This window comes from Carya illinoinensis, chromosome 6 (genome assembly GCF_018687715.1).
Source record: "Carya illinoinensis cultivar Pawnee chromosome 6, C.illinoinensisPawnee_v1, whole genome shotgun sequence".
In the NCBI taxonomy this organism is placed as follows: domain Eukaryota; kingdom Viridiplantae; phylum Streptophyta; class Magnoliopsida; order Fagales; family Juglandaceae; genus Carya; species Carya illinoinensis.
In genome coordinates this window covers 33,181,432-33,298,950 of record NC_056757.1, presented here as the reverse complement: position 1 = coordinate 33,298,950, position 117,519 = coordinate 33,181,432, and the positions used below count along the sequence as shown (strand labels likewise).

At 34.7% G+C, this 117,519-nt stretch overlaps 11 protein-coding genes, 1 non-coding gene and 1 pseudogene across 17 annotated transcripts; 7 read left to right on the top strand and 6 right to left on the bottom strand.

Annotated features, from left to right (window-relative positions):
- Positions 1 to 3,010: 3,010 nt before the first annotated feature.
- LOC122312787 (uncharacterized mitochondrial protein AtMg00810-like) lies at positions 3,011 to 4,276 on the top strand. The gene has a single exon (XM_043127439.1). It carries the CDS (start codon positions 3,011 to 3,013, stop codon positions 4,274 to 4,276), a length of 1,266 nt encoding a protein of 421 aa, XP_042983373.1.
- Positions 4,277 to 9,502: 5,226 nt separating this feature from the next.
- LOC122312786 (organ-specific protein S2-like) lies at positions 9,503 to 17,006 on the top strand. The gene is made up of 4 exons (XM_043127438.1): positions 9,503 to 9,607; positions 9,714 to 10,084; positions 16,299 to 16,326; positions 16,428 to 17,006. Exons 1-4 carry the CDS (start codon positions 9,560 to 9,562, stop codon positions 16,827 to 16,829), a joined length of 849 nt encoding a protein of 282 aa, XP_042983372.1. The 5' UTR covers positions 9,503 to 9,559; the 3' UTR covers positions 16,830 to 17,006.
- A 19,414-nt stretch (positions 17,007 to 36,420) lies between these two features.
- Positions 36,421 to 37,358, top strand: LOC122314493 (organ-specific protein S2-like). The gene is made up of 2 exons (XM_043130117.1): positions 36,421 to 36,540; positions 36,665 to 37,358. Exons 1-2 carry the CDS (start codon positions 36,490 to 36,492, stop codon positions 37,061 to 37,063), a joined length of 450 nt encoding a protein of 149 aa, XP_042986051.1. The 5' UTR covers positions 36,421 to 36,489; the 3' UTR covers positions 37,064 to 37,358.
- Positions 37,359 to 40,518: 3,160 nt separating this feature from the next.
- LOC122312874 (SWI/SNF complex subunit SWI3D) lies at positions 40,519 to 51,149 on the top strand. The gene is made up of 7 exons (XM_043127536.1): positions 40,519 to 41,073; positions 41,968 to 42,494; positions 47,660 to 48,319; positions 48,636 to 48,808; positions 48,906 to 49,702; positions 50,085 to 50,275; positions 50,364 to 51,149. The coding sequence occupies exons 1-7, from the start codon at positions 40,635 to 40,637 to the stop codon at positions 50,739 to 50,741; spliced, it is 3,165 nt and encodes a 1,054-aa protein (XP_042983470.1). The 5' UTR covers positions 40,519 to 40,634; the 3' UTR covers positions 50,742 to 51,149.
- A 1,208-nt stretch (positions 51,150 to 52,357) lies between these two features.
- Positions 52,358 to 56,335, top strand: LOC122312876 (proline-rich receptor-like protein kinase PERK7). The gene is made up of 9 exons (XM_043127538.1): positions 52,358 to 52,514; positions 52,686 to 53,345; positions 54,022 to 54,546; positions 54,640 to 54,726; positions 54,799 to 54,869; positions 55,003 to 55,079; positions 55,261 to 55,405; positions 55,542 to 55,703; positions 55,793 to 56,335. The coding sequence occupies exons 2-9, from the start codon at positions 52,769 to 52,771 to the stop codon at positions 56,081 to 56,083; spliced, it is 1,935 nt and encodes a 644-aa protein (XP_042983472.1). The 5' UTR covers positions 52,358 to 52,514; positions 52,686 to 52,768; the 3' UTR covers positions 56,084 to 56,335.
- Positions 56,336 to 56,974: 639 nt separating this feature from the next.
- Positions 56,975 to 63,469, top strand: LOC122312875 (coatomer subunit gamma-2-like). Its single transcript, XM_043127537.1, has 18 exons — positions 56,975 to 57,162; positions 57,666 to 57,763; positions 57,867 to 57,917; positions 58,107 to 58,220; positions 58,387 to 58,587; positions 58,670 to 58,771; positions 59,236 to 59,343; positions 59,433 to 59,666; positions 59,984 to 60,234; positions 60,369 to 60,540; positions 60,642 to 60,797; positions 60,893 to 60,943; positions 61,215 to 61,355; positions 61,429 to 61,626; positions 61,717 to 61,848; positions 61,934 to 62,107; positions 62,288 to 62,527; positions 63,014 to 63,469. Exons 1-18 carry the CDS (start codon positions 57,117 to 57,119, stop codon positions 63,206 to 63,208), a joined length of 2,664 nt encoding a protein of 887 aa, XP_042983471.1. The 5' UTR covers positions 56,975 to 57,116; the 3' UTR covers positions 63,209 to 63,469.
- A 771-nt stretch (positions 63,470 to 64,240) lies between these two features.
- Positions 64,241 to 68,808, bottom strand: LOC122312877 (guanine nucleotide-binding protein subunit beta-2-like). 2 transcript variants are annotated; one of them, XM_043127541.1, is made up of 6 exons: positions 68,025 to 68,808; positions 67,803 to 67,928; positions 66,868 to 67,292; positions 65,572 to 65,929; positions 65,245 to 65,358; positions 64,241 to 64,594 (listed from the first exon to the last, which is right to left on the bottom strand). In XM_043127541.1, the coding sequence occupies exons 1-6, from the start codon at positions 68,076 to 68,078 to the stop codon at positions 64,559 to 64,561; spliced, it is 1,113 nt and encodes a 370-aa protein (XP_042983475.1). In that variant the 5' UTR covers positions 68,079 to 68,808; the 3' UTR covers positions 64,241 to 64,558. The 2 variants fall into 2 exon arrangements, with proteins under 2 accessions (XP_042983475.1, XP_042983474.1); XM_043127540.1 differs by having other exon boundaries at positions 67,803 to 67,897; positions 68,025 to 68,774.
- Positions 68,809 to 69,218: 410 nt separating this feature from the next.
- On the bottom strand, positions 69,219 to 69,290 carry TRNAE-UUC. The gene has a single exon. It is a non-coding gene; the product is annotated as a tRNA-Glu (tRNA).
- A 7,266-nt stretch (positions 69,291 to 76,556) lies between these two features.
- LOC122312872 (glucan endo-1,3-beta-glucosidase 7) lies at positions 76,557 to 80,435 on the bottom strand. 2 transcript variants are annotated; one of them, XM_043127534.1, is made up of 5 exons: positions 80,184 to 80,427; positions 79,285 to 79,949; positions 77,828 to 78,151; positions 77,223 to 77,505; positions 76,557 to 76,890 (listed from the first exon to the last, which is right to left on the bottom strand). In XM_043127534.1, exons 1-5 carry the CDS (start codon positions 80,242 to 80,244, stop codon positions 76,853 to 76,855), a joined length of 1,371 nt encoding a protein of 456 aa, XP_042983468.1. In that variant the 5' UTR covers positions 80,245 to 80,427; the 3' UTR covers positions 76,557 to 76,852. The 2 variants fall into 2 exon arrangements, with proteins under 2 accessions (XP_042983468.1, XP_042983469.1); XM_043127535.1 differs by lacking the exon at positions 76,557 to 76,890 and having other exon boundaries at positions 77,467 to 77,666; positions 80,184 to 80,435.
- Positions 80,436 to 83,427: 2,992 nt separating this feature from the next.
- Positions 83,428 to 89,180, bottom strand: LOC122313475 (cyclase-associated protein 1). 2 transcript variants are annotated; one of them, XM_043128532.1, is made up of 10 exons: positions 88,687 to 89,180; positions 87,681 to 87,849; positions 87,534 to 87,598; positions 86,763 to 87,069; positions 86,532 to 86,676; positions 86,323 to 86,432; positions 86,173 to 86,228; positions 86,013 to 86,069; positions 85,679 to 85,822; positions 83,428 to 83,850 (listed from the first exon to the last, which is right to left on the bottom strand). In XM_043128532.1, the coding sequence occupies exons 1-10, from the start codon at positions 88,957 to 88,959 to the stop codon at positions 83,758 to 83,760; spliced, it is 1,419 nt and encodes a 472-aa protein (XP_042984466.1). In that variant the 5' UTR covers positions 88,960 to 89,180; the 3' UTR covers positions 83,428 to 83,757. The 2 variants fall into 2 exon arrangements, with proteins under 2 accessions (XP_042984466.1, XP_042984467.1); XM_043128533.1 differs by having other exon boundaries at positions 83,428 to 83,844; positions 88,687 to 89,173.
- A 1,257-nt stretch (positions 89,181 to 90,437) lies between these two features.
- On the bottom strand, positions 90,438 to 94,758 carry LOC122313474 (probable receptor-like serine/threonine-protein kinase At4g34500). The gene is made up of 8 exons (XM_043128531.1): positions 93,985 to 94,758; positions 92,440 to 92,544; positions 92,203 to 92,325; positions 91,774 to 91,944; positions 91,548 to 91,677; positions 91,247 to 91,456; positions 90,841 to 90,979; positions 90,438 to 90,751 (listed from the first exon to the last, which is right to left on the bottom strand). Exons 1-7 carry the CDS (start codon positions 94,560 to 94,562, stop codon positions 90,866 to 90,868), a joined length of 1,431 nt encoding a protein of 476 aa, XP_042984465.1. The 5' UTR covers positions 94,563 to 94,758; the 3' UTR covers positions 90,438 to 90,751; positions 90,841 to 90,865.
- Positions 94,759 to 98,887: 4,129 nt separating this feature from the next.
- Positions 98,888 to 101,730, top strand: LOC122313796 (BTB/POZ domain-containing protein At1g63850-like). Of its 3 annotated transcripts, XM_043129035.1 has the most exons (3): positions 98,888 to 100,112; positions 100,911 to 100,992; positions 101,346 to 101,487. In XM_043129035.1, the coding sequence occupies exons 1-2, from the start codon at positions 99,042 to 99,044 to the stop codon at positions 100,986 to 100,988; spliced, it is 1,149 nt and encodes a 382-aa protein (XP_042984969.1). In that variant the 5' UTR covers positions 98,888 to 99,041; the 3' UTR covers positions 100,989 to 100,992; positions 101,346 to 101,487. The 3 variants fall into 3 exon arrangements, with proteins under 3 accessions (XP_042984969.1, XP_042984970.1, XP_042984968.1); XM_043129036.1 differs by lacking the exon at positions 101,346 to 101,487 and having other exon boundaries at positions 98,889 to 100,112; positions 100,873 to 100,992; XM_043129034.1 differs by lacking the exon at positions 100,911 to 100,992 and having other exon boundaries at positions 98,891 to 100,112; positions 101,346 to 101,730.
- Positions 101,731 to 102,606: 876 nt separating this feature from the next.
- Positions 102,607 to 106,418, bottom strand: LOC122313355 (annotated as a pseudogene).
- Positions 106,419 to 117,519: the final 11,101 nt, after the last annotated feature.

Below are 117,519 nucleotides of genomic sequence, written 5' to 3'. Positions count from 1 at the left end.
GGATGCACCTGAGCTTGCAAGACTTCAAGAGTGTTAGTGAGTATAACTCTGCACTCTTTAAAATTAGCTCGCTATTGAAATTATGCGGTGAAAAAGTCACTAATGATGACTTGTTAGAGAAGACATATACTACTTTTCATGCCTCGAATGTGCTCCTGCAGTAGCAGTATCGAGAGCGAAAATTTCAAAAATATTCTGAACTTATATCTTGTCTTCTATTAGCTGAGCAAAATAATGAGCTTTTGTTAAGAAATTACCAGTCACGTCCTACTGGTTCTATATCATTCCCTGAAGTGAATGGTACTAGATTTACATCATTTCCAGAAGCGAATGGTGCATCTTTTCAAAGAAAATGAGAACGTGGACGTGGTAGAAAAACTATAAAAGTGGAGGTCCTAGAAGTGATCACACTAAAAGGGACAATAATAGATATACACCGTACCACCAGAAGTGGTTCAACTCAGAGAAGGGCAAAGGTCCTCAAAACAAATTTTTAAAGAAAGATGAAGATGAATGCCATAGATGTGGTATGACTGGACATTGGGCTCGTATCTGTTGTACAGATAAGCACTTGGTTGACTTATACCAATCTTCTATAAAAGAAAAAACAAAGAAATTTGAAACAAATTTTGCTGAACCATCATATGCTTTAGATTCTATAGATGGAGAAGATATTACAAGCCTTGATGTTTCTGATTTCTTTGAGGATTCTAGTGGTAGAGTTAATCATGAAAGTGTTCCTTTTTAATTAATGTATTTCCTTTATCTTATTATAAAATATTTTTATATTATGCAATGTTTTGTAGTAATGAAAGTTTTATTTATTCTTTTATACTTGTTATAAATTATTGATGATATGATTTATCTGAAAATGGAAATGGAGCATCCCTGAAGGATCGCCCTAAATCAATAATTTTATTGAGTATCTCATATGAGTGATACTTGTACCAAAAGCTCATTATGATTTATGCACCTGAAGTTGCATAATTGAAATTGTGGAAAGAATATATATTTGAATGAACGTCTCGAATGTGCTCCTGAAGTAGCAATATCGAATATGCTCCTGAAGTAGCAATATGAAATGCAAACGTTCACAATATATTCTAAATTTGTATCAGGTCTTTCAGTGACTAAGCAAAATAATGAGCTTTTGATAAGAATCATTATTCACGTCTTACTAGATCTATATCATTCCCTGAAGTGAATGATAATGAATTTATATCATTATATTCCCTGAAGTGAAAAGAATGATGCGTTTCATTCAAAGAAACTAAGAGATTGGACGTGATAATGAATATCTTTTCGGGCCAGAAGCTCGTATTGGAAAAACTGTAAACTTTCTCTTTGAGATGATATTATACAAATTATTGAATCAAATAAAAGGTTCTTCTTTTTCAATTGTCAAAGACAACATTATTCATTTTTCAAAAACTTCAAACCTAATCTTTTACTTTTGGCAGATGAAAAAAGGAGCACACTTTACTTTTCAAATATTTCAAACAAAAACATCTACCTTTTGCATAATTAAAAAAAAGTATCAATTACTTTTGAAAATATTCAAATAAAACATGTACATGTGAAAGATGACAATCAATCATCTTTAATATTTTCAAAATTCAAACCTTTAATCAAGGCATACACATGTAAAAGATGACAATAAATTATCTTTCAAAATTTTCAAATTTAATTTTCAAAATATTCATGCACATATGAAAAATGTATTTTAATGCTTTATGATAAAATATTAATTTTGAATCTTAATCCTAATTTCAAATTTTTAAGAGATTTACAACATTACTCTATGACTTTAATGTGAACTTGTTCCTTTCTTGCTCATACTTATTTTTTTGATGTGCTTGACTCCATTGTGTAGACAACTTGAGCTTGAGATTTCTTTCTTCTTTAAATTCATTTGTTATCATCAAAATCCATGTGTAGATATATAATTATATAAAACTTGAAACCTTAGGTTCAACAGGTTCATTCTAAAAGCCTTTTTTGAACTTATCAACACTCAATTTCAATCTAAAATTAAAAGTATTCGAACTGATAATGGTCTAGAATTCCTCATGACTGATTTCTATAATTCTAAAGGCTGCATACATCAGAAATCTTGCATTGAAACACCACAACAGAATGCAAGGGTTGAAAGAAAACATCAAACTTTTTTAAACACTACTAGATCCCTTAGATTTCAATCTAGTCTTCCTTTTTCCTTTTGGGGTGACTGTATATTGATTGCCACTTACCTCCTCAACCGAATCCCCTCTTCAGTTATAGGCAACATTTCACCTTATGTTGCCCTTTATCAAAAAAATCATTCTCTTAATCATTTAAGAGTTTTTGGGTGTTTAAGCTATGCTACAACACCTTTTAGCCATATACACAAGTTTTCTCCTCGAGCTAAACAATGTGTTTTCATTGGCTATCCATATGCTACAAAAGGTTATAAACTCTATGAATTTACAACTAAAACAGTCTTCATATCCAGGGATGTAGTGTTTCAGGAGTCAATTTTCCCCTTTCTTACTTTTGTTTTACCACCCCCCTTCAACTGATGCTTCCCCTCTTGTACTCCCAATGCCCTTTTCATATCCTTTCAATGACTTTCCACCCAATGTTTCTAATTCCAACACAGAACCTTAAGACCCAGATCCTCTTCTTCAACTCATAATGAAGAACCCTCTTCATCTCAAGAACCAGAACACACTTCTTCCCCTTCTAACTCTCCTTTAGCTCCTCCGATTTTACCTACTTGTGTTCTACTAGAATTAGAAGAGTTCCTGGCTACTTATCATATTTCCATCTCAAGCTCCTCCCCTCTCAGACTCCACTTCAGTCTTCCTCTTCTGATGGTCCTCCACAGGCAGGTAATCCTCATTCTTTAGCCTCTACAATTTCTTATCGTCATCTCTCACATTCTCATAAAACTTTTACTCTCAATTTATCCACAATTTCTGAGCCAAAATCCTTTAGTGAGGCTGTTTGTCATCCTCAATGGAGACAAGCTATGGCAGCTGAGATAGCAGCCCTTGAAGCTAATCAAACTTGGGAATTAACTACCCCACCTAATGGAAAATCTCCCATAGGGTGCAGATGGGTTTACAAAGTCAAACTCAGGTCAGATGGGACAATTGAGAGGTACAAAACCAGATTAGTGGCCAAGGGTTATACCCAACTAGAAGGATTTGACTATTATGATACTTTTTCCCTAGTTGCTAAAATGGTAACTGTTAGAACCATTTTGGCTCTTGCTTCCATTTTCAATTGGCATCTCACACAATTAGATATCAACAATGTTTTCTTGCATGGTGATCTTCATGAAGAAATCTATATGAGTTTACCACTAGGATTTGCTAAACAGGGGGAGAATAAACAAGTTTGTAAATTGCTTAAGTCTCTTTATGGTTTGAAGCAAGCCTCGAGACAATGGTTTAGCAAATTTTCAGGAACTTTGATTTCACATGGTTTTATCCAGTTTGCTACAGACCACTCCCTTTTTACTAAGATCTCGGGTTCATCCTTCATAGCCCTACTTGTGTATGTGGATGACATATTAATAGCATCCAATGACATGAATGCTATTGAAGAACTCAAGTTATTTCTAGATAGCAAGTTCAAATTAAAGGATCTAGGACCTTTAAAATATTTTTTGGGCATCGAGATAGCTAGATCGGCTAATGGAATTTCACTTAGCCAAAGAAAATATGCACTGGAGATTCTTGAAGATAGTGGGATGTTGGGGAGTAAAACGCAAAAGTTTGCAATGGAGCAAAACTTAAAACTAAGCAAAATGGAAGAGACTTTGCTTGATAATCCAACAGCATATAGAAGACTAGTTAGTAGATTAATATATTTAACCATCACAAGGCCTGATATCTCCTACTCAGTACAAGTTCTTTCTCAATTCATGGATAAGCCTAGACATACACATCTTGCAGCAGCAAATAGGGTGCTGCAGTACGTCAAGGGGACTCCTGGACAAGGCATTTTTTTGTCCTTTAAATCAAAGCTGCACCTAAAGGCCTTTGTAGATGCAGACTGGGCAGGTTGTGTTGACACCAGAAGAAGTGTCACTGGTTTCTGTATCTTTCTTAGAGATTCACTGATTTCATGGAGATCTAAGAAGCAAACGACTGTCTCTAGAAGCTCTGCAGAGGCAGAGTACAGATCTATGGCATCAACAGTATGTGAATTAACATGGTTGGTTCATTACTCAAGGATTTACATGTACCTCACTCTCATCCAGTTTTGTTATTTTGTGATAGCCAAGTAGCATTACACATAGCAGCCAACCCAGTCTTTCATGAGAAAACAAAACACATAGACATCGATTATCATGTAGTAAGGGGAAGTTTCAAGCTGGTTTAATCAAAACTTTACATGTCAAGAATAACATGCAGTTGGCAGATCTCTTCACCAAGGCATTAGGACAACAACTTGAGTCTTTAATTTGCAAGATGCAACCTTTGAACATATATAGTTCATCTTGAGGGGGAGTGTTAAAAGTTGTAATATAGTATATTCCTTTACATATTTGTACATTCTCTATACGTGTACATTCTGCCCTTATACATAGCAGTAGTGTACATTCTGTCCTTATAAACAGCAGTAGGTTGTTAGAATTTGTTTTCTGTTTTCTAGTGCTATGACATTGCAGAGTAGAGGCCACCTTCTGTATATATAATGGCCACTACAACCATCTTTTGTAATGGTGAATTCATCTCAATAAAGACTTCCTTTACAGACTACTTTCTATTTCTTGTCCTAAGCCGGAGAACGACAACCGATGACAGGGACCGTAACTGAGCAACAACTTGTTCGTAGCTTTGTCTGAAACACAATGTTCACCAACCTTTGACATTGAATTCTTCCATATGTCGCTACGTTTGTCCAAATATCATGCCTCCAAATGAACCGATAAATGCTTTTTTTTAGTACAATAATATTATATATAGTCATGAGTTGTATAAGTGTATATCCTTTTGAAAAAAGTGAGATTCATTATTAAAAAATTAATTTTTTCATATGAGTTATATATTTACTCACTTTTTTCAAAAACAGTGTATGACACTTATATATTTTATCATTGTAAATATCATTTCTCTTATTTTGTTAAAGCATTTGTGTATTTTTTTTAAACAGACAAATGCTAAGACAAAAAGAGAAAAACAAATTCACTTATATGTACACTTGGGGGCACAGGACTCGGACGACATAGCATTATTTTATTTGAGTAATGGTACAAGTTTTAAATAAACAAATTTCGTACGAGTCTTTTATAAAAAAGTAAATTCTATTAATAAAAAATAATTTTTTATTTTTTTATTCCTTTTAAAATAAGGTCTACTTCTTTTAGACTTGTACAAATAATTTCTCATTCTATTTTGTTATCTTTTCTATGCTCAAACAGAGAAGGAACAAAGAGTGACAGAGGAGGGTGTGCCTCCTGGATTCGAAAACAGCTTTTTTCCTTCTGGGGTAGTGTTATTATGCCTCTCAATTTGTCCACTTAGTATGCCCCTAGTACAAATTGTAATTTTTTTTTTTTATTTTAAGAATTTTTTAAATATGTTCTAACATTTTTTTAAAAAATATCAATACAATAATAGTCATTTCTTTAATTAATAAATAAAAAATAATTCAAAAAAAATTAAATATATAAACAGTCAAAATGAATAGCATACTAACATTATTCTTTTCCTTCCCTCAGTGGATATGAACAAAAGTCTAGCACAACTAGGGCTGTAAATGAACCAGTCTGTTCGATAGCTCGCTCGGTTAAACTCGAATCGAACTCGACTCGTGAAAAAAAAAAAGCTCGTTCGTTAAAGCAGATGCTCGCTCGATTTGTAAATGATATATATTCGACAAAACTCAACTCGACTCGACTAAGGCTTGTTTAGGCTCGCTCGTTTATGCTCGAGTCGACTCGTTAGCTCGACTCGATTAAAATTCATTCATATATTAATAAATATATACATACACCTATGCATGTATATATGTATTAGCTAATAATATAAGCATACCACTTTTATAATTAAATATATAATATGTATTCTAATTACTTATGTCTATATAGTAAATATACTTCATAGGTATATTTTATAATTTGTATAATAATTAGTTGATAAAATTTAATAATTTCATATACTAGTATGTGGAAACCATATATGAAATATTGAAATAGATATATTCTATCATATTAAGTATATGTATTAATAATATATGTAGGCATATAATATATTGTTATTTTGGACAAATATCAACTAGTTAGATATTAATTATTTATAAATTTTTTAAAATTTTATAATTTAATAGAGGTTCTACTTGTTAATTGTATAAATTTAATATTAATTCTTATTTATTTATTTATTTAATTTATTAATTATTAAATCTTATTAAAAATAATAATTCAAGTTCGAGCTCGAGCTCAAACTCGACTCGATTCGAACTCGTTTGTGGGACGAACTCGAGCTCGAACTCGAGTTAAGATTTCAACTTATCGAGTCGAGCTCGAACAAAAAATTAAAAACAAATTCGAGCTCGGGCTCGGGCTCGAGCTCGAGTATTTTGAGTCGAGCTCGAGTTCGACAAGCCAAAGCTCGGCTCGACTCAGCTCGATTACAGCCCTAAGCACGCCTAAAACCGAAAAGGTTGTTAAAAGCAGAAGTTTAAGATAAATTAAACTAAAAAAAAATTAAAATTAAAATATAATTAAAATTATATATAAATGATAAAATATTTATTCCTTTGGGTCTCGTGGATTAAATGGATCACGGACAAGGATAGACACCCCATGTGTTTTATGGGATCACTTTTTATTGCATTATATATGATCGAAAGTAGACCTTGATTTGTGGTCGGCCTCCTTAATTCTAGGGTTCTTGATTTATCTCCACTAAATCAAAAGAGTACTATTTTGTTAATTTAATGAGGACTTTTGGGCTTTGAATTAATATTCTCATGAAAGCAAGAAAAATGTGATCAAATTGTAAGATTATTTATAAAATAATATTTAAAATAATAAATATTTTAAGATATAATTAATTACCACAATTGAAAATGAGAATCTTGCTTTATATCTAACTTTTATTTTTATATACCATTTCCCGGCCCAGGGCCACAGGTCAATCATTTTGGTTGATCTATCTATCATAATGTGGTGGACTAAACACGATTGTGAGGTTACTGAATTGTGACACCTGTGCGCCTATACATACCTCCCCAAACAAAATATATATATATATATATATATATGAGCAATACTACATACAGTCACTTTTGCGTATTTTCTGTACACTCCACTGATATGATTGGCTGGATTAATTTTTTTTTAATATCCAACCAATCATATCACTAGAGTGCACAAAAGAGTGCATAAAAAGGACTGCACATAAAATTTTTGTATATATATATATATATTAAATAGACAAAATATATATATATATATATTAAATAGAAAATATATATATACTGCACCCCCTCCACTTCAAACTATTATTTCTTTTATAATATGATATTTATTTTGCTAAAGTATACCTTAGTCCATGATTTAAAACATGTTTGTACTATTTACTCAATTAATTGTTGAGATATTTTCATTGAAACCGAACAAGAAAACGCGATGATCTGCATATGGCACAAGGAATTTTAACAAGGCCCAATTTGGATAGTAGGTTGAATTGAGATGAAAGTTTAAAATATTATTTTTTAATATATTATTATTTTAGAATTTGAAAAGGTTGAATTGAAATTTAAAAAAGTTAAATTATTTATTATATTTTATATTGGAAGTTAAAAAAGTTGTAATAATTAAATAAAATGAATTGAGTTGAATTGGCTAACCAAACAACATCTTAATTTTTTATTTTCATTGAGGGTTGGTCGGAAAGATGGAGCAAATCCTATAGGGTTCCAAAAATTATGTTGGCCATCTGTCTTTTGAGTATATGTTAATCACCTGAAACTTGTGATTACCTGTCATTATTCTTTGGCAATTGCCTCTTTAATTTTGTCTATTATGACGACTTTCAAAATATTAATCACTTCTTTTACCTCTTTCTTGTGATTAACTTGTAATTCAACTGATATGTTATGGATAAAAAAGAAAGAGATCATAGATTCAATCATATGGATTCTTCATTCTAATCCTTGCGAATATGTCATCTCAAGTAGAGATCATAAAAGAAGTGTGGGTATTTTACTTTTGAATTTGTCATTGACATCTTCAATCTTATTCTACATGCAAGGTAATTAATTGCATATATACTACGATATATAATTTTTCATTTATTAATATAAAAAGAGGAATATTGTCTTCTTTTATTAATATAAAAAGAGGAATAACTAATTTATAGGCTTAATTAGAAGGAATGAATTCAGCAAAATTTTGTCAACCAATCTCAAATATTGATATGGATTTTGTCACATCGATCAGCACTTACTTCAAACTTCAAGTACTTTAATTTGTTAAATATATTATATGGTAATATTAAAATTATAAATATCTACCATTTCAGGATTTTAATAGATGTTAACTAGTTAGAAGTTTATTTGTTTTAAAATTATTATTTTTTTTTCAAAAATAGGAGCGGGAGCGACTAGCATAACAATCTTTTCTGGACTTGATCATAATATCGAGTCTTCCCCACTATAACATTCTACTTATTATCACGTATATCATTTTTATTACTCTTGCTTGTTCAGTTTGCTAATGCTTGTATTTTTTATTCATCAATAATTAAGAATATGCATGACATGATTATTATGTGTGTGTATATATATATATATGTATATATTAGTAGTGCTACTCTGTAGTTTTTTTTTTTTTTTCTTCCAAGTGCTACTCTGTAGTTAGTGTGGCACCGTTCCATTTAACTGTTAGTATATTTTAAGATTTTTAATTTTTAATTTTAATTTTGATTTTTATATTTTTTAATATATTTAAATATTTTTAAAAGATACAAAATATATTAATATATAATTACTTCTTTAATTATTAAATACAAAATAATTATAAGCGATCCAATGGCCGGCACGGTAGCTTTTTGTATATATATATATATATATATATATAATTATATATCGAAGGCCCGCTTTTCCTAAAAACAAAAGCACTGGTCAGTGGTCCCACTTCCCCATCATTTTTAGTCAATAGATTAATACCGGTTCTATATCATTGGGTAGATTAGGTTTGTTGCGGTGCTCCTCATCGTGAGTCCTGGGGATTTCATTCGTTTCATCGGTTTGGATGTTAAGTTAAGATAAAAGTTTAAAATATTATTTTTTAATATTATTATTATTTTAAAATTTAAAAGAGTTTTATTAAGATTTAAAAAAATTAAATTATTTATTATATTTTATATTAAAAGTTAAGAAAGTTATAATAATTAGATAAGATAAATTGAGTTGAATTAGGTTGGCTAACTCAGCCTAAATCTCTTTGAATGCTGTCTATAAATACCAAGAACTAATAGGTACTCTATGCAGACAACAAAACGTCATTAACAAGAGCTTTTGTACGAGCTGCGATACATTTATAGATCTAACAGTCGTGATGAATTCTCGTATTGCATGGCTCATGGCCTTCTTCTCAGTTCTCTTGGTAAGGAAATTAATTATTTCAGTCCTGTGTTTGAATATTAATTAGAAGGGCTTTATTCAAATAGTAATTTCTGAGTTTTCTTTTGTATCTTTTGCGAATTAAGCAGATTGCTGCAGATCATAGCATAGAAGCAAGAAAGGATCCTGGAGAATATTGGATTAGTGTTATGAAAAAACAGCCCATGCCGGAAGCACTTCAAATCGTTATTCCTCTGGATTCCTCGCCATCTCAACTCAACAAGAATGCCGATGACTGTCACACGTCTGAGCTGGGAGCAGAGATCAACAAATTAGACCCGCTTGTCGAGGATTTCAAGCATAAAGATCATGATCACAAGCAGCGTTTTGCTGATGTTGGTCATGAATCAGAGAAGAAGTTTGTTGCCTCAGCTTACACCGATGATCATGTCCACGGTTCTAAAGAAAAAGCATTTGCAGAAGAATTTGAGCAAGCACCAGATGTTACTATTTATCACGAGTGAGAATTAATTAATTAAGAAGGATGGTGCAATTTATAAGGGACTTCGTACGTGTAAGATAATATATCAGGATTCAGTACGGCAACTAAATAAGTAAAAATTAAGATGCCAAGAAAAAATAAAAAAAGAATTCGCCATGGAAGAAGGTTCCCTAATTGCACGTCAACCAGTACGTAGTTGCATGGGTTTTTATTTATGTAAAATATCTTAGTGTGTAAGTGTGATGATCAAATAAAAGGTATCATGCATGCTGTGATTTATGTTATCTATCTGCATAATCTTAATTAAGAGTACGTTGAAATTTTAATAAAATCTTCTACCCTATGATCTCCATTTTCAAACCCCAGTGGATCGGTCAGAACTTCTCCATCAGTATTAATCCCACTGGCCACAGCTTATGAAATCAAGCATGCATGCATGGATTCCTAGGATCGAGTTGGCAACAATTGGTACAGAACTTTCGACAGTGAGGTGATGATTTCACATTATTTATGAATAGTTATGAAAAAGTGTTAAAAAAATAATGATAAAATATTAATTAAATAATATTAGTAAAAGATAGTAAAAAATATATAAAAAATAATAATAAAATATTAAATAATAGTTAAGTGATCTCATATTACTATTCACTCTACTATCCAAACACAGCATAAATCTCACATAGAAGAATTGAAGAAGCTGCAGTACTGGAAGTTCTTTTAAGAGAAATATTATAATTTAAAGAGATTTTATAAAACTAAATTCCTAAATTGATATAATATAATACGTTAGAATATTTTATAATAAATGTAATTTTATAATATATATATTACATTAATTTATAAATTTATTTTTTTAAAAAAATTATAAATTAAATAATTTTCATTCTTTTAATAAGTTGGAAAATGAATCTATCTGTTTCTTCTTCACGGGAATGAATAGATGCATATATGGTCTTCAATTATCGAACGATTTTCATTTGTTTCATATTATTTATCTTGAAATATTGAAAGCGATTATTGACATCACATTCTGCTTATGTAATAGGTACAAAAAGGAAAAAAGACGAGTTGAAATCTATTTAGCTCGATGAAGTTTTTTCTTAGATCAAAGCATTTAAAAAATAAGTATAAAACCATTTTGCTTGGACTTTTTTTTTCCTAATTTATTATATTATTGCCCCATATAACTTCTTTCTCGAAATACATTTCATCCCAACCATTATTTTTAATTTAGTATTATACGGACTCAATATTAAATCTGAGTTTGCCAAATCAATATTTATTACTTTTAAACTAAATTATTATTATTATTATTATTATTATTATTATTATTGTTATTATTATTATCATCATCTTATTAAACATTTTAAAATTCATGTAATTAAAATTCCATAGTATTTTCAGACGTTGATTTTACATTGAATATGGAATGCTAGTTTTATAGCCTAAGCCGATAGAATAACTTAAACTGATTGTGGTTAAATTTAAAAGTAATAGTTGGGATAAAATGTATTTCGAGAAAGAAGTTATGACAATAATATAATAAAGCTGAGTTTGCCAAATCAATATCTTTAATTTTTAAACTAAATTATTATTGTTATTATCTTCCTATTAAACATTTTAAAATTCACGTAATTAAAATTCCTTAGTATTTTCAGTTGATTTTACATTGAATATGGAATGCTAGTTTTATAGCCTAAGCCGATGGAATAACTTAAATTGATTGTGGTTTCATGTAATGAAAACTCGCATCTACTCTTATTTATTCTCATTTATTATCTTGTTGATGGATTTATATTAGAAATGGCTTGAATCTCTTGCTCAAGATTTGTTGTTGACAAAAGGCACACTAGATGCTTGAAAGAATGCAAGGGTTCAATGTTAATTCCAATTTCTATCTCCATTTATGCATTTCAAAAAAATATGTTGAAAAACTTTGGAAATGAATTTCCAAAGTCAAATCCTCCTATTATAAATACCTTGGCTACATTAATAATTGAGAAAATTAAAAGGGATTGAGATTGCAAGAATCAATACCAACTAAAGCTAAACTTGAAGCTTAGGTGTTTGTTTCTTTGACCAAATCAAAATTTTATACTACAATTTTTATTTCCTTTCTTTTGCTACAAAAAGTTCAGTTTTCATTTTATATTTCACATTAGCAAATGCCATCTTAGAATGACACCTCTCATCTACAAATTACAAATCCCTATTTATCTTTGTATATAATCCATTTTACATTTTCTTTTCAAAAGTATTAAGAACTCAAAAACAATGTTCACAACAATTCTCATTTATTCATATATCATAACTTTGTCTCACCAACACTTGACATAGATTATTTGTCCTTGTGGAATATGATCTTGAACTCATTCTTGATACAACTTAACACTTCTACACTTAGAAGAATACATTTGGAGCAATGTCACCTACCTAAGAAGAAGAAGAACTTTGCTCAATTAAAGTCCGAGTAACCATGCATTAGTCATAAGTTCAAAAATTTTCTTTTCAAGGCTAGAAATTGTAATTGTTGTTTTTTTGAAACCAAAAGTATAATGATTTCCTTTCTCAAGCACGTTGTTTTTCTTTCTCTCTCTTTTTTTTTTTGGATAGGAAATTTATTTAATCAATCTGGTAAAAACCATGTTTTGTTCCCATGAATATCTTTGGTGTCAATCAAACACTATTTGCCACGATCTTCTGTCGTCAAAAAAGAACTCGTGGGAAAAACAACTATATGTTGTAGTGATATGTATGAATCTACTATTTGCATCAAATAACGTATAATCCAGCTCGGTCCATTCGAAGAACATCTAAAATGTCTTTCGGAAGACCATGCTTATTAGCAAAGAAAATGTCATTTCCATTATATCTTAGCTTGGCTAATCTATCAGCTACGTGATTCATTTCCTTGAAAATATGGGAGATCCTCATCACCAACGAACTAGCCTTCAACTGAGCCTCATGCCAACATGTGACTCCTCCAGGGGATTTGATCATTCTGATCCCACCACTCGACCACCATTTTAGAGTCAGTTTCAACTTCAATATGCGTAATACTCATATGTACACAGAAATTAAGAAACAAGTTATTTAAAAAAAAATTAAATGTGTGAGCGATCAAAATGAGGTGCATACTAGCATTATTCTTTTCCTTAAGTGGGTTGATATATATGAACAAAAGTTTAGCACGCCTAAAACCAAAAAGGTTTTTAGAAGCAAAATTTTAAGATAAATTAAACTAAAAATAAAAATAGAATATAAATATAATTATATATAGATGGTAAAATATTTATTCATTTGGGTCTCGTGGATTAAATGGATCACGACCATATATATTAATATGTAATGATTAGCATGCTGACAAGAACTCTCAACTCGATCGGCATCACAGATAAGGATAGACACCCCCATGTGTTTTATGTGCTACAGAACAAAGTAACGGTTGATGAATGGCTCTTGAACATGACATGTCCCCTATGAAACTAAATCCTTTTTCTAGCAAATTTGGTTTATAAGAAGGTCAAGAAGGGCCCCAAATTATCACTTTTTATTGCATTATATATGGTCGAAAGTAGTCGACCTTGATTTGTTGTCGGCCTCCTTAACTCTAGGGTGTTCTTGATTTGCCTCCACTAAGTCACTTTTTTATGTTTCTTAAATGAAAGTATTTAGATATGTTTAAGAGCCTTTTTACTTGATTTAACTATCTTAATTATTCACTAGAGATTGAGATTGATATTTCTACTAGCTAGAAGAGTGAAAACTTAAGTTAACTACGCTCCGGGCTAATATTTTTTGAAACTTGTATTAATTTTTTTAAAATTTAAAATATAAAAAAATAGATATATAAAATGAATTATGTTTATGCAAATTTTTAAGAGGTTTTGATACTTACAAGTGCCAAAAACAAAAGAGTACTGATTTTGTTAATTTAAATGAGGACTTTTGGGCTTTGAATATATATTCTCGTGAAAGAAAGAAAAATGTGATCAAATTGTAAGATTATTTATAAAAAAATATTTAAAATAATGAATGCTTTAAGATATAATTAATTACCGCAATTAATGGAAATGAGAATCTTGCTTTATATCTAACTTTTTATTTTTATATCCTATTTTTCGGCCCACAGGTCAATCATTTTGGTTGAATATCCTTTAATATATATCAATCATAATGTGGTGGACTAATCGATCATTTTGTGCACCTGTACGTACTTCTCCAAATAAATATATATTAATATACATATCTATATATATATATGTAAATATAGTAAATGGAAAAAACATACTCCATCCCCTCCACTTCAAACTATTATTTCTTTTATAATATGATATTTATTTTGCTGAAGTACTATACCTTAGTCCATGATTTAAAACATGTTTGTACAATTTACTAAATTGTCGAGATATATTCATTGAAACCGAAGAAGAAAAGGCACTACAATCTGGCCTTTTGCATACTTTTCGCTGCAAAATACTTTTCCGACCGAAATTCATTCCGGACAAGTTGGTTAAGAACAAAATGTTTGGATTGATCAATTACGGTGACATTCGAATTTTGTAGATATATAGATTATCTTTTGCCGCGAAGAAATTTCGTCGGAGATGATGCAGCTTTCCGCGTGAGGTAGAATCGTTTTGCCACAACGTTGGTTATCCCGAAATGATTAATTGCGGGGAATAGTATTGCTGTAAATAATTATCAACAGTTAAAAATATATGTAACGAATCTTATTTCGCTGCAAATAAAAATGATCTTCAAAAACAGAAATATATATATAAATATATATATATATATAAATATATATATATATATATATATATAAAAGCATAAAACCATATTAATAAAAATCCAAGCCAAAAAATCCAAGATAAAAAAAAAAAAAAGACCTATATTTCAAAGAAAATCAATAAAAATCAAAGCACAATAAATTTAACCAAAAGAATAAAAATAAATGTCCTCAAAAAGGTAAAACTATATAAAAGTTGAAGATGCACATAGATTTGACCTATTTCATTAACAAAACATCCTCATGATAGATATGTTTGCAATAGATTCATCAAGCCTTTTGGAGATTTCTTGATAAGTTTTGCTTCAATATTTCATTTATTAATTGATGGCTTAAAAGTATCTCCTCTGCATACTTTTTGTGTAAATAAATGCAAGGGATCAATAAAAGAAACAACATCAAAGCTATAATATCTGAGCACGTATGAGTTTCACATATAGCCATGACACCTTAAAATATGTAAGCATTTTTTAAGCCAAAAAATGCACTTGAAAATTGTATAGTAACTAAAAAGAAAACGCCAAATTAAGTTCTATATGTACTCACCTCCAGTTGATTTCTTTCTTATGTGGTAATAAATAATTGTCTTTTAAGATGTTGAATCTCTTGTTTATGATTTTTGGATGAACAAGTATGAGAGAATGTAATCAGTCCAACCAAAACAAACCTAAACTTTAGTCTCCTACAGAAAAATCGAATTATACAAGTATTTAAAAAAGGAAAAATATAGTTACAAGCACAATAAACATAACTGCGTATTAATATATACATTAATTTAATATGATTTATGAAAAAATAAATTTTATTAAAAATAATGTTAATTTAAATTTTGAATATGAAGAATTTAATATTTATATGACTTTACTTATACGTAACAAACTCTTTAAAAAACAACATGATAGCAATATATTATATATTATAGAGTCTAAATTTCAATGTATTCAATATTTAATTAAATCACTTTTAACCAGAGTCTGGTTCGTTTAAAATCTCAAGATGATCAAAATTATACTAGAATTGAAAGAGAAAAATCAATACTGAAATGATGAATAACTTTGTCATGCTTACAATATATAATATATATATTCATATATGTGATTGTGTACGTGTGTGGGAGAGAGATCTATAGAAGACCCGCTTTTCCAACAAACAAAAGCACTGGTCCCACTTTCCCATCATCCGTAACAGTTTAATCAATAGATTAATACCAGATCTAAATCATTGAGTAGATTAGGTTCGATGCGGTGCTCCTCCTCTTGAGTCCCGAGGACTTCAATTCTTTTCAAAGGCATTAATGAATCTCTTCGTATACTGTCTATAAATACCTAGAACTTATAGGTACTCCATGCTGATAACAAAACATCATTAACAAGAGCTTTGTACGAGCTGCGATAAATTTATAGATCTAACATACGTGATGAATCCTCGTATTGCATGCAGGCTCATGGCCTTCTTCTCAGTTCTCTTGGTAAGGAAATTAATTATTTTACTCCTGTGTTTGAATATTAATTAGATGGGCTTGATCAAATAATAATTTGTGAGTTTTCTTTTGTATCTTTTGCGGAGCAGATGGCTGCAGATCATAGCATAGAAGCAAGAAAGGATCCTGGAGAATATTGGATTAGTGTTATGAAAGAACAGCCCATGCCGGAAGCACTTCAAATCCTTGTTTCTCTGGATTCCTCGCCATCTCAACTCAACAAGAATGCCGATGACTATCACATGTCTGAGCTGGGAGCAGAGATCAACAAATTAGACCAGCTTGTCGAGGATTTCAACCATAAAGATCATGATCACAAGCAGCGTTTTGGTGATGTTGGTCACGATCAATCAGAGAAGAAGTTTGTCAAGGACTTCGAACCCAGACCTAACCTCTCAGCTTACACCGATGATCAAGTCCACGGTTCTAAAGAAAGAGCATTTGCAGAAGAATTTGAGCAAGCACCAGATGCTACCATTTATCACGAGTGATGATTAATTAATTAAGAAGGATGGTGCAATTTATAAGGGACTTCGTACGTGTAAGATAATATATCAGGATTCAGTACGGCAATTAAATAAGTAAAAATTAAGATGCCAAGAAAAAATAAAAAATGAATTCGTCATGGAAGAAGGTTCCCTAATTGCACGTAGAACCAGTACTAGTTGCATGGGTTTTTATTTATGTAAAATATCTTAGTGTGTAAGTGTGATGATCAAATAAAAGGTATCATGCATGCTGTGATTTATGTTATCTATCTGCATAATCTTAATTAAGAGTACGTTAAAATTTTAATAAAATCTTCTACCCTATGATCTCCATTTTCAAACCCAGTGGAGTGGTTAGAACTTCTCCATCAGTATTAACCCCACTGGCCACTTGTGAAATCAAGCATGCATGCATGGATTCCTAGGATCGAGTTGGCAACTATTGGTATAGAACTTTGGACAGTGAGGTGATGATCTCATATGATTTATAAATAGTAGTAAAAATGTGATAAAAAAAATAATAATAAAATATTAAATAATAGTTGAGTGACGTCAGATTACCATTCACTCTACCATTCAAACACGACATAAATCTCACATAGAAGAATTGAAGAACCTGTAGTGCTACTGGAAGTTCTTTTAAGAGAAATATTATAATTTAAAGAGATTTTATAAAACTAAATTCTTAAATTGATATAATATAATACGCTAGATTTTATAATGAATATCATTTTATAATATAATATATATATTATATTAATTTGTAAGTTTATTTTTATAAAAAAAAAATTTATAAATTAAATATTTTCCATTCTTTGAATAAGTTGGAAAATGAATCTATCTGTTTCTTTTTCTTTTTTTCTTCTTTAAAAAAAAAAATGGGCAGCAAGTGATGAAGGGGAAGTTGACGAACTCTCTTTACGGGAATGAATAGATGCATATATGGTCTTCAATTATCGAAAGATTTTCTTTTGTACGTTTCATATTATTTATCTTGAAATATTGAAAGTGATTATTGACATCATATTTTATAAGAAAAATGAGTTTTTATGATTAATTTATTGTAACAAAAAGACTCTATTTAACTAATTTAACCCGTTTTTCTTGTAGATATATCTGCTTATGTGATACGTACAAAAAGGAAAAAGGACGAGTTGAAATCTATTTAGCTCGATGAAGTTTTTTCTTAGATCAAAGCATTTAAAAAATAAATATAAAACCATTTTGCTTGGGCTTTTTTTTTCCCCTAATTTCTTATATTATTATCATAACTTCTTTAATTAACACTACAAGAGAAGTGAGCTTTTGTGACCAAGATTTAATGACCAAAATGACTATTTCTTACGGTTTTCGTAGAAAATAGTCATTTTGATCATTAAATCTTGGTCACAAAAACCCACTTCTCTTGTAATGTTTCTCGAAATACATTTTATCCCAACCATTACTTTTAAATTTAGTATTATACGCACTCAATATTAAAGCTGAGTTTACCAAATCAATATTTATTATTTTTAAACTAAATTATTAGCATTTTTATTTTTATTATTATTATCTTCCTAAAAATTTTAAAATTCATGTAATTGAAATTGAGCAAAATATTATTCTAAAAACTAGTGTCACAAAAAATATCTTAAAAAAATAAATTTATAAATTAACGTATCTAATACGTTATATCTATTTTACAATAATTTTATAATCTAATGTACTACATCAAATCACGTTTATATATATTAATTTGTAAATTTATTTTTATAAAACCACTTTAATTTGTTGTCAAAATGTTTATAATTGTTGTAGATTGAGGGATGTTTGGAATTATATTTCGATCAATTCATCTTATCTCATCTTATTTTCTTCCTAAATATTATTTAAATACAAACACTTTCAAATTAAATCATTACAACTTTTTTAAATTTTAATTTAAAAAATAAAAAAAATCAAATTTTTTAAATCTCAAAACATAAATTATATTAAAAAAATTATACTATAATAATATTTTAACATTATAATATTTTGTATTCAACTTTTTCTCTTACCTTTTTCAAAATATAAAAAAATACTTAACCCAAATTATCTCATTAGTATTTATAAGTTATTTTATTTCTATTTACAAAATTTTCATCTCATCTCATTACAATAACTTTACATTCTTGGAAAGCCAAGCCAAGCTAGCGGTACAATGAAGCCGCAAAAACTATCCTGGACCGCTGTCACAGAGAAACGTACACAAAATGCCATTACCAAAAGTTATTTTATTTGGATTCAGAAATAAGATGAGATAAGATGAAATGGTTTTAGATAAAAGATAAAAGTTAAATAAAATATTGTTATAATTAGTATTTTGAAATTTGAAAAAGTTGAATTTTTTATTATATTTTATGTGAGAATTTGAAAAAATTGTAATGATAAGATGAGATGAGATCATTTCCTAATCCAAACTAGGAATCCAAAACAGTAACTTCTTAGTTGCCCAATAAAATCATTCCACCTCACTTGGAGAAGCTCTAAAACTATTCGAGGCAATGACAATCCGCTGAAATGGTGTATATCATACACAGTTGCACTGAAACCATTCATACCCTCCTATCACAGCAGCAAGAGCAAGCCCCTTCATGGAAGATAAGCGCAGTGAAGCCAGAACCACACCGACGGCTGGAGTCGTAATAGCTAGACCAACAGTATACAAAAAATACCATGATAATTGAGTAGCCCAAATTTAATTGATGCAGTGCTCCCCAGCATGAATCAAAGGGGAGCAACTCTCCTTGTTCATCGTTGTCTATAAATATTATGAACTTATATTATATAGATCCTCAACGCAGATAAAAGTGAGAAGTAAGAATTTCATATTAACCATTGAAGACGAAGAGATGAAAGCTCATATCGTTTGACTCGGTACCCTGTCCTCTCTTCTCTTGGTGAGATGAATTTGGTGCATACTCTATTGATCATTTTGAATTATGATGATATGGTCTTGACAGGCTTGCTTTTTTATTTTTTATTTTTTATTTTATTTTTATATATAAAGAAGAGGACGGTACCCCAATTTTATTAATAACCCTCATTTTTGGTAGAGGAAAACAGTGGTTATAACTAGACACCTGAGGGTTAACATATAAAATCAAAACCCAGGCATCAAAATTTCATAAATAATCAAATAGAAGAATATAGGCCAAAACAAGGACACTATATAAAAAACAAAGCAAAAACCCTGCAAAAAGAAAAAAAAAAACACTGAAACATAAAGGTCAGCACAAATAACTCTAGAAACAAAAAATCATAGGTAGGGCTGCAAACGAACCGAATCGAGTCGAATTCGAACAGGGGGTTAAGAGCTCGTTTAGCATATATATCTGCTCGAATTTGATTCGAGCTCGAAAAATATTGAAAATTTCTGATCGAGCTCGACTCGTCTAACATAAATTATGATCAAACTCGACTCAAACTCGAGTACAAAAAATACTCGAGTTGATATGAGCTCAAGTAGCTTGACTCGAGCTCGAATTAAATCTGATCCATTATTTTATTTTTTATTTTTTTGGTTGGTTGAAGCACAAATGAGATTATTTTTTTTTTTTTTTATAAATGAATGGAATTATTTCTCTTAATCAATTTTAACTAGAATTATGATAATATATATTAAATTGAGCTCTTAATGCTTTTAGATAAATCAATGATTCATCACTTGCCACAGGCCCACAATATAATTACAATTTACAAATAGGTAAAATAATAATTCCAACATTTAAGATATCATATTATAATAAATTACAATTTCAAATGGTAGGTCGCTAATTACAATTACAATTTTTAGCAGACTTTAAAAAAATAAAAATAATAAATTATAATTTCAAATGGTAAATTACTAATTACAATTACAATTTACAGCAAACTTATAAAAAGAATAAACTGAGTAGCTTCAAAAGCTTAGAGCTCATTACAAATATAGCCCAATTCAAACTTACAAATATAGCTCATTACAAATATAACCCAATTCAATGACTTAGTGCTTAGTAGCTTCAGAGCTTTTCAATAATAATTAATCAAAAATTATCACGAAAGGTAGTGGTAGATTGATAGAACAACATCAAAGCCTCCATGGCACATGTAAACAGCACAAGTAAATAGTAAATACTATTTTTTTGAGCACCAAGTACAAAAAGAAACACTACAAAAAACTCCTTATAATTATCCATATTTCTTCATTAAGCATAATTATACTTTTACGAAAAAATTAGGGCTACAATTCAAGTAAGTCGGATATTCAAGTAATGAAATTACCTAGATCCAAGCTTTCAAAAAATTCCAAGTTCCCAACCTTGTCTGGCTGGATAGTTCCAAGCCTCCAACCTCCAATGAGTCAATAAGTTTGGTCTACAAAAATAATTACAACTTTTGTCTTAAACAACATATCCTATCATTGTTCCTTGTAGTATTTCTAATAGATCAATTCATAAAAAAAAAAAAAAAATTAAAAACCAACCAGATGCCAATCACCATCAACCTATAATGCAAAACACACATGATATAATTAGTAACATGATATAATAAAACAATAAAAATAAATAGCATTATATCAAAAGGCAAAAATATATAACTTGCCACTTGATTCCCATCAAGGCAGTAAAATCTCATCATAAGTTGGTTCTTCTCTCTAGAAAATGAAAGAGAAAAATTAGTTAAGACAAATTCTCAATAAGTTAAGACAAGTTCTAGATGGCAATGAAAAATCATTAAATAAAATTATACTTACATTCGATGATTTTTTCAAACCATGAAGTACTCGAACCCAGTCAGCTCCACATAATAACATTTCTATTGTTTCAACAGACATTGATGCACGATAAGGATCAATCCCTCTACCACCAGCACTAAATGTAGGTTCTGAAGCTACTATAGTAATTAGAATTGACAAAATATCACATGCCATCTTAAATAAAATTTGGTATTTTAGATCATTGACCTTCCATCACTCCAAGGCATCAAAATGTAAATTTGAATCATCACTACAAATATAGATACTCGTGATAAAGTATCATGTGAGAAGCTAGTTCTTTTACCTTTTTCATATCATACGAGAAATTCTTCACTACATTCACACATTCATGACCCTTCATGGCAATAGTCAAAACCTTTTACCTTTTAGAAGCAGCTATGTGTGGAAGACAACTGGTCAAGTGCCTATGAAAGTGAGTTGTAGAACCTGATCTAGAAATAGACAAGAGGTTTTGCAAAAGTGGCACCAGCTTTCTTGACACCATTCTTCTATACTATTTTAAAATCTTTCCAAACAGCAGATATTTTCTTCCCAGGCTTCCTTTGGTATGCATATTTTTGGAAATCCATAGGGGCACTAGGATTTTCTTCTCCACCAATAATACCATCAACTTCATTGTTCCCATCATCACTATCACACTTTATAGTGTTAAATTCTTCTCCACCAATAATACCATCAACTTCAATTTCCACCAATGGACTTGCAGATGAGCATTCAACAATTTGTACTTGTTCATAGGAATACTACGAAAGACCTAAATAGGGAATACCAATCCTGTAACAACCCGCTAGAAATTCAATTGTGAAATTTCTATTAACTTTAGGAACCTCGTGAAAACCCCATAAGTTTTCACGAATCCATTAATCGTATAGGTTTTTGTCTAACTACATAATTAGTGTTATTATTTACTATGGTATCAGAAGTATGTTTTTGATTATTGGAGATAGTTAGAAGTGTCAAAATGTATTATGGTTTGTGCCATTAGACTCGGAGGGTTATTTAAGGTCTTATGGCGCAATAACATTTTTTCATATTTTCGGACAAAACGTCTGTTCAAAACTGTAGATATTATTGGATAAAAATATCTTAAGCTAATTTTGTGGATATTATTAGATAAAAATATTTTAAACTAATTTCGTGAATATTATTGGATAAAAATATCTTGAATTGATTTTTGTAGATATTATTAGGTAAGAGAGTCCTACACTCCACTCTCACTCCGGGTAAGAGAGTCCTACACTTAACTCTCACTTCAGGTAAGAGAGTCCTACACTTAACTCTCACTCCAGCCTCATCTCTTCCATATCTCATCCATAAGTATCTCCAGCCACCTCTCCCCACGAAATTATTTTCATTTATACTTTCCATTAAAAGAATATCAAACACTCTCTCTCGGACAGCTTTTAGGAATTCTTTTACATGCCCATTTCAAAGTTTTTGTAAGTGTTTTATCATAAAGTCTCCTTCATATAAGTTGTTTTTTTTTAGTCTAGTTTACGTAGATATCTTATTTGTCCCATTTAAAGATTATTTGGTCAGTCAAATATTATGTAAATTATAGAAAGGTCATTCTGAAAGATAAACTGGAGAATATGTTATAGTTTGGAGTTTTTTACCAAGCTAATGGATAGATATTGGTCCGAAATTTTTATGGAGTATTGTTAACATGTATATATGACTATTGGTTGAGGAGTTTTGCATGATTAAAGGTTTTGATGAAATAGTTTCTTAGATTTAGAAACTTGGAAACTGGAAGAGGAAAAACAGTTTCTATTTTGAGAAAGTTTAACTCTTTGGTGGTCTAAACCTATTCCAATGACTTTGATAATTTTATTGGAGGATTCTAAGCATCTTATATACATGTTATATTATTATTTTGAAGATATTTGATATTAGTTTCAAAGATATGAAATTTTATGCAAAGAGATATTCAGATCAGCCAAAGTGTGGATGTTCTTGGCTAAATTTATGTTTTGGTTAATTTTTAACCATGTGATCTTGAATTAGAAGCTTATATATATTTTAGGATATCTTTTTAAACCATGTGATGGTTTGGTTTGAAGATCACATATTTATAAGTCATAGATCAAAAGGTTGATCAAAACAAGTTGGAAACAAAAATCAATAGAAATAGCATATAGAAATTTTGGCCCTATGGAGTTTTAATAGTTGTAATTAGTTTTAAATTTTTCTAAATTGATATTTGAATTGAGGATAAAATTTACATGATGCATGTAAATTTTGGTGACTTTTGGAGTTAGTATGCAAAATCCTTAAGTTATAGGTAAAACTGTCATTTTCTTACATGCAGAGAGTAAAATGAAAATTTTACTCTTTATGTTAGTATTTTATATATTTTAATTTATTAGTGATTTAGTGCTAACTTTTAGAATCACTAATTACAGTTCCTCGTGATCGCGCTTAAAGTTTTATAAGAAACGCGGAGATCGAGGTAAGTTAGCTTTTAACTTACTAGCAGTCTACTGTGTATGTGTGCTAAGTAAAGGAACTACAGTGTATGTATGTGTGTTATCATATATGTCATGCCATGCCAAGTTATCACGTAATTTTCTATTATACAAAATTTATTCTGTCATCAATTTTTATCTATTACATAATATATTCTGTCATGTATTACTGCAACAGTATGTCATATTAAATATGTTGTCTATTATATGTTATGCCATGTTACGAAATATTTCTATCTCAAGTTGGTCATGTATTTCAAGTTATGTTCAAGTCACGTTATGTTACATCAGGGCTTCAGTCATTTCGTATTCCAGTCACGTTTCATCTTGATTACTTATGTATGGGGTCACAGCAATTGTGACGCATACACTACGTGAGACACAGCAATTGTTACACGTAGAATACATGGGGCCACAACAACTGTGGAGTATGTATTTAAGCAGTTAAAAAATAAGTTTCCGTAGAATACATAGGGCCACAACAACTGTGGAGTATGTATTTACACGTAGAATACATGGGGCCACAACAACTGTGGAGTATGTATTTTTCATGTTAAGTCAAGTTTGTGTAGAATATATGGGGCCACAACAACTGTAGAGTATGTATTTACACGTAGAATACATGGGACCACAACAACTGTGGAGTATGTATTTTTCATGTTAAGTCAAGTTTCAGATCAAGTTCATGTCAAGTCAAGTTCAGTTCATGTTTCAATTTAAGTTATGTCAATTAAGCTATGTTGTACGCCAAGTTATGCTTTAATTACTTATGAATTTGATTATGCATTTATGCTTTTACTGTCATCCATGCATCATTAGCTTGTGTGGAAGTTTTTATTAACTTACTGAGATTTGTAATCAAATCTCACTTTGGTAGTCCCAACTACCATTCCCCCCCGAATGGTAGATCTTGTTACAGGACCTGAAGGAAAATCAAGAGCTGATCAACTAGACACAGTTGACTAAGCGACGGTGCGACGTCAATGTTAATATAGTAGTTAACGTAAATTACTACTTATACGATGGAGTTGCGTCTCTAGTACTTTTTGGATCATAACCATTTTGGACTAGTGTTGTGATCTTAGTTGTTCAATGGGTCTTTATGTATGAAGTATGTTTTAAGCATTTGGGATATTTTCAATTTGATGCATAGTATTGCTAAAAAAAAAAATTATCCGCTGCAAATATTGTATAATGTTAGATGCATGTTAGGAACATTGCATCTTATATGTCATGAACGGGGGCAGGTAACCTTGTGTTGCATGTCTCGATGCTTCAAATGTCTGTCCGATTCCAAACGGAATTTGGGGGCGTCACAAATCCTGTCCATACGAAGAAGGCCTTTGAGATGAGTGGGAAGATTAATACCTTTAATAGACCAATTCATATATATACCCCCAGCTCCCTGTTTGGCAAGAAAATCTGCCACAACATTACCCTCGTAGAAAACGTAAGTCAAATGATACTCTATACCGCCCAAGAGAACCTACAATTCCTACCAGAAATCCTCTAGATACCAAATAGTATAGTCTCCCTTAGTGATCTAGCTAAAAAGTAATTGAGAATCTATTTCAATCTTAACCTTATCAAAACCAAACTGTCAGCACCTTCGAACCCCTTCCAACAAACTCCTCATCTCAGTAAAATTATTAGACCCCTAACTCAAGAACACTAAGTAAGCTGTATGCAGCCTGCCACAATTATCACGAATCATCCTACCAACACCAGCCGGCCCAGGATTTCGTAGACTACTCCTACCAGTGTTAAGTTTCATCCAACTCTGATGAGGCCAAAGCCACCTCACCACACGAAGTTGCCTAGGTTTAGGATGTAAAACTGGAATGTCCAATCTACGCAAAAGAGCAATATCATGGGAGGAGAGTTTAGAAACTTTCGTAATTAATGAAATAACCCTACGTATCCACAACTTAACAACATGCCAAACCGACTGAGCTGAATCCACTTTGTCCTCAAATCGAGCTTTACAATGCCTAGCAATTAATCTCCTAATTCAATTGAGTTTCCCTGGAATTCATTCCCAACAGTTGTGTGTAATCAACATGGCAAGTAAATTAGAAAGCACGAATTACTAAAATACCATACATTCAATTAGCTTAATTAATGGGTTTCCTAGCTAGAAATCTTTTCTGGCGAGAAAGAGGACTCAAGAAGCTGTGAAAGTTCGTATATATAGTGAGACTTGAGAGAGAAGGATACCAAGCAGCTTCTTCTATTGGTAACAATAAGTTAGGAGAAGTTGAAGGATCTCTCTTGCTTTTCCTATACCCTCCCAATACCAATGAAAGAGAGCAAAAAATGAAAAAATATAATAAAATAAAGAACACAGGGAATGTATCAAGTAATGAAACCTCTGTGATTCTCAAAGAAATATATTGAGAGCTAGTTAGGCTTGATATTATTAATATAATTAATTATCTGGACCCAAGATCACAAGCCCACCTAACGAGGGTCAAGATCACAAATCCATTAATAACGAATTGATAAGGTAATGGAAAAGATTACTACGAACCATTCCTAGTGAGATAAAGGCTCAGATTGCTTGCCTAGGATATAAATTCGATTCGACACGGTAGCAAGTTCAAAGTGCTAACAACATGCAATCCAATCTAGATCGGAGGGGGTCAAGTATTTAAGTAAATCATATCAATTGAACGCTCACTCTAGATATATGAGGGAGAACTAGCTATCACATATTATGGAGGTAACTTTGTAACCATTTTTCCTGAGAGTTAAAATATCACACAAACTTATTTTGACTTAAGCTATGTTTGGGTAGTGAGGTGATGTCAGATAATCTGTGAATAATAGTAAAAAGTACTAAAAATGTAATAATAAAATATTAAATAGTGGTAAAAGGTATATAAAAAGTAATATTAATAGAATATTGAATAGTCACTCCACTACTTAAACACAGCCTAAGACCTCGGAGGTATCCCATACCAACCTAGCCTTTATTTGGTTTTCCTAGTGCAAGTCATTAGACATCCTTTATAGGAGTACGAAACATGTCCATCACATTATCTTTATTTAAAAATACCTTCCTCAACCCATGTACAAATTCACAGAGACCACCATTAATAATATTCCAGGAGGTATCTAAGAAAACCTATACTTGCTCTTGGGTCTTGACTCACCTTAGAATGGTAATCAATTTGCCAAATTGGGGTGTAAATTTCACCCAAGTCGGAGAATGACAACCATTAATGACAGGAACGTAACTGAGCAATAACTTGTACATAGCTTTTTTCGAAACACAATGTTAACCAGCCCTTTACATTCAATTCCTCGGGGTGCTGCTACGTTTGTTTGAATCTCGTGCCTTTGAATGAATCGATAAATGCATATATATATATATATATATATATATATATATATATATTTTAGTAATCATATATATAGTCATAAGTTGTATAAGTGTACAATCTTTTTTAAAAAAATGAAATTCATTATTAAAAAAAAGTAATTTTTTTTATATGGATATCTATTTACTCACTCTTTTTAAAATTTTTTCAAAATGAGTGTAAGACACTTGCTCACTCTATGACTATAAATATCATTTTTTTTATTTTATTAAAGCATTTGTGTATGTTTAGACAAATGCTTAAAACAAAGAGAGGAAAACAAATGCACTTTTATGTACACTTGGGGGCACGGGACTTGGACAACATAGCATCATTTTATTTGAATTATGGTACAAATCTCAAATAAACAAATCTCGTCCAAGTTTTTTGTAAAAAATGAATTCTACTAATAGAAAATAATTTTTTTACTCTTTTCAAAATAAGGTCTACTTTTTTTAGACTTGTACAAATAATTTCTCATTCTATTTTGATATCTTTTTTATGTCCAGACAAAGAAGGAATAAAGAGTGACAGAGGAGGGTCTGCCTCCTAGATTCGAAAACATACAAAACTTTTTTATTCTAGGTAGTGCTACTATGCCCCCTCAACTTGCCCACTTGGTGTGCTCCTAGTACAAATTGTATTTTTCTTTTTAAAAATTTCAAATATTTTTTAAACATGTTTAAATATTTTTAAAAACTTAAAAAATATATCAATATACTAATAGTCACTTTCTTTTTTTTTAGAAGAGTACTATATTCCAAATTTATTAATAGTCATCACTTATAGTCGAGGAATACCATGATTACAACCATAATACCTGGAGGTTATAAATAATCATAAAATCCAAATCCAGGTATAAAAAACATTAATATAATCTCTAATTATTACACAAAGAGTTGAACTATTGATATTAAAGATAAATTAAGAAAAATCGACAAACATAATTGCATAAAAACAATCAATCTGGTTAAATTAAAGACAAAAAATAAAAGAAAGCAAACATGTAAGAATCCACTATCTGCGTCGAATAACATGTAATCCAGTTTGGTCTATTTAAAGAGTACCCAAAATGTTTTTCGGAAGACCATGTTTATTAGCAAAGAAAATATCAATTCCATTAGATCTCAGCTTAGCTAATCTGTCAGCTATGTGATTCATTTCCCTGAAAACATGGGAGATCCTCATCATCAACGAACTTGCCTTCAACTTAACCTCATGCCAATACGTGTGACTCCTCCGGGGGACTTGGTCACAAGGTTTTAAATTCCATTCTGTTCCGGCCGGAATGACTAGAATTTGCCGTTCCGATGTAGTGTCTAGTATATTCTACCATTTCGTTCTGTTTCGCTTCAAATTTTAATCATTTCGGTCTCGTTTAAGCTATTTTGGTCAAATTTCGGCTCAATTCATTGAGCGTTTCGGTATACATTTCATTTCAGGCTATTTTTATAATTTTTTGATACTTATATGACATTTTTATAAATTTTAAATCCAAACCGTATTTAATTAATTCTAAAATATAAATATATGTATATAATTTTAATCTTTTTTATAATTTTAAATATGTCCCCTCATTCTCTATTTTTTTAAATATCATTATTTTTAATAATTTATCTACTCTTTTATTTTTTTTCTTTATTTTTGTGTCTTAACTCAAGTTTGTGATTTTTTTAAACATATATTCATTTTATAAATATTCAATTCTCCTATATATATACACATATACATGATACATACTTACACACACACACACATATATATATATATATACTAGGTGGGAGCAACGTGCAAAGCACGTTTGTCTAATTTTATAAAATGATTATTTGTAAAAAATAATATATATTTTATAAAAATTATTGATGTCACTTAATAATTTAATGCATATTGGAGAAGATAAAAAAAATTAGTTCAAAATATCATATAATCTAATACATATTTATAACATCCATAATTTTAATAAAGATGTATACGAAAAATTTAATAAAAGTCTAACACAAACGGTAGTTCAAAATATGTATCGTTTGATATTTGTATTATAATTCATCAATTTATGTAATCCTGTAGACGATCAAAAGAGACAACATTGAAATTCTTATTTTGCTGTTAGTTGAATCCATCAAGATCAACATAAAGTTAAAACATAATCTTTTTATAAAATTTGTGATATAATATTTTTTATATATAGCATATATATAAATCCTAAAATATATTTTGAAGTTGTTGGCCGAATTTACCCTTTCTTGATTAGCTCAAGGATCACGACTTTTGTCATGTGCCCATCATAGCAAGCTCACGTGTGGAATATGACTTAGTGGAAGTTACGTCCTACTACCATGGGAAAAAAAACACTTTAATTAAACACATTTGTATTATATTTTATATGAGATTTTTAAATTTAAAATACTCAATAATCTGATTTAATGAAACGTATAATACACATGTATTATACTTAGGAATTCACGTCTTATGCACCTAATACACGTGTATATGTTAAGGAGAAAGAGAAAAATATAATAACTAATCTTTAATTACTTATTATTATATAAACTATTAAGTATTGTAATTATTGTGATTAATAAATCATATAACAATCTTGAATGTTATCTCTCTCAGCATTTATGTCTTCATTCTATATGTCCATTATATTCACATGTATTTAAACAAACGGTGTTAACTTTAACGGAAAAACAAGAAAAACCGTTAAAACAAGATTTTCCGTTTTATACACACTTTTTATATATAGAAGATATATATTTATTTTATTAGTTGTTAGTTTATATATACATATAAATATTTATATATAATATATAATTAATCCTGAAATGGTGCACCGAAATATACCGGTACAGAAATATTTTATTCCAATGCCTTATCTGAAATCGTCACCGAAATGGTATTTAAAACTTTGCTTGGTCATTCTGATCCCACCACTCGACCACAAGTTTAGAGTCTGTTTCAACTTCGATATACATAATATTCATATGTTGACAAAAATTAAGAATTTAAAAAAAAAAAAAAATTAGATATATAAACAGTCAAAATGATAGACATACTAGCATTATTCTTTTGCTTCCGTGGGTTGATATATATGAACAAAAGTTTAAGATAAATTAAACTAAAAATAAAAATAGAATATAAATATAATTATATATAGATGGTAAAATATTTATTCATTTCGGTCTCGTGGATTAAATGGATCACGACCATATATATTAATATGTAATGATTAGCATGCTGACAAGAACTCAACTCGATCGGCATCACAGATAAGGATAGACACCCTCATGTGTTTTATGTGCTACAAAACAAAGTAACGGTTGATGAATGGCTCTTGAACATGACATGTCCCCTAAGAAACTAAATCCTTTTCTAGCAAATTTGGTTTATAAGAAGGTCAAGAAGGGCCCCAAATTATCACAAGTTGGGATCACTTTTTATTGCATTATATGGTCGAAAGTAGTCGACCTTGATTTGTTGTCGGCCTCCTTAACTCTAGGGTTCTTGATTTGCCTCTACTAAATCACTTTTTTATGTTTCTTAAATGAAAGTATTTAGATATGTTTAAGAGCCTTTTTACTTGATTTAACTATCTTAATTATTCACTAGAGATTGAGATAGATATTTCTACTAGCTAGAAGAGTGAAAACTTAAGTTAACTACGCTCCGGGCTAATATTTTTTGAAACTTGTATTAATTTTTTTAAAATTTAAAATATAAACAAATAGATATATAAAGTGAATTATGTTTCATGCAAATTTTTAAGAGGTTTTGATACTTACAAGTGCCAAAAACAAAAGATCGAGTACTGATTTTGTTAATTTAATGAGGAGTTTTGGGCTTTGAATATTCTCGTGAAAGAAAGAAAAATGTGATCAAATTGTAAGATTATTTATAAAATAATATTTAAAATAATGAATGCTTTAAGATATAATTAATTACCGCAAGTGGAAATGAGAATCTTGCTTTATATCTAACTTTCTATTTTTATATACTATTTCTCGGCCCACAGGTCTATCATTTTGGTTGAATATCCTTTAATATATATCGATCATAATGTGGTGGACTAATCATTTTGTGCACCTGTACGTACTTCTCCAAATAAATATATATTATACATATATATATATATATGTAAATATATTAAATGGAAAAAACATACTCCATCCCCTCCACTTCAAACTATCATTTCTTTTATAATATGATATTTATTTTGCTGAAGTACTATACCTTAGTCCATGATTTAAAACATGTTTGTACAATTTACTAAATTGCATGTCGAGATATTTTCATTGAAACCGAAGAAGAAAAGGCACTACAAAATATTTGGCCTTTTGCATCCTCTTCTCTTCAGAATACTTCTCCCGACCGAAATTCATTCGGGACAAATTGGTCAACAACAAAATGTTGAGTTCCTCTTTGGAACAACCCATCTGGTTTTATGGGTTTAACAGCCCCCATTTAGAATGAGACACGTAGGGAACTTTACAAAAGGCAAAGTAAGCTCTTTTTCATCTTATTACTCCCATAAAGAGCCCTTCACTCGGGCATGCCACACTGCGTCTAATGAAACTAGACACAACCAGAAGTCGCCGCACCTTGAGAGACCAGACTTGTCGCCACCAACAAGCTTCGTCGCCCCCCATTGAGGTATTTTCCTTCGTCGCCTCCCACTGAGGTCATCTCCTCCATCCCCCCCCCCCCCCTCCCCAATTCCTCATCACTCCATTGCCCCCCATTGAAAAGCTTTTCCTCTGTCGCCCCACCAAGTCATTGCCCCCCACTGATTTGTGTTGTGCTTTGTTCGCTTTACTTCTATGCCCTGAACGTGAGCTTCTTATTTTGCTTCCAGAAACTAAATTTGAAAATTGTAAGACAATGTTCGTGTTCTCCTTTTCCAATAATATCACAGACAAAAAACTCTTAACTTTATCTTAACTGCATGTTAAAAAAAAGGCCCAGATAAAGAAAGTGCATATGGAAAAAGAATCGATTGTTTCTTTCTGCAATTTGCGTGTAATTAATTGGGAAGAGAAAACTCCGTCGTCTTCTATTTGATCTCAATGATTCCTTTACATGACCGAATACTAAAGGAACCAAAATCCAAAACCCAAAAGAAAAAAAAAATGAAACAAATAGAGGAAAACAATCATCAAAATCCCTCTGTGGAGGCCAAAAAGAAACCAAGCTTACGCCACCACGCTCGGGTTAGAGTTCGTGCCGCACCGTGAGGTCAAGCTCCCTCGTGGCTCAAGGTCGAGCTCTGTCATGGCTTGGGGTCGAGTTCCTTCGCACCATGAGAAACAAGGTCAGTCGCATTGGTTCTGGTCTGGTTTGGGTTGGGGGCTTTGGCAGAAAAGGGAGAGGGCAAGGTGATGACCACATGTTGGGTATTCAATTTCTTATCAGCTGTAGTCAGGCGCATAAAGAGGTAAAATGGAGGAGTTACGTGGCAATAGTTTATTGGTGAGCTGTTATTTGGATATTAACAGATTGACTGGTGGGAAGATTTTCTCTAAAATGTTTGGGTTGATCAATTACGGTGACATTTGAATTTTGTAGATAGAATATAAGAAATTTCGGGACTTATACTTTTCACATGAGGCAGAATCATTTTGCCATAAGGTTGGTTATCCGGAAATGATTAATTGCAGGGAACAATATTGCTGTAAAAAATTATCAACAGTTAAAAATATATGCAGCAAATCTTAATTTGCTGCAAATAAAAATTATCCCAAATATATATATATATATATATATATATATATATATATATATATAAAAGCATAAAACCGTATTAATAAAAATCCAAGCCAAAAATTTCAAGATCATCAATGAAACTCGTATATTTTGAAGAAAATCAATAAAAATCCAAGCACAATAAATTTAACCAAAAGAATAAAAATAAATATTTTCAAAAAGGTAAAACTATATAAAAGTTGAAGATGCGCATGAATTTGACCTATTTCATTGACAAAACATCCTCATAGATATGTTTGCAATAGATTCAGCAAGCCTTTTGGAGATTTCTTGATAAGTTTTGCTTCGATATTTCATTTATTAGTTGATGGCTTAAAAGTATCTCCCCTGCATACTTTTTGTGTAAATAAATGCAAGGGATCAATAAAAAAAAAAACATCAAAACTATAATATATGAGCACGTATGGGTTTCACATATAGCCATGACACCTTAAAATATGTAAGCATTTTCAGAGCCATAAAATGCACTTGAAAATTGTATAGTAACTAAAAAGAAAACACCAAAGTTCTATATTTACTTACCTCCAATTTATTTCTTTCTTATGTGGAAATGAGTAATTGTCTTTTGAGATGTTGAATCTCTTGTTTATGATTTTTGGATGAACAAGTATGAGAGAATGTAACGAGTCCAACCAAAACAAACCTAAACTTTAGTCTCCTACAGAAAAATCGAATCATACAAATTTAAAAAGGAAAAAATATAGTTGCAAACATAACAAGCATAATTGCGTATTAATATGTATATTAATTTAATGTGATTGGTGAAAAAATAGATTTTATTGAAAACAGTGCTAATTTAAATTTTGAATATGAAGAATTTAATATTTATATGTAAATTAGCCTGCGACTTTACTTATACGTAACAAACTCTTTAAAAAACAACATGATAGCAATACATTACATATTATAGAGTCTAAATTTCAATGTATTCAATATTTAATTAAGTCACTTTTAACGAGAGTCTTGTTCGTTTAAAATCTCAAGATGATCAAAATTATACTAGAATTGAAAGAGAAAAATCAAAACTGAAATGATAAATAACTTTGTCATGATTACAATATAAAATATATATATATATATATATATATATATCTATCTATAATAATAAATGTCCATCACATTGCTATAATAATAAACAGTAAATTCTAATTCCGTTTTTTTTTTCCGTGTACATGAAGATTTACACTATTTTACATTTCATGTAAAAATTTACACTGGTTTACATTCCGTACAAAGCGATCGCAGCCGTCGACCACAAGAACACCGTCGTACAACCGCGCCTTGCACACCAGAGAGAGAGATCTGAGGCAATGGATTTGGCCATCAATCGTGCGAGGCTGAGGATGAAGGAGGCACTGATGGCTCTGTTACTGAGGCTCGACTCGGTGCCCAGTGTTGATCTATCATTGAGGAGCGCGAGGAGGAAGGTGAGCCGTCGAATCGTGGGGTTGCAGGAGATACTAGACACGATTTCAGAAGTTTTGTCGTTGGAACCCACGAATACATGACACCGAAGGTTGCATCCAGTGGATCGCATCGGAACGCTGTTGATTGGTGGACAAAGATCCGATTCAACGCCTAGGATCGAAGCACGGAGTCGCTGTCGCCGTCGTTGTGTCGCGCGAGGGAATGAAGAAGAAGAAGAAAGAGAAGGGACTTATAACAGGAATGAAGAAGAAAGCAACGGTAATGAAGAAGAGAAGGGAAACGGCGCAGGAGAGAAGAAGAAAAAGGAGCCATAATGTCCTCTAAACGACGCCATTTTAGAAGGATTCACTGGGCCGGGTTTAAGTGCTACAGGTTGGCCTAGTTTGAAGGGAATTCGGCCCAAATCACAATAAAAACCCATTGAAATAAAGCTCACTCAGAAAATAAGGTTCTAAGAAAGTAAAAATATACAATAAAAATAATTAAAAGTCAAATAAAAACAGTACAACTCTATATTAATAAAGTAAAATATTTAAAGCCCAACAATAAAATATTTAAAGCATAGAGTAATTTAAATATGAAATAATAACTAATGACAAGAAAGCACATTAAAATAATTTACACTACTTAAAATCATAAATGAACCTAACGAATAATACATTAAATTTAAAATAAAAGAGTCATAAACCATAATAAATAAAATAATTTTTCCATACAAATTCACGTAAAAAGAAAAATACATAATAAAAAAAATATATAAGAGCTAAATAAAAACACTACAACTAAATATTAATAAAATAAAATAATTAAAGTCTAACATTAAACTAATTTAAAATAAAGATCAATTTAAATGCAAAACAATAATTAATACCAAGAAAACACATCAAAATAAATTTCACAACTTAAAATTCATAAAATAAATTTTTTCATTCCTATAATTTCTATACTATACATAAAATATTTCAACTTTAAATTATAATAAAATACTAATTATTTTTTTATTTTTCTTTTTTTTTGTAAATTAATTATTTACACATTTATTTATTCTCTAATCCCATTAGATATTTAACATATAAGAGCATCTGCCGTTTATAGAGACTGTTGCAGTACAAATTTAAAAAAAATGGATGATTTAACTTGTTGCAAATTTAGAAATATTCAATCAGCCATAACATAAAAATTTGAATATTCTCTCTATTGGCCCTGTGCAATATGGTTGAGAACTATAACGATCATGAAAAAAAAAATTCTTTTTGTATTTCTGTTTTTTTTTTTTAAATTTACTCTGAATAAATTTTTATATAAAATAATCAAAAAACACAACTAAATATAACACGTTTGGCCTCCATTAATATATATATACATATATATTTATATATGAGAAATGATATTTGTAGTCGTGATTGTGCAAGCGGCGTGTAGTCATTTTGAAAAAAATAAATTAATATGAGACCCACATGAAAAAAAAATTAACTTTTTAATCGTGGACCTCACTCTTTTTTAAAGCGATTATACAACGTTTACAATTTCATAACTGTATGTAACATTTCTTTTTATGTGTGTGCGGGGGAGAGACCTATCGAAGACCCGCTTTCCCAACAAACAAAAGCACTGGTCCCACTTTCCCATCATCCGTAACAGTTTAATCAATAGATTAATACCAGATCTAAATCATTGAGTAGATTAGGTTCGATGCGGTGCTCCTCATCGTGAGTCCTGAGGACTTCAATTCTTTTCAAAGGCATTAATGAATCTCTTCGAATACTGTATAAATACCAAGAACTTATAGGTACTCCATGCAGATAACAAAACATCATTAACAAGAGCTTTGTACGAGCTGCGATAAATTTATAGATCTAATATACGTGATGAATCCTCGTATGGCATGCAGGCTCATGGCCTTCTTCTCAGTTCTTTTGGTAAGGAAATTAATTATTTCAGTCCTGTGTTTGAATATTAATTAGATGGGCTTGATCAAAAAATAATTTCTGAGTTTTTTAATAATTTCTGAGTTTTTCTTTTGTATCTAATTTTGCGGAGCAGATTGCTGCAGATCATAGCATAGAAGCAAGAAAGGATCCTGGAGAATATTGGATTAGTGTTATGAAAGAACAGCCCATGCCGGAAGCACTTCAAGTCCTTGTTCCTCTGGATTCCTCGCCATCTCAACTCAACAAGAATGCCGATGACTGTCACACGTCTGAGCTGGGAGCAGAGATTAACAAATTAGACCAGCTTGTCGAGGATTTCAAGCATAAAGATCATGATCACAAGCAGCGTTTTGGTGATATTGGTCATGAATCTGAGAAGAAGTTTGTCAAGGACTTCAAACCCAGACCTAATCTCTCAGCTTACACCGATGATCATGTCCACGGTTCTAAAGAAAGAGCATTTGCAGAAGAATTTGAGCAAGCGCCAGATACTACCATTTATCACGAGTGATAATTAATTAATTAAGAAGGATGGTGCAATTTATAAGGGACTTCGTAGGTGTAACAAGATAATATATCAGGATTCAGTACGGCAACTAAATAAGTAAAAATTAAGATGCCAAGAAAAAATAAAAAATGAATTCGCCATGGAAGAAGGTTCCCTAATTGCACGTACAACCAGTAGTTGCTTGAGTTTTTATTTATGTAAAATATCTTAGTGTGCTGGTGTGATGATGATCAAATAAAATGTATCATGCATGCTCATGAGATTTATGTTATCTGAATGATCTTAAATATTAAGAGTACGTTAAAATTTTAATAAAATCTTCTACCCTATGATCTCCATTTTCAAACCCCAGTAGAGTGGTCAAGACTCAGAACTTCTCCATCAGTATTAATCCCACTGGCCACTTGTGAAGTCAAGCATTTGTGCCGCGTGCATGGATTCCTAGTATCGAGTTGGCGACTTGGTGCACAACTTTCGACAGAGTTAATTTGAATGGTAGTGAAAAAGTGGTAAAAAAAAATAATGATTATAAAATATTGAATATTAGTAAAAATTAGTAAAATATATATGAAAAATAATGATAAAATATTAAATAATAATTGAGTGATCTCAATTTACCATTCACTCCATTACCAAGACCTAACATAAATCTCACAGAACAATTGAAGAAGCTGTAGTACTGAAAGTTCTTTGAAGCTGAGAAATATTATAATTTAAAGAGATTTTATAAAATTAAATTCATAAACCAATATAATATAATACGTTATATTTTATAATAAATATAATTTTATAATATAATATACTATGTTGATTTGTAAACTTAATTTTATAAAAATATTAGTTTTCACCCTTTGAGAAATGATATACTCATATTAATTTGCACAACAGTTTACGTAACAGGCTTACGTGACATTAGTTTTCCATTCCTCTTTTTCCTTCAAAGAATAGGCTGTCAAAAAAGGGGCTTGGTGGACTAAAGTAAAAGATCTTAGCGTTTTTCTCTTCAAACCCATTCCACACCTCCTCTCGCCTAGCCGAATTTCAAACTCAAAATCCAGCCACTACTATTACATGGTTGTTTAAGGTAAGTCTATAAATATGGCCACCATCTTCCGCACTGGTGCCTTAGGTAAGTCTCTTTACTGATTTTGTTCTCTATCTCTTTAACAAAATACTTATTTCGACCACCATCATCTATATCGACATCATATCTCTCTGAATAAGACCTTCAATTAGCTCCAATTTCACTACTCCTTCTCTGTCCCATGCCACCAAGTCTCCAATCAAACTTCACAACATATCTATCCTCTATGTAAAAGGAAAAAGAAAAAAAAAAATTACTTTACACCACAAAAGGATCCAAAAATATTTCTTACCACATCTTAGGAAATAATCATATTTAGGCTGCTATAATCATACCCAACAAAATCAGGGATTTACCCTATCAAACTATATTCAAGCAGTACTTGTCTCTAACACATACCCTCTTTAGTGTTTTTTTTCATTGATTTTTGAGGATTTATTTAGTATAATTTTTATAAGGATAATGGAGATGTTTAGAACATGGATATCTTATATTTGCTTCAAAGCAACCTTTTTTCAACTTAATTTCTAATATTTAGCATAAAAAGCAATTAGGAAGTAGGACCTCGATTGATGATTGATTCTTTAGGAAAAAATGACAAGAACACACCTAACAAAACTAGCTATTATTGGTATATAGAAAGCAAAATAATTAATCTCTTGCATTGAAAGTAGTAAAAAGTGATCTTTCTGGTCAGATTATAATAAATTAATGAGTTGATTAATTTTTTGTGAAAAAAATGGGGGTAGCTTCTTTGTTTGAAGTTCTAAAAGAGGCAATATTTTTTTCTTTTTCATCTATATGAAATTTTGAAATTGTCTACTAGACTGTAGAAGATGGAATGAGGATTTTGTGAAAGAGAGAGAAAATAATAAGAGCAGAGAAACTTATCTAAAACTCCAATGTGGACAATAATGGTGACCGAATTTGAGTTTAAAATTTTTGGAGGGAGACGACCAGGTGAGCTATTGTGTGTGGGGGTTTGAAATTCTGAATCTCAACCTTTTTACAACTTCAATCCCTTTTAGCAGAACTAAAAAAAAATTAAAAAAGAAAAACTAATGCCATGTAAGCCTCTCTTGTAAATTGTTATACAAATTAATATGGGTATATCATTTTCCTATTTTTTTAATGAGTTGGGAACTGAATGCTTTTTTTTATCTTTGGCAGCAAGTGATGAACGGGAAGTTGAAGAACCTCTCCTTACGGGAAATAGATGCATATATCGTCTTCAATTATCGAACGATTTTCATTTGTACGTTTCATATTATTTATCTTGAAATGTTGAAAGCGATTATTGACATCATATTCTGTTCATGTCATACGTACAAAAAGGAAAAAAGACGAGTTGAAATCTATTTAGCTCGATGAATTTTTTCTTAGATCAAAGCATTTAAAAAATAAATATAAAACCATTTTGCTTGGACTTTTTTTTTTCCTAATTTATTATATTATTGTCATAACTTCTTTCTCGGATTGAAATACATTTTATCCCAACCATTACTTTTGAATTTAGTATTATACGTACACAATATTAAATTTGAGTTTGCCAAATCAATATTTATTATTTTTAAACTAAATTATTAGCATTATTATTATTATTATTATTATTATTATTATTATTATTATCTTTTTAAACATTTTAAAATTCATGTAATTGGAATTGAGCAAAATATTTCTCTAAAAAACTAGTGTCACAAAAGAAATCTTATAAAAATAAATTTATAAATTAACGCATCTATACGATATATCTATTTTATAATAATTCTACAATCTATCATACTAAATCAAATTAAATTAAATTATAAATTTATTTTTATAAAATCACTTTATTATCAAAGTATTTATAATTGTTCTTCAACTGCGGAGGGATGTTTAGAAACATATTTCAATCAATTCATTTTATCTAATTTTATTTCTTTCATAAATATCATTTAAATACAAATAATTTCAAACTAATCATGATAAATTTTTCAAATTTTTAAATAAAAATAATTTAATATTTTTAAATTTTAAAATAAAAATTATATTATAATAATATTTTAATATTATAATATTTTATATTTAACTTTTTCTCTATTTTTTTTAAAATTTAATAAATAATTAATTCAAACTATCTCATTAATATTTATAAATTATTTTATTAATATTTATAAAGTTTTAATTTCTTCTAAGTAACTTTACATTCGTGCACACAGGGAAAAAAAAAAAAACTTTACATTCGTGCAAAGCCAAAGCCAGCGGTACAATGAAGCCGCAAAAACTATCCTGGACCGACGTCACATAGAAACACAAAATGCTATTACCAAAAGCATATTTACTTTGTCCAGAACAGTAACTCCGAAGTTACCCAATAAAATCATTTCACCTCACTTGGAAGCTCTAAAACTATTCTGGGCAATGACAATCCGCTGAAATGTTGTATATCGTAGACAGTCGCCCTGAAACCCTTCATACCCTCCAATCACAGCAGCGAGAGCAAGCCCCTTCATGGAAGATAAGCGCAGCGAAGCAGGAATCGCACCGGCGGCTGGAGTCGAATCTCCGGCATCTGAGCCGGCATCGTCGCGGAGGCGAGCCGGAGCCCAGAAAAGGAAAGCCAGCAACCTCGGCTCATCGAACTCTTCGTCTGGACCGTCGAAACGCGTGACTCGCGAGAAGGCCTTGCTCTCCCATGCTCCGATCCATAACGGTCCCTTGACGAGGGCACGCCAGGGCCCCAACAACTTCGCTGGCGCGGCCGTTTTGGCCTCGGCGGGTGGAGCGGCCGCCTCTGCCAAGAAGTCGAATGATCAGGCGGCTCCGGCGGTCCTGGTGGAGGAGCTGAGTAAGGAGAGTGAGTTGGAGGCTTTGGAGGCTGTAATGGAAGCTGAATTTGAAGCTATCAGATCTCGAGGCGCTAATGTTCATGTGGTTCCCAGTCATTGCGGTAAGTTTTGTTTCAAAACCCTAACTTGTTGACATTTTTTAAAGTCGATTCCATCAAAATCCCCTTCCTCGTTTGAAATTTCATGAACAGTTCCCGTTGGTTTGGCTGCTGAGAAAAGTGAGAAAATAAATGAAAATGTAATTTTGAGTTTCATCGTTGGTTTGTTTTTCCGAATACGAAGCAGTTTCACTTAGTTGTAAAAATTGCTGTCTGTCACACGTCGTTCGTTTGGGATTTTAATTTTAGGTTTCCAATTTAGGTCAAGTAATTTCTTTTTTTCCCTATAGATTTTAGAAATTTGACTGCAGTCTTGTTGCCTTCGTTTTTCTTTTAGATTTTATGTTTTTGCAATTATTTTTAATTCAGGAGAAGTGAAGAATTTCACTTTAACCGATTCACATTGTTCTGCCTTAGGTTAATATAATTTCAGGGTTTCTCATTTGGTTACTAAGAGAGCCTTAATGTTGGCAGTTTGTTAATAAATGCTTAATAACAGCTCATGAACTGTTTTAATAAACAGTTGCTTATAATCTAGTTGGCTGTCTAGAAATTGAGCTACGTTCTTCATATTTTTTTAGAAGTGCTTACCTACCCAAGAAGAAGAAGAACTTTTCTCAATTAAAGTCTGAGTAACCTGTTTTCTACTTATCAAAAAAATTTAAAGTCTGAGTAACCATGCATTATTCATAAGTTGAAAAATTTTATTTTCAAGGCTGGAAATTGTAATTGTTGCTTTTTTGAAACCAAAAGTATACTGATTTCCTTTCTCAAGCACGCTGTTTTTCTCTCTCTCTCTCTTTTTTTTTGGTTAGGAAATTTATTTAAGTTTTGATAATGTGAGGCAAAAAAAGTATTGGTTTTAATTAACGCATATTTCCTCATTTTGGCTTTCAGGTTGGTTTTCATGGACAAAAGTTCACTCTATTGAGGAGCTTACATTGCCTTCTTTCTTCAATGGAAAGTCTGAGACTCGGACTCCTGATATGTATATTGAAATACGTAATTGGATTATGAAGAAATTCCATTTTAACCCGAACACACCAATTGAATTGAAAGACTTGTCAGAGCTTGAAGTTGGAGACTTGGATGCAAGGCAGGAGGTAATGGAGTTTTTGGACCACTGGGGTTTGATTAATTTCCACCCTTTCCCACCAACAGATTCTGCTTTGCCCAGTGCGGACAATGATGGGGAAACTGACAAGGATTCCTTGGTTGAGAAATTGTATCGCTTTGAAACGCTCGAAATGTGTCCTCCTGTTTTTCCAAAGACTAATCTTACAACTCCAGCTGTGCCATCTGGACTTTTTCCAGAGTCTGCAATTGCTGAAGAGTTGGCCAGGGATGAGGGGCCATCAGTTGAGTACCACTGCAACTCTTGCTCAGCTGATTGCTCTCGCAAACGCTACCATTGCCAGAAGCAGGTTCGTTCCATAAAACTTCACCATTTAAACAGTGAATAATATTGCATGTTAATTATGGAGGGGACAATTTACTGAATTCAATCTTCATTTTTGTTTGAGTTCCCGTTCTGTGCAATTCAGCTTTACATGATATATAGTTGAGTTGAAGATGTTTTTTTTCATCAAAAAAAACTTCAGAAACTCTTTATATACATATCATTAAGCTGGGTGTATCTTTACTCTTTAGAGGGTTAACAACCAAACCAGATATTGTTTTCATGTTTGGGTTGGATTGATCGTTTAACATCTTCCTACAATTTTTTACTTATAAAAATAAATCTTCCCACCATTTTCTTTAGGTGTTGTGAATGACTCAATATAAATATCCATCGTAAGTGGCCCTAATTCAATGTCAAGTTTTCTACTCTTTTTGTTTTTGGCAAACCCAGGAGATCCAAACAATTTTGACTATAATTCAAATTCAGCCTGGATAAAGAAGGTTGTGCACCTTCTTTGAATTTACTTTTTTTTTTTTTTTTTTTTATAAGTAAAGCGGTAGCATTAATAATAAAAGGCATAGCCCAAGTACACAAGATGGTGTACAAGAGATAAGACCTATCTAAGTCGCTATAGAAGTTGCAAGGAACTCATGTACATTTAAACCATTAAAGTCTATAGCTAGAGTCCACAGGAATAAAGTACTGAAAAAAATAGAACTAAGCTCCTCTTTTGTCCGCTCCTTATCTTTGAATGTTCTCTCATTGCGCTCTTGCCAAATACACCACATAATACAAATAGGGACCATCTTCCACACCGCTTTGATTTATGAATCTCCACCCGGCATCACCCAACTGGCCAATAATTCTACCACTGACTCCGGCATTACCCAACTTAACCCTACTCGACTGAAAACTTCACACCACAAAGCTCTAGCTGTCTCACAATGAAGCAGGAGATGGTTCACTGTCTCTCCAGTTTTCTTACACATACAACGCCAATCAGTGATGATGATCCGACGCTTACGCAAATTATCGGTAGTCAAGATCTTTCCCAACGCTGCTGTCTAGGTGAAGAAAAGTGACTTGGAAGGCGCCTTATTCCTCCACAAGCTTTTCCATGGGAAAGGAGGATTTGGTATAGTTGTAAGGGCCTTATAATAAGAGCGGACCGAGAAAGTACCCTTACCCACCGGTTTCCACCACAGCTTATCTTCATGTCTTCCATTCATCTTCACAGAGTACACTAGGCTGAAAAACTCTGTGAAGCTATTTACTTCCCAATCATGTGCTGTTCTATAGAAAGAGACGTTCCAATGAACTTGGTCCCCTGAACGAACTAGAATATCTGCCACCGAAGCTTCTGGATCACAAGCCACTCGAAAAACCAACGGGAAGGAATCCTTCAAAGCCTCCTCCCCACACCAGATATCTCTCCAAAATTTTATACGTGTGCCCTCCTCCACCAAAAGTTTCGTATGGTTGACAAACCACCCCACCCTCTTCTTATATGCTTCCAAATCCCCACCCCATAAGGCCCAGACCCCTCTCTAGTGCACCATCCCCCCCATAAGCTGCCATGTTTACTCAACTACTAATTTCCATAATGCTTTCGATTCTCTATTGTATCTCCATAACCATTTCCCGAGTAGTGCCCGATTGAATTTTCTTAAGTTCTTTATCCCTAACCCACCTGAAGAAATTGGTCTGCATGCCTTATCCCAACTGATTAAGTGAAACTTGAATTCATCTCCCATTCCATTCCAAAGGAAATCACGGTACAATCTTTCTATCCGTGCCGCCACGGAAACTGGAATAGGGAAAAGAGATAGAAAATAAGTAGGTAAGTTAGAAAGAGTACTCTTAATCAAGGTCACACGGCCTCCTTTTGACAAATACAATCTCTTCCATCCAGCCAATCTTCGCTCTATCTTCTCAATCACTGGATCCCAGATAGAAACAGCTCGTGAAGGAGCCCCCAACGGTAGTCCCAGATAGGTCATAGGGAGAGCAACGACCTTACATCCCAACGTACTAGCCAACTGACTAGTGCTACTGACATTCCCAACAAGAACTAACTCTGATTTATCAAAGTTTACTCTCAAACCTGACGCTGCTTCGAAGCATAACAGAAGTGCTTTCAGTGTCCTTAGTTGTTCTTTCAGCCTCACAAAAGATTAAGTGTCATCTGCAAAAAGTAAGTGGGAAATTGAGATTTGGCCCCTGTTCAGATCACCCACTGAAAATCCAGCCAGTAGACCATTGGCAACTAACGCCATTAGCATCCTACTCAGAGCCTCCATGATGATGACAAAAAGAAATGGGGATAAAGGATCTCCCTGTCTTAACCCCCTTGAACTGTTAAAGAAACCTTCTGGACTGCCATTGATCAACACTGAAAATCTTGCCGTTGAGATACACCATCTAATCCACCTACACCATTGTTCCCCAAAGCCACAACTCTTTATTAGATAAATGAGGAAGTCCCAATTTACGTGGTCATATGTTTTTTCCATGTCTAGCTTACAAATGATCCCTGCAATACCAGACTTTAATCTACTATCTAGGCATTCATTGGCTATTAGGACCGAATCTAGAATTTGACGACCCCTAACAAAGGCATTTTGTGGCTTTGAAATTATCTTGCCGATGGCTACACCCAATCTGTTAGCTAGCACCTTTGAGATAATTTTATAAATCCCATTGATGAGACTAACAGGCCTAAAGTCCTTCACTTCCGAAGCCTCAGTCTTCTTCGGTATTAAGGCGATAAAAGTCGCATTCAGGCTTTTCTCAAATTTCCCAAACAAGAATATTTCCTGAAAGACATTCAAAATATCCTCTTTTACCACCTCCCAACAAGTTTGGAAGAAACCCATTGAAAATCCGTCTGGTTCTGGTGCTTTATCTTTCCCCATTCGTCTGATCACTTCATACACCTCCTCTTCCTCAAAAGCTCTTTCCAACCATGATGCGATCTGTGGTTCAATCAAATCAAATTCAAGTCCATCCAGTTTTGGCCTCCATCCCTCTCTTTCTGTAAATAGCTGTTCAAAAAAATTCAGCACGTGTTCCCGGATCACAGGAACCTCCGTACATTCACTACCATTGATTCTCAGCATCTCAATGGTATTATTCCTCCTATGAGAATTTGCCACTCTATGGAAGAATTTTGTATTTCGGTTCCCTTCTTTCAGCCACAATTCTCTTGACTTCTGTCTCCAATAGATCTCTTCAAGTGATAATACCCTTTCCAGTTCGGCGGTTAACATTGCATTTCTAGACACTTTCTCTGCGGTAAGCAATCTATCTTCATTGAGCCTTTCTAGAACCTGTAACTCCTCCATCTTATTTTTCTTTTGTTCCCCTACATCTCCAAAACTTTGTGTGTTCCAAAGTTTTAAGTCCTACTTAAGCGCTTTAAGTTTGCCTGCAAGAATATGAGAGGGAGTACCATTAAATTGATAAGAAGACCACCAATTCCTTACCCTGTCCACAAAGCCCTCACTTTTCAGCCACATGTTTTCAAACTTGAAATAACTACGCCCACTACGAATGCCTCCTCCATCCAACAAAATTGGGAAATGATCTGAGCATAGTCGCGGTAATCTCCTTTGACATACCTCCGGATAATGGCATTCCCAATCCGGCGATATTAAAAATCTATCCAGCCGGGACCATGTTTGACTATTAGACCAAGTAAAAAGACCCCCCATGAGTGGAAGATCCACCATATTCAAGTCAAAAATGCAGTCGGAGAACTCTGTCATGGCTGATCGTAGGCGACTATCACCAGATCTTTCACTAGGGAACCTTATAATGTTAAAATCCCCTCCTATGCACATAGGAAGTTTCCACCAGCTGTGTACACCAGCAAGTTCTTCCCATAAAAGATGTCTGTTGTTGTCTACATTCGGTCCATAAATTCCTGCAAAAGCCCACAAAAAGTTATCTTCTACCATCTTAAAAGAACATGCCACCGTGCAATCCCCTACGAACTCCTCCATCTTTACCACTACCCTTTTGTCCCACATCACAAGAATACCACCCGAAGCCCCATTCGAAGCCAGATAAACCCAATCTACATAAGGACAATGCCAAACACTTCTCACAATCTTTCTAGTCACCAATTTCAATTTGGTTTCTTGTAAACAAACAATATCAGCCCGCCAATCTCGAAGCAAGTTTTTTATTCTTGCTCGCTTATTACTCTCGTTCAGCCCCCGAACATTCCAAGACACAATTTTTTGGCTTCATAAAGAAATACACGTACCCTTCCCTTTGGCCCTTTCACGACTTGAACTTCCCTCATTCAATAACCAATCCAATCTCTTGAGCTCCCTACGTTTCTTATCACCCTTATTCTTAGATTGCGAGTGACCCACCTCAATGGCTGTGAGGAGAGCCATAAACTGTTCTTCATACCCCACACACTTCATACCCAAAATATGTTGAATATCCTTTACCTTATTAAACACCCAATCCGACATCTCACCTTCATTGGGTAGCAAACAGTCTAAAGGAAACGGATTCCTTTCACCATACCCCTCAAACTGATTTGTCCCTTCCCATTCCGGTACTGTCTCCATTATCTCCATCCCATCCTAGAGGTGATTTTCTTCTTGAGAGTCAGGAACCATCACCAGATCACTGCTACCAGATCCCAAAACCTCTATCTGTCTGGTCGATGGGTTCTGTATGTTCACAACAGGTAAGGATGCTCCCGAGCGTTGGTTTTCTTCATTAAACTTCACGGGCTCCTGCAATTTTTCCGTCCCAAACTCTAAAAAAGTATCCAAATGTTCATAAACTACACCAGGGACCTCAACTTGGGAAGATAAAATCACCCCATTTATTTTCGATTGGTTCTGTGCGACAAATTCCGGAAAAAAAGCCATCGGAGACTGAACCCTCCTCCATCCGCGATGGCAAAATCTGCTCCTCTACCGTCGCCGGCGTAGTCTGTGCCACCGGAGAAGGCTCTTTGAATTTACTTATTCATGATACAATGCCTTGCATCTGCTACTTGGCCATAAGCAGTTGACAATGGAATTTTCATAAATAATGATTTGTTGTTCTTTTTTTTTTGTAAGTAATGATTTGTTGATTTATTTCTTATTTATTAATTTCTCTAATCCTAGGTCTCATATGGTGTATACTTTAATTGTTGATCACATTCATCTTTGACAGGCAGATTTTGATCTATGTACTGATTGCTTTAACAATGGAAAATTTGGTTATGGTATGTCATCGTTGGATTTTATACTCATGGAGCCTGCTGAGGTTCCTGGGGTAAGCTGTGGGAAATGGACCGATCAGGAGACACTCCTTCTCCTTGAAGCACTAGAACTTTACAAAGAAAACTGGAATGAGATCGCGGAACATGTTGCTACAAAGACAAAAGCTCAATGTATATTGCATTTTCTTCAAATGCCAATTGAGGAAACATTCCTTGATGGTGATGTCGATATTGATGCCAGTTCCAAAGAAATTGTTGACCCAGATTCTACTAATAATGATTCATCTGTCGCTAAAGATGCCCCTGAAACAGAGGATGTTAGGACTGGTGCTGGTGAGGGTCAGCCCTTGACTTCTGCTATGGAAACTTCGAATACAGATACAAGTGAAGTGAAGATTGCTGAGGAGTCAAGGCAAGAAGATGGAAGTGAGTTGAAAGTTAGTCAGGAAGTTTCAAGGGCAGACGAGATCAGTGAAGTTCAAGTTGATCAGGAGGTGGGTGAAAACTGGGCACTGAAGGCTCTAAGGGAAGCATTTGAAGCCGTTGGTTACCCTCCAGAACCTGATAACCCACTTTCGTTTGCCGAAGTGGGGAATCCTGTCATGGCATTGGTAAGTTGAATGGTTATCTGCAGAAAGTCAAGGTCATCTTTAGAAGGGTATATTGGGGGGCATTGCATATGATGTTTAAGTAATTTATCTCATCAACAACTCATGGAAATGATTTCATTGCACTGCAAATGTTTCAACACTAACACCTTTCAAGTGCTTAGAGCACATTTAAGTAACACATTACAGCTGTATATGTAAACATGTATACTTCCATTATATGAGGCTTTACAGCTCACATTTCGAGGAGTAAAGCATATCACTCACACTTTTGCCTTCCACTATTCTGGTTACCCTTAGAGGCTGCTCTCATTTACAGGCAGTATTCCTGGCACGACTGGTAGGACCTGATGCTGCGATTGCTTCAGCCCACAGTTCCCTAAAATCTATATCTGGCTGTTCTCCTGGCCTTCAGCTGGCTGCCAGGCACTGTTTTCTTTTGGAAGATCCATCAGATGGCAAGAAAGAACCAGTTCCAGTTGGTTCTGAGAGGTATCTTACTTCATGTGGAGCTTATATGTCTTTGGAAGTTTCTGAGTATATTCTGACGTCAATGAGATGCTTTCTGTCTTGCTGATATTGTTGATAGGGATGCTCAGGAAGATGGAAATCTGGAAGGCAGAAATGAGAAAGAGGGGAACTCTCCCTCAGTCTTGGATGAGAAAGAATTATCTAATAACCACAATAACAATAACATTGAAGAATGTGCTACTGAAGAAACCCCGAATGGTAAATCTGCAGGGAAAGCACATGCTGCAAAGGAACAAGGCGTTATAGCTTCTAGTGAGGTAGTTAGACCACAAAATCTGGATGAAACAAGCAATTCAGGGTTACCAAAGGACCATCCACAGAGTACCATGATGGAATCAGATGATTTGACATCCAAGGTGGAACTTCCGCCAAGTTCTGTGGAGGAATCAAAAGAGAGAACTTCAGTTGGAGAGCCTTTGCTACCTGTAGAGGCGCCAAAAGTTGAACATACAGTTTCTGATTCTCTGCATGCTGAAAAGAATGAGCAGGAACCAGTCACATCAGATTCAGTAAGAGAGCCACCACAACGTACAGAGGCACCAAAGGATGGTATTTTGTCTGATTCTCTGCCCCCAAAAGAGTATGACCGGGATCAATCAGTTGCTACCAAATCAAGCGGAAAGCCTCTCCAATCTTCTGAGGTATCAATGGATGTAGATGTGGTGTCTGATTCTCTGCCTAACAAAAAGAATGAGCCCCAACAGCCAGTTCCATCAAATTCTGTTGAAGAGCCCTCTCAACCTACAGAGGCACCAACGGATGTAGTTATGGTGTCGGATTCTGTAGCCTCAGAAAATAATCAACCTTCACAACCAGTAACATCAAATTCAGTGGATGAAAATGGAGCAAATAAAGGTCTCTCTCTCTCTCTCTCTCTCTCTCTTCCATATTATAATAAAAGGTATACTTATGGACAATATTGGCCAAGAGATCTAGAGAGTATGCAACAAAACTATATGTGCATAATAAGATTTTTTGGAAGTTTGCAAGAAAAGTTTTTAGGGATTTTACAAATAAATTCAATGCCTGCCTGTTAAAATTGAATTCTTGGTTAATATGCTATTAAATTGAGTTGGAAGATTAAAGGCCTGGTTTAGGAAACATTGGAGCATTGTGCCACTGTGGCAAGCTTTGGCTGAACAAATATGAATGTGTATTTCTGGCAGTTGCAAACTTGCACGATATAATGTGATTGTATTTATGATTATGCGTATATTTCTTCATTTTGTTTTTGCAGGTGAGGACCTAATTGAAGAAGGTAAAACAGTCAAACATGAGACCATCGAAAGGAAAAACCTGAACAAATTTGATAAAGTAAAGCGTGCTGCAGTTACAGCACTCTCTGCAGCAGCAGTAAAGGCAAAACTTCTGGCAAACCAGGAAGAAGACCAAATCCGACAACTTGCTACCTTTTTGATAGAAAAGCAGGTAATCTTATTGCCGAACAGGTTATATTTTTTGCAGTTCATTGTTGATTTTGGGAGTTTGACTTTATGGTGGTTTACATTTGTTACAGTTGCATAAGTTGGAAACCAAATTAGCTTTCTTTAGTGAGATGGAAAATGTGGTAATGAGAGTAAGGGAGCAATTGGACAGGTCAAGGCAGAGGCTTTACCATGAGAGGGCACAGATAATTGCAGCTCGACTTGGTTTACCGGCTTCCGCATCCAGAGCAATGCCATCATCGTTACCTACCAACAGAATTGCCACAAACTTTGCAAACTCGGTTGCAAGGCCTCCAATGAGCATGACTTACCAAAGGCCGTCATCAATGTTAAGACACATGGGGACAGTGGCTCCCTCCCCCTCAAACCCGTTGACATCCAATACAGTAGCTGGAAGCTCAATTCGGCCATCTGGCCAGGACAAGCTTTCTTCAGTTGGGACAAAGTAGATTTAAGGCCATGCTATAAAGTTCCATTCATTGTTATCCCCAAACTAATCTACTACCAGTCTACCAGTTTTATCAAGTGAGTCCTCATTTTTTGTTATGATTTTTGCTCTTATAGCTGTCAAAGCTGGATGAAAATATGGTCAGCTGAGTACTACTTCGTTCGAACTGTCGAAGATTGAAAGTGTTTTGACACGAGTGGAGGGCTTGGTTCCAGAGTTTTTAATTGGCCAATTTTCTGTGTTAATGATAGATTTGAAAGGAAAGAAAGGCTGGAACCCCCTTAGTTCATTTTCCTGGTTCCTGGATCTGTTGTCGTTGGCACCATCCATGCAAATTGCAAAAAGCTTTGTAGTAAATATTCTTACTTTTCTACTGAGATCGTATTGATATTATACTCTTTTAACACAAGGGAATGGAGGGATCTCATGAACTGAGTTGATTGCTTGTTTCGAGCTGAGTCCATGAGGTGTCCTCCTGTCAATACCAACCATTTCAGCAGCCCCAAACATCAATTTCATTATTTTAGCTGTCACGTGCATTTGCGCACTTATTTATCCATTTTTCTCATTTATTCATCTGTGAAAAAGAAAAAGTTGTTGATAAGTGAGGATGCATTTACCTGTCTATCAAACAACCCCTTACAAGATAATGATACATTTACAATTTGTTTACAACTATTTTACAACTTATGTTCAATTAATCAACACAATCATGCCACACCATTAAAAATATAAATTTCAATATTATAAAACTACCCTTCATTTTATATAGAATTGTAAAGTAGTTACAAAATAGTTATAAGTTTATCATTTTCCCTATTTTCTAAATACAACGAACCATAAACTGAGAGTGAAATTCTAATAACTGAGTAAAAAACACTATTTAGAAAAGGAAGATATTGTTTTCTCAAGATGAATTGGATCATTAGAGTTACTACCTGAATTCTAAGATCTAGAATGGAAAAGAGATAGACACACAAATTACAAATTAGGTCTCATAATATATATTGAGCATTTAACACCACTGTAAGCCTAAAGCTCGGGCAGAAAATGTAGGGGATCTAAATCCCTCTCGAGAGTTCCTTCTAGTTTGATAGTTGTGTTTCATTGGCAGGTAGTCTCAATTGCTGTGTTAGTGTTACGACTGCATCTTTTGTACTACTTTTGAGTTATTCATCCAACAAAAAAGGGGAAAAAAAAAAAATCTAATAGTTGAGTAACTAACACACAGAATTACTAATTGATTTCTTCAAAAAAGAAAAAAAAAAAAAAAGAAGAAAAAAAAAAGAAAAAGAAAAAGTAATTGATATAAAAATGAGGGCATCGCACAGAACCAATTGTTGAAGTTGTGACTTGAAATTTTAAGGTGGTATAGGACAATCATAAATGGCCAGGCAAAGATCATAATTGAAAGGAATGCTATCTGCAGACCGCAAAGTTACAATGCAGTCAATACCTTAACCCAAAAAAAATGTAGCTAACAATTAATCTTAATTTCTTCCTCTTCACCAAATTAGATAATAATATTTATTTTTAAATAATAAAAAATAAAAGCAATAGAGTACCATAGCTACTAGCAAATCATGAATGTAGGTTAGAGACAATTGGGCAGCCAAAAATAGAAAAATTAAGAATCCTTTTGCTTAAAAATAGAAACCAGCACAGAAGTTTGCCTAGGTTTTAGGAGGTGATCGTTTATCTGATCAATTGAACTATTACCAAGCATCGATTCTCTCCTCCCTTTGAGAATGCTTCTCCTGCCCTTCTCCATCTGGTATGCTGATCTCAGTCTTACCCTCTCTATCTCCCTGGAATTTAAAAAATCTAATTAAATTGATGCAACTAAATTATGATCATATCTAATCAAATATAATATGTTTCTTTCAAGGCTAGGCCGATGATCATGCTATCCATCTCTTTTCTAATTTATTGGATTTTCATTTAGAGGCCATCCATCGTTTGGAGGAGCGGTGGGATTTGCTCTACACCGTTTGAGGACAACTTAGGTGGGGGGCTCCAACTCCTCAAATGGCTACGGATTCCAGCTCGCCACCACCTTCGGACTCTCAACCTGTCCCAGCTACTCCTTCACCACCATCACCACCAGCCTCATCACCACCTTTGGAGGAATCTCCACCCTCACCTCCGCCTCCAACAGCGGCAACAACTCCACCACCAGAGGACTCAGTACCTTCGCCACCATCCCCACAAAACTCAAATGCTTCTCCTCCTCCGCCTTCCTCATCCAAAACACCTTCACCTCCTCCCCCATCTAATCAAGGAGGTGGTAACAATGATTCACCAACTCCGCCACCGCCACCGCCACCACCACCACCTCCTTCAACACCAAGAACACACAACCCGTCCAATCATTCTCCTCCTCCTCCACATCACCTCTCACCATCAAGCCGCACGCCTTCTTATAATTCTAATACGTCAGCATCCAAAAATGGCTTATCCTTGCAATCGACAAGAGTATCTATAATAATAGGAGTTACAGTTGGGGCAGGGTTGTTGCTTGTCGTCATGATCTTGCTTTACTTTTCATGCACTAGAAAGAAGAAGAAACAAGATCAGCAATACTATCCCTCCCAAGCACCCAAAGGTATTTAACGTAACATTGGCTATTAACCTTTACTTCATCTCTTATTTTTAAAATAGCAATCAATTGTTGATAGACATGCAATCTCATACATATTCGCATACAGAGATGAGAGTGGAACAAGAATATGGTATGAAACATATTTCTTCGTGCATGTATTTCAGTTCTTAATTTATTTCATTTCCATTACATGCTAGAATGTGAAGTGTAATATCTAGGCGTAAAAGGTAGAAGACAAAATAAGAAAAAGGTTATTTGTAATATTCTCTTTGATAAGCTACATGTAGTGGAAGGATCGAATATATTTACAATAAATGAAGATCAAGAGCGTGCGATACACAGAAAAATGTGGCACAAATATATATAGAACGGCTGTATATGTAATACAAGATATATAGGCGGGATAATTTGCATCAATTTTAACACCCTGCCAACCATTATAAAATGGCAACTAGCTAAAGATATGATTGGTTGAGCCTGATCAACATTTAATGCAATAAGATCCAGATATTATATATGTTCATCGATCTCTTTCTAAAATTATAGAAAATATCAATCCCTTTTTATTGTAGATCAAACTATAACCTTAACAACGACGGGGCTGAGTTCAAAGTTTTGATCAGCTTAGTACTATCCAAGTGTCCAAACCCTCGAGAATAGAACTTGTGGTCATGTGCAGGTGGTGGATATTATAAAGACTCAAGATGGAACAATGGGCCCGAACCTAACGAACACATGATTGTCAATATACCTCCAGCTGGGAGCAATGGAGCTTGGCCAACGCTGCCTCCGCCTTCGACACCACTGCCTCATGTGATCGTTAGCAGTGACCATAGCTCCAATTTCTCTGGTCCCGCCTTGCCGCCCCCACACCCTTCTCTAGCTCTCGGGTTCAGCAAGAGCACCTTCACCTATGATGAGCTAGCGGTTGCAACCGGGGGCTTCTCTCAGGCAAACTTATTGGGTCAGGGAGGGTTCGGCTACGTACATAAAGGCGTGTTGCCCAACGGCAAAGAAATTGCAGTGAAGAGTCTAAAATCGGGTAGCGGGCAGGGAGAGCGCGAGTTCCAGGCCGAGGTTGAGATCATTAGCCGCGTCCATCATCGTCACCTTGTGTCACTTGTTGGGTATTGTATTGCAGGAAGCACGAGGATGTTAGTTTATGAATATCTCCCCAATAAAACCTTTGAATTCCACCTTCATGGTACGTATATTTTATAATGATGCATTGCCCAAAACAAAAACAAAAAAAACGTGCACCATCTCATTTCAAATTGCTTGTGGAAATAATTTACAGGGAAGGATAGCCCAACCTTGGACTGGCCGACCAGGCTCAAAATCGCAATGGGATCAGCCAAGGGGCTTGCTTACCTGCATGAAGATTGTTAGTGACTTTTTCTCTCTCTCTCTCTCTGTCTCTCTCTGCCTCTCTCTCTAATCGATTTGATATATGCAGGTCACCCTCGGATCATTCACCGGGACATCAAAGGTGCAAATATTCTACTTGACTTCAGTTTTGAAGCCAAGGTATGTGCAATATTATTGTTAGTTGCAATTGCATGTAGAACATTAGCCAAAACAGAAAAACGATGCCTTATTATAATGATATTACCCGTCAATGATTATATCGATCTGCAATTTTGGCTTGCATTATATTCAGGTGGCTGATTTCGGGTTGGCAAAACTAAGTCAGGACAACCACACTCATGTGTCTACTCGCATCATGGGTACCTTCGGGTAATAAAAACTTTTACTTACTCCACGTCAATAATATAATTAAGCATGCAAATTTTTATCAAAGATCTATTCATTTTGAAAAAGTTATCTGGGATCTAATTTTCACCAGCCAAAATATTCAACCTCAATACAAAATCGTATGATAAGTTATTGATTTGGGATATTTATCCAACAAATGCAGGTACTTGGCTCCTGAGTATGCATCAAGTGGCAAGCTAACTGAGAAATCTGATGTTTTCTCCTTTGGTGTTATGCTTTTGGAATTGATAACTGGAAGGCGGCCTGTGGATCCCTCGGGTGACTTGGAGGACAGCTTAGTAGACTGGGTTGGGTCATCCTCCCTTTAACATTAAAGTCTTAATAATTAGCAACCTTTGCTTGCTTGCTTGCTTTTATTTGACATTAGATATGTTGTCACGAAAAGGGCAATCTTAACCGATCGACTGGTCTATGAATTAACAGGCTATACCTCTTTGTGCACGCGCAATGGAGGAGGGAAACTATGATGAGCTGGTGGATCCACGTCTGGAGAACAATTATGCCCCCCACGAGATGGCACGCATGGTGGCATGTGCTGCTACAAGCATTAGGCATTCTGCTAAAAGGCGACCAAAAATGAGTCAGGTGGGAATTGACGTATGTTATATAATTTTGAGTCTACTTAATTATTATACAGAAAGGGGTAAGATGGATGGAGTATTCTTTGGCAACAGATTGTTCGTGCCTTGGAAGGTGATGTCTCGTTGGACGACTTGAACGAGGGAATAAAACCTGCCCAAAGTTCCAACTTCAGCTCTAGCGGTTCTGAGTATGGCGCAAGCTCATACAGCACTGACATGAAGAAGTTTAAAAAGATGGCATCGGCCAGCAATGAATACGGAAGCAGTGAATATGGAGCCACAAGCGACTATGGGCTCAATCCTTCCTCCTCAAGCAGCAGTTATCACTCGGAGGAAATGGTCAGGATAGCGAGCCGGAGGCAAGGTCACTTAGCAAACTCTTGACAACCCAACTTTGTAAACTAATGAAGAAACCCGATCCTTTTGGAGCCGTGTCTTAAATTGGGGTTACAAGTACATGCCACTTTGTTAAAATGATCCTGAAACTTCCGGATCTATCTTACCATCTTAAACGACATCGATGCGGTATAGATCCTGGTAACTCAAATGTCGTTTAGGTAGTCAGTCAATTTGTATTGCACTTTAATGTTTCTTAATTAACAAGACAAGATCATTGGACAGATTATTTTTGAGCAATGCTATATATAGTCTTTTGAAGACTGTAATACAGATATAGATAATTTTATTTTTAAATAAAATTAAAAATAAAATTTTTTAAGTGATTGTACGATATTTATACAACTGTAAGTATAATTTTTCGTTTTTAATTGATGAGAGAGTTTGAAACAACACGAGCACTATTTTTAAACTCACCTAATTCTTATATAAATGGTTAGCAGACGGCAATATATCAAATTTTGTGTGAAGAATATATTATCTATATCATTGACGTGGCACGATTTAATTTATAAGATTTAAATTTATAATTTTTTTTTTCTGAAAGTTATAAATAGAGTTTTTCTAATAATAAATACTAATTTTCACTATTTATAACCCAATAAAATCACAAGAAACATTTTCAGACTTGATGAATGAAGGCGTCTATGATAAATTTCTTACGGGCAACACAGTCATTTCAACTTAGGAAATTTCACAAGCGGTTGGATCTCCAATGCCATTCGTCCAAAAATCAGGGGTACTTACGAAATTCAACTGTTAATGATGACGGGGAATACTTCCATTAGTCAAAGTACATTTACCTTGCAAGTAGCATGTACGTTTGCCCGCAGGATATACTTACCTAACAATAGCGTTTATGCTTGTCTTGAATGTCTTCAGCCTCGCTCGTTAGAGTTTGGACAGCCTCATCTTCTTCGTTAACTCTCGAGCGCTTCTCAAAATCTTACAGCAGTGTTCTCTCTCTCTCTCTGTGGTTGTTTTGTTCCTTCTAGATCTCGGAAATTGATCGGATTCAGTGATGGCCCAGCAGCTAGTAAAGAAGGACGATGATCGTGACGACGAAGGTATTTCTTGCACCGCTTCAAATCCGTGTTGTCCCCCAATTGAGAATCACTTTTTTCTCTATTTCGAGAATGCTTTCGACTGGAATGATCATTTTTTTTCCCAACTGTTAGATCAGTCATTTAGCTTCCAGATCTGTTCATATGCTAAATATCAGAACTCGAAAGGATTAGTGAACTATTATGTATTTTTCGGCGATCTGGCTCGGCCTCAGTTGATCTTATTACTTTAATTTTGTGTTAGATTTCGGATTTAGGTTGCATTTCTCGCGGCGCTCACGTCACGATGCGTGCCGGGAGAACTTATTAAATCTTCTGTTTTTTATTTTTTAATTTTTATTTTATCTTCGTTCTCTATGATACTACTGGATTAATAATTTAGATCTTTTAGCATCACCTTCCACTTGGTGCCATTTAATCTTAACTGGTTACGACGTTACGTTGCTGTAAGTTACAAGTTGAAATAGGAAGCATTGATATTAATTATGCATTACATTTGTTTACAGTGGATTACTCTCCGTTTCTCGGGATCGAGAAGGGTGCTGTTCTACAGGAAGCTAGGGTTTTCAATGACCCGCAGCTAGATCCTAGGAGATGCTCCCAGGTTTTTCCTTTGCACAGCCTGATTCTATGTCTGCATATTTGTTTATTACTTCTTTGTTGCTCGAGGAAATATTCTTAATGGTTTTGGGTTGTATCGTTTTCAGGTTATTACAAAGCTTCTGTACCTACTTAATCAAGGGGAGGCGTTCACAAAGGTTACGTTTCTTTCTTTTTAATTATTTCTTGATTTTAATTCCCTTGAAGATCCGTTCTTCTTAACATGTTCATATCTGATCTATTCTCATATTTTTTTAATGTGTTGAATATAGAGATTGAACCTATAAAATTATGTAATTGGATGGTCGAAACTTTTCTGATTATGTGTTTCTGCACCTAATTTACAGATTGAAGCCACAGAAGTTTTCTTTGCAGTGACGAAACTTTTCCAGTCAAGAGATATAGGGTTAAGGAGAATGGTGTATTTGATTATAAAGGAGCTTTCTCCTTGTGCGGATGAGGTTACTTTCCCTGTTTGATATATTTTAGTTTGCTTCTTTGTTTGTTACCAGTAAAAAAAAAGTGTGTTTCTTTGTTTGTTTGATTAGTCATAAAAAAATGTCTCTTTTATATATAAACCCTTGCGTCTAAGAATAGCTACTAAATGGTTTATCATTCTTAAAAAAGGTTATTATTGTGACAAGCTCCCTCATGAAGGACATGACTAGCACGACTGACATGTATCGGGCAAATGCCATTCGAGTGCTTTGCCGGATAACAGAAGGAACCCTTCTCACCCAAATTGAACGTTACCTGAAACAAGCAATAGTTGACAAGAATCCAGTTGTTGCAAGTGCAGCCTTAGTTAGTGGGATTCATTTGTTCCAGGTATCATCACGTTGTTCTTGGGCATATTTCTTAGAGGGATATTCTTTTGTCCCACAATGTCCTCTAAATTCTATTTGTACAGACAACGCCAGAGATTGTGAAGAGGTGGAGCAACGAGGTTCAGGAAGCGGTTCACTCGAGGGCTGCCCTTGTACAATTTCATGCTCTGGCTTTGCTTCATCAGGTATGCTGCATTATTTCTTTGTTTCAAACCAATGCTAATGATTTGTCCATTTGATTATCAAAGGAAATACTTACATCATTAGATAATTGGCTGGCTGTAAAAAGTGTGCATCTATGCTGCTTGCTTACTAGAATAATTATTTTTTTTTTATAAAATTTGTTCATTAAAATTTAAATTCGCCGATTTATATTTTTACTAATAAAAGTAAGAATTTAAAATTCACTGATAAATGTTTGTATTTATGGATTCTTTAAGTCTTGTTTTGTTTGTGCATGTCTAGAGTGGATGTGTGCCAACGTAAAATTCCTTTTTTTCATTGTTGGTTTTGGACTCTATTGAAATGGTTGGTTAACGATCATCATGTCTCCCCCTTAGGGACCACAATTGTCATTTAAGCTATATGTTTTGGATTTCATTTAGAGTCAAAAGGTGTAATTATAGTTATAACCACTTCAAACTTGCAGATAAGACAAAATGATCGGCTAGCTGTAAGCAAGTTGGTTAACAGCTTGACAAAGTCCACTGTCCGTTCTCCTCTGGCCCAATGCCTTTTGGTTCGCTATACTAGTCAGGTATCCATTTGCTCTATCATATTGTTCACTGTTGGGGGGGATTTCTTTTGTGTCTTATCTGTGTGAAGTGTGAAATGTTCTGTGGCTAGGTTATCCGCGAGTCGGCCATAAACACACAAACAGGAGACCGTCCTTTTTATGATTTTCTTGAGGGTTGTTTACGCCTCAAGGCAGAAATGGTGATTTTTGAGGCTGCCAGAGCAATCACGGAACTCAGTGGTGTCACTACTAGAGAACTTACTCCAGCAATTACTGTTCTTCAGCTCTTTTTAAGCTCTTCCAAGCCAGTGTTGAGATTTGCTGCTATCCGTACTTTGAACAAGGTTAACTGCTTTGGCCTACCACTACAAATTGCTCTTCTGCACTCGTAAAGTGCAGTTTCTCTAATTTATTTTTGTTGGTGAATTGAATGTGGAAACATTGACTTTCTGCATTGGTAATGGGTGGTGTTTCTCTGTCTGGTTTGGTAAATACATAATCTATGTAAAAGATACTTGAAGTTCTATGTATTAAGACAAAAAGGTAAAAGATACATGCAGTTCCCTAATGATGACTGAAACATACCAGGCTTGCTTATCTCATATGTTATACCGATGTATTCCTATTCTTTAATACAAGAGTGAGCTTGGAATTTTTGCAGGTTGCTATGACACATCCAATGGCCGTCACTAACTGCAACATTGATATGGAGAGTTTAATTTCTGACCAGAACAGAAGCATTTCCACACTTGCGATCACCACACTTTTGAAGACAGGAAATGAATCAAGTGTGGATCGCCTTATGAAGCAGATAACAAATTTCATGTCAGATATTGCTGATGAGTTCAAAATTGTTGTGGTGGAAGCCATAAGATCTTTGTGTTTGAAGTTTCCATTGAAGTACAGATCTCTGTGAGTGATACGTTAGCTTTCATTTTCTTACATATAAATTTGGGTTTTATGTAATGTATATTTACTTTAGAAATTCGCTCTGAGTGATTTTCTCCAGTAACCCAGACTTTTTCTTTTGGAATTTGTTTTTTAAGGATGAATTTCCTAAGCAATATTCTCAGAGAAGAAGGTGGATTCGAGTACAAAAAAGCAATCATAGATTCAATTGTGATCCTCATAAGGGATATCCCTGAAGCAAAAGAGAGTGGGTTACTTCATCTCTGTGAATTCATTGAAGATTGTGAATTTACCTATCTTTCCACGCAGGTGGTTTTTTTCTCTCAATTTTTCATCCGCTGCACAATGAGCTCTAGACTTCTTTTTCACCCTTTCACTTAAGAAATTGTGTTCAATCTTAAATTTATTAGATTCTCCACTTCCTGGGAAATGAAGGGCCAAAAACCTCAGATCCTAACAAATATATACGGTACATTTACAACCGCGTACATCTTGAAAATGCAACTGTTCGGGCCAGTGCTGTGAGCACCTTGGCAAAGTTTGGTGCTCTGGTTGATTCATTGAAGGTATTATTCACCTTGTCTTTTGCTCATAAAGAACACGTGTTGGTTGGAATGTTGCTGATGGACGTTTTAAATATTCATTTTGGTCCCTGCTTCAGCCCCGCATTTTTGTTCTGTTGAGACGATGCCTCTTTGACAGTGATGATGAGGTGAGTTCTTTGATATTTTTCATTTCGCCAGGTTTTTCTATGTGGTCGTGACCAACATGTATGAATGAACGTTCATAGGCAGTGTATGATTCTATCCGTCAAGCTTTCTTCATCCATTTTGTGTTTAGATAATATTTGTGTTAGTCTCTTTTAGTTTCTTCCTATTCATTTACCTTACCAGAAAATATAAGTTTCTGTTCTTTCTCATTTTGCATCATGCCAATCCCTTAAAACTTTAATCAAGTGCCTATGTATCCTGAATTTTCTCCAGGTCCGTGATAGGGCAACACTCTACCTGAATACACTCAGTGGTGATTGTTCAATTGTTGAAACTGATAAAGATGTGAAGGACTTCCTCTTTGGATCACTGGACCTCCCACTTGTTAATTTGGAGACAAGTTTGAAAAATTATGTAGGTCTTTTCCAGTTGTTTGTTGCCTTTTGTGCTTATAAGATCACCACCTAATGTGTTGATATGGATACAGGAGCCTTCAGAAGAACCTTTTGACATTAATTCTGTGCCCAGGGAGATTAAGACCCAGCCATTTGCTGAGAAGAAAGGCCCAAGCAAAAAGCCAACTGGGCTGGCTGCTCCACCGACTGCCCCTGCATCCACCATTGATGCTTATGAAAAGCTGCTTTCCTCTATTCCAGAGTTTGCGGACTTTGGGAAGCTTTTCAAGGTACTGTGACCGGATTTCTTAATCCATTCTTTATGATGTGTTTTCCAGAGTTTCTGATTGGGAATGCTGCATTTTTTATGTTCTTACCAGTCTTCAGCACCTGTGGAGCTTACAGAAGCTGAAACAGAATACTCGGTCAATGTTGTTAAGCATATTTTTGATGGGCATGTGGTGTTTCAGTACAACTGCACCAACACAATTCCTGAGCAATTACTAGAACATGTAATGGCCATCTTATTAAAAGCAGAAGTTCACGTTACCCATCGTACTTGGGAATCCCTTCATAATTCTTTCTGCTTCCTGCCAGGTCACTGTTGTCGTGGATGCTTCAGAAGCGGAGGAATTCTCTCAAGTTGTTTCCAAGCCTCTCAAATCTCTCCCTTATGATACACCTGGACAGATCTTTGTGGCATTTGAGAAGCCAGGAGGAGTCCCTGCTGTGGGAAAATTTTCAAACATGTTACATTTCACTGTTAAAGAGGTAGAAGTTCTCCTGTTATCTGAGGTTGTTTTTCATACATATGTTCTTAAAATAGCAGCTTTAGAAGGGTGAAAGCACAAAGTTGGTGGCATGTCTGAAAGAAAAGGGATACCTAGAGTTTATTTTGATCCTTAAAATATCCTACTTGTTTTCATCTTACATTTCTTATGATTCTACCAGGTTGATACAACCACCTGTGAGGCAGAGGATGATGGCGTTGAAGATGAATACCAGCTAGAGGACCTGGAGGTTGTGGCAGCTGATTACATGTTGAAAGTGGGGGTCTCGAATTTCAGAAATGCATGGGAAAACATGGGCGAAGATTGTGAGAGGGTAGATGAATATGGCCTTGGCCCAAGGGAGAGCTTGGCTGAAGCTGTAAGTGCTGTGATCAACCTTCTTGGCCTGCAGCCTTGCGAGGTATGTGTTCAGATTTTGTACTCGCATAATCTGTCATAGGTGGGAATTTATAAGAGTATGTCAATGCACCTGCATGTCCTGCCTTCAAAGATCCTCCTCCCCATCCGCTTTTCACTGAGAAACATGAAATCCTACCCAAATCAACTTTTCTTTTATTGCGTTCGCTGTGAATTGAGGGAGGGGTGTGCTTTTTCTTCAAGAATGAGTTTCTTTTCTTACCTTTTATTTTACCCAAAAGGGCATTCGTGAACTTTTCACGTCTTCACTTTGTGAAGTGTGCTGTCATTTTGAATTTTTGCAATATAAGTGTGCTGTCATGTTGGAAACTTATCGGCAAGTTCATGATTAAGTCGTTACTTTATTTCAACATGTATTACCGACGCTTGATTACTTGCGATTTGCTTCTTTATGAACATGCTTGTCGTTGACTTAGATCTGTGTAGAAACTGATTTGATATCCTCCGTTTATTTCTTGGTGTTGATCAGGGCACAGAGGTTGTCCCAAGCAATTCAAGATCACACACGTGTCTGTTATCCGGAGTATATATAGGCAATGTAAGGGTTCTTGTGCGCATATCTTTTGGAATTGATGGTCCAAAGGAAGTAGCAATGAAACTGGCTGTCAGATCCGAGGATGAGACTATCAGTGATGCTATTCACGAGATTGTGGCAAGCGGCTAGAATAATAGTATTTGAAAATAATACATCACTTGACACTTCCAGAGTTTCTTTCTTAAGAAATGAGAACCGAGGTGGATTACTTCAAACAGATATACTTGTAGAGGAGCTGCGAAAACATTTTGGTTTTGGCTTTAAGCTTACAGGGGTATTCCCTTGCAGGTTCTTCATCTGTATCATGTCAGACACGTCGGATTATCCTCTCATGTGCATTAGATGAATTTTGACATAGAATTTTTGTTAAATATAATATACTTCATCCAAGTCTGCCGTGTTATCAATTAGAAGTGATTGAATGCTCTTCTGGTTCTATATTCTATATATACGAATGTGGGTGTTGCAGGAGATCTATACAGGTGAGGTGAGATCGACCCATAATTGCTTGAATGAGGGGCTGGTTGAATGCTCGTTGTGGATCCCACACATTGATGTGACACACTCCCTTTTCCTAAATTTTTTTTCCTCTTCCTTTCTCTCACCTCCCAATTTTCCTAATTTTTTTTCCTCTTGCTTTCTCTCATCCCCCATTCCCCCCCCCCTCCCCCTCGCGCCCAATCTCCCACGCGAGCCATGAAAGCCACTATTGCTAGCCGTGCACCATGGTGCTCAGGGGCAATGCTCCAGGAACAAAAAATGCTGACAACCCACATGATGGTCATCGGCACCCCTGTTGCACCTCAATGCGATTGGGCCGAGGAGTTCATGGCCACTGTTGCGCCCATGTATCATCCCATAGCGAAGCGGTCGAGGACCATCTCTAGCATGGCCAGGCGGTCGAGGATCGTCTCTGGGGAAATAGACGACGCCACTGAACCACAAGGTGGCCGCCGACACCCCTCCCTTGTCACGTGGTCCATCTCATGTGCAAGGAGAGGTACACACGGGAGAGCTCCATTCACAGTGTTCACAAACCCCATGGGAGGGGGCCGTCATGACTACGGTCATAAACCAACTGCCTGTGGGTCACTGGTGATCAATGTGGTGACCAGCAGAGGGAAGGGGAGGAAGGGAGAGCACAGAGAGGGGGAGAAAAAATAATAATAAATAATAATAATAATAATAATAATAAAAGAGGAGATGTGGTACATTGCTAGTGTGCCACATCAGTATGTGGAATCCCTTTATCGGACCTCTTTGTATCTCTAGCAACTCTCTTCATACATTAATCCTACGCAGCATGCAGATAAAACCAGTCCCTCCAGCTCAATAGAAATATTTTTTCTTTATCTAATATTCAGATTCTCAGTTTTCCAAATTAGAACAAACTAGGGAATTTAAGAGCATTTTAGTTTTTACCAAAGGATGCTGTGTTATGCGAAGGCGAGAAGCATGGTCCTTCTCTCTTCCAATGGTTCAGATTACCGTCCTATGCCCTCCAAACGCCCATATCTGTAAGTGAAGAAGGAAATAAACCTCAAATTTATTGCCACTTTAAATAAAATTCAAGATAAACGAATAAAAGTAAATAGAACTGCTCTTTTAAGTTTACTAAAATGTAAGTACTCCGTCTCACAAAACAGCCACCCAAAACTGGAATGACCGATCTATGGTACATGGAAGTACTATACAGATATGTTAGTATGCATTATTTTATTTTTACAGTAACTAAAACATCAAGTAGCATAGAGCTACACACACATTTCTCGAAAATGACGTATTGAACAATGTGTTAACACTAGATATTTCAAATACTCGTTAAACTCATCAGATATGGTATTTGAATTAACAAAAATTCTATTTGCAATCATTTTTGCATATTCTTTTGTACACTCTGATGTAATTAGTTGTATATTAAAAAAAATTGATGTAGCTAATCACATCAGTGGAGCACACAGATAGTATACAAAAGTGACTGTACGTAACAATTTACAGGTCCAACATGTAAAACAAGGGTTGACACTATGCTTAATCCCTGTGCTGAGCCAACGAGATCAACAATAAATAGGAAACAAGTGTACGAAAAAAGTGAGAATTTCTGGGACATGATTTCGCGTAAATAAAATAACATGGTCCAGGTCTAGACATAGACCTAGACTAACCTTTAGGTTTGCATCCCAGCTTCCTGTACATAACGCACTTCCATCAGCTGATAAACCCAAACAGCTTATCCGGGCCTCGTGTGAGTTCTGGAGTGATCCCAAGTTCAAAACCACCTACCACAAAATGACTGATTAGATCCATTTCAAATATTAACATGTCATGCCAGATCCACTTGATTTCACATTCTCATAGACCCACACGTAAGCACCAATGAAGCATGTTATTTTATTTTATTACCTTTATCCTAAGGTAAAAACATGAGCTCTCTAATTTGAAACTGAACTACAAAGTAACAGTTCAGCCAAAAAAAAAAAATAGTAAAATACCGTTGCCAATAACGTGTCCCAAACATAACAATCGCCATTTGAATATCCGGCAAAGAGAAGTCTTCCTGATATAGAGAATGCAATGGAGGTCACATGAGGGACATCATTATCATTGTTCTGCTGATGGTATACTTGGAGTTGGTGCCCTGTTCTTATATCAAATAATCTGCAAGTTCCATCACCCGAGCCTGTTCCAAATCTATTGCCATCTGGAAAGAATTTTACAGTATTAACATCTCCCCCGTGCCCATGAAATGTTCGCACCGCTCGGCTCGCAACACGAGTATCCCACAAACAGGCAGTTGCATCACAGGAACCAGATACAAACATTCTTGAGTTTGATCCATTAATCGAGACACTGAGAATGCTTAAAAGTATATAAGTTAAAATAAAATAAAAAATTGAACAGTGGCATATTTTGGTCAGCAAACACAACTTAACACTCACGCTCATAATGGAAGTAACCCAACTCAGCACCTTCTCCTCCTTTGGTATAACGGGGGAGGAGATAAACACTTGGTCCAAAGACCATTGGCAAGACTTGAACAATAACATAAAAAATACGGAGCAGTCTTGCAATTCTATCAATAAAAAGAAAAGGGGAAAAAATTCCAGCAGCATCAGCTAACATGGAGGTCATAGGACCCACCATATAACTACACATACAAGTATTCACCAATGACTCATTTAGAGGGAAGCATTTGGGTTTTATATTTATAAGTTCAAATGACATGAATGATGCATGAAAAGTACTACTGTTTTTGGTATTCATGAGATTCGTTGACAAAGCATTACCAAAATGTGAATTTGAAATGATTAGATGTAAATGTTGTTTGAAGTCCTAAAACAAGTGATTTATAAAACTAACCCCACTTTTTGCATCTAAACCTCCATGTATTGTTGGAATTCATATCAAAGAAAGCTATCCTCCCTTGGTTTTAAATCCTTACATTCAAATGCACCCCAAGTAGATATCAAAATCTTCTGGGAACAATACATAGAGTAAATGAGCCCAGCCCTCCAATGAGGATTCTGTAACTTTGGGTTATTTATCTTCAGAAGAACTGAATTGTAGTCCCAAAAAATTGTGAAATACAAAATTCAACATCAAAAAATTCACATAGTAAATTCCCTTGACGTGAAACAAAATCAGCTTGAGTTCAATTTATGAAGAAATCAACTTATAAAGACGTCTCGACTTTCAAATGAGATATCTAATCCTATAGAATGCTATCTTGTTCAAGAAGAGGAAGGGAACACAAATTAGTTCGCCTGCAGTTTCAAAATCACCTATACCTTAGTACATCTGCAGTGTGTCCAGACTGAAATTCACCTCCGAAAACAGAAATTCTAAGGCCTGTAGTAATATCCCACAAAACGCACGTGTGATCACCCGAGCTAGTGATTAGGCGAGTTTCCTCATCTGGAACATATTGACAGGATGAAACATATCCCTTATGCCCACTAAGCATTTTTGACATTGGTAAATTCCCATCCTTGTCCATGGGGGAATTAAGGTTAAAGATAGAGCATACACTATCAAGACCACCACAGGCAACAGATTGACCAGTTGGTGAGAAAGCACAAGTCATGACCCATGCACAAGGCAGCTTTATTGCATGAGTCTTCTGGCTTGTTAAAGCATTCCACACTATCAACCGACCATCTTTAGATGCACTGACAATTCGATTCTTCTCAGGAGTCCAATCCAATGAATACACCTGCAAATTTTTTATGATAATAAATTTTTTGAACGCATATTCTTGAAGTGGCATTGCAATGATAGCAATCTGAGAGAGAGAGAGAGAGAGAGAGAGAGAGAGAGAGAGAGAGAGAGAGAGAATTCATTGGTTTATATTTTTTGTAGTTCTCTTAAACAGGCAATATTGATTGTGTAATACACATAGATTCTGAAACGTTTTATGTGTTACGATCTTGAAAATTTGCAAATTAACACGTATATTGTTACATCCTTGAGTCTAGATTCTGCCGGGCAGCCCATATCCATGTAGAAATATCTCAATTTGTGCTTGTCAATATTTAAAGCAGCTTACCATTTTGACCACTTATTTTCATTCTCATAAAAAACACTTCCGAAATTTTATAATGAAGAAGTTCAATTCCTAAATAAAATCAAAATTCAAACTACTTCCGGTATAAATGTAATCGCCATTTTTCAGCAAAAGAGGCATACAAAAACAATATGCATATGCATATGTATATGAATATACCTTGCCTGTATGACCCTGAAGTGTTCTACAGCAAACCAGATCGGTGGGTCCGAAGCTGACCGAGGTCCGACTCTTCGATATCGCGTAACCCGCAACTGCGACATTCGCCACCAAAACCAGGCAGATCTGAGAAACACCGAAAACCAAAAATCCGAACCCCAAAACAGAAAATAATAACAAAAATAGTAATAAATATTTAAGAAAATCCGAGATCCGAAATACCATCGGTGTCGAGCAGAGAGAGCCGTTTCTGCTTAAGGCGCTCCCTGAGAGCATTCGCCGTCTCTGTGGCAGCCACGTGGCGGTCTTTGAGCTCGGCAACGGACATTATTTGATAATAATAATAAAAAAGGCTATTCGTTACAGGTAGCTCTGAACAGAAAACGGGGCATTAGACGATTTGAGTGATTGAAGCCCTAGCGTAGCGTTCGTTTGGATGATGAGAAAATTGAATCCAGGAGAGGTTCTGACTTCTGAGCCAGTTAGGGCTTCGATTGGTAGGAGGAGCCGGATTTAAGGTTTTGATTCGAGCACAGAGAAAGTGCTAACAAAGATTAAGAACTAAGAATTAAACTTAAAAGCGTCGTTACTTCTCGGACGATAATTATTTCTACAGACTACAGAGAAAGGGAGGGAGGGAGCTGAGAAAAAGAAACAGATAAGGTCCGATCGAGGATCATTTCTCAGATGGCAGTCAGCAGAGAAAGTGGAGGACTGAAGTCTGCCGGGTTCCACGTGTCTCGCTACTTTGATGTGTTGAGCACTTGGTTAGTGGACACGTTGTCCCATTTGTAAGATTTTCCTACCACCTTTGTGCTGAAGGTAAAGCTGTTGTTGTCTTCTCTGCTGTTGCTGTCTGTTGCCGGTGAAAATGTTTTGTGTAGCCTATTGTTTAGTATAGGATCATTTATTTTTATAATACGTTATATTATAGAAGAAGGATATTGCTTTTCAAATCATTCAAACAATTTTATCAAACAAATGGCATGAAATGAAATGAGATTGATATGGGATTTATGCAGAGGTTGTGTAGTGGGTGGTTGGTGAAGTCAAGAAAAACTACCATTATTTATTATAAATGTAGGAGTGGGAAGAGCATCATTTTCTGAAAAATCTGAGTCCATCTTCATTTCCCCCCTCCATTAAAGTGAGAAGCAGCCAACAGCCTTAGAATACGATTCTCTCAGGAAAAAGAAGTTTAAATTCATGGAAAAGCAGACCAAAGGGGGGATTGTTACATTGTTTGGCAATGTTGAGTTGGCTTTAGGACCCATCCAGAGATTATATCATATTTTGATTCCAAAATCTACTCACTCCCCAAATACGTTTTAAAAAAAGATTGGAGGTTCGGGTTTTTGCTACAATGTTGTTCTTAAGCAGCTAGCCAGCCAAAGAAAACAGATGAAAATGGCAAAATTCCGTTGCCGGGAATCGAACCCGGGTCTCCTGGGTGAAAGCCAGATATCCTAACCGCTGGACGACAACGGATTTATGCTTGTTTCTCCATTTTTTTCGGTATCTAGCTTTCAAAGTGAATACACCCAATCAGATATTAAAAATGTCACTTGCCTATCACATCAAAAAAAATTTTTTTGGTCATGATGTCTTAAAAATTTACAAAATAATAAAATGTCGTGTATGTTATTAAACTATCGAAAGGAGAGAGAGAGAGAGAGATAGAACTCAGAGAAGTTATGAAACTTATGAATTTCTTAAAGAATTCAACGATATATATAGGCGTACAAAGGGAACTATGCAAGTTACTATGCAGTACTATGCTGGTACTGTGCATATTTACTATGCAGTACTATGCTGGTACTATGCACTGTGCGATGTCGGCCATTTACTATGCCAGTTACTATGCAGTACTATGCTGGCACTATGCGCACTGTGCGATGTCGGCCATTTACTATGCCAGTTACTATGCAGTACTATGCTGGCACTATGCACACTGTGCGATGTCGGCCATTTACTATGCCAGTTACTATGCAGTACTATGCTGGCACTATGCACTGTGCATTTGACGGCTAGCTCAAGGTGGTCATACAATTTTACAATGTTATTTTACAACACTCCCCCTTTGGATGACCACTTATAATGAATATGCCTCGTTAAAACCTTGCCAAGGAAAAACCCTGTGGGAAAAAACCAATGGCGAAGGAAAAAGAGTACAATATTCATGTGTACCGTAAAATGCTTTAAGATTGCCTCATTAAAACCTTGCGAAGGAAAACCCAGTGGGATAAAACCTTAGCGAAGGAAAAAGAGTACAATCAGCATAAGTCTTCAAGACGTTACTCCCCCTGAAAAGTGCATGATAAAAGGTCTTCAAGTCTCCGCATTCCAATGTTCTGCACAATCTTCTTAAATGTTGCAGTTGGTAATGCTTTTGTGAATAAATCTGCCAGATTATCACTTGATCGTATCTGCTTGACTTTAATTTCACCTTTTTCTTGAAGTTCATGAGTATAAAAGAATTTAGGTGAAATATGTTTGGTTCTATCACCTTTGATATATCCTCCTCTAATTTGAGCAATACAAGCAGCATTATCTTCGTATAAAGTTGTTGGACTATCATTAATCACTGGAAGACCACACTTTTCTTGAATATGTTGGATCATTGATCTTAGCCAAATGCATGCTCGACTTGTTTCATGAATTGCAATAATCTCTGAGTGATTTGAAGATGTAGCAGATAGTGTTTGTTTGACAGATCTCCATGATATAGCAGAATTTCCATAAGTAAATACATATCCAGTCTGAGATCTACCTCTGTGTGGATCTGAAAGATAACCTGCATCTGCATATCCAACTAATTGTGGACTTGAACCATATTGATAAAATAATCCCATATCAACCGTACCTCGAAGGTATCGAAGGATATGTTTAATGCCATTCCAATGTCTTCGAGTTGGTGCGGAACTATATCTTGCAAGTAAATTAACTGAAAATGCAATATCAGGCCGAGTGCAATTTGCAAGATACATCAGGGCTCCAATTGCACTGAGATAAGGTATTTCAGAACCAAGAATTTCTTCATTGTCTTCACAAGGACGAAATGGATCCTTCTGCACATCAAGTGATCGAACAACCATTGGAGTACTCAGGGGATGAGCTTTGTCCATGTAAAAGTGTTTCAAGACTTTCTCTGTATAATTTGATTGATGAATGAGAATTCCATTTGGCAAATGCTCGAGCTGCAGGCCGAGACAAAATTTCGTTTTGCCAAGATCTTTCATTTCAAATTCATTCTTTAAATATGTAGCAGTTCTTCTGATCTCTTCAGGAGTTCCAACAAGATTTAGATCATCAACATAAACCGCAATAATAACAAATCCGGAGTCTGATTTCTTAATAAAAACACATGGGCATATTGGATTATTCTCAAATCCTTCTTTCAATAGATATTCGCTAAGGCGTTTATACCACATGCGTCCGGATTGTTTTAACCCATATAAAGATCTTTGAAGCTTAATAGAATACATACTTCTGGATGTACTCAGATTAGAAGCTTCAGGCATTTTATATCCTTCAGGGATTTTCATATATATGTCATGATCTAATGATCCATATAAATATGCGGTGACCACATCCATCAACTGCATATCCAATCTTTTTATAACTGCCAAACTAATCAAATATCTGAATGTGATTGCATCCATAACAGGAGAGTATGTTTCCTCATAATCAATCCCCGGTTTCTGCAGGAAACCTTGTGCAACAAGTCGTGCTTTATATCGCACAATTTCATTACTTTCATTACGTTTACGTATAAATACCCATTTATATCCAACGGGTATTACACCCTTTGGTGTTTGTATAATTGGTCCAAAGACCTCTCGCTTTGCTAGCGAGTTTAATTCAGCTTCAATAGCTGATTTCCATTTTGGCCAGTCATCTCTATGTCGACATTCTTCGACAGTTCTTGGCTCAATTTCTTCATTACTTCTGGTAATGTCAAGAGCCATTTTATATGAGAATATGTTGTCGACAACAGTTTTATTTCTATTCAAAATTTCTCCTGTATTCATGAAATGTATCGAGATCTCGTTATTTTCAGGTACCTGTCCCTCTTCAAGGGAAGACATTTCATGAAATACCTCTTCAGGAGGTTCTTTCTCAGGAGATTTACTCTCTTCATGAGCATCAATTACTCTTATGGCCTGTGTTGGTATGGATTCTTCAGGAGTACCAAATTCATTTTGTATTTTCTTCTTTCGAGGAATTTTGTCCTTAGCACCAATAGGCCGTCCACGCTTCAGGCGTATCTTAGACTCGCCTATTGCTATTTTGGCAACTTGTCCTTCAGGGACTGCAATCCTTGCTGGAACATTAACAGCAGGAATATATGATTTTACCACACCTTTAGTGTCAGTAAATGCATCCGGTAATTGGTTTGCAACACTTTGCAAATGAATAATCTTTTGAACCTCTAGATTACATTCTTTTGTACGAGGATCAAATTGGGAAAGAGCTTTATTTTCCCAAGTAATTTCTTGTCGTGCTTCAGGCACCGACTTCTCTTTACACAATGTTTGTCGTGCTTCAGGCACCGACTTCTCATTACCCATTGTTGGAAAAATGGATTTGTCAAAATGACAATCCTCAAAACGTGCCTTAAACATATCCCCTGTAAGAGGCTCAAGGTATCTGATAATAGATGGAGAATCAAACCCAACATATATCCCAAGTCTACGTTGAGGGCCCATCTTTGTACGTTGTGGAGGTGCAATTGGAACATATACAGTACATCCAAAAGTACGAAGATGAGAGATATTTGGTTGCTGACCAAATGCAAGCTGTAATGGTGAATATTTGTGATATGCTGATGGTCTAACTCGAATTAATGATGCTGCATGAATTATAGCATGTCCCCAAGCAGAAATAGGAAGATTTGATTTCATGAGTAAAGGTCTAGCGATTAGCTGAAGCCTTTTAATCAATGATTCAGCTAAACCATTTTGAGTATGTGTGTGGGCAACTGGATGTTCAACATCTATTCCTATTGACATGCAATAATTATCAAAAGCTTGAGATGTAAATTCTCCTGCATTATCCAATCGAATAGTTTTAATTGGATAATCAGGGAATTGTGCTCGTAGCTTAATTATTTGTGCAAGAAGTTTAGCAAATGCAGCATTTCTAGTGGAAAGTAAAGAAACATGTGACCATCGACTTGATGCATCAATTAAAACCATAAAATATCTGAACGGTCCACTTGATGGTTGAATAGGCCCACATATATCTCCATGAATCCTTTGTAAAAACGATGGAGATTCAAAACCAACCTTTGAGATAGATGGTTTGATAATCAATTTACCTTGAGAACATGCAGAGCATGGATATTCATTGGGTAAGATAATCTTCTGATTCTTTAGGGGATGCCCATACGAATTATCAATTATTCGTCTCATCATTATTGATCCCGGATGTCCAAGGCGATCATGCCAAGTCATAAATATTTTAGGATCAATGCACTTCTGGTGCATTACAACATGTGATTCAATTGTTCTCATTTTTGTATAATACAATCCAGATGAGAGGGCAGGCAGTTTTTCTAATACGAGCTTCTGGCTCGAAATTATTTTAGTAATGAGAAGATGCTCTTTATCGTCTTCGTTAATGGTTTCAATATGACAACCATTACGACGTATATCTTTAAAACTTAATAAATTTCTTCTGGATTGTGAAGAAAATAGAGCATCATCAATGCAAAATTTGGTGCCATTAGGCAACACAATATAAGCTCTTCCGGAGCCTTCAATTAGATTCGATGAATCGGAGATGGTATGAACATAGGCTTTACTCAATGTTAGATTTTGAAAATATTTTTTATCCTTAAGAATTGTATGAGTTGTAGCACTGTCAGCCAGACATACATCTTTATTATTCATCTCGGAGATAGAAAGTTCATCAATAAGACTCATGATTCTACAAAATATATAAAACTTTCATTACTAAAAAAAACATTACAGAATAAAAATATTTTACAATAATATAAAGGAAATACATTAATTAAAAAGGAACACTTCCATGATCAACTCTACCACTAGAATCCTCAAAGAAATCAGAAACATCAAGACTTGTAATATCTTCTCCATCTATAGAATTTAAAGCATATGATGGTTCAGCAAAATTTGTTTCAAATTTCTTTGTTTTTTCTTTTATGGAAGATTGGTATAAGTCAACCAAGTGTTTAGCTGTACGACAGGTACGAGACCAATGTCCAGTCATACCACATCTATGACATTCATCTTCATATTTCTTTACAAATTTATTTTGAGGACCTTTGCCCTTGTCTGAGTTGAACCACTTCTGGTGGTACGGTGTATATCTATTATTTTCCCTTTTAGTGTGGTCACTTCTAGGACCTCCACTTCTATAGTTTTTCTTACCACGTCCACGCCCTCTTTTTCTTTGAAAAGATGCACCATTCGCTTCTGGGAATGATGTAAATCTAGTACCATTCACTTCAGGGAATGATATAGAACCAGTAGGACGTGACTGGTGATTTCTTAATAAAAGCTCATTATTCTGCTCAGCTAATAGAAGACAAGATATAAGTTCAGAATATTTCTTGAACTTTCGCTCTCGATACTGCTGCTGCAGGAGCACATTCGAGGCATGAAAAGTAGTATATGTCTTCTCTAACAAGTCATCATCAGTGACTTTTTCACCACATAATTTCAATAGCGAGCTAATTTTAAAGAGTGCAGAGTTATACTCACTAACACTCTTGAAGTCTTGCAACCTCAGGTGCATCCAATCATGACGAGCTTTTGGGAGGATTACAGTTTTCTGGTGTTCATATCTCTCCCTTAAATCATTCCACAAAATAAGTGGATTTTTCACCGTTAGATACTCAGTTTTTAATTCTTCATGAAGATGGTGCCGAAGGAAAATCATTGCCTTAGCACGGTCCTGCAGGGACCCTTGATTTCCTTCTTTAATTGTATCTCCCAGGTTCATTGCATCCAGATGGATCTCAGCATCAAGGATCCAAGATAAATAATTTTTCCCAGAAATGTCAAGAACAACGAATTCCAATTTTGTAAGATTTGACATTTTCTACATATATAAATCAAGAACATAAGTATGTTTAATATTTCATATTCATTTTGAAAACTATAAAAAAATATATTGAAAGACTTACTTGAAGTAGAGGACTATTAGCTTCAAGATCGTCAGAACTCTCGTGCTGATAACGTGTTATTAAACTATCGAAAGGAGAGAGAGAGAGAGAGATAGAACTCAGAGAAGTTATGAAACTTATGAATTTCTTAAAGAATTCAACGATATATATAGGCGTACAAAGGGAACTATGCAAGTTACTATGCAGTACTATGCTGGTACTGTGCATATTTACTATGCAGTACTATGCTGGTACTATGCACTGTGCGATGTCGGCCATTTACTATGCCAGTTACTATGCAGTACTATGCTGGCACTATGCGCACTGTGCGATGTCGGCCATTTACTATGCCAGTTACTATGCAGTACTATGCTGGCACTATGCACACTGTGCGATGTCGGCCATTTACTATGCCAGTTACTATGCAGTACTATGCTGGCACTATGCACTGTGCATTTGACGGCTAGCTCAAGGTGGTCATACAATTTTACAATGTTATTTTACAACAGTGTATATATTTATCTATTTATCTCTCTCCGTCCTCAAATTTATATTAAAGTATAGGTAATGTCAAATAAAGTTATAGGGTGTGTAATTCTCATGTGCTTTTTTTTTTTTAAATAAGTCTATTTTTTTATATAAATTTTATATTTATCTTTTTTTTTTCTTTTTTATCAAAAAAGAGTTCGTCATATTATTTCTAAAAAAAATATATAACCCTTAGACATTCAATGTGTCCCAAACACTTAAAAGGGCAAGTTTGAGATATGGGATGAAATATAAAATTTTAGAGAAATATTCTAGTCACAAAAAGATTATATAAAAATAATCTTACAAATAGACGTGACTTAATGTGATTCGTCAGATTATATAGTTATTTTATTATAAAACAAATCTAACAGATTAGATGAAGTTATATTAATTTATAAAATTATTTTTGTGTAATTTCTCTATAGATGTAGCAATATTCAAAATTTTAATCTCATCTCATCACTATAATTTTTTTAAATTTCTATATAAAACATAATAAACAATTTAATTTTTTTAAATTTTAATTTAACTTTTTCAAATTTTAAAATAATAATAATATTAAAAAATAATATTTTAAACTTTTATCCAAAATAAAAAATTTCCATCTGACTCCACAAACCTTGACATTGAACTAGCAACGGTAAGAAACTGATTGGCTGACTAGGGAGACATCGATGAAACAAGACGCATTTACCTAATCTTTTCTATTTTCATAAATGGCAGTTAATTGAAGCCTGAAGGGATTATTAAACCGTACTGAACCATTTTTAAACGTTTTTGCACCCTATCGAAATTGTTTTGTGACGTTGAGAGAGAGAGAGAGAGAGAGAGAGAGAGATTCCTGATCTCGCAAATGAACATCGTCTGAACAGACCATGTGGGTTTTACAGTCAAGTCACAGTCAGATGAATCGACCATGAAAAGAAAAAGATAAGAACAGATGCAAGTCTCCTCTTCATCTTTTCTTTGCTCTAGCCTAAAGAATACCGAAAAAATAAAAAAACAGTAAATGCGGGTTGCATCTTGTCGTATGTCCCTCGAATATGGCCGTTTGAAATTATTGAAGTATTTGAAAGTTGAAACACGGCGAATATGGACATGCAAAATTATTGAAGGTTTAGGAACATTCACAGTGCTGATGGCAGGAATTATTGCCCCCACTGACTTTATGAGGTTCACTACTCCATCAGATCAAAAAAGATCAAACCTTGCGTCCCACAGACACAGAGAACTACAGTCTCGAATACATCAAAGTAGGAGGAGTTCGAAGTTACAAGTACCCTTTGCAAATTACAAGATAGAAGTAGGAAAAGTCACACCCGAATATTATTGGACCAACAAAAATAATTTCTGTTCTTATAAATATCTAATGAGATTAGGCTTCCTTTCAGGTACTCCCACCAGGATAAATGCAAGCATTGTAACCTACAGTCAGAGAATTAAGAAGAACAGATTTTAATTACCTAATAAATAATAAACGAAGAAGAAAAGACAATTCAGAAAGAGTATCAAATATTCAAATGACAAAACAAAGCACTAATCTCCAACTTCTAATCATATAAACAGAAAAATCTAAAATAACTACACTCTTTGTTGTAAAAGTCTATATATCAAGATGATAGAAAATTGGCTAATTTGTGTTTCCTGTGATTATTATTCATTTACGTCCATCCCCACAATATATTATGCAGTTTTTACAATGTGTTTCATTCGGGGGGTAAAAGGGGATAAAGGCAACTGAAAAGAAGCAATCTTACTAGGATTTTTGGATGTGACAGTTGCCGTTTGTGAAAAGTCGCAGTTAATTGGATTCTTTCCAACAGTTTGGTAATAGAGATTCATGGCATATGCAGCATGTGCTGATACAGTGTTTGGTTCAAAGCAGGCGCCTCCCGGTTGGATGGAGCTACAATCAATACCATGGCCACAGGCATAGTCAAGATTTGCCTGCAGTTGTGCATCAGAAACACCAGCCTTAGGAAGGCACCAGCCCGATTTTGTCGGCTTAGGCGATGGATTCGCTGGGTTTGCTGATGGAGTCTGATAATCAGGACAGACAAAAATCAAAGCAATGTTATGAGAAATATAATGCTGATTAACATATTTGCCGGCAGTTGTGCATCAGAAACCCCAGCCTTAGAAAGGCACCAGCCCGGTACTGTCGGCTTAGGCAATGGAATCGCTGGGGTTGCTGATGGAGTCTGATAATCAGGACAGACAAAAAAATCAAAGCAAATGTTATGAGAAATACAATGCTGACTAACATGCCACTCAATTGCAAAATACAAGTTTCTTCTTCGTATAAATTTAACATAAACAAACTCACCACGCCTTCAGAAACTGATATGATTAATGGTCTCACCTGGCTACTCTTTGAAAGACCAACATCATAGGTCATGGTAAGATCAGGCTTGAAAAGTCCAAATGCACGTTCAGAGCCTGGTCCTGGTTTTAAATTCTCATCATAGAGTGCAAAGATATATGTATCCACAGATTTTCCAGGCATTAAAGGAGTCCCAGTCATCGATCTAAGGTGTGCAATCAAGTTCCCATTGTAGGCCCTTGCATTATCAACACTGGGTCCGACTTCATTGCTGTCCCCACTGTATGGCCAACCCGTCTCAGCAATCAAAATCTCAATGTCCTTGAATCCCATTGCATTCAAAGCAGACCGCACAGCATCTACCTGCACAATGTCAAAATTATTGACATATAAATCAATATGCTTTCAAGGAGTAATTAGGGACTTTGATGCACAACCAGGCAAAAATAGAGATTCTAGACAGTAACATGATTCACCAATAATAGATGTATCTGAAGTCGGTAAATTAGAGGTTCTACAATTATTCACACTTCACATTCATATGGAAAGTTTAGACAGTAGTGTGAGAATGAGAAAAGAAATAACCAGAATTCCAACAGAAACATCTAGAGTTTACAAGCCATATGAGTGGTCTCAAGAGCCCCTCAAATGTCATGTTATCATCAGAGTGACACAGCAACTGCACAAAGAGTTGGGAGTTGGGACGCTGCCATTATTGCGCTGGACTACTCTGAGGACGACACTATTTAATGACTACTCTGAGAGCCATCGGGTTTTATGATCTCAATCATCCATTCTTCAGCAACTAATTATTATTGGAATATGGGAAAGACTTTAATTTCCCATTATCGTAACGTCAAAGCCTGTTAGCATTTACATCAGGGTGCCCACTCAACCTCTCAGCTCTCTATTTTTTTAATTTTTTTAATTTTTATTTTTTATAAAGGGTGGGTTTTTTGGGGGGGGGATTTGGAATTAAATTTTTCGTTTAGAGAATTTAGAGAATTGAAGCATATGTTATCATATTTTCTTACAATTTTAGTATTTTAAAAATTTCTACTATTTATAATTTACAGACAATATTGTCAACTTTGAAATCCACACAAATCATTTTTTTTAAACTTATATAAAAAAAAATATATATTTGAATCAAAATGATGAGATCAAATATGTCGTTAACATCTAACGTTAACTAGTCTCTTTAACTAGCAGAGATGGACATACTACTAAACAAAAATAAATAAGAGAATAGAGTAACGTTAATCAAGTAAAAAATAATATATATACATATATAAATCTTAAATGTACAAATTTCGACAGCAGTTTATAAGAAAGTGAAGCATATTATGAAAAATTGTAAAAACTCACTTTTAAAAAAAAAATACAAAACAAAATTTCATTTGCGGTAACTTTTTTTAATATTTTAAAAAAATGCAGTCAGATACATAGAGCTAACTGCCAAAAAAAAGGCTGGGACCAGAACAGTGAAAACTCACCTGGGCATCGAACATGTTCATGTACTTTATCCCATTTCCTGAGTCGACTCGCCCCGCGTTGGGCTGGAACAGGCAAAATGCGAGCGTTTCAGGCCTGGAATCGCTCTGGTAGGCGAAGAAGGGGTAAGGATTGATGGCAAAGGGGGAGCCATTATCCCTCTGGAACTCCAACAGGCCCTTGAGCGCGTCCTGGAAACCGGGACTGAATGATCCGGACGAGGGCGGGTCCGATTGAGATAACACGGCCATGGAATGAACTGACGAGACCTTCACCTTCCCACCCAGCGAGACCGAGTTGAGAGCGTTTTGGATATTCTTCATGGCGGGAAGGAGCTGAGAAATCAAGCCCTGGTCCATGGAGGTTATGACCTCGTTGCCGACGGTGATGAGGATGATGTTGCTCGCCGGGTAGTAGGGCAGGACGTTCGAGTTCACCCACTGGATCGCCGAGTTGGGATCGGACGCCAGCGCCGGGATGTCGCCGTTGGCGGTGCCGATGACGATGCCGATTCCGGTGTTGGCGAGGGCCTTGATGATGGAGGGGTCCGCGCCATAGAGCCTGACTTTTCCGATGGAAGTGGACTTGAGCAGACTCGCGGTGGCCTCCGGTGGTGGAAGGTTGTCGGCAACTTGGCCGTAGTTGATGCCGATGAATGATTGGGAATCTGTAACTCAGAAAGATACGTGAATCAAAAGACGTTTTCAGTTTCCAGTTTCCAGTAATCATTCTGATACAGATACCCCTAAAGTTATTCTTACTGAAATTAAAATTCTCGAGTTCCCATAGATATTTGAAAATACCAGAGTACGGAATTCAAGAAACCCAAAAAGAAAATGCAGCAAACTTAACTGTGTGCGCGAGTGTGAGAAAGAACAACAAGAACAAGAAGATAACGAACCTGCCAGGATGAAAGCGGAGAGAAAGAGGGAGAGAGAGAAAGAGAGGAAAAGGGCTGTCATGGCGGCGGCAAACAGGCACTCAGTTTTGTAGCAGTGTCTGAAAAGATATTATAATCACAGATACAGAGATAGAGAAGTGAAGAGAAAGCGTAAACTGATAAGCAAGGAAAGGAAACATGTAATGGGGAATTATATATAACGGCAGAGAGAGAGAGAGAGAGGGGGTGCGTGTGCAAAAGAAAGGGGCCTGGGGATCGAAAAAACTTTCAAATTCTTCACGTACCTTAGCTGGAGGGGACTACTCGTGGCGTGGGCACGGGGTGTTTTCACTTTCTTTTCCGGTTGTAAATTCTTCAGGGACAGAACTGGAAAACAAGGATCTGTCTCTGCCAATCTCTCCGTGTCCGTGCACAATAAAGGGCAATGGTTGGTAAAGTTCTATCAATTTTTGGAGAGTAAGGCCTCGTTTGTTTTGGAGATAGTTGAAATTAAATTTCAAACTTTAAATATATTGTTATAATATTATTTTTATATTAGAATTTAAAAAAATTAAATTATTTATTTTATTTTATATAATAATTTAAAATAATTATAATAATTAAATAAGATGAGATGAGATGAAGTGAGATATTTTGTGAAAATATACAGGCTTAAAAATAATGACATATAAATAAAAAAATCTAGTTGTAAGCATAATTATATACTAATATATTATCAATCTAATGTGATTGATAAAAAATAGATTTTATTAAAAATAATGTTAATTTAAATTTTAAATATAAAAAAATCAGTATTTATATATAAATTAATATACGACTTTATTTATTTATATGCAATAAAATTTTAAATTATAAGAGTTTAATTGTGAAGAGAAACCAAAGAGAAGGGAGCTCTTGAGAGTGTTAGGTTGCATCTGTTATCAAAGATGTGCTCACAACCTCACCTCTCTTTGCCAAAAGCATCAGCATCATGGGTCGTCACCAAAATCTGACACAAAACTGTAAATTCTTTTGTAAATTTCTTAGAAGGGAACCTAATCTGTTTATCCTGTAAATGTTACTTGTTCCGAAAGAAAAAGAGGAAAAGTTACTTGCGTTAGGAAGGAGTGGAAGAAACGCCATAATCGACAAGGGATGAAGACTTTAGACTCTGATTCTGGAAACTCTCAATAAATAAATGGCACATGAGTACTGTTAACTAGGCACCACATGGAACAAAAAGTCCTGGCCTACAGACTATATATAAAAAATAATTATATATAAAATTTTTATTAGTCTAGACCTTTGGAAGACGATGACTTGGAACAGAAAAGTCAAGTCGTCTGGTTGGAGAAGTTTCGTAGTAATAAACATGGGCCGACAGCAATTCTATAATTTAGCAAATATCTATTCAAAAAATATATTGATCTTTAAAGTTTAGGTGCCGTTGGGTTGCAAAATTTAATTAACGTGAATTCAGTTTAATTTAATTTTAAATTAAATTAAATTTAATATTTAAATATTTAATTTTTAAATTATTAAAATCATTTCAACTTAAAACATCTGTATATTTAAAATTTATAATTTTTTTCAATTCAATAAATTTATATATATATAACTTATAATTTTTTTTTAATTTTTCATAAATTTAAATTCAACTCACCAACTAAACGCAGCCTTTAATCTCTCTCTTCAGCTTTTTCAGAAAAGGAGGAATAAAAACAAAAACTACACGTGGGAACGAGACTTCTAAATTCTAAGCCGCGGGCCCGCGACCCTTCGGCTACGTTGCTACGCCTGCCAAAAGATAGAAAGACTGATTAATTAGGTACCATTAGGATTAAAAAAACATTTTATTTTATTTTATTATTAAAAAAATTTTAAATTATTATATAAAATATAATAAATAATTTATTTTTTTAAAATCTTAATTAACCTTTTTTTAAATCTTAAAATAATAATAATATTGTTATTAAAACATAATATTATAATAATATTTTATTTTATTTAAATTTAAAATTATCCCCTCGTATTCAAACCAACCTTAATTTTAAAAAGAGAGAGTTTATTATTATTCCCAAGTCTTAATCTCATATCAATGATTTATTATTTTTATTTTTTATTTAAATATTTATATTTATATATTAATATGTATATTTGAATAAAAATAATAATAATAGATTACATATTTGTAATGCGTAGGAAATGATAAGCAAATTTCTTTTATAAAAAATAAAATTGGCCATTGACTTTAAAGTAAACGTTTACACGGTGGAAAGTAGAAATGGAAGAGAAAAAAAGAAGGGATAAGGATTTTGCAATAAGAAAAAATCTGAATAACCTCTTACTATTTATACAATTTGTACACAAAATATTTTTTTTTAATTTTATTAAATATTTAATATATAAATAATGAATAGAATAATTCAATTAGTTTAAGAAGAATAAATTAAAAAAAAAATTAATAATTTTAAAAATGTGGTATACGGAGATTTCACATTACTCTTTGCAATAAATATGCTCACCTAGAAACGACGAAAAAACAAATATATATATATATATATATATATAACTTAAATAGGTGAATCTACAAATTTTTGGTTTTTGTTTTTCATATCCAAATTTTCTATTTTTAGCTGTATTGAAAGAGACTTATCCCACATGGCCACCTATCAAATATTTGGTATAACAACGACATAACTATATAATTTTTTCTAAAAATACTTTAATTACAAAATTTTTTTATAAAAATAAATTAATATAATTTAATACGATATATCAAATTATAATATTACTTTTATTATAAATTATATCTAATATATTATATAAAATCATATTAATTTATTGTAAAGATTTTCAGCTGTTTGCACTTTTCAGATTTCTTTGTGATTTTTATAATTATTTTAATTCTTATCACAGTGGGTTTTCTCTCAGAAACTAAAGTAGATAAGAGGTCACTTCTATGTGTCTTGTTTTTCTTTTTCTTTTTTTCAATTTTGCATCTACCATGCTTTACATAATTCATGAACATAAAAACCAAGGATAGAGATCCTAGAGAAAGGTTGCCACTTCCAATCAAAGGCAATCCTTGCGACACCAGGACACAACCTAAAGATGGAAAATGCGACCATAGAGAGTTCGGACTAGTGCTTAGACATCTGATTACACTAATGTAAAGCTACTAATTTTCTGTATCCATTTAACACAACCAACATCTTTGCATCCCCAAGGTTTTAACTGTTCTTTAAATTACAGGACAATATAGTTAGAGTAATCGAATATAAATAATTAAGAAATGCTGACAAAGTAAAACGTTACAGTAAGTTCTCCTTACAGGAAAAAGGCAGGGTTCAGAAACCTCAGCAGAAGACATTCATTTATAAATAAACCTTGCAAAAGATTATTGCAGACATTTCTAACGGTATGATAAGCCAGCCGAATGAACGAACAACAGCGTAGCAAACATAACGCCAATGTATAACAACTGTATACCAACTGCAATTGAATCAACGAAACAAGAAATAGAAGCCACAAATCCACCCAAGGAATAACATAAGATATAGGATCCCGACTTGGCAATTAAAAATAGTTCCAATCAACCTCCTGAGTGAGAGACTGGAGTAGTTTCAAAGCGGCCGTCTTTAAACACGTGAACAAACTGCTGCGGCAACGCATGCTCCCCCTGCAACAGAACACAGGGTAAGATATTCAAAGTAAACTCGAGGAAAACAAAATTTTACGAAAAAAGCTACTCAGCCTCCGGTTTGCCTAATGCATGCCACACTCCTTCCACGTCACGGTTTATTATCAAAATAAACCGGGTTGCCCTTTACTCTGCTCCCTACGCGCTCTCTCTTCTCCATCACCCCTCAATCCGACGCCCTCACCTCAGACTCTTCTCCCTCTTCTTCATCTCCCCTAAATGCAGCTACCCTCTACCATTACTGTGAGACTCTTCTCTCTCACCCATCGCCCTTCAGGTCTCTCTCCCTTGAATGAAGACCCATTTCTCTCACCCCCTCCAATTCCGAACCCTAGAAGAAATCATCCTCGATGGATTCCAAGACCCACCCATCTGACTCACTTCCTTCAGCCTCTTCTCGCCATCCCCGAAGGCACTTTATTTTTCTTTTTCTTTTTAATCTCTACCTTCCAAAATGTCTCTTTCCTTCCTTAGTTTTGTGTTTGTTAGATCTATGTTTTCTCTTTTAATGGTTGCTGAGTTTGGATATATTCTCATCCGAGAATGGCATAAATTTAGTAGTGATGCCGGGGCGGGGACTGAAATCGTGCCGAAACCGTGAGGCTGGAGGACTAAAACCGTGCCGAAACCGTGAGGCTGGAGAACCCGTACAGAAATGGTGCACCCAGAGGGGAACTTTTGTTCCACCGTGACGGAGTGATGAACCCACCCAGTTCCCTAGTGATGCCGGGGCGGGGAGAGGGTCAGGCCGGCAAAGGACACGAGCTGGGGGCGTGGAGGAGAGAACGCGGGGAAGAGTTCTGAAGAAAGTGAAGACGAACCGGGGGAGGGGGGGAGAAATTGAAATGTTCTGATCAAAACTCGCGTTTTAATTATAAAAAAAAAAAAAAAAAAAGCCACGTAGGCTGGAGTGCGGAGGTTGAGTGAACAGTGGGTGGTTGTGTAGTGTAACTCAAATTTTACTTCCCTATTGATACAGTTAAATTAGCATAGATGCACTCTCCTTTTGATGCAGATAGTTCATTGGAAAAGATATTAATGGCCGGCAGACATATTAAATGGTAACATACGTCAGATACAGTTATTGTTATCGATGATGTTTTTGCAGGCTATAGTAATTAGGCAAATAAAGCAAGCATAAATTGTACAGGTTATTAAACTATGCAGAACAGTAATCCAGAATTTATCAAACTGTGGAAGCATTCTCCGACAAGTTTGAAGGAGGGGTAGAGACTACTAATTTTAATGCAAGAGCAACTGTTTAGACTTGTACCAAGAGCAATGCTTCTCCAATGCCACCCTTACAAAGATGACTATGCTGACTCTCTACACCATATACCTAATCAACACTCTAGTCACCCCTTACCCGGTTCAAAAGGGAAGAACTAAAATACTAATAATGGCTTTCACAGAGTCAAGTCACCAGTGTTACTCAAACCTCCTCTGGCTAGGACCAGTTTCACCATGCATGGAGCAATGCATGCCTAATGTTCAATTTCATCAGTCAACTGTAATTAAACTATGGAAATACTGACCAATGCCAATCCTCAGCTATCCAACAAACCAACAAGCATTCCACTTTACAAACCAAATATCACATATACCCTAACAACCAGCTCTACCAAACTTCCAGTCAGAAAAGGAAACGATAAGTGAATAAGATTATGTTTTCAGTCAGGTATTCAACTGATAGATCAGAAAAGCACCTCCCTCTAAAAAAGTACACAGAAAGAATTAAAAAGGAGGAGAATAAGCATAAATTTCAGTCACAACATCCACACTCACAATAGAGAAAGGAAACAAGGAAACATACCCAATCTCCATCAGGCTCAGCGCCAGGTACCAATACATTGATCTCACTTGACTTAGCTGTTGTTATAGATGCCCCAAGGGATTCTTTACTTAGATATAATTGGCAGCCTGCCGTATTATCCACTGAAATTGTCGGAGCCGAACCCTATGATAACCACAAAGTAGGTAAAAAAAACTCAGATTATGTTACAAGTTCATATGCAAGGTATTGATAACATTCTCAATCAAATTCTATTTTCCATGCCTTATTGGCATGAAGTCTGGGACAATAACATCATCGTCTGTTCAATTTGACGTCATATCACTCTTAAATGCTTATGGGGAAATAAAAATACCTGGCATTGCACCTCAACTCCATTGCAATTTACAATCTCACAAGCAGCCACAACATCCTGCATTTTCAAACAAATGTAATAAACTAATCAATATAACTTGATATACGCTGCCTCCATTATACAAAAAAGTTGTTCTTTCTTTCCCATATATCTTACTAACCGTAAATACAACTCCCATCTTAGTGCACTTATCAACTGTTATATTGTTGACTTTGCCTGCATATTGCCCAAGTAAAAATAATTTCCCTCGTGGCTTTCTTAAACATGTAAATAAAGCAAAATTCACAAGCCTGTAACAGTCATAAACTACCTTGAATTTGCAAGACAGAATCTTTGCATCCATAAACATATACCGATTGTTTTGCATCACAGTCATCAATAACCATTTGTTTTTTTCCAATTTGATTCTCAACAACCCACCTACCAGGAGATACAAAATTGGTGAAAATAGAGAAATCAAGTACTGGCATCAATTCCTTATGTAAAGCAAATTAACATACTGAAGATCAGCACACTCACTTACGACCCATTTGAAGCTCCAACTTTGGTGGTCCAGATTTAGAAAAAGTAGACGTATCTGTACGGCCTTTTTCACTTGTACCAACAACGCCAGTTCTATCTTCACGGTTTTTGGTCTTCATATCATCTGTGACCTTTCTTAGACCTGTCACGTTGGGAATCCAAATCACAATTTCTGAAATACCCATAGAAAACAAAAAAAGTAACAAAAGAGGGGGTAAAAAGACAAACCTGCAGTCACAGGCTTCCCTGAACTAATTTCTTGGAAAACAGCAGCCATTCCTTCTTTTGGACGTGATGATGAAGCCTGAGAAGATTCTGAACTGAAGAGCGAAGCTGGTGGAGGAGGTGGAGGGGCTGGGGCTCCTGGTGTGCGAGTTGTTGGTGGAGCAGCAGCAGGTTTTCCAGTAGGACTCCAAACTGGGCCTAAAGGATAGTTACTCTTAACATAATCTCTCAATCCCGGTAAATATAGTTCCTTAATGGCTTTGGCCCACTCAGAATGATTTGGGTCTTTGCTTTTGTACTCTACGAGAATCTGACTTTCACAACGAGAAGTGTCAGTACCTAGCCATTCGTAACTTTAGCTCATAAATCCATTACATAACTTGTGATCAATACTGCAAGGAAGAATGTGTGCAGTTAGGTCATGTAATTATGGACCACAATACATTACCCATGGTTCAATGGAAGCATCAGACATAAGCCAAATGAAACACAATAATTCTACATGTTAAGCTTTCCATTCTTAATTCTTTTCCCCTTTTTTTTTCTGATACGTAAGATAATTCTTTTCCTTTTTAATGAAGTAGACACTACATGCAGAAAATATCTATGAAAATAAAGGAGGATGGGCTAAAGGTTCGTCTCTAACCCTTATTCTGCTTACACAGCAGGTTATTATCCTTCCCCATTGGTTTCTGTGTGACAAATAACACCATTAAGTAGTTCATGACTGCATTTAAATGCAAACTACTGGCTCCCTGAAAACATTTAGTTTACCTTGTTGTTGTAAAATTCAGCCATCTGCCAACTTTCTTCCACATGTGCAATAGGCATGCTCATACCTTGGAAAAAAATGATGAGTCAATGAACACAAAACAAACCATCTGCCTCAGGCTTACAAAACCAATCAAATTTCTCCAATACCACACTCTTTGCCAGTATATGCAATCCATTTCAAAGCTGATAGACTGTCGGCGGCAGACTTCAAGTGGTTGAAGAAATCAGATCGCCTTCCTTCTGTCAACTTATTTGCTTTCATGATCACTCCATTCAATGGCTTTAGAAATTCAGCTAATCCCGCAACATCAGGTTTCTGAAAAATAAGGTGAAAACCTTGAAATCGTGGCCCTTAACTCACAAGCAGTAACACTGCCAAAGATATTATTATGACTATATAGCACCCAAACCTATCATTTCCTTCCATTCTTGGAAGGAGCTATCAGCCAAAAATCAAGATGGTATTCAATCACTCACACTACCATGATATTTCCAGCTGCTTAATTATTTAAAAAAAAAAAAAAAAAAAAAACTAGAGATTTCCAATTACTTGAACTACAATAAGGAAATGACCCCACAGAAATCAAGTTTCCAAGCAAAGTAGTAATTTTCCACCGCCACAATTCTTAGAAACATTAACGTCAAGAAATTAATTGAAAAAACAAAAATATGTGTACCTTAGCTTACGCTTATATGATAATTCTCAATGAAATTTCTGGCCAACTCACTGGGATTCTAGAAACGACCACGCCAATCAACTTTACTTCTCAACAGTTTGCACAAGAGAAATGAACACTCACCGGATCAGATCCATATAATTCTTCGTTTTTTACTTTCCCGTTTTGTTAGAATATAAGAATTATAGCAATTATGCTATCATAGCAAAAGTAGCAAAATCAAGTTCGCTCAACTTGACCATTTTCAGTATCAAGGCACCTTGATTCAGCCAGTGATACCATAAATGCGACAAGCTAACAATGATATAATTTGGGCAATACCGGCATTTCTTATTACCAAATTGCGCACATCCAATCCAATCATTTTAAGCATCAAACGCAGCTGATACAGATTGAAATTTAGCCGCTAAGTTTCATATATCATATGAGTTTAGAATGCATCAATAAATGTATTGTTTATAAGCAAAATAAAGGACCTGAGTTTGCTTGGTCTTGATGAGAAGTTCCTTCTGAACATTAAAGGCTTCTTGCAGTATCTTAGTGGCCTCCAATACCTGTCCCCCAATCTTCTCAGCAGCGCTCAAAACCCTACCCAAATACTGCCCAATCAGATCGTCAAACGCCACAATCGACGGATCCGACACCGTTTCTACGTCTATCCCAGGTACAACTCCCGAACGGAACCCGGTCGAAAGCGCCTCCAGCCGAGTCACCGCCGACTCCAGCCGAGCTATCAGCTTCTCCTCCATCACTCACTCTGTCTCTCTCTCTGTGTCTCAAACACCACACTGTCCAAGCGAGACGGAGCAAATCTGGTTTACGTTGTGACTTTTTCTTAGTTCTTTCACTGCCTTCTTCTCTTCTTTTTTCTTTTTTCAAATAATAACTTATTACTCAGTTATGAGTATGAGGGGCCAAACCGGCCCTAAAAGGCCAAAAAGAACACGTAGGTTTGGAGGTACTGATCCGAGACATTGGGGCGGGGGATGGTTTTGGTTGAAAGAGAGATGACACTTGTCAGTATGAGAGGGAATCTGGGAGGTTCGTGCGCTGTGGAACACCTGCAAGTACCGGGGAGTTGTTAAGGAAAGAATGACCGCGGATTAATTACAGAAAAAACTGGTTAAGTGGATAATAAGCACTCTCATTGGAGTATTTAGACGTAAACATATTCTACTTTTTAGTTATTAAGAGAATAAAATTATTCATATTGGATTAGGTAAAAGGTAGTTATAGTAACTTTTAGTTACGGTAATTTTAAAATCAAAATCAAATTTAATAGTTATCGAATACGTATCAAATTTTTTTTTTTTTAACACTCTCTTTTTTCTCAATCCATATCTAAAAACTTTTATCAATTTTTTTAAATTAAATGATAAAACATAATAAAATAAAATGAATTAATAATCAATAATTAATTATTCATTATTATATAATAACTAAATAGATAATCTAATATGAAGATATGATGTAAATAGTCAAAATCAAATTCATCTTATATGATTTTATTGTTATATAATAAAAAAATAATTATTTCAATATGAAGACTTATGTAAATAGAATACTTAAAATTTAAATTCATCTTATATTTATTAAAAGTGTCTTTTACATATGCATAATCCAATAACAATGCTCTTAGGATCCACATGATTTTGATTGGAATTTCGGAAACTAAGCTACAACCGTTAATTTTTGTCTTCCATCAATATCAAATGTCTGATAAATAACATAAATATTGCTTTATAATGGATATGTTTGGGTAATGAAATGAAAATTTCAAAATTTTTATTTTAAATCTAGAACTCAAACTCAAGTTTCGAGAAAGGAAAATGCTAAGCATACCGTTGCCAAAAAAAATTCATGATTAATGAAGTATTTTTAAATGATATTGTAATTTTTTTAAAATATTTAATAGTATTAAAAAAATACTTTTAACAAAAAAAAACCATTTTTATACCATCAATGGCTTCCAGCTACCATTGGGAGTGGTGGCCACAGTGCATTCCCGTAAAACTACCACTCGGCAAAAGCTATAGATCGTCTTTCCTCCCTTGTCCAAAGTTTCAAAACGGTTTATCTTTGTAAAACTTGTAAATCAAAATCTTGGGAGTCTTTGCATGTTGGCACCTTGATGGGGTTGCGGTAAGGGACCTTATGGTCACACGGTCAGAGAAGAAAGCTACACTAGCGGCCCACGTGAAAATGAAATTGCAATCACATCCAGTTATGAGCATTAACTATTTTCTTTGAATCTTCTATTGAAACTTACATATATCACGTAATATTTACAGCGCCTGTTTCGAAGTTGAAATCCGACCATACATCATTTAAATGTATCTGATTCGCTACTAATTACTGGAAAATTTATGGTACAAGATAATCTGACCCTCCCGTGTCTTATAAAAACAACTATAATGTCGTTCTTGATATCATATCCCCCCCCCCCAAAACACCATTCTCGGATGGTTGCGCAGTTTTAGCGGACATAAATGCACGGGAGAGGAAGGGGGGTTGGTCTTTCTCCCTTGCTGATCAGAGTTCCTGCAAAATTCGAAACAAATAACCGATTATAGGAGCATTTGAACTGATGTATAATTTACAGCACAAAACAATCTCAGATCGGGGACTACCATGTTTGATGTGGAGAACGATCGATCATCTGTGTCTCAATCTGTCACCACCCCCGCCATTCTTGGATTTGTGTGCAACTTTAGTGGACATATCTGCAACGGAAGGGAAGGGGTCTTTCTCCCGAGTTGATCGGAGCTCCTGCGGAATGTGGAACAAACGACTAATTAGAGACTTTGATGAGAATGAAAAAAAGGACATCTAATACTTGATTGGAGCTCATCGGAGTTCCTGCCCATCGGAGCTTGTCATATGTGACTACGGATAACTAATGCCTGACTCAAAATCCAAACTCGGTGCCGACAATTGTGTGTGCATTTCAGCTTGCTTGTGGAAGTAATTACAGAGGGTTCGTGACATTACATGTGATAATCAACTGAAGAACTTGTAAAATTAGTTAAGGCTTACTGAACGAAAAGGGAAGTCATCTGCTTCAAGCATGTGAACAATTTGACCCATCTTTGGACGCTTATTGATATCCAAGTCTATGCAGCGGAGACAAACCAGCAATGCCCGCTTTAAAGCTCTAGCAGGAGGGTGAACCTCAATCAAGGGGTCCAGAATCTCTTCTCCGCGACGACTTGCTACCATCCCTTTAAACCAATCAACCAAGTTCATCTGAAACGCACCAGTCATAGTTATGAACTTATGAGTTTTGATAGTGATGACATATTAGACAAGGTTTTACTGGAGAGATAAACTTGATCACCTCTCCAGCCGGTCTTGAATAATCAACGGGGCTTCTTCCTGTAATTATCTCCATGAGTAAAACCCCAAAACTATACACATCGCTGCCCTCATTAAGCATACCCGTGCTTGCATACTCAGGAGAGACGTATCTGCAGTAAAATGAATATAACTAAGCTAATACAACATGCTAATACCATTGATAATTCATGTCGAAATTGATCTAGGAAGTATCGTGGAGAACATACCCAAAGGTCCCCATTACACGAGTAGTCACATAGCTTGCCTCTGAACCCAAGAGCTTGGCCAGTCCAAAGTCCGACACTTTGGAGTTCCATTTTCTATCTAGAAGAATGTTACTAGATTTTACATCACGATGCACAACTTTGGGTTCTAATCCTTCGTGCAAGTAGGCTAGCCTGAACAGAAATAAGCACCGTAAATGAGTTGATCTCACATTAAAAGAGACGAAATACGGGAATAACATTGGCTAATGTGGATCACAGAAGCAGAAAATTTGTGCAGTAGATGACAGGAAACGCCATCTTTTGTAAAATAACTTTTTTCGGTGGTACACTATTGTGAGCATTGATATGAGTCAACTGAAATGCAATGACAATTTTTGTTCGCTTTTGATCAATCATAATTAAATTCAGCAGGAAAGCGGAACATCACACCCTTTTGCTGTCCCAATGGCAATCCTCATTCGAATATCCCAGGTAAGAGGGCTAACTGGGCCAACATCACCGTGCAACCATTGCTCCAAATTCCCATTATCAATGTACTCGTACACAAGCATCCTGAATGGCCATTGGAAGTTTCCCGCAGGCAAATTAGAGGGAAAATAAGGGAATTTCCATCACTTTTTCATTTCCAAATAAGATGATAGAGTCAAGTGGGCACGTGAAAAGTACCTCTGAGCACCTTCGGCACAATAGCCGATTAGACCCACCAAGTTCTTGTGCCTTACTTTCCCTATGGCTTCAACTTCCACCTTGAACTCCTTCCCTGCCTGACCCCTAGAAACACGATAGTGATGGCATGTGAACAATTATCCATGGTATTCATTGACAACAGAATGACAACGCATAAATAATTTTATACAATAATTCAAATTATAAGAATTTTTCAGTGCTCTATTGAAAATTCAACAATGATATAATTGGAAAGAAAACCACGTTCACAAACGAACATACTTGCACCTGGTTTATACAAAACCTTAACGCATGCTCTTTGTCAGCTGAAAACAATCATAGAATTCAACAAAAACTTGACCATCAACGCACGGTTTCACATTCTCAACTTTCTTTCTGAAAGTGATTGGTTCAAAGTAAGTCATAGTCGTCCTCAGCATACCGAATTTAGAAGTCTAGTTCTTACAAAATCTGAAATTTATAAAACTTGGCGAAGCTCATTATTCGTCAGAAATATAGGCCGACTCCTCAGGAGTTTGATGAGATTAGCAGCATATTGACTAATATTAAAAGACTTTCGCTCATCATCCATGCTGGTCACATACTACACATAATTTTATAATTTTTTTTATTTTTTTTTTTATCAAATATAAAATATTTGATAGAAGAATTTAATTAGTTTAATGTATGGATGATGATAGAAGAATTTAATTAGGTTAAGAATAATAAAATCAAAATTTTTTAAAAAATTAAAAAGATTAGAGATGATGAGTAATAAATCCTTAATATTTATACGTGTCAAATAGAAACGAAAACTTATTCCTCTCGAGAGCACGGATAATAATTGTGAAAATAGGAAAAGTTCAATAAAGTGACAATAATGGATGATATAATATGGATCAAAAGGAACAAAAGCGAATAAAGACATAAAGAACACGGCGGTCATTTACTTTTACTCGTCATCTGCAACAAAGACAGCCTAACCGACACAGAACAATACGGTCCAGATCGAAGGTGCACCAATCGTAATTTACCTCCACTTGTTCTTCGTACATCTAAAGAAATTTAACTTCCACCAAAAATCATATTTATTTTAGAATAAAGCTTGTATGACGTTCCACTCACCGTTTAAAGTGACTGTTAGTCAATTTTTTTATATTTTATTTAATAATTAAAGGTATTTTTTATTTTTTTAAAATATTTATATCTATTAAAAATGTGTTGAAAAAAAAAAAGTGACTGCTAGTCACTTTTTGAGCGGTCGCTCTTTATTTTATATCAATAAAAAACTCCATGAGAAGAAAACAAAGTGTACGGCCATAACTGTACATTACGAACTTGGATCTAATAAATAAAATGCAGGTGAAGGTGAAAACCACATTTCAAATAAACATAATCGAAAACATGAACTCCGCTGGATCTCACAAACATAATAAAGCAGAAAGACGTGAAAGTTTTCATGGAGAATTTCTCTAGAGAAAAATATGAACTTAAAATATTTTCCTCTGGAACCAGCAGGGTCTAAAAATCTCAGATTTTACGTACTTGTTATTGTGAAGGTTCTTCACGGCCACCACCGATCCGTCCTGCAAGACTCCTCTGTAAACAATACCATAACCTCCCTCTCCGATCACGTTCTCCACCGCAAATCCCCTTGTCGCTATCTCCAGCTCGTTCAAGCTGTACCAGCGGCCCCATCCGATGTTCTCAGGCTCCACCGACACGTCACTCCGGCTTCCACCGGAGACGTCACTCTCTCCGCTCCTTTTCTCTCCTTCAATCGGAACCTCAACCTTCAGCTCTTTCAAATCTGCATTTACAATTTTGACCTCCCCTTTCCCAGCAATGGCGTCACGATCCAAGGCCTTGATCTCCACGATCTCCTTGGAGACAAGCGGTATTAGCCGCGAGCTCTGCTTCACACGCATTTTGCGCTTCCGAGATTTTTTGTTCAAACAGATGAAGAGAAAGATAGTAAGGAAAACTACAACCGAACATAGCAGGAGAATCCCGAGCACGACGTAGAGTTTGAGGCCGAAAATTGAGATTTTGGAGCTGAGCTTGTGGAGGAGAGAGTCATCGGAGTCTTGGACTTCGCCAGAGTAATAGCCGGAACCCGACATTTCCCGGCGAGGTGAAGATTGCGTGGGCCTCGAGATTTATCTCCGGGACCGGAATGTGGAAGAGAAACTGCGAGTAAATCTCCAGTTAGGAAATATAAGGCGTTGAAATGTTTCGTGACTTCGTCGATCGAGAGAGAGGTTTTAACGGATAGAAAGTAAAAAGGAGGCAAAGGGTGGAAGAAGAAAGTGAAAGAGACGTTATCTTTCAGGTTTGGTACGTGAGACTATTACGTAAACGCCACTCAGCATCTTGTGAGTCGTGACACCTGACAGATGGTAGTCATGGTATGGTGGTCTGAGTTCAGAATGACCAAAATAACCTTGAAGATTGCACCAAACTTTTTTAATTTTTAATTTTTGTAAAAATTAATGTCACGACTAAGGTTAGTGAGTGAAATTGTTCATCTTAAGCTAAGTAAGGGGATTGATGGTAATACAAGTTATAAGGAGTCAAAAGAGTATGAAGATGCAATGTTCCTTTCATTAACTATATGTATTTTTAGATATAAAAAATAATAAATAATAAAAAACTATTACGTGTTTTTAAACATCTTGGGTAGTTTTTTTCATTAGCATAAAAAAAAATTTCTTTATTATGCTACATGTATAATTTATTGTTGGATAATTCGAGAAATTAACGTATATTGATACTCTTAGGTTACATTTGAAATGTTAAATTGAGTTGAGTTAACTATTTATAAATAATAGTGAATTAAGTTTGTGGAGTAAGTTATTTGGAGATAATCTAATATGAGTTTAGATATATTTGAATGTTAATATGAGTTTATAAATATTTATGGAAAGTTGAAAAAAACTATGGATTTAACGTATAAATAGGTATTGAGTTGAAAAAAAGTTACGAGTCTAATGTGTAAAGAGGTTTTGAATTAAAATGAGTTTAGTAATTTGAGAGTTGGGTATTTAGATGTTAGACTCAACTTATAATTAAACTAAACTAAATTGATCTCAGTTAAATTTAACAACTAAACGGAGCCTAAAGTTAATTTTTTATTTCAATTGTACTATCAAATTGAAGATAGAAATGCGCAAGATGAAAATGGTTTTATACTATTATCTTCACAACAACCATCAAAATCTTGAATTATCGGAAAAATCTCTTTTCCCCCAAATCGTAGGCTCCAAGACAAAGGACCCACTAAAGGCGTGACCGAAAATCTTCTTATTGCCATGAATTTACTAAATTTGGGAGCAGTACTGTATTAAAAATACATACTTAGCCAATAAGAAAGGAGTAAGAAGACGAATATAATTATTAACTGTGAAGTATCTTCTCTTAGAATCTGAATTAATGGCTGAATGGAAACATGCTCCTGCAATCTCTTCTCTAAAACAAGCTTTGAGCATTCATTTTCGTTCTCATGTACATTTGGTGGATCGTTTTGAATGTTTTGTGTATAAATAATACTATTAATGTAAGATTTGGATAGTGAATTGAAATGAAATGAATTAAGATAAAAGTTGAAAGTTAGAAAAAAAAATTATTTTTTAATATTATTATTATTTTAAAATTTGAAAAATTTGAAATTTTTATTATGATAATTATAATAATTCAAATTATAATAATTTGAAAAAAATGTTTTATACGATAATTATAACGTCACAATGAGTGTGGGGCTATGCACATTTATTGATTTGCTAACAAAAATGGTGAGTGTGCCGTGTCCGTGACTGAATTTATTGTAACATACCGGGTATTGTTTAAAGACCGTCTTAACGTAGATGGCCCACGTTGAATGTTTTGTTCGGAAATACGAATGATTATTGTGATTTGTGGGAGTAAAGTTTGTCACTCGAGCTATTGCATTCACGTGTAAATGCCGGTCTATTTTTCGCAAGGATAATCCTACTCTCCCCGTACTTCCATCATCCATAATATGCATTAAATAATTAAAAACTATTTATGAAACAATTATTTAGTCACAAATGTTAGGTAGACACGACAGAGTCCCTTATTTAATGAGGGGCTAGCTGTTTTTTTTTTTTTTTTGCAGTGCTTAGCTAAAAAGAACGAAAAATATTAGGAGTGGATCCAAAATCGGTGAAATGTAATTAATTAAATTCAAAGGGCACAAGGAATAGAGTTAGACCCCGATGCAATTATGCTAAGAGAGGAAGTCCTGATACGATGTGCTTCTGCGTCTGTCGGAATTGATTTGGTTGGTTGGTTGCGGGGACCGTTGGACATAGGGAGTTGGGATTTGGGACCCCATAACGGTGGATTTTGGCCCCATACCCATGTGTTTCGGGCCATGAAAATCTTCACTAATTACAATACGAGGGAGGCTGGTCATCATTCACACCACATGATTTATATATTCTTTATTATTTTATTTTATTAATTAAATTATTATATTTATAATTTATACATCACCTATTTAGTATTAATAAATAGAATTATTAACAAAATATAGATCATGGATCCACACAGTTTCGAGATGTTCAAGTTGTGTAGTTTAATTAAAAAAAAAAGATTGATACATTTGGAACTGTACAGAATTTACATAATCATTTTCTAAAAATATAAAAATATAATCAATAACTTGTACACCATTACATAATAAGATATTAATTCTTCAAAAAACTATTGACTATTTATTTTAATTTAAACATATTTAAATTCAAAAAAATATTATAATATTATTTTAAAAGAATTATATATTAATCATATCTGTATCAAAATACATTCGTAATATCTTATCCATATTATTTTGTTGACTAGATTTCTCAAGATTATTATATTTCCTCAAATCAAACCATTGTTCCTTGATTTTCACAAATACAAATTAAACAAAAATGGCTGCTTTTGATACATGAAAAGATGGGATTTTTATTTTCCATCTTTTTGGTTTTAGGTAATTAGACCATTCATTTCCGACCACGATTTCTGGCCATGGAAAAGATAATCCACTCTTTTAGCATACCATGAATGTACATAGAATTTCTCATGAAATCTTTACCTTGTGTTTCTATCGATTAAACTTGGGCATTATCTACTTTCAAACAATATGCGAAAGTACGATAATGTTTCAAGGTGTACACTAGCTTATAAAAATAGAGAGAGAAAATTCCATAAAAATTTAGTAATGATTTATCCCTTGTTTGGGCCAAGCAGCAAGTGGACTGGGGTCAATCTCAATGCTTTCCGAGAAAAAGACTTGGCATATGGAGCAGAGCACTGGGCATTGGCCCTTGGGCCATTGGCAGATGGAGCGGATCCGTCTTGGAAAGTGTTTACTTGTGATTTATTATTAATATTTGTCGAAAAATAATAATTTCAAATACTTAGAAAATGCTTCAATTTACATTTCAAAAATCATAATTTTTTGGGATTTTGCAGAATATCATAATCAACCTACTTTAATAAACTTACATTATTATTTTTTATGAAGTTAAAAAGGATCATAAAAAATAAAATACTATGTATTAAAAACATTGGCTTTGATTTTTAATTTTTAAGCCTTAAAAAAGAGTCAAGACTATCACGAAGGATTTGACGCAAAGCTAGAGCACCAGTATTAACTTCATCAAAAGTTAATGCATCCTCAAATTTTAATAAATTTATTTAAAATAAATTTGTATTAGATTCATCAAATTAGTATTTGAAAAGTTTTGAATTACAATAATTATTGTTCTTCTTTTAAATTTAAAGGTATACTATTCTACCTTCAAATTAATATTTTATTCTAATTTTAATAGATAATTATTTTATTTTATTTTATTCTAAATTATTTGGAAATCAATTATTTAAGTACTAAATTAAACTATTAATATCCATATAGTTAGCATAATTACAAAATATGAAGAAAAAAATAATAATATTATTATTAAAAAATAATATTATATTATTATTTTGATGAATCTAATGATTAATTCAATGTAGAATTATAGATATGAAAGTTTTAGATTTATGAAAAATTTATACTTTTTATCAAATTTTGAAGATGAATTTGATGAATCTAATACTAATGTTCTTATAAGAAAAACATTATTCTTAAATTTTGTTATTAATAATATAATATTAAATAATTGAAATATATTTATGAGTAAAGTCTGTGACATATTAATCGTTTAATATCAATAGACAATAATTAATATAAAAATCGTATGCCACTGCCTTGTTATAGAAAGTAAAGGAAGCAATTGACAGATATAGTCGACGTGCAATCGACTGTAAAAAAGTGAATTAATACGGGACTTATATGAAAAAAAATAATTTTTTTTATTTATATAAATCTATTTGAATATAAAAAAAAAATTATTTATTCTATACAACTAATTATATGCTGACTGCATTTACCAACTGTACGTATCAAAGCCCGAACAATATGACCAAAGCTGACCCAAGCCCCCAAGACGGTGCATGTTTTATCAGATAATTTTCTCGGCGTCTCTCCCAGTTGTATCTGGAGAGAAAAAATTCCCAACCAAATCCTTTTCCTACAGGCTGTAGCAGAGAAAATGACGAGACATGGGCCCGAGAAACGGCGGCGCTTGGATCCCTCCTCCACCGCCGGCGTAGTTTTCAACGACCGCTCCACCGCCGACGTCATCCTCCGCCTCTTCATTGAACCCTCTTCCTTCGACTCTCCCACCACCATTACCGCAGCCTCCGATTCTGACGTTCAGATCTACCTCCACTCCCACGTCCTTCAACGCTCCAAATACTTCTCCGCCCTCTTATCCGACAGGTGGCAACCACCCCCCGGCCTGAAAACGGGCAAAAATCCCAATCCCAAACCCTTGAAACTCAACCTTGGGGTCCCACCTACCCCCGGGTCCCTCCAGTCCCACCTCTCTGTCCTCCAACTCCTCTACTGTTCGGATATCTCCAATTCCATCGACAGCGCCTCCAACGCCCTCGATCTCCTCCCCGTCGCCCTCGAGCTCCTCTTCGAGGACTGCGTCAAGTCCTGTGTCCAGTTCCTCGAGGCCGTGCCCTGGACCGAGGACGAAGAGAAGCGAGTTCTCGGTCTAATCCCATCCCTGAAAGAGGAAGAGAGCAAGGAACTTCTCGATAGGGTTTCGCCCGGTCAAACCGATTTGTGCGAGGAAATGCTGCACGGGCTGGTCTTATCCGCTATTCACAACTATCCGAACATGGCGATCGTGAAGGCCTTCGTGGCGAAGCTCCTGAGGGATTTATCGTCGAGGGACGCTGCCAAGAGGGTCTTGGAGAGCGCGTTCGAGACCAGCTTGAAGGTCGTCAAGGAGTCGTTGGAGGAATACTCGAGCCCGGACTTCAGAGGGGATCACAACGAGACCGAGGCGATTCAGAGGCTCAATCTTCACAAGGCGATGACCAACGGCAGGCATTTGCTATGGTTGGTGGAGAGAATGATCGAGCTGAGGGTGGCCGATTCCGCAGTCAAGGAGTGGAGCGACCAGGCGGCATTCACGGCCGATTTTCAGAGGGCGTTTCGTGACGATGCGTGGAGGAATATCGTGCCAGGGTTACCGGTTGTTGTGCTGAGATGCACCACGAAGCTCGCCAATGCTGTCGCTGCGGGCAACATTTTGGCCACCAGACAGGTACTTCCTGTCTGCCGATGGACTAACTTTCTTATTGTATTCGTTTTACGTGCTGGTTGAAATAGTTTAGTGGGTACCCTTAATAGTTGGTGGCTGGATCTTGAGTTCTTAGATTTGGGCAAAACACGGGCCAATTGGTAATAGGACTGGTCATTTTTAATTTATTGGAATCGCTTTTGACTACGTGATAAGGATAATTTTCTAGGGAACAGATTGCGGTGGGTGCCAGACTAGATGGGTTAATTCTTTGTAAAATTTCCCTTGTCTTGCATTCCAACTCTTCTCCCTTACGAGCAGTGTTCAGTACCTGATTGTCTGATCAAATTCTATGATGTCTCGACTCTTGACCGTCAAAGTGATATGCCATGTTGATGATGAAAATGCATTTTGCTTGGTGAGTTGTCGAGGGCAGTTAGTTCTATTTTCATGGTGGATTTATCGTTGTTGGGTTTCTGGAGGAAAATTTAATGGGCAAATAATAACAAGAGGCTATATCTTAATTCTAGAGTTAAGATTTGGAAGAATGCAAGAATAGCACCAAAATAGTGTGAGGAGCTAAAACCCTTTTTCCCTTTGTTCTCATCTACCGACAAATTCATTGCCACCACTTGCCCTGCACAAGCTGAATCGTAAATGGTTAATTTTTATTTCATTGTTTGCTCGCTTATACCGTCTGTTTGCCTCCATTAAGCCCATTTTGACATCCAAGGGGTTGGCTTAAGTGGTAAGGACCTTGGTCATGGTGTTATGTTCCTTCCAGGTTTAAGGTTTGAATCCTTTGGTGCCAACAATTTTTAGGGCTCACATCTGATCGGTAAAAAGCTGATGATTTACCTGATCCATGATGGGGATGGGTTACACGGCACTGGTCTTTAACCAGGTAAAAGACATGTTGCATTTGTAGTCTCCATGATTCCTCATCATAAAAAGAGTAAACCCATTTGCCTCCTTAACATGATTACTAATAGTCATATATCTAAATACACACACACACACACATATCAAAATTATCAAAACTGGGTTTGTCCTGTAGTCTTGGTGGCCAGTGGACATGCAATCACTCTCATGGTAGAGGTACAGGCTTTTATATTATTTAAGACAGAATCTTTGTGTTCTGAGTACTCCTTGACCTTTGATCCGATGGTACTTGACTTATACACCAGTTTATCAACTTTAATCAAAATTAAACTCCAAATAAACCATGCCTATGTATTTTCTTCTCTTATTTTTCAGGTTAGAAAGAAGCTAGTGAAAAATTGGCTTCCCGTTCTTATTGTATGCAAGGAAAATGTCTCGCCTAGTAACAGATCACCGTACCTGGAACTGGAAGAGACATTTCTGAGAATAATCTCCACCCTGCCAATGTCAGATGCACAAGAGCTGTTGCAGCAGTGCCTCAGCTTTTCAACTCGAAATGTTGAAGATTGCCCTCACTTGTTCACAGCATTCAACACCTGGTTCCGGCGTGCGGCTCGACCTCCACGGACAGACAACCTTAGTTAGACACAATGAAGGCTCTGTCAAATATTGTGCATACTAACACCGTCATTGGATAGAGCTTTGTGTGGACTGTGAATATTAGCATCCATTTAGACAGGGCCTAAAGGGCTATTGCAAACTGATGAGACTCCTCTTTCAAACTCCTTTCATAATTAGAGGCAGAGTGTTTGAAAATAACAGATTTGAACCCAAAAATCTAAGTGATAATGAGCCTTTGGGAAAAATCATTTTTGCTGTCAGAATTAGCTAGTAACTTCTATACACAAGTTTGAGAAAATCTTCTGATGGAAAAGAGCCATACTACTCGTAAAAAAATAAATTTCACTATCTCGAGACATAATTCTTATATTTAAATATTATTATTTATTTAGAATTTGAAAAAAATTAATAAAAAATTGAATTATTTATTAAATTTTATATGAAGATTTAGAAAAGTTGCAATGATGAGATGAAAATTTTTAATGGCCAACCTGAACCTAACTCTAGGAAATTGAGAGGTTATAAAGAACCAATAATATAATTTTGTATACATGTATCGGGAATATTCACTTTCTTGTATGAAAATTAAATTTATGAACTTAGTTGAGGGAAAGAAAGTAAGCTTTGGACGGTCTTTACCATCCAATTACTACTGGTTCAATATATTAACCTAGATATTATTTATGTGGGTATCAAGTATGTATATATATAAGAAAAAAGAAAAAAGAAATATACGAAATTTGTATACTTTATAATTAAATTTTGCATTAACATTAGCAGTGACTTGATCTTTTATCCACTTTTTCAGGACTTCTTTGGTTAGACTATCTCATTTTATCTAATCATTATAACTTTTTTAAACTCAAATATAAAATATAATAAATAATTCAATTTTCTCAAATCTCAAAATAAAAAATATTAAAAAATTATATTTTAATAATATTTTATTTAACTTTCATCTTATTTCATCTATGTAACTAAATGATTCTTTGTTAAACATGTTCACGACACAATATGCCATCACACTGATAATGTTCCTATATTATGCATGCCAAACCAACTATATATTTGGTATGTATATATTGTTCCTTGCTCGGCCACTGATTTCATCTATAGCCGAAAGCTAGAATCAATACAACACAGACATCAAGCAAAGCTAACAGATACAAAATAGTACAAAGAAGTCTGAGTCACGAGCAGTCGAGGGGATCTACATTCTACACATCCTTCCATTACAAAAACTTCACGGCTATTATTTTATTAATACCTTACAAAACAAAAGTAGCAGAACTTCACAGCTATTTAGGGCCGCTGTAGACTGCACAACTTACATGAGGATCTCAACATACTAATGAGGTCTTTCTCTGAAAATCTAGTGCCAGAGATGCTGAGAAATTTCCTGCTTGCGTGATTGTTCATCCAAAACCAATGGTCCTTCTCTACTAGATAATGCTTAGCCACAGGCGAGACCAAGGAGGCCTGAAGTCATGCATTCATGCATTTCCTGCACTTGATTTTAAAAGAGACGAGCCTCCTCAATGACAACAGACACATGCCAAGGGTACCACCGAATTAACTGTTTTTCCATCACTGAAGAGTTGAATGGATGGAATTTGGCAAGAAGGGCAAACAGGAAAAGCCTGGATTATGGTAGCCGCCTTCTGAAGTTACGGGTGGTGCCTTGGTAGGTTCGAACCAGTAAGCCCACTCCAATTCCAATTCCAAGACAAATGCTGAGGCCAATCCCAACACCCACCCTTACCCCAGATTGAACCACGAAAGCTCTCCATCTTCACCTTCAAAATATGCTGTTCCAGGGTACTGGTTATTGTAGGTGTCTTCATTTTCTGGTTTGTGGTTTGGGTATTCTGACATCTGTGAAAGTCAAAATGAAATAAAAAGCAGGATGCCTGGTTATGGGAAGGAACATTTATAATACAAGTAACTACAAAGATATCCTAGGTGACAAAATGTTTCTTAGCTCCCCAAGGTAAATGCCAACCATAAGAGACAAGTAGGGTATGCCAAATTATGGAAACCATATGAAAGAAAATCAATTAAGTCTTAGCTGCAGTAACAATATCAATTACAATCATGCTCAGGTTATTGCACCAACTAGGCACTGAAGAAATCCTGAAGTTGACTTCAGCTAATCAATTTAGACACAGAAATTTCATATTAAGACATCACTTTGAAGATAAAGTTCCAATATGGTTAAAAGATTTTGTACCTACTCAAGTGTCAGAAAGTACTTCAGTACTATAAGCTGCAACAGAGAAGCAAGTGTGTTAAAGAGGCAACATATTTGTAGATCAGCTCATATACATATGAAATTGGCAATAGCAGCAAAACTAACAGTGCAGAAGGGAGGGGTCGACAAGATACTGGATTTAGCAGATAAAGAAAGAACGCTATGAACAAACTGAGAAGTTCAACTGAGAGAATTCCTGAGACTCCCACAAAACTTCTTTCTTGGGTCAGCATCATTTGACTGCTCAGAACAGCAGGTGATCTCTCTATTAGACTATCGCTAATGAATAATCGCCAAGATTTTGCAGGTGAAGGAAATTGTCCTCAGAAGGGATATTGAATATCTCCACTATAAGCTAACTCTAAACCTCGCCTGTAAGAATTACGAGAGAACTTTTCTAATCCTTCCAAGTCCGGGGTCATCCTGATTATACCTCTTCACTAAATCAGAATGGGTTCTAAGAGTGATGTGGGCCAAAAGCTGCAAGTGTTTGACACATGAACTGAACATGTAGGAACAGTGAAGAACATGCAAAATGCAAAGAAGATAATCATGGGAAGCCACTCAACCAGCTTGGGTTATGCAGTTGCAGCAAAGAGTAGGTAATCCTTCCAGGATTGTTTATGTCAGCATACATTCCAAGGAAAACCATGAAAGATAATGATACTTCTGTTATGCAGCTCACTGAAATAATGCCACAAAACAAAGGAGTAGCACCGTATCAATTCTTAGCTTCAAAACATGTCCAGACATCCCATACTTTTGCAACAAGAACTACTAAAGTGAGTGAACTTTAGGCAACAAACATGGGATCAAATGTGGGCGGTATAATGCAATACTTAACATTATAGACGAATAGAACCAAAACTTAAAAAATGCTAACCATTGAACTCCTACCTGCAAAGCAAGCATGGAAGGAACAAGTTTCTGCCCTTCAGTCGCTTCATACTCAGGTATTGAAACCAATGTGCCCTTCCTCGTATGCTTTCTTCGATGAGTAAGTTGCAAAGTATTTGTTAAGATAATTGGAGTGCCCGAACAGGACCCTGCAATGTAGACCTCCATTGTAGGTGAAGCCAACTCTGGCCCCAACACTTGCTTTCCCTTGAAGAAGCCAGTACCCACAGTTACATCAGATTTACAATTCATGATCCACGCCCAACCTTGATTATTCATTTCCCTGACAGAACCATTATGATTACACAATTCTAAAATCCCAGACAACACAAGAAGATCCTTGTCGAAGACCTCGAACTTCACACTTCCTGTCGTCCTAATACTATCAGTACTCACAAAAGTAGCCTCTTCAGACTTCTTATCCAATCGATCTCTTCTAAGATGAGCTGACACCCCATCAGAATATATACTAGTTCTAACACCATTGACTTCAAGAAGAGTATCATGGTTGAGGGGAACATGGTTGACTGTGAGGTACTCGGGAGTCGAATCATCAATTTCACATTTGCTAACTCGAACATAAAAAACCCTCAAATCAAGCCAAGTTAGAGAAACCTTGGCGCAGGGTTGATAAGAAGAGTTCATCATAACCATGTGGCCATTGTTAGTCGGTCCATTTCCATTAGACGTTGCATAAGCATGTTCCATGGCCCCAAAGAGTTCAAAATCCGTCCACTTCAATCAATTCAATTGAGTTGAGAATTTTTGGACAATTCATACAAATGAAATTCAAGCGAGGAAAGAAAACCCAAAGCATCGTTTGGACACTGGAAGACCAACAAACAAAAGAAAGCAGAACCCAAATCAGTATTCAAGATAAGGAATTGGGGGTGTAAACAGATATGAACGGCAGTCTATGTGGAGCAATAACTGAATAAAAGAACTTCTAATTTATAACCGCCGAAACCCAGTTCAGACAGGAAGCACGCCTATCGGAAAGAAAGAATAGAAAGGACACGGAGGTCTACACTCAACTATATATGGAACCTAACAAGATAGAGGGCTTAAACAGAGGAACATCACCCTTAGATGAAAACATTCTACTTTCTGCATAAATTGCACACATACACAAACATAAGATAATCACACAGATCAGAGGCCAACATGGAACAAACTACCCAACAAGAAGCAGAAAGGAAAGATAAAGAAGGGATAAGAAGATGGAAAACTAAAAGAGAAAAATCCAAAGAACAGTAGTGAACCCCAGCATATATTGACAGCAAAAGCTGAACAACGTGTGTCTCTTTCCAAACTGATTCACACCCAATTTGAGGTGAAGTAAAAATCACATCAAGCTCAACTAACGGGAAAAAGGGCCACCAACATTAAAAAAATTCAAAATGAACATATTTCAATAGAAAAACTGTAGGAATCACCGATGGTGAAAATACCATCGTCACCAGAGCAATCAAATGCTACTGGAAGAATTGGTTCTCGCTCAAGTTGCAACTAAACAAAACTAGTGTACTCCTAACCATTCGATCATACATCAGAAAAAAATAAATAAAACCCCACAGATTCCAACAAAATACCGTCAATTGACGACAAATAACCCGTGCCATATAAACAGACAAATCTCTCTCTCTCTCTCTCTCCAAGAAAAAAAAACATACAAAACCTCAACAATATTTGATTCCCAGGAAAACTCACCGCAAATATCTTGAATTCTCTCTTTACAGCCTCCGAATACTGGTGATCGGATTTGAGCTTCTAGTGTGAGCACTGGCCCCGCCAAAAGAGAGAAAAAAAAACGGAGCTTTGAGGCCCCAGAAAAATTGTAGCCACGCAAAGGACTACAGCTTACTAAACAAGACCCACCAGACACACTGAATTGACAAGCAAAATCGGGTTGGCCACTTGGCCTTAAATAATTGAGAATCAATTAACTGAAAAAAATTGACAAACGCACAAATTAATAATGGTCGTTATCATTTAATTTTATCGGAAATATCAGCTAGAGTTGAAAAGATAAAAGTTTAATAAAATATTATTAATATATTAATTTAATATTATTATTTTAAAATTAAAAAAAATAAATTATTTTTTATATTTTATATAAAAATTTTAAAAATATTATAATAATAAAATAAATAAATAAAACTTATTATCGCTTAAGTGGGGTTGTTCTGTATCAGATATTCTTGGAATCTTATCCGAAGACGGGGAAAAACGTTAGAAAGGCAACTTATACACGGCCTATGTATTGAAAAGGACAGCGAGCTTTCGTGTTATCGGGCATACAGGATTTATGAACATACGAGAGAGATTTCTCTATCTTCTGTCTGGAAGTAAACATTGGTGAACAAAAATCATGCTAAATAAATTATAAATTGTTGTAAAATAACATTGTTGTAAAATAAATTATATGACCACCGTGAGCTAGCCGTAAAATGCATAGTGCATAGTGCTAGCATAGTGAGCTAGCCGTAAAATGCATAGTACTAGTCGTAAAAGGCATAGTCCCATTTGTATTCCTATATATATCGTTAAATCCTTTAAGAAATTCATAAGTTTTCATAACTTCTCTGAGCTCTATCTCTTTCTATCTCATTTTGAAAGTTTTATAACACGTTATGGCTCTTTCTTTTCAATGATTTCATAACACGTTATCAGCATGAAAGTTCTGACGATTTTGAAGCTAGTAATCCTCTACTTCAAGTAAGTTTTTCAATATATTTTTGTAGTTTCCAAAATAAATATGAAATGTTACATTACTTAATGAAAACTCTATACTTATGTTCATGATTTATATATGTAAAAAATGTCAAATCTTACAAAATTGAAATTCGTTGCTCTTAACATTTCTGGAAAAAATTATCTATCTTGGATCCTTGATGCTGAGATCTATCTGGATGTAATGAACCTGGGAAATACAATTAAAGAAGGAAATCAAGGGTCCCTGCAGGACCGTGCTAAGATAATGATTTTCCTTCGGCACCATCTTTATGAAGAATTAAAAACTGAGTATCTAACGGTGAAAGATCCACTTATTTTGTGGAATGATTTAAGGGAGAGATATGAACACCAGAAAACTGTAATCCTCCCAAAAACTTGTCATGATTGGATGCACCTGAGGTTACAAGACTTCAAGAGTGTTAGTGAGTATAACTCTGTACTCTTTAAAATTAGCTCGCTATTGAAATTATGTGGTGAAAAAGTCACTGATGATGACTTGTTAGATAAGACATATACTGTTTTTCATGCCTCAAATGTGCTCCTGCAGCAGCAGTATCGAGAGCGAAAATTCAAAAAATATTCTGAACTTATATCTTGTCTTCTATTAGCTGAGCAAAATAATGAGCTTTTGTTAAGAAATCACTAATCACGTCCTACTAGTTCTATATCATTCCCTGAAGTGAATAGTACTAGATTTACAGCATTCCCAAAAGCGAATGGTGCATCTTTTCAAAGAAAACGAGGGCGTGGACGTGGTAGGAAAAACTATAGAAGTGGAGGTCCTAAAAGTGACTACACTAAAAAGGATAATAATAAATATACACCGTACCACAAGAAGTGGTTTAACGCAGAGAATGACAAAGGTCCTCAAAACAAATTTTTAAATAAAGATGAAGATGAATGCCATAGATGTGGTATGACTAGACATTGGGCTCGTGTCTGTCGTACAGATAAGCACTTGGTTGACTTATACCAATCTTCTATAAAAGAAAAAATAAAGAAATTTGAAACAAATTTTACTGAACCATCATATGCTTTAGATTCTATAGATGGAGAAGATATTATAAGTCTTGATGTTTCTGATTTCTTTGAGGATTCTAGTGGTAGAGTTGATCATGGAAGTGTTCATTTTTAATTAATGTATTTCCTTTATCTTATTATAAAATATTTTTATATTCTGCAATATTTTGTAGTAATGAAAGTTTTATTTATTCTTTTATACTTGTTATAAATTATTAATGATATGATTTATCTGAGAATGGAAATAGAGCATCCCTGAAGGATCGCCCTAAATCAATAATTTTATTGAGTATCTCATATGAGTGATACTTGTACAAAAGCTCATTATGATTTATGCACCTGAAGTTGCATAATTGAAATTGTGGAAAGAATATATATTTGAATGAACGTCTCGAATGTGCTCCTGAAGTAGCAATATCGAGTATGCTCCTGAAGTAGCAATATGAAATGCAAACGTTCACAATGTATTCTAAATTTGTATCAGGTCTTTCAGTGACTGAGCAAAATAATGAGCTTTTGATAAGAATCATTTGTCACGTCTTACTAGATTTATATCATTCCCTGAAGTGAATGATAATGAATTTATATCATTCTATTCCCTGAAGTGAAAAGAATGATACGAAACTAAGAAATTGGACGTGATAATGAATATCTTTTCGGGCCAGAAGCTCGTATTGGAAAAGCTGTAAGCTTTCTTTTTGAGATGATATTATACAATTATTGAATCAAATATTATGATGCATCAAAAGGTGATATGATTCAAAATATTTGTATCTTTTCATAGTTATCTTGATCATCCAAAATCAATTACGATAAGTCGAATGATTTTCATATGGACGTCCATAAAAGAACCAAAAGATTCTTTTACTATAAAGTCTTACCACCATAAGTAGAAAGAAAAATTTGCTTGAAGCAAATAAGATAAAATTATTTGACGTTATCTTGATTATCATATGTGAATCAGAAGTTCAAATGATAATTAAATTTTGAATGCAATAAGATAAAAGTGTCTCATATTCTAGCTGCTAAAATTCCAGCGAGGATTGAAGTCCCTGTAGGACAATTAAGAAATTCAACAGTCTGAAAGCATGTGAGACCTATTGATACAAAAGTTACTGCATCTCAAAAGAGAAAGGCACAAATAATTTGGTGCTCCTGAAGAGGCCATACCCACAAAACAAGCAATAAAGTCCATTCAAATTCTCTGTATAAAATTCTCCTATATAAACTCTTGAAGAGTGCCTCATGAAAATGTTTTTCATGAAAATGTCTTCCCTTGAAGAGGGACACGTACCTGAAAATAATGAGATCTCGTTATATTCCATGAATAATAGAGAAATTATGGACAGAAATAAAATCGTTGTCGACAACGTATTTCCATATGAGATGTCAATTGACATTGCCAGAAGTAATGATGAAAGTGAATCAAGAATCGTCAAAGAATACGACGTAAAATATTGACCAAATTTGAAAGAAACAATTCCTGCAGAATTGATTCACTAGCAAAATATGATGCATCGGGACTTATAGTCCAAACACCTAAAGAGGTGATGCTTGTTGAATGTCAGTGGGTATTTATGGAAATGAAATAAAAATGTGATATATAAATCACGAGTCAGTTTCTCAATTCCTGCAGAATTGATATCACTAAGTAAAATGTGATAAATATGGACTTGAAATCCAAACACCTAAAGAGGTGATTTTTGTGTGGATATTTATATACATGATATAAAAAGCCTGAAACTTTTAATATGAAAATGTGATATAGAAATCACAAGTTAGTTTCTCGAAGAGACAATATTGATATGATTTTAAAGTGGTTGAAATTATATTGAGATTTTTATTAGCTTGAAAGTTACCGAGAATTTGGATATGCATGATTAACTGCATATTTATATGGATCATTGGATCATGATATATATATAAAAATCCCTGAAGGATAGAAAATGTCTGAAGCTTATAATATGAATACATCTGGAAATATGTATTCTATCAAGTTTCAAAGATCTTTATATGATCTAAAGCAATCCAAACGCAAATAGAAACAAGCTATTATTGTAGTTTATATATATGATTTAAATGTCATTGAGGCTCTAGAAGAGCTCATGAAAATTACACATATTTGAAATATAAATCTGAAATTTTTGCGGCTTCAAGGGGAAGATGGATGATGTTATTAGTCATGAAATACCATCTTTTAATACAATTAGTATTTCAGATTCATATTATGGGTTTGATATGAAGTGTGCATTATTAAAGAAGAAATAAAAGGGAGCACACAGAATATCTACCAAAAGATAGAAACACAAATATGAATATTTGTGAAATATTATTTTATTATCTTGAAGCAAGAATTACAAAAATTTGAGGCACTTTGCCTCATTCTTCAAACGCTCTTGTTTTTCAAGAATCTGCATGGCATCCCTATCTAAAGAGGTGGGCAATCGAAAAGAAAATTTAAGCAAGAATTTTAAATCCCTATTCTCTTATTTTATTGATTCTATCTAGGGCTGCGCATTGACAGAGTCGGAGTCGGTATCTGGGTCATCCGACTCCGACTCCGACTTTGTCGGAGGCCGAGTCCGACCTCCAACTCCGGCTCCGAAGGCTCCGGCTCCGACTTGTCGGAGCGGAGTCGGTGAGACCGTGGGAGGGCAGTGGCCCGTGGGCACCGTGCGATCACTGCGATGAACCAGATCTACGACGGCGTGGGGACTCGGGGCGACGGCCGTCGGAGGCTGGGGCTGCGCGGCTGCGCCGTTTCGTGGGGGCTGAGTGCCGCACTGCAGTCTGCCGAGTGCCGAATGGCCAGAGACTAGAGAGAGAGAAAGAGAGACTTGAGAGAGAGAGAGAGAGAGAGAGAGAGAGAGAGAGAGAGAGAGAGAGAGAGAGGCATCTCGGTTACAACTCAAAATGGGATTTATGAGTTCACGGAGGGACGACGGAGGAGCTCCGGCACGGCACGGGTTCAGAATCTTCAGATGAGAGGTACGGGTTCACGAGTCGGTGAAGGTTGAGAACTTGAGATGACTCAGATGAGAGGAAACGGCAGAGGAAGAAAAGTGATGAGAGGAAACGGCAGAGGAAGAAAAGTGATCAGTGACAGCGAAGGGGGGGGGAACCCTAATGGGTTGCACAGAAACGGTGCCGTTTGGGGTTATTTTAACCCCAAACGGCGCCGTTTGTTGGGGGGAAGTGAAAACTGCACAGAAATGGCGCCGTTTGGAGTTATTTTAACCCCAAACGGCGTCGTTTGTTGGGGGGGAAAGTGAAATGTTTATAACTGTTGCACCCAAACGGCGCCATTTGTTGGGGGGGGTGGGAGAAGTGAAAACCCATTAATAATAGTATAACTATATATATATTATATAAATATAGTTAATTAGTAAGTTAATATATAACTATATATATTATAGTATATAAGTATAACTATATATATTATATAAATATAGTTAATTAGTAAGTTAATATATAACTATATATTTTATATTATATAAGTACTCCTCCAATATATTATATAAATATAGTTAATTAGTAAGTTAATATATAACTATATATATTATATTATATAAGTACTCCTCAAATATATTATATAAATATAGTTAATTAGTAAGTTAATATATAACTATATATACTATAGTATATAAGTACTCCTCCAATATATTATATAAGTATAGTTAATTACTAAGTTAATATATAACTATATATATTATATTATATAAGTATAACTATATATATTATATAAGTATAGTTAATTAGTAAGTTAATATATAACTATATATATATTATATTATATAAGTATAACTATATATATTATATAATTATAGTTATATATATATTATATTATATAAGTATAACTATATATATTATATAAGTATGGTTATAATTTATAATTTATATTTAATTTTGCTCCATTAATTAAGTTAATATATAACTATATATATTATATTATATAAGTATAACTATATATATTATATAATTATAGTTAATTACTATACATAGTATAGTAACTATATACTATACAAGCCCTTAATATATATAGTATATATATAACTATATATTATATATTGACTTATAGTAAACTAGTAATGTAAAATATAAAATAAGTTATAGTAACTTATATAGTAACTTAGTAATGTAAATTAACTATATAAGGTATAGTAACTTATATAGTAACTTATAGTAAATTAGTAATGTAAATTAACTATATAAGGTATGGTAACTTATATAGTAACTATATTAACTTATAGTAACTTATAGTAAATTAGTAATGTAAATTAACTATATAAGGTATAGTAATTAGTAACTTATAGTGTAACTAATAACTATATTAACTTATAGTAACTTACTAACTTATAGTAAATTAGTAATGTAAATTAACTTATAGTAACTATATTAACTTATATTATTCATTATAATGTTTATAGATTATTATTTATTAGATGTTAATATATTGATAACAAATATTTTTATAAAATATGCACAATATCGGAGTCGGAGTCGGAGTAGAAGTCGGAGTCGGAGTCGGATCGGATCGGAGTCGGGACACCTCTACCTCCGACTCCGACTCCGACTTCCAGGGGGAAAAAACTCCGACTCCGACTCCGACTTGTCGGAGTCGGAGCGGAGTCGGAGTCGGAGTCAGATTTTCGGATTTCTGCTCAGCCCTAATTCTATCTTCATGTTAGACTCGAGAAGAAGTCGCTGAAGTATAGCAATATTCTCGTGGAGATTGTCAACTCCACAAGTTCTGAATTGCAGTCACTGAGAAAATGCGACAATGGATGATGAGTATCAGGTACCGAGACTCACAAGCTCATAGATAACTTCATTATCTGACTTATGAGTCAGATCATTATATTGCATGATAGCACCTGTGATAGAAGCAGGAACAACTGATGAACGAGGTGCAGAGTACCTCATATATTGGCCATGAGAATATCGCTGAGTCATTATAGGATAAGAATGCAGAAAGAGATTGCAGAGTAAAAATGCAGTATGATTACAGAAAAGTGAAGAAGATGAGATACGAACGAAGATGAGCTGAATATCTCTTTTATAGAGAAAATTATGATACAACATCTCTCGTGAAGTAAGAGAAAATAGATGAAATATAGTTTCATAGCTCTGCGGTGCCTGACAGCACGACTGACAGCTGCGACGCCTGACAGCACTCCTAACACCTACAGAGGAGTTGAAAATCCGCGGTGCTTGTCTGATCTTAAAAGGCTGGCTACCGTTTTTATTAAAAAATGAGGTTAGCGATTTAATGTTGATGAATTCTCCACTAACTGTGTTATTTACAAGAACTCCATAAGAGTACAACTCCAGAAGAGTAGTGATGAGCAGAAAGATCCAGTTGTGATTATTTTATCAACATGGATCAAGTCCACAGTTAGTTGGATGTACAGATGCGAGTTATCTTTCAGATACACACAAGAAGATCATTGCAATTCATGAAGAGAAATGTGAAATTAAAGTCAAGCAGATACGATCAAGTGATAATCTGGCAGATTTATTCACAAAAGCATTACCAACTGCAACATTTAAAAAGATTGTGCAGAACATTGGAATGCGGAGACTTGAAGACCTTTTATCGTGCACTTTTCAAGGGAAGTAATGTCTTGAAGACTTATGCTGATTGTACTCTTTTTCCTTTGCTAAGGTTTTATCCCACTGGGTTTTCCTTTGCAAGGTTTTAATGAGGCAATCTTAAAGTATTTTACGGTACACATGAATATTGTACTCTTTTTCCTTCGCTATTGGTTTTTTTCCCACAGGGTTTTTCCTTGGCAAGATTTTAACGATGCATATTCTTTATATGTGGTCATCCAAAGGGGAAGTGTTGTAAAATAACATTGTTGTAAAATAAATTGTATGACCACCGTGACCTAGCCGTAAAATGCATAGTGCATAGTGCTAGCATAGTGAGCTAGCCGCAAAATGCATAGTGCTAGTTGTAAAAGGCATAGTCCCCTTTGTACTCCTATATATATTGTTGAATCTTTTAAGAAAGTCATAAGTTTTCATAACCTCTCTGAACTCTATCTCTTTCTCTCTCATTTTGAAAGTTTTATAACACGTTATGGCTCTTTCTTTTTAATGATTTCATAACATAAATTTTATTATAAAAATCTCGTAATATTTTTGTTACAAGGGATAGGATGCAAGAGCTCGATCTTAAGCACATGGGAATGTAAGCTGCAAGTGCTTTATTTTTATGAAGATAAAGTATACCCTGTTAAGTAAAGCCATGACAATTGGACAAAGTGACGAGGAACGTGTTGTCCTACTTTTCTTTTTCTTTTTTTAATAAAGCTTGCATGTATTAAGTAAAAAAATATTACAAAGTATTTAAGGAGATTCTTTTCCATTGTCTATTAACAAAATATAAATAGGGATAATATCTAATGAAATGCTATCAAACAGAGAGTTCGTAGCTGCCCATTGTGCCATTGAATGCGCAAGTCAATTTTGAGGTCAATCTATTTTGTTAAAGCTCCATTCATTGTGAGATTTCAAAAAAGCGGCAATATCATTCGAGATTGAAGATATTTGCCAAATCATTTCCTCTTCATTGATAGAAGAAATAACCAATAGTGAGTCACCAACAAAAGAGATGGATGAAAAGTTGAGATGGTCTACCATTTTAAAATACAATTATGCCACTAATGCTTCTGCTATCGTTGGGATTGTAGTAAGATTTTTCTCAATCTAGATTTCAATGACTTCACCAATTGAGTCTCTACTTATTGTCGAGGCAAAAAAGAATGAGTTTTTGATTGCTGCATCAAAAGGAATGCAAATTTGATTTGTGGGAAGTTTTTGCCATTCTTTTTCTACTTTGATGCTTAGCTTTTCTTGCCAAGCCTGTAAATTTTCTTTATAAGAGAGATTCAACTGTTGTGATATCTTGTGGATAGAGAGCTCCTTGTGATTATGAATAATATCATTTTGAAGTCTCCAAGTAAAGTCTAAAAACAGAGCCGCAAAGATTTTGAAAAATCTTGGGTATCTTATTCAGCAAATGGAGATCTATCCCATCTTGTGTACAGAAGTAATAAAATCTTTAATGACTTTACCAATTGAGTCTCTACTTATTGTCGAGGCAAAAAAAAAAGCGTTTTTGATTGCTACATCAAAAGAAATGCAAATTTGATTTGTGGAAAGTTTTTGCCATTCTTTCTCTACTTTGATGCTTAGCTTTTCTTGCCAAGCCTGTAAATTTTCTTTATAAGAGAGATTCAACTGCTGTGATATCTTATGAATAGAGAGCTCCTTCTGATTATGAATAATATCATTTTGAAGTCTCCAAGTAAAGTCTAAAAATAGAGCCGCAAAGATTTTGAAAAATCTTAGGTATCTTATTCAACAAATGGATATCTATCCCATCTTGCATACAGAAGTAATCAAATCTTTAATGATTTTACCAATTGAGTCTCTACTTATTGTCGAGGCAAAAAAGAATGAGTTTTTGATTGCTGCATCAAAAGGAATGCAAATTTGATTTGTGGGAAGTTTTTGCCATTCTTTGTCTACTTTGATGTTTAGCTTTTCTTGCCAAGCCTGTAAATTTTCTTTATAAGAGAGATTCAACTACTGTGATATCTTGTGGATAGAGAGCTCATTGTGATTATGAATAATATCATTTTGAAAAGTCTAAAAACAGAGCCGCAAAGATTTTGAAAAATCTTGGGTATCTTATTCAGCAAATGGAGATCTATCCCATCTTGTGTACAGAAGTAATAAAATCTTTAATGACTTTACCAATTGAGTCTCTACTTATTGTCAGGTAAAAAAGAATGCGTTTTTTTATTGCTGCATCAAAATGAATGCAAATTTGATTTGTGGGAAGCTTTTGCCATTCTTTTTCTACTTTGATGCTTAGCTTTTCTTTCCAAGCCTGTAAATTTTTTTTATAAGAGAGATTCAATTGCTATGATATCTTGTGGATAGAGAGCTCATTGTGATTATGAATAATATCATTTTAAAGTCTCCAAGTAAAGTCTAAAAACAGAGTCGCAAAGATTTTGAAAAATCTTGGATATCTTATTCAGCAAATGAAGATCTATCTTATCTTGAGTACAGAAGTAATCAAATCTTTAATGACTTTACCAATTGAGTCTCTACTTATTGTCGAGGCAAAAAAGAATGAGTTTTTGATTGCTGTATCAAAAGGAATGTAAATTTGATTTGTGGGAAGTTTTTGCCATTCTTTTTCTACTTGATGCTGAGCTTTTCTTGCCAAGCCTGTAAATTTTCTTTATAAGAGAGATTCAACTGCTGTGATATCTTGGGATAGAGAGCTCCTTGTGATTATGAATAATATCATTTTGAAGTCTCCAAGTAAAGTCTAAAAACAGAGCCGCAAAGATTTTAAAAAATCTTGGGTATCTTATTCAGCAAATGGAGATCTATCCCATCTTGCGTACAGAAGTAATCAAATCTTTAATGACTTTACCAATTGAGTCTCTACTTATTGTCGAGGCAAAAAAGAATGAGTTTTTGATTGCTGTATCAAAAGGAATGTAAATTTGATTTGTGGGAAGTTTTTGCCATTCTTTTTCTACTTGATGCTGAGCTTTTCTTGCCAAGCCTGTAAATTTTCTTTATAAGAGAGATTCAACTACTGTGATATCTTGTGGATAGAGAGCTCATTGTGATTATGAATAATATCATTTTGAAAAGTCTAAAAACAGAGCCGCAAAGATTTTGAAAAATCTTGGGTATCTTATTCAGCAAATGGAGATCTATCCCATCTTGCGTACAGAAATAATCAAATCTTTAATGACTTCGTATTTCATTGCAAAATGTATGAAAATTAGATAAGTGGGTGTCCATCATTGATAGGCCAATGATTTAGACATTTCTATCTTGAGTTGGGTCTTGTTTACAAATTCTTTTTCTACTTTGATGCTGAGCTTTTCTTGCCAAGCCTGTAAATTTTCTTTATAAAAGAGATTCAACTGCTGTGATATCTTGTGAATAGAGAGCTCCTTGTGATTATGAATAATATCATTTTGA

Bases quoted from the DNA above. Each gene is read 5' to 3' on its own strand.
- LOC122312787 (XM_043127439.1), top strand. From the start codon at position 3,011: ATGGCAGCTGAGATAGCAGCCCTTGAAGCTAATCAAACTTGGGAATTA.
- LOC122312786 (XM_043127438.1), top strand. From the start codon at position 9,560: ATGAATTCTCGTATTGCATGGCTCATGGCCTTCTTCTCAGTTCTCTTG. The intron at 10,085-16,298 runs GTGAGAATTAAT...TATTGCATGCAG, and splicing joins GATGTTACTATTTATCACGA to GCTCATGGCCTTCTTCTCAG. The intron at 16,327-16,427 runs GTAAGGAAATTA...TTTGCGGAGCAG, and splicing joins CCTTCTTCTCAGTTCTCTTG to ATGGCTGCAGATCATAGCAT.
- LOC122314493 (XM_043130117.1), top strand. From the start codon at position 36,490: ATGAATCCTCGTATGGCATGCAGGCTCATGGCCTTCTTCTCAGTTCTT. The intron at 36,541-36,664 runs GTAAGGAAATTA...TTTGCGGAGCAG, and splicing joins CCTTCTTCTCAGTTCTTTTG to ATTGCTGCAGATCATAGCAT.
- LOC122312874 (XM_043127536.1), top strand. From the start codon at position 40,635: ATGGAAGATAAGCGCAGCGAAGCAGGAATCGCACCGGCGGCTGGAGTC. The intron at 48,320-48,635 runs GTAAGTTGAATG...TCTCATTTACAG, and splicing joins GGAATCCTGTCATGGCATTG to GCAGTATTCCTGGCACGACT. The intron at 49,703-50,084 runs GTCTCTCTCTCT...TTGTTTTTGCAG, and splicing joins TGAAAATGGAGCAAATAAAG to GTGAGGACCTAATTGAAGAA.
- LOC122312876 (XM_043127538.1), top strand. From the start codon at position 52,769: ATGGCTACGGATTCCAGCTCGCCACCACCTTCGGACTCTCAACCTGTC. The intron at 53,346-54,021 runs GTATTTAACGTA...GGTCATGTGCAG, and splicing joins TCCCTCCCAAGCACCCAAAG to GTGGTGGATATTATAAAGAC. The intron at 55,406-55,541 runs GTTGGGTCATCC...ATGAATTAACAG, and splicing joins AGGACAGCTTAGTAGACTGG to GCTATACCTCTTTGTGCACG.
- LOC122312875 (XM_043127537.1), top strand. From the start codon at position 57,117: ATGGCCCAGCAGCTAGTAAAGAAGGACGATGATCGTGACGACGAAG. The intron at 60,235-60,368 runs GTGAGTGATACG...TTGTTTTTTAAG, and splicing joins CCATTGAAGTACAGATCTCT to GATGAATTTCCTAAGCAATA. The intron at 61,849-61,933 runs GTAATGGCCATC...GCTTCCTGCCAG, and splicing joins CTGAGCAATTACTAGAACAT to GTCACTGTTGTCGTGGATGC.
- LOC122312877 (XM_043127540.1), bottom strand. From the start codon at position 68,130: ATGTCCGTTGCCGAGCTCAAAGACCGCCACGTGGCTGCCACAGAGACG. The intron at 67,898-68,024 runs GTATTTCGGATC...CGAATGTCGCAG, and splicing joins CTCTCTGCTCGACACCGATG to TTGCGGGTTACGCGATATCG. The intron at 65,930-66,867 runs GTATAGGTGATT...AAGCATTCTCAG, and splicing joins CACACTGCAGATGTACTAAG to TGTCTCGATTAATGGATCAA.
- LOC122312872 (XM_043127534.1), bottom strand. From the start codon at position 80,244: ATGACAGCCCTTTTCCTCTCTTTCTCTCTCTCCCTCTTTCTCTCCGCT. The intron at 77,506-77,827 runs GTGAGACCATTA...CCTGATTATCAG, and splicing joins GTCTTTCAAAGAGTAGCCAG to ACTCCATCAGCAAACCCAGC. The intron at 76,891-77,222 runs GTAAGATTGCTT...CTCTGACTGTAG, and splicing joins TGTCACATCCAAAAATCCTA to GTTACAATGCTTGCATTTAT.
- LOC122313475 (XM_043128532.1), bottom strand. From the start codon at position 88,959: ATGGAGGAGAAGCTGATAGCTCGGCTGGAGTCGGCGGTGACTCGGCTG. The intron at 86,433-86,531 runs GTGAGTGTGCTG...ATCTCCTGGTAG, and splicing joins GAGCTTCAAATGGGTCGTAA to GTGGGTTGTTGAGAATCAAA. The intron at 85,823-86,012 runs GTATTTTTATTT...TGGTTATCATAG, and splicing joins GAGTTGAGGTGCAATGCCAG to GGTTCGGCTCCGACAATTTC.
- LOC122313474 (XM_043128531.1), bottom strand. From the start codon at position 94,562: ATGTCGGGTTCCGGCTATTACTCTGGCGAAGTCCAAGACTCCGATGAC. The intron at 92,326-92,439 runs GTACTTTTCACG...ATGGCCATTCAG, and splicing joins TGTGCCGAAGGTGCTCAGAG to GATGCTTGTGTACGAGTACA. The intron at 91,678-91,773 runs GTATGTTCTCCA...ATTTTACTGCAG, and splicing joins CGTGTAATGGGGACCTTTGG to ATACGTCTCTCCTGAGTATG.
- LOC122313796 (XM_043129034.1), top strand. From the start codon at position 99,042: ATGACGAGACATGGGCCCGAGAAACGGCGGCGCTTGGATCCCTCCTCC. The intron at 100,113-101,345 runs GTACTTCCTGTC...CTTATTTTTCAG, and splicing joins ACATTTTGGCCACCAGACAG to GTTAGAAAGAAGCTAGTGAA.